This window comes from Crassostrea angulata, chromosome 10, assembly GCF_025612915.1.
Source record: "Crassostrea angulata isolate pt1a10 chromosome 10, ASM2561291v2, whole genome shotgun sequence".
NCBI lineage: Eukaryota > Metazoa > Mollusca > Bivalvia > Ostreida > Ostreidae > Magallana > Magallana angulata.
This window is the reverse complement of record NC_069120.1, coordinates 33,967,864-34,112,042: the sequence shown is the minus strand read 5'-3', so window position 1 is coordinate 34,112,042 and position 144,179 is coordinate 33,967,864. Positions and strand designations below refer to the sequence as shown.

The following is a 144,179-nucleotide window of genomic DNA, read 5'->3' as shown; positions in this document are numbered from 1 at the left end:
AATAACTGCAAACAACATAAACCCCAATTTTAAACAATAGGAGAAGGTTGTAGTGGTTAGTGTTATCACGCAAGTACTTTTTGTTGTGTATTTTTCATGATTTATATAAAGCGTAAAGACTGAATTTCTGTTCAGGGAATTGAAACAAGAATCGACGAGACTTGGTCCATCAAATCGTGATATGACCAAATTATGCGTGACGCAATTCGAAAATCTACATTTCCCAATGGTAAGAAACACGTTATACCAAAAAAAAAAAAAAGAAATACAATTGTCATTTTGTTTTTCTACTACCATGCTTTAATCAAAAATTCTCCACAAATAACAGCGAAGAAAAAGAAAAAAACCAGCAAAGATTTCTTGTTTTGATTTTCCAGATTCGTACAGTACACTAGTATTTAACCACAACTCGGTTAACAGTCAACAGTGTTACACGTATCTTTGAATTTACTTGGTAGGTGTAAATACAACATGTGATTTGAAATCTTGAGCAACAAACTCATCATATTTAAAAAAAACAAGCTTGGATAAACGAAAACAATTAGGAGACGCGATCTTGTTTTTGATATGTTGCTAGTTTTGCTGTATACTGGGTTGGTTTAATTTACGAAGACTGTACATTTTGCATTTACATGAATATGAAGGTGAAAAACTTTCCGAAATATCTCCTTTTTTTTGCTTATTTTTCCTTTTTAGAAAATGTTTTAGTGACTTAAACCTGATTGCTTTTTTTCTACACAAGTTTTGATACTATTTGGATTAAATATGCATTGATGTTTTGCAATCGAGGAAAAATAAACAATCAATCAATTCAATCAATCAATCAGTCTTGCTTTTTCATCTCACTTTCCAACCAAACCGAGTGTCCAAGAAGCACTTAGTATTTAATTACCAAGTGTAGATATATATAACCGTGACATTAATGCAGATCAAACATTGAGTTCCTTCTGATCCAAGACATCATGCATTGTACGGAGGTACCCAACAACGGTCGGAGCTGTCTGTGAGATCAGCGGATGTGTTATAAGATTAGAGGAATGGCAATTTTTTTTTTCAAATCTTATCTTATTTGGGCACGAGAATCAGTAGACAACGTCTTGCAACGGAGATTGAGGGGATGAAATTGTGAATCGATGCACTGGTTGGTTTTACTGTTACCAGAGGGAGCAAATCACTCCGTGTAGCTTCGTTTCCTCGAAAATTGCGATTTTTTCCCCACAAAGATTGAACTTGTTTTATTATATAGTGTTCTAAAACGATGGAAGGTTAAATTAGAAAAAAATGTTACAAATGTTAATTTAAATGCAAATTGGGACCAAGCCTATAATGTTTTTCTTTTTAGTCCACTGTACAATAACTTTTTTTTATCAAGAGTATGGTATGTAAAAGCAATTACTTAAAAGAACTTCAAATACAGATATTTTTAAGCTGTGGAAGAGATATAATCTTTATTCTAATTTGTTTTCTTGTATTTTCTGATAATTTTACGACTTATAATAAATATTTATACAAAACAAAACAATTTACAATGAGACCCATCGGGATTAGTTTAAGAAGAGACACTAAGGAGTCCTTAAATTTGGTGTCCCACTTCTCTTTTGCAAATAAAGTATTAATTTATAGTTTTTTCATGTCAGTTTTATCTTATTAGTAATAAGTAATAAATTATTACCGAGAATCCCGTCGCTACCATTATGGCCTTTTTTTTTTAAGTGTTTTCAAATGCAAATTGGCTATAGCCAGAAAACATTAAGAACGTATATGTTCTTAAAAACCTGCACAGACTTTCCTAGAAACGCTCTATATCAAACATAACAATTTTAATGCATACAAAATATTTTGCAAATAGATTAGCAGATGCAATTACCAGTATGCTCAAGTTAAAAAAAAGAAACAATTTACAAATTTGAAGAAAAATATGCAAGGCAATGACTTAAAAAATCGCATCATGTAAAAACATTCCTTATTTATAAGTATCAGCATACTCGGTATTGTCCTTCTGTTGCCTGTGAGTCGACTGCATTTAGCATTGAGCATTTAGACTGAAAAAAAAACTCAGATTAAAACTTCCAACTTATTAGAAAATCCTCTGAATGGTTAATAATTACATACAATACCCAACACACATGTACAATATACGAATTGCATATAAGCCCGATTCTCAAAAACTATAGATAACTGCATCGCCATATTTTCACAGTGGTAGTGAAATACCACTAGTAGATGCCCCTGAAAATTTCGAGCCCCAAATATGAATTCTAAATTTTGAACTGCGAACTGCGTTCTATTCAATTGCGAACTGCGAACTGCGTTCCAAAAACCGATTGCCACAATAATATGTATTAGTGAGACAAAATACATTAGATACAAGTACTAAATTCTTTCGAACCGTCTCTCTCATTCAGTGAAACATCATTTCCAACTCGTACTACCGCGTAAAAGTAACCTAAATGATTCTATAAAACAGATCACATATCGATATTGGTAAAAGATGAAAGAAAACATTCCCGTTTAGACACTACATGTAGGTAATTGGATATAACTTTTATTGCACCAATTGTAAAAACCAGGTAATAAAACGTCTTGAAGATACACTATTGTCGACTTCTGATATATAATGCACAAGTGTTGTTTCTCATAGATATGAAAAGCGTTTGTGGTTCTTTGCGATAAAGTGGGTAAATTTAAGTTTATCTTATTAACGCTGCTTGTTCCACTCCGGTATAAAGACAACTAGAGGTTAAGCACTTTAATTAATACGCCCGAAGTTATTTAAGTTGAAAGTCCACCTTTGGATTACCCTAATACAAAGAATATAGTGGTTAGTGAAATCACCTAAGATGGATATATATTCCCTGATATAAAGACACAATAATATCAAATCAAATCATTTTTCTTAAAATCAATTCAACATAAAAACATAAATCTAAAAAGTAAAAACGCTTTCAACAATTACAATCCATGTAAAATTATGGAATTCAGCTTATTTTGCCACCGTCATTCTCTCTCTCTCTCTCTCTCTCTCTCTCTCTCTCTCTCTCTCTCTCTCTCTCTCTCTCTCTCTCTCTCTCTCTCTCACAAGATCTTTCTATTAAAAAAAAACCCATAGAAAAAAACAATTTCTATACTTGAACCAACTTAAGCCTCCATTTCTTATAGAATTTCATAGAAATAATAAAAAATAAGCTAGATGGCAGCTAGTATAGAAAACTTCATCTGGTTCTTATAAATTTCGACCAAATGTACAAACTGAAGGTCTCAAAGGTCTTGTCAACGTCTCGGGGGGAATCTACGGCAGAAATCGTCAAATTACAGTACAACAAAGACCTTGTCAGTCAACGATTCACCGTCTGCAAACAGCGCTGAACTTCTTGATAATGAAATCAATGGAAAGGGCCATTTTTCTTTCTGCGATCTTTTATGAAAGGACTGAGGTTGATTTCATAGTTAATTTGGTTTCCGTTCGGTTCTTAACGAAATGTTTTCGATAAACACAACAAGTTATTAACTTTGTTTTAAAGATACTCTGCTAACTTGATTGTATCGCCCTATGCATATTGCAAAAAAAAAATATTATTTTGGATTGATTGAATGTAATTTTGATCAAATTGTTCTTTACAGTGTTAGAAATCAACGATTCTGAATGGAGTTATGGAACTGACATCTATTTTCAGCTATACTAAAAAAATTACGAGGATTGACAAACACATTCTACAAATTATTTTAAATAATAGCTATAAACTTGTGGCTTTACATGCTTATGACTCTGCAATTACTGTTAAACGCAATATATTTCAAAATAAACACCAAGAGCAGTTACAAGTAGATTGTATAACTTGGTGTAAACTAAAAATAAATAGATAAAAAAATACCTTGATTGGAACACAGATTAACACTAGCAGCAGATCAGCAGACGCCAAACTAAGCAGGAAAACATTCGTGATGCTTTTCATGCGAGGAAACGCCAAAATCGCAACGATGACCAAAATATTTCCGGCAAGTCCTAGCAACCCAATTAAAACATAAAAAGTCAGACTCGGAATCAGTTCGTCCAGAGGAAGGTAGTTCAGACTTTCTTCATATGTGTAGTTGTAATCATAGTTATAATAGTAATAATCGTAAGGATAATACGCGTCGCTGCTGTTGTAACTTCCTGGGTTCTCCATGATGCTTTCTTGTGACCAGTTGCAAAAGTTGTGGCGCCGAAGCTTATATTAAAAGCAACATAAATGACAATTTGTCTCCCAGAAACTTTATGTAAACTTGCATGTCAATTATCTGCGGTTTGATCTCATGATGAAAGCCGTACGACTACACGAAGTTTCTATCAATGTCTTATCTCATTAAAACATATTTCAATATGTTTATTTCACCATACGTCATGATATCGGACGGGTTTTTTTTCCTTTAACCACTCCCTTCCATTTCCTTTTGGCTACAGTGGCGCAATTGTTTCCAGAGGAGTTCCTCCCGCAATTAACAGTGTGATTCCAATGCTTTTTATTGCTCCGTTTTTCTGAATTCGATATTATAAGAAGTCATATTCAAGTTCGAGTTTGAGCTCAGTTACCAACAGGAGTAAGCCTTACACAAGTTTGGGATTCTTTTAATCCATCGAATTAAGATATTGATCCGCTCTCCATTTCCTTGGCTTGCCCACAGGCAAAAGAAAACCGTTTCAACTATCATTATTTGATGTGTGTTGGGCGCCCGGAGTTTGATTTGTGAAACATAACAGCTTGTGTAGCGATTTTCCTCAGTATTAAGACTTCAATTGCCAAATTATCGCATTATTTTCCTTCCGTTATAAGGTTTTTCAATTATCTAGTTCTCACTTCATAATATCAAATAAATAACATAAAACACGAAATATCAAAAAGTTTCGTTTTGTTCAATTTTCTTTTGTAAAAAAAAATACCTATTTTTTATCCAATTCTATTACTATTTTCAACACCTCAACTGTTTTTTCTATTTTCTAAAGCAAGCTTATATGAATTGTATGTTGAACCTGGAATAAAAAAACCAAGAAATTGAAAAATTTTCCCTTTTAAAAAGAATACATGTAAACAATGAGTGGTTTTTTTTTTTGGGGGGGGGGGGGAGACGTTATGGAACAGATATATTTGACTAAAGCTGGGGTCAAGCTGTTTAGATGCCCCCCCCCTCTTCCCCCTAAAAATACAATGTATGTCAGGGAAATGGTTCGAAGAAGGCCACTGTAAAAAAAAAACCGAAATTGCATGCAAAAAGGAATTAGATATGAATTGAAAATACGGAGAACTCCCAGAAAAATAAAAATGACGACGGTTCTTATTTTAATTTTTTCTAATCTCGAAATTGGTCGTACTTACAATCGGGCCCGTTGTGCTGATGTAGATATAAATATATCAACGCTTAATGTGATAAATTGCTTTGGGTTTACGTGCAGTGCACTTGAGTGCATAGCGTTTGAGGAAAACAAAGTTATAACTGCAGAAAGAATGCAGAATATACATTTCGCGTGCTTTTTACTTGAAAGTTGCTTGTCTTGCATGGATAAATCAACAAGTTTTATTGTAGTCTTCAGAAATGTATGGATTTCTGTGTAAAAAATAAAAGTGCATTGTTATTAATATTGCTTGTGCGACTTTTTCACCCCAAAAACAATTTGTCCTTTGTATAAGATGGTTTTTTTTTTTACCCCGGTATCCGCCTTAATAATTATTAAACTGAAAAAAATAGAGAGAAAAAAAATGTGTTATTTCCGACGATTGCATTATCTGAGATTGCTCTTTGCTTTTTATACCAATGCAAAATGCATTAACATTCTAATCTTGACCGTTCATTCTTCTTACTTCGTCAATTGTACATCTGTAAGTAGCTTTTCCGTCTGGTTTCGATATTTATTGCAAATTTCGGCTGTTTGAAAAAAATCTTTTAGCGCTAGTTTTATCTAAAATAATAACGTAGTAAGGCAGGTGGATTTATGTTTATCAATCATTCAAAAGTTAGAGTTTAGCTTTTTGAAACAAATTAACATGATCCACTGTATATACATGCATGTTAATGTCATAATGCAGTTATATTTCTGTAATCAACAAAATTACATTATTTATCATAAACTTTCATGACTTGATATAATTGTCTTTTGAACTAACCTTTTTTTAAATCAAAAATTGCGTTAAAGTCCTAAAAGTTAAAACTTGTACCGAATATCCATGTTCTATTGCTTGCCAGTAAAATCAATTTCCAAACCAGAAAATACATAGGTAATGCATGCAAATGGTCGGACAAGGGGTGGGTTCGTCAAACCTCTTATCAAGCATTTATTTCTGGATCCCCATTTAACCTGGCAAATGTCTATTTATTACAAAAAACATGATACATGTACATTCTTGACAAACATACATCTCATCTCAGCTGTTCTCTCTCTCTCTCTCTCTCTCTCTCTCTCTCTCTCTCTCTCTCTCTCTCTCTCTCTCTCTCTCTCTCTCTCAGAGTTTTCTCTAGCTTTTTTTTTATCAGATCTCTCTATCTTTTTACTACTTGTACAAAATATAACAAATCTGATAAAAAAAAACCAGGCATGTTAAAGATTTAAGTACGTGCATTCACGGATATCTGTCTTGATATATTGTGCTGATATCTGTGATATCTCGTAACAAGGGGATCTGTTTTACACTAATCATGCTATTATCGTGAGACTCTTCAGACATATAGTTTGAAAATCCATTCACCGCTGGCTCTGGTGATTTTTACGCTTTATCAGTAATATTTTAGCAATTTTTGTTCAATGAAAAGGCGTTACTATTCATTTAAATCACGATTATATCTCGTCACAACATGACGTCACAGCAGGTAACCACTATATTTTTTTAGCGACATCATTAAGAAAATGGGTCCTTTTGAAGGAGGACCACTTTTATAAATGGCAGAGAAATCTATCACTCGTGATCCCTGTTAATACTTCTGTTTGCTTCGTGCTTTCTTTTGCAGACAGACGTCGACTTTATCTGCGTTGTGATACCAGAATTTTTTTTTCGCTCAAAATTAATAAAAATCTGCATCAAGCAAATGTACAAAAAGTGTTAAATGTTTCTCATTATCATCATTAATTTCATTCTGAAGTGCATTTAAAAAAAACGATAATATTTCTTGCTGCAAATATCAACTTTTGAAGTGTTTTTTTATCCAGCAAATAGTCAGAGAGTAGTAGTTACTGTAATCACTTCCATACATGTATGTATAATACTGCAATTTTTTAACATGGCAATTTTCATAATTTCAGATTTGGAATTTTTCTGGCTGATTATATGCAGTGGATAACTGGTATTCAATAGTATAATTTAATGTTTCATTTGTTTCGTCTACATGTATTTCTGCTCTCAAGTTTACTATAGTTGCTCACATACATGTACACATATATATCATTGGGATGGCATCCACATCATGTAAACGAAAGAAAACTCGAATTCTAGACCTTGCATTTTTCAATTCCTCATTTTTTTATTCGAATGAGTGAGGACGATTCCAAAACCATTAAATAAAAGTTGATATTACGTAAACTGACCCAAACTATTTTATTTTGTATATAACAAAAAATATTGAATTCATTTCTTAAAAAATATTGCAAGAAATATGTATGTTGAAGATCATTGAACAGAAATGGGGGTATTTTAACCCCCCACCCCCACCCCATCCACCCCCACCCCCGATGCAAAGTAGAACCTCGGTTTTCATGTAAAGAAATTGTCGCCTACTTTAAACTATTTTTTTCTTCAGAAATACAATTTTAGGTCACCTGAGTGCCCTGAGTGACTCAGGTAACCTATTGCCATTGGTCTTCGTCCGTCGTCGTGCGTCGTCCATCGTGCGGTGTGCGTCGATCGTGCGTTAATAATTTTACATTTTCAACTTCTTTAAAGCTGCAAGGCCAATTGTTAAACTTTAGGTTGTAAAATTCATGGCTCTTCCACCCATCAGCGCCACAAGCGGGGCCAAATATGCAAAAATCAAAAAAAGTCTAATTTTCAAAAATCATCTTCTCCAATTCCACTATGGCTATGATGTCCAAGGAACCCTCTACAAAAACTGTGAAATTCATGGACCTAAGATCAGGGGTTCGGGCCCTAGGGTGAGGCCATATTAATTTGACCTTCTTCTTTTTGCATCAAGGTCAGGTCAAGGTCACTACTTTTTTTTTCTAAACTTAAAGGTGTAATCATCTGCAGTTATGTATACGTCTGTTTCTATTCATCATTGAAATGATAGAATATCAGGAAGTCTATCAGCTTATACTACTACTATTGAAATAAATATCTAAACTAAAATTGATATTGCCTAGCCCGCATTTCCTCTACTTTTCTTAAATTTTGAAGATATTTTGATTTTTTTTCTATGCTTCCAATGATAAAATATTTCTGATTTTTGCATATTATATAGACTTTACATAAAGATATAATTTGACAGAAAAGCTAATATGTTGACCTTTTAATAAGAGAGAAAATCTGATTTTAGTGATTTTTTTTCACACAAATCCATTTATAGAATGAGTGCTTAAAAAGCTTATAAAAATGTAATTTGATATGCAAATTATTTGTTAAAAGATATTCTAAAACCCAAGTATCTTATCATTAGTTCACATTAGTTAAACCAATCGAACATTGATTTTATTGTTTTAAAAATGCTAAATAAAATCATGAATCTACAGCGATTATAAATTGCAAAAAACGTGTGATATTTTCCTACGCCAATGTTCCGCCAGAAATATAAGCCTTGTTAGATTTCTAAGCTTTAGTTACTGTGTCTATGCCAAGTTGTATGATAGTAAAAAAGAAAGAAAAATATGATATTTTAATTTCCTTTCATATTAAAATGAAATGAACATTTGATCAAATTTACTTTCCACAAGTCAAAAACCAGATAAGACTCCCTCCTTAAGACTTTAAAATGAAGCTTAAAATGCAAACATAAGACTCTGATATGTCAAACTAAGGGCTATGGTACTCAGGTGACCGTCAAGGCCTGTGGGCCTCTTGTTCAATTTCTTGCAGCCATTTTCTACATTTATAATACAGTTCTGTGTTCTGAAACCTTTAAAAGAAGGATTGCTATAGAATTTTCTATCCTCTTGGAGAAGAATAACAGTGAAAAAAATTGCAAAATATCCAAATTTGTGAGCTAAGATATATGGGTTTTGTCTACGTTACTTTTAAACAATTACAAAAGTATTCCCGTGCTTTCATCAATAATCGTTCAATACCAATTTCATGGATTTCGTTGTTGAGGTGATCCACGAAATTAAATATTTATTTAAGTGCATTACCCAATGATCTATTGTATTTATAGCATTATTATCAAAGAATTTATGTGTCCTTGAAACTGTAATTTTTACTAAATCCACAGTCATTGATAACCACGAATAACAATTAAACCTTTGTATTGACCTATTAAGCTGTGCATGTATAAGGAGGAGAAAAATATCATGACTTTTATATATGTCAGTTGCTGAATCAATTACTCAAGAATGATAAATGGCTTTGACGGAAAAGTCCTCATTAATAACCTTTGTTTCAGATGGCTCGAAGATAAACCCGTTAGCTAGAAAATTGATCGACCCATAAACTTGGACAGATATGAGTGCAGTTCTAAAAATTAATTTAGGGGCTACGAGCCAAAGATCTTGTTGCTAAGAAATAATATATTGGAGGTATTTTCTGGCATAGCAACACGATGGTCAACCGTCGATATAAATAAAAATCGAAGCATTAATTTATGCAGATATGGAGTTTTAAGTGGTAGAATTACCATGCAGATCTTATGATACCACTGTAACTTGCCTCTCATAACGCCATATGCAGAAATGATTGGCGCGGTTGAGAATTATTTAAGACAGGGAATGGACATAATTTAGGCTGACTTTGGACAGTAGATGATAGGGGAATATTGTCTTACCGTACATCAGTGCATTTTGGCAGATATTGACCCTGCAATGGGCAAAATGGACATTCAAAATGAAAGTGCTACATTTATGTTTTCCTATATTTTGTGTTATATTTTAGTCTTATTGGCACAAAAAAACCTACAAATATTTGTATACATTATCATTTACCTGTACTTTTTTTTAATTTTTTTTTTTTTTACAAAATACATACAAATATGTATGTGTTTGGTTTCCATAAAGCAGACACATGCACACAAAAATAGAAAATCAAAGTACGTCCCACTATGTCAAAACATTTTGAAGTTAACTGCTAATTTTTTTCATCTTTCATTTGAAGGCAAAACGACCAACGCCTATATTTGCTTTGGCTTTTTAATCTAAAAAAAAATCATGGGTTCAATTTTTCTGCATTAAACTTTTTTATATCACGAGATATAAATTTCTTTAAGCCCATCAATTACGTATGAAACACCTCTTTATATTTCTAAACGTCTACGGTTGCCACTGCTGCAAAATTAACAGTTTATAAAAAAAACCAGCACAGACATCTTTGCCACCGACGTTTCCTGACAAGTATTTCATGTCATTAAGCAAATGGTTTCAGCAGAGAATCAAAAGGTAGCATTCTAGGAGTATCAAAATGGCTAGCGCTAGTTTACTCACAGTTTATACGCCTTCATAATTTACAGAGGATGCAAAGACGGATGAAAATTCATAAATAAACATAGGCTCGGCTTGACTTACATTAAGCATTCTACAGCGAATTCTGATACACCTTGTGGGGATCAACTGTATTGGATGCGACGGATCGGTCGATTAATATCTGAAATTAATTCGGTTTGATTGCCTGTAAACAAGGAGATGTGTCTGGTCTCTGTGACGGCGATCTGAGGAGTTGAATACATTACAATGTGATTAATACATGTAATAGATATACTTATAGCAGTAACTAAACTTTGGATGGATGGATGGATGGATGGATGGATGGATAAATAGATAGATAGATAGATAGATAGATAGATAGATAGATAGATAGATAGATAGATAGATAGATAGATAGATAGTGTAGCTGTTCTTGCTCACTGGAAAATACTAGCCTAAAAGTCCATGTCATCCTGCTGGGTTGGATCTCGCTGGTGACATTGATGGAGAAGATGACAAAAGCTGAAAAGCACGGCGAAGGATAACAGATGAATTGGCTTGTTAGTCCTCCTATAGTATCTTTTAAATTAACTTCATAACCTTTCGGCTTCATTAGGTCGAGAAAATTATTTTATCAGTGCATGTAAACGGAGAAACGTTGTTTGCGTACTTAATTAATTTTATTTTCCGATATCATTTCCGTGGAAACAGTTAAGTATTCTAATCACTCAAAAATAATGCATTGTAATGACTTGAAAAATATTATGGTCACTTACATGTACATGTAGTGTATTCTCAATAGGAATTGAACGAGAGCTGGAGAACGTTCAAAACCATGACATTAATTTAGGCACTTCAAACTCTTTAAAAATAATTGAACTTAAAACGAATTGTTGAAAAATTGTATGTTTTTAGCTTGAGGGGTGACGGTGGGCCTGAAGTCTGTCTGTTTGTTGATACATGCTATTAGAAAATTAAAAGGTTCCTTGCAAATTTTGAAACAGATTTTCCCAACAGCTTGAGTGTATAAGAAACTTATTAACACACGTAAATATTATTTAAGATAAGTTTCCAATGATATTCGCGTATTGTTTACAAACTATTATGACTGATAAAAATAATACCCTATTTCCTAACTTGAATGTTAATGAAAAATAAACCAGAGCGATGTTATATGTTAAATCACACTCGTTAATTGATATACTTTAAAAACTGGGCCTTTTTTGTCTACGTTCACACTCAAAATTTTATGAATTGCAACTTTTTTTTTATTGATTTTGGGGGTCAATTGTATACATGTAACATGTACATGATACAAAGGATGATAAAATTTTTAAAGATTTTTATTGTAAGTTCTTTTATATATTGTATATATACTTCAATTCAACGATCACTGATCAACTTCACTAATTAAATCATGCGTTCTAAAATATGCACCTTCAAATTTCGAGGACATCAGTTTACTTGTTTCTGCTATATTCTTTGTAAAATAAAGTAGTCGACTATTCTTTTAATGTAAAATTTAAAAAAAAATCTATAAACGCAGCAGTTTTTGGGCTACGAATGAAAAATTACCGTTTTCTTGTTTTTGCATTTTTTGTCCATATTAATCACAATCCGTTACATCGATGTCCCTGATGAATTTTTAAAGGGGGTAATACTAGTATATTGGTGTCGAAAATCTCTTCCAATTTTTGTTTTGAATAAAAGTACTTACACATATATACAACTGGGGTGACCAATTTGATGTTACTTCTTTTGTTTGTTGGTTAAGATGTGAATTCCGGCAATTATTATTAATAATATTAGATGTTTATAAATTAAGCGAAAATTCATCATATTAACAATTATCTGAAGGCATTTGTTCTTTAATTGATAAGAGAGAGGTAAACCAAAAAGACATTAGGAAGCGGACACTGATATAAAATACTTGGCAATTGTTTTTGAAAAATACATTAAGAATAAACAAAATTAGGAGTTTTTAAATTATTTTTGACTTAAAGATACGGTGTATGTGACAGTGGCATAATATTTTTTGCAAAGGATATACAGTTTTAAAGAAATCAACGAGTTCTCGGTTACATGTATATAGACTAAAACCCTCGATTAGACGATCATAGTTTCTCCGAGTAAAATTGACTAGCCATGTATGTTTGAACGCTCATACGTGTTGTGCATTGATACATTTGAAAAATGTGTTTATCAAGTAAATCTGAAAGTCAAGGGGAATGGATGGTCATTATAAAAAAGTTTTTTGAAAGCTTCGAGGGCACAATACAGTATACCTGTGTGGCAACGCACTTTGAAAAAAATACCTGTGTGGCAACGCACTTTGAAAAAAATACCTGTGTGGCAACGCACTTTGAAAAAAATACCTGTGTGGCAACGCACTTTGAAAAAAAATCGCACTTTGAATTTTTTTTTCAAAGTGTGCTTTTGGAACCAAGTTAACCTAATTTGCGTTATGAAGGTACATCAACATTTTTAAGTATCAAGACCCTTAACGCACTTTAAAAAAATATGTATTAATCTCAAATTCTGGAATTGACATCCTAATTTATTGATATAGTATGATGATTAGTTAACACTAGTGAATTTAATTTTTTGTCGTAACAAGAGCTCGAATGTCCTTTGCTTGTCCGTAGGAAAGAATATATAATCACCGCTTTGAGTCATTTATCTCAATCATTATCAGACATTGTACGTGACCCTTCTGTTGGTTGGAGTTTATTTTCTACATGCATCTTTACTCCATTTGGAATGTTAATAGTGTTATGGAAAAGAGAGTATATTGGTTGGTAGAAGAAAAACGTAGACATTGACATGTGATGAAATAAACGAATTTAGTTTAGTGATTATGGTGATCAAAATCCACTTAAGTTAACCTAAAAGATATCATTGTTATTTGAATCTATGGCCAAAAACATTTTCCCCTTCAATTTATGGTAATGGGAATTTCTAATCGTCAAACGCTAATTTAATTTATTTTCACTTCCAATGCTATACTGCGTTTTAGTGTGTTGAAATTTTACATCCGAAATCCATTTTGTAAACGATCGCTTCTTCGATAGCGGAACTAAAATCAAATTTAGAAATTAGAATTTATAATCCATAGACTTTGTGGAGTTCCGTCACTTTCTTTCGTCTGTGATGGAACATCTGATATATCGTGCATCATATTTCACAGAACATAAGCGGTATTTCACGTACATTCATGTTGACTTCCACTTCAATAGCTTTTAAGTCTTGCCCTCTCCTCATGTTGATTTCAGTTATCCATGTATGAGATAGTCAGTTTAGACGATGTGCGCTATACGTGTAATTGTTAACAGAATATTTCAGCAAATGCATTGTTAATTAGTGCTTACAAAAGGAAGGACAGAAAAAAAAAATACTAAAAAGCATTTATGTGTCAAAATTTTTCATGGATTGCATCATATTACTGATGTTGACGCATCTTTTTTCCAATCTCTCTGTCTCTTTCTGTGCAATACCGACATTATTCTAGATGTTGGACATGTTTCCCCGTACTTCGACATTTCTATACTTGAGTAAAAACTAACGTAAAAAGGATGAAGATTGGGATTCAAAAATACAGCGAATTAGGATTGGTTTATTACTACTCTTACCTCTAAATTTGCCAGCACGTGTATGCATGAAGCTTAAGATTACGAAATGAATTTTTATGCAACCCTTTTCAATGATAAATGATAGAAAGGGGGTTTAGCGTTAACTGTTTATTGCCCCCCCCCCCCTTATTACCTACCCCTTGTCTTATATTGGTAATTTGGCTCTGAATTAGACGCATGCAACACACATGATTTTAGCGTTGCGTAATCCGTAACACTTTAAAGATTTCACCGTTGATTTTATTATCGTAAATCAATTGAACTTAAGCTTTTGAAGAAGCTTCATGCACATTTTATTCTGGTGGGGAAGGGACTTGGCGAATATATATCTGAATAAATTACTTTGTGTGTTTCTTTTTTAATTTCATTTTCAATATAGATTACGTGCTATTTTCCACATTAAGTTATACTATCAAACGAAAAAAAATATGTATATTGAAAATTATCAAATATTTATATATAGACAAATAACAAAGTTCTAGTTTCATTGTATTTGTTTCATAGTATAAGGCAAATACCCTTTTGAATAAAAACAAAGTCATATGCGAGTTTAGCAGATTAAAATATATATTCTATTCCTACTAAAGGACAGAATACTTTAAATTCAGAATAATTTGCATAGAAGCAAGAGGAATAAACCGAATTGGATGAATGAGATGCATAACCTGATTGTCTGAGAGTTATCTCGCTTTCTGTGAAATCCATATCATGTACCAATCGTCACTGTCTAAAGCTAGTGAGGGGGTGGAGTGGGCAAACCTAGCCAAATACATATATAAGCAAAGAAAAAAAAGGAAAGGAAACTCAACTTTGCAAAACCTCATCTAAAACCTAATCTTTATTTTAAAAAAAAACCCTCTACATATGCGTTTTCAAATTCTTTCCAAAAATACAAGGGGCAATTTCGCTAGAAATCCTTGCTTTCAATGTGAATTAAAAAGAGATCTCGGTTGACTAAAATAGAGTAGGCACCCCCCCCCCCCCCCTCCACACACACACACACACACACACACTTTTACTCAAAAGTACTGGTCTGCCGTCACATTATATTACTCCTTATAAATTAGAATCAGATGATAAGGATTTTTTAAACTATCTAAAAATATAAACGGTTCATGGCGGGTTTTTTCAATTCGTCATTGTTATTTCCAAATACATACATTATTACACATAACAAACTTATTGGCAAAAAGCAATGTTTGTTGTAAATCATGGATCATTATTCGTAAACAAATAGGCCTAGTAGCTGATCATAGTTTTCATCAATGTATTATTTGTTTTGCATTAAGATTTGTTGTATTTATTATGATTGTTAAATGTGTTTGTACACTTATTTGTTTTATTAAAATTGCTGCTGATTATGCATTTTATCTTATTCATTACATATCTACTGTTAGTCTGTATGTTCATCGAATTTACCATGTGCAGTTGCTTTCTTTTGCCAGTAATTTGCCCTTTTCGACGCCCAATTGAAATATCACGTACTGAGGTTGAGGGCAACATTTTGTTAGCCCCCAATAGCAAGGGACGAAATATTGCACAACACGAAATGGAGGGCAATATAATAATACCAAGGGGCTAACATACTAGTAATAATTGTTGCCCCAGAACACAGTCAACATATGAAAAAACAAAACATAAAACAAAGAAAAGTTTGAAAACAAATCGCCGTAATTTTTCAGCTCAGTGAAGAATTCACGAAATCGGTTCTGCGCTTTGCAAAAAATCAAAGGTCAAACGTCACAGCTGCTTAGCATATTACATCAGTATGTATACAACACTCTGCATGATACATATACCAATAGTGTTGTGTTGTACATATACAACACTACTATACCAGTGTAAGGAGTGGCCACATTACATGTACATGAATGGTATCCACATAATGCAGTTTAAGCGTTAAATTCATTTTCGCTGAAAGCCCGAGCAAGTCCTAGATAAGGTACATGTAACACAACTGAATTAAATATAACACTTTGACCTAGAATGTTTATATGAAAAATATCACCTGAATAGATTAAACCTTTACAAAATCTAAATCTATAGTATGATAACTTACTACATGCTGAGCTGTATCAAGCAGTGGGATACCCATACAGCGGTATCTTTTTTTTAGCATTCATACATTCCTATACAATTTTATGACCTAGATATCCATGTTCGTTTTTCATATATTTAGATACGATATGATAAAACTATCACACATTCCCATAATCAATTGTTTAAATCTGAATTTTACAACATTGTCATTAAAAAGTATAACTTTTATAGATTTGATTTATCAATTTGTAAAGAAAAATTCCAAATATATAAGCTTTGAATATTGAATGTTTCCCCCTGCATCTTAATACAAAACTCTTCTTGCCATGGAGATAAAAATAGTCTATGGCCATGTCCATGTACTGTATATATATTACAATATATCGAGATAAGGTTCTAACCTTTGATAGAGAATTATGACAGATCAGAAACTTTTTATTCACGCAACTTTCAAAATGCAATACGATAGGAGAAAACTTAAAATGTTATCTTGAACTAATAATGTTGACTGTACACTGAAAAAGCATCAAACTGGTCCAAACACAAGGTAAAAACATAATTTGAAGCGAAGTAAGTAAAGTGAAGTGGTCAACATCAGATCAACCTTAAAATATTTAATAGAACCATTTTAACAAGAGCTTGGACTTTGGGTAGTTGTGTCAAACAGCAATGTGAAGTAGACCTGTCGATTTCACAGCTGGCCACTCAGCCATGGCTCTTTGAAATCAGCAAGATTTGTCTAGCTTTTGAGCTAAAACTACGCAATTGGTGCATATTTCACTTGAAACCGCGTCATTTTTAACTTGTTTTGACACAAGAAATAGATAGCTACGTCCAACCGATAGTCCAAGGTCTTGTTAAGGTTTCTCCACCCTCGATGTTTTTATGGTTTAATCTGTGTAATTTTTGTTTAAATTTGATGATTAATATGCAAACAATCAAATTAAAGTTAAATATTGGTATGTTGCAAATATTTTGTTCATGCTGTAGGAGCTAACACAAGTACACTATCAGGACAGTTATAGCAACGACTGCTCTCTTATCAAACATCACATTTATTTTAACTAATTTCGATATAATAAAGCAATTTTTAAAAGAAATTAATCGCAATCCTTTATTTTAAGTATTTTAACATTCTAAGGCCATTTAAAATTGCCAGTATGAAAGCTATCACATTTACAGTGCATTTTGATACGATTTTTCAACCATAAATAAGTACAGTTTAGCAACATAAAACGTCTATAACTTTTGAAATAATGGTTCAAACTCACTGAAAATTGGTACATTTGTAATTCATTATATATCCTATCGAAATCTGCAAAGAAATGTTTACCTTGCCTGGTAAAAAATTATGAATTGTGGTCTCTGTCAAGTTTGCCTATATACGGTTTTATCAGTTTTTCATTGAATTCAGCGATTTCAACTCAAACTACTCTCTATGAATTGTTAAACATTAATGTCATTTCACTTTACATAGCTTAAAATGTGTTAAACACAAGTATAAATCAAGAAATATTGGCAAAACTATGCACCACATAACACTATTATCATAGGCGTCGGAACCGGGGGGGGGGGGGGGGGCTAGGGGGGGGCTTAGCCCCCCCCCCCCACTTTTTTTGCAAAGTTATACCTAGCCATTAGAAACATAGCATGATAGAGAGTGCAGCCCCCCCCCCCCACTTTTTCTCGCAGGTAAGATTATTGTTCCTAAATTGACCTTGAAAGATTAAGAAGTTGGATTCAGAAGCATACTAGCTCCCCCCCCCCCTTACGGATAAGGAATTTCATGATTTTGGAAAAAATTGGGTAAGTGTTTTTTTTCTTTTTGAAGTATAGGTATACTACCCCCCCCCCCCCCCCCACACGGATTAGGATTTCCATGATTTTGGGAATTACTTTTTTGTCAATATTTCTGATTTTTAGTCTAGCCCCCCCACTTTCAATTTGCTTCCGACGCCAGTGATTATTATAACCGATAACGGTAAAATATTCCGGATTGCTCACAATGACGTCACACGACAATCGAAAGACCTTAAAATGGTTCTACATGTATTATTTTTATAGCTACTATTTAGTAAAGAAACTACTATTCAGTGAAGGAAAAATGAATATATTTCAGCTTCAAAAACTGAATGTTGTTCTGTATCTTTATACATGCAGAACTCTTCTTTTTAAGGAAATTGATATAGTCCAAAAATGGCCACGGTCATCCAGCCATTTAAAACGAAGACTAAATGCTGAACATGGCAAGTATTTCATTTCTGTTCGTGTGGATTTTTTTAGATGTTCTTTTTGTCAAAATATTTTAATTTTCAATTACATTTATTTTGAAATGAAATAAAGGCACTGATCAATAATGATGAATCTTTTTTTCAGAAACACGTTTTTCCTCCATTTTAACTGCACACATGAAGCAAACACAATAAACATTCACATGAATTATTACACGATGGAGTTTATTATTCGTTATGTTTATAAAGCTTATACACTTATCATTTTACTTATTATGATGATAGCTTTCATAAAAAAGTCCTGCTTTGTGTTATGAAAATATATTATTGGACGCCAGAATTTCCTCTGAAAATTAAAGGAGGTACTCTACAGGGTAACGTGTAGTGTGTTGGGGGGGGGGGGGGGGGGGGTTACGTTAAAGTATATAACAAATCAAGTCGTCAAAAATCAAGTAAGGAAAATAAAGATGTCAAAAATGTCTATTAAGAATAAAGGACTTTATTCAAAACTTTGAAGCGCAGATAGAAACAAGCAAATGATAACAGAGTATCTTAATTGTGAACCATCAAAAGGTTATAAACCGCCCATCACTCTACACATTATAACACACACGAGCTCATTTCTAATATTCAACTGATAACCCCCTTATTGTTTCAATCTTATCAGAAAGCGTGGTTAAAATTCCGATCAGTTTCAAGGTTTATTAGTACATCAGCTATAGCCGGACTACATGTAGCTCCGAATTATAACGCGCTAAAGCTTGGCATATATGCTAGGTAATTTATGAACGGAAATTCGCTTGTTTATGGCCATATTCTAATAAAGCTCGCTCTCATGTTTACACTGGTCATTTACCGAGGGTCAAACAGTGATAAGGTGTTCGTTTTAAAGGACGACTTGCACCTTAGTGTTCTGACATGGATCTGAACAAACCGTTTGGTGTTTCCTTAATTTTGGAGGAATTTTTATTCACATCGTGATATTTTTCCATTTAAGGACTGTTCAAGATATTTTCTCTAAAACTGGCCCCCCTGAAAAATAAAAGATAAGGAAGCCGACGTTCGGATTATAGATTTACGATGGCCAGTTGATAGTCTTATCTCGAGAATTTTTTTTCGCGTAAGCCGAAAAGCCGCTATCGCCGAATAAACACCGTCGATAAATTTTATATCGGCTTATTACGAAACCTTCCTGTATATCATTAATAAGTAAATTCTTAAAAACACTTTTATGAATGAACCGTGGATCTTTGTCAAAATGTCACGTGATCGGTCCTTTTCCTTCGTAATGTTTGCCTTTGTTCCGTAGCGTATGTCCATATCTAAAGCCAAGATAAAAATTGCTGAAAACGGCGAGCAAAACGTTGTAACCTCGCAACCGAGTCATTCCTATCTTTTATCTGGTATCTAAGTGGACATCGTGCCCTCTGGACTTTTACCACCGGTCAGTTGGTTGTACGCAGTGTTCACGCTGACTCCCTTAGGCTCCAAACCTACAGAACTGGCAAGTCTTGCAAAGGGAGTCGCTATCGAGGTTTCATCGTGCATAAAAATAGGACACACGAAGGCTGTGGACCATTTCAGGTACAGTTTATTTCATGTTTTTTATTCTTCTTACCTATTTTGATTTATTGACATTTCTAGTCGTAAAATACGCACATGCAGACCAATACATGGAAGTATGCGTTTTTATTTTTAAATCAAGAGCCACGTGCTAACATGTGTTTGCAGACGGCTTGTCCAAAACTTAAAAAGTTAAAAAGAATAAAATCAATCGATATCATGATATGGACGTAATGTTTGATACCAGGGGAAACAACGGGAAACCATAACGAACAGAATTTATATCCAACAGCTGTGATAAGAAAAAAAAAGGGAAAATAGAACAGCGTAGAAAGAAGATTGAATGACACGACATTTTGGTTTTCGGTGATTTTATATTCAATAGGTTGTCACTGAAGACTACTACACAGGCCAGGCCAAGAATACATTAGTGTAGGGAAAGGAACAAGGCGCTCGGGGCGGGACAGGCAATATCTATCAACCAGAAGTAATGAAAACGATATTAATTCATTACCACTTCGTCATCTGCCATCCATCAAGGTCGTTAGAGCCCTGTACCTCTTTAGATGACGATGACATGCTAGCCTGAAGCGATAGATAATCTTACACGATCTAGCGCATTTATATACCTTCCAATACCTGTAGAAAAATGTCAAATGCTTCCACGCGGAGGCTTTTTTTTTGCTGTAGTTATATCTTAGAACCACACTTGTGTGTTAAGTACCCGCCAAAAGGGACGAGTGATAGGAAAGAGACCTGCCTTAGTAGGTTATCCCCTTCAAAAAGTCAACGACGTTTTCCGTTGTGTGAATTTTAAAAGTCTTGCAAAGCTGTGATGATAATTACAACTTTCTCTGAAGATAAGATGCAAACACCGATGACTCATAAATCTTGCGTCCAATTCAGTTATATAGCATTTAGTACCCTCTTATCAGTCGTTTGCAACTAACGCCCCTCGAAATCCCGAACCGTGGTGGCATTTCGTTGTGATAGGGTCAGTTTGTTCTGTGGTGGTGCATTTACCTGGCCTACAATTGATGAACAAACACCTGAACGATAACAGGTAGTCAAGCCAAGGAATAAAGGTCGCGATAAGACAAGGGGGTCCGCAACATATCCCGACCTGTGTAAATCACCTATCATTCAAGTCATATACAGCAATATAAACCGAATATTACAATACTATTTCCGCTGTTTATGTTGCAATTTGTACATACTGTTGCCAATCTTATTAATAGAATAAGAAACTGGTAATTAACGACAAAAAAGACCTTTGATAATTATATGTTACTAGTACCATCTTTCTTGGAACATGTACATGTAATTTCTTATTTTTCCCCTTTTTGAACCGAGTTTTCTTGCTAATGAGGCATGTTATGATTAGTTTTTTTTAACTTCAAAGTTCCCAGAAGAATGATAGAGTCAGATTAACACTTTTACGACATCTCGTGTTTTCACCTGTTTGCATACGTGACCCCTAGGCAAGGACCGCAGTAAATATCAGATGACCCGCAGTAAATAGAGGACCACGATTTGATTGCCCTAAAATTTCGGGAATAGCAGTAAAATGCATTGAAGTATACATCCTGTATTATGCTGTTATTCACGAGAAGGAAGGGTTTGTGTCTACTTAAGATTGCGTTACATGGATGAAAGGCCTGCTTTGATATTCAAGACATAATATTAAATGTTTTTCCCTTTCCTACCGAATTGTTGAGGTGTCCTCTTTGACAGCTTACAGTGACATCATTAAACCTTTAAAAGAAATCTTTATTATGTAAATTAATCAGCTACCGGTAATTTGTCATCTTTTTAATGACATGGTAAAAAAAAAAATTCCGTCGTTAAAATCAAGAAAAAAAAATACTAAGGTGATTATTTAAATTGCGCTGCATAATTATAATTATTCGTTAATGAAAACTTAACACACACGCACACTTGAAAGAAATAACTGGAATTCATCATGTATGTACGTCAGGGCTGACACAAAGGTAATTTTAACGTTTGGTACCTATGGCGAGCATTGTTGAACCTGTGGTCAGCGTTGTTTAAACTGGTGCCCCTAATAAATCTGCCACCAGGGACATTAAATAGCCCGAAAAACTAGACGTCACATTTTGAGCTGTTTTAAAAAAAAAGAATATTTTTTTTAAACCCACATTTTGATGAACATTGATTGTGTATGATATAAAAGGAAGTGTAAAAATACTAGTAGACTGGAACATATTTAGGGGATAGATCAAGAGCACATTTTCACGTAAACTCAGAGATAGGGGTAAATATACATGTAAGTGTTTGGGCTTTATGATACCATAAACTTTGGAACCAGGGTATTTTTATCTGTATCTTGGAGTTAACTTTCTTATCAGAGGCAAAGTAATTGAGAACCTTGAAGAGAGCAATTGTGCCTTCGTACCGGATAAGGGGGAAAATCGATGATTTTTTCATTGATTCTTAAACTGCCAACTAAGCCTCGTGAAATTCATATGTAAGGAATCTGTAAGCTTGAAATGTTGTCGTTTTATCGACTGGTTGTTTTTAATTGTTTGCTTTGTTGTTAAGGCTGGTGTGTGTATGGATGATGCCTATTATCGCCTGTTACAGAATAGACACTAATTTACAGGGTACTATCACTATGAAGTTTAGCTAGGTACTATAACTTGTATATGCAATTCTTCTACAACATGATTTCAAACGGGGTCATTTTGAATTTTAATTTAATTTTCAGTTGTCCATTCATTTGCAAAGTTCCATAACTCTGTTCATTTTTTTGATGATGTTTTCCAAAAACAGAAACCAGCAAAGAAAATATTATTTTCACCGTTTCCATAAACGAATACCAGTACATGAAACGAGACATTGCTGGAAACACATCTTCCACAACAATAAATTTAATATTATTTTGAATGAATTAATTTTATATCTTACCCAGTTCTTTTTTGATAAATTATTTTCTAAAACTCATGTTGCCAGGATTGGTTTAGTAAAAAGATTTTTGTTGAAAATGTTAATTTATTCTCATAAGTTTTTATCTTTGACATAAGGATAAGAGCAGAATAGGCGAAAAATGCAGGACCCCCGAGCAGAGGAAGAAAATACAACGTATTGCTTTTTAAAAGATTTAATGCGTTAAGATATTAAACGTAAAGTCTTCTTTCTATTGATATTGAATCGATAATAAATTTTCTTATGTTCTATTGTCTTCTCAGGATTAAGTTATGGTAAAAATGTTATTATGAAAAAAAAATTACTTACCGACTGACTGGAAAAAAGTCATCTGTTTTACCACAAACAAGAAATTGAGTTGGTATGGGTCACCTTCAGATTTAACTGATTTGTACCATTATTTTGTTGGAAACAGGTTTTAATTCTATAATATTCCATTTGTTTCGATAAATGAAAAGCAAAATGAACAGATGATTCCAATCAGCCTAAAATACTTTAGATAAAGAACAACCATTATCAACTTCCAAAAATCTAAACAAACAAACAAGCAAACACCAATTTGAAGCAAATCAGCGAAACATCAAAATGTCACGTTTGGTTTGGTTTTGTTAGAACATGTTATATTTGTATTATCATATATTTACATTTTCAACAGTCTTTGTCCGTGATAACATTACGAATCAATTTTGAACCCCATAGCCTAATAACTTCATAACAGATGAGTGACACAAAATGGGCGTGTCTTATAGCATAACTGAAAAACAGTATTGGCTGCGCTGCGTAGTAATGCAAAGCATTTGCTACATGAAATCAAAGTATTGAAGTACTGAAAGCCGGGCTTTTTGGAGTGTCTTTATGCAAATTGTATAGTAAAGACTAAAATCTCTCTCTCTCTCTCTCTCTCTCTCTCTCTCTCTCTCTCTCTCTCTCTCTCTCTCTCTCTCTCTCTCTCTCTCTCTCATGCTTTTAATGTCGGCAAAGCGTCAGAGAGCGACCACATTTTGTAAGCGGCTTTAAACAAAAATATGTCTGTCTAATAGAAAAACAGTTGCTGCCTTGAATTTTGCAACAAGCGTTATATATTCGATCCCCATTTCTTAAATGCGCAGCAAAGTAGTTCATGGAAATTCATGCGCACAGGATGTGTCCAAAATGCATAGTCTTGTTTTTAAAGCACGTTATTAATAAGATTACTAAAAAAGATAGACAATTCTCTCGAAATAAAAAAAAAGAGAAACAAAATGCAAACACATTTGACAAAACGTGGCTCTTTGTGTAACTATTTGGTATAGCGGAAGCTTGACGCTGTTTGGTTTTTTGTTTACGTTTGAAGTTGTTCTATTTATAGTAACATTGGCGATTTGCCTGCCTACCGCTTTCAGCAGAGCCCGGCTAAAAAATTGAGGTTTTAAAATATAGATATTTAAAAGTGTACAAATTGGAAATAATATAAATATAAGTAATAAGAAATCATTCTTTTAGTATTATGAGGTGATAATTTCGGTCGGAGGGTGGTCAAATCAATCATATATCAATATCTATGTTTATTGGATTTGACCACTTAAAACTTACTCGGTTCTTACTATAAAAAGCTGATTTTGTTAATATATATATATATAGGCATCTGATATGAATTATTATATATATAAAAGAAACGTACGTGTATTTATACAGTGTCACGTTTCCAACATTCATAGCTTGTGATTTTCGAAAATGACTTTTCAAAACAAACCAAACACAGAAAAGCCGTCCTCTTTGGAACAGGATGATCCTGTTTATACATCAAACCTCGTATTCTTCAAGGTTATTGAATCATTTTTATAAAATAGATTATTACAAAAGTATAAGATAACCACAGAAAAAAAACTGTTTTATGGTCTTCCATTCGCTGTCAAGAAACTTTATCGAATATTTCAATAAAGGACGTTGATCAGTTATGAATGAGTGAAATTTCATTATATTTGAAATAGAATCAGCGTTTTAAAAAATTCAAATTTTACAGTACTAAGTATTCAAACATGAAAGTGCATTTTAGAAATTCTTAAAAAGATACAGACCAAAAAAAAAATGAAATTGTTTTAGGCCTCGCGAGTTTCGAACTCAAAACTTGTATAACAAGCTGACGCTTAATCAAACATATTGTGATACACTATTATGCATCAAAATCATGAAAGAAAAAAATTATAAGGTAGTAGTTTTTATGTAATTGTTGGAAAGAAAGTACGTTCCCCAGATTGTTTAAAGGAATCTCATCTGATGAGGGAGATTGTTCTTACAGGTTTTAACAAGTTGTTTTTATTCATTTACAAGTTTAATATAAGGCAATTCTTAAGAAATCTCTATATTTCCACCTACCTCCACAATTACGATATATTTCAAGAATCGCCTGTCCCTCACTTTATCTAAAATAACAAGGAAAGGAGTTTTCTCCCGTTGACTCAACAGTTTGTTAAGTGCTATTCCCCAAATCTTTTAACAATTTTTTTGAAGTGTTTTTAAAATTATTTCCCCAATTTCTCTACATGTATATTATATACATCAATTTAAGTCCTTTTCTATTCAAAATATGTTTCTAAAATCTCCAACTGAGTGCTTTTATTTTTGTGCTCTGAATTTTACAATATTTCAAAGCCGAATAGGGAAATAAATTTTTACGAAATCTTTGATCAATCTAAATTACAGTTTCAGAGATAGTGATAAAAAAGTTTCAAAAAAATGATGACATTGGAAAAAAATTGCACATGGCGTTTATATTTAACGTACGATTTCACCATGTTTTTAATGGTTCCCACTAGAATAGCCTGAAATTGTTCGAAATGTAGGATATGTTTTACATTGTGCATAAACGTCACTGAAGCCAGCATTAATAATTTATATTTTTAATATACTACGACTCAGTTTCTTTTAAACAAAATTTTCATGCACGTTGATAATCTGATAATCAAACTATTCTTTTTCTATATAAGCCGAGAAAGCTAAACAAATTCAATATTTATGTGTTTTTCATTTGACATGGACTATCAATTTAAAAAAAAATCAAATTCAAAATACTGAAAATTTTTTTTATTGGTTTGGGGCAATTCTGATAAGTCGGTCGGAGTACATCAAACAAATCAATTTTTAATTTTTGGCCTGAAGCTCGAACTTCTGTCACTGCATTAATTAAGTACAGTATGTCCTAAGCATGCAATAGCTAAAATTTTAATAACCTTAAATTAAATTTTTTTAGTTGTAGCCGCAGAACTTTTTAATTTTTTATAAGAAGATGGGGGTGTGGGGGGGGGGGGGGTAAACATAGCACAATTGTCCATTTAGTTAAGTCGTAAAATACAATTTTAAATTTGAATTTTTCTAATTAAATCTATCTGATTATGTTATGATTCAAGTTTGCATAATCACATATTCTAACTATATTCAGTTTTTAATATTTTAACAAACGATCAGAAAAAATTGAATTGCCTTATTAATAATTTTTGATGGTATCAAACCCACAACCTAAAGAGCTATTTATACAACGTTATCTTACAATGTATGTCTGGTCTCTAACCACTGAGCCATTCCAGTCACAACAAAGAGCGCTGTTTAAATGCTATATGGCCACGAATTTACAGACTTAAATTATTTTTCTGAAAAGTACAATTGTTGGAATTCAATATGATATTTTTAACGTATAGTTTTTTGTTTTTTTTTATTGAAATCGGTTTGTTTTCTGTTAGACCTTATTCAGACTATGACAAAAATATGGCATAAACCCACTCTATAAACGAAGACGCATTGAAGTTAATCTAAAAAAAATTACACTTTTTAGACGTTTTGATACGTATACGCCAATCATATCCCAAATATTGAAAAAAATATTAAAGGGTTACAAATGGATGTTATATTAAATATAATTTTTTTTGAACGATTGTTTAAAAAAAATTCAAATATGTTGATCTTCTAATTTTTCAGTATCTTATCCGTCCTTACATAGGCATTTTACACGCCTTATTCACCTATATCTTCTTCTTCTTTTTTTCTTTTTTTAAAATATTTTCGGGAATTGTTGTTGAAACAACTCGAACGAGAAATAAAGAATCGGTACATGTACACTCACAAGCCTTTGCTTTTACATTATATGTTTGATGAGAAATCTAGAATGCAGAAAAGTTTGTAATAGATACATGTAATATTAAGGCTATAGGAGAAGGAGAAGACGCAATCAAAGTCCTGAAGATACTGAGAGTATTTAAATCTACCCCTAAATGTTAAAGCTTGCATAATTATGTTCACTGCTCTTTTCTGCTCTTTTTTCGTTAAAATCATTAAAGGGTTAATATTAGGACTACTTCTACCTCACCATCCCCTCTACCCCCTACCCCCCCAAAAAAAAGTGAGAACAAAACAATAGATAACAAACAAACGAACATATGAACAAACAGTTGACTTTAATTGATAAATACTAACCATTCAATAAAATATGAAGAAGCGTTGGATATTGTGGAAGAATAGTTCTTGATATGGTGTGGTTTTCCACGAACAGTCTATAAAGCATTGAACTGTTTTTATTTAGTGAACCTTTATAAATCACAATATAAATTATATTGGCATGGTTTTGGTTAGTTTCATATCACGTCAAGATACGAAGATATCAAGCAAGCCCCAGACTTGAATTTAAAATGTTACAAATTATGATCAATAGAAAAATGAATCCACAAGTCCTCAGCAATAAATTTTCATTTAATAGTAATAATAATTCATTGAATTATATCCTTTTTTGAAGAGCAGAGACTGTTCATACTATCTTAACCACTTGTTTGTTTATTTTGCATTTATTTATATATTTTTTTAAATTCTTTAAATTCTAACCATTCTTAAACTTGAGATTTAGGAAGACTTTCAATTTTGTAAAATTCAAACTACATACAGAAATAATCTTGCTTTTGCAAACAAATTTTTGCCAGATTTTTTTTTGAGATTTCAGCAGTTCTGCTGGTATGTAGCGAATTAATAAACTTTCTGTTTTGCCAATATCATTTTATCTGAGCACTGATCTTCAAGTTTTTGAGTAATAAGTGTTTCCCCACATCTTTAAAAAGATTCTTTTGGTGCTCACAAATTAAAACTTCTTCCTTTCCGTCCATCTAAACCTCTGGCATGTCGTAAGAATTTCGGTAGTATATATGAGATTTTCCAGTTGATATAGTTTAAAGACAAGACTCTACATGTAGAGAATAGATTGTTTACATCTGATTAGAGCAAGGTTTACGTAAATGTCGACGATTAGGTTAAAGGTCACCAACTAGTACATTGTGTATCAAAGGTTCATTAGGTACAGAAGGACGCTGTTTTATCAAAATTTCTATTTCTGTACAATTTTCTAAAATAAATCAAACGAGAGCTCTATATGGTTGTTATTTAATATGTATTCTTTTTTATACAAAGTTTAGGTCTCATGTATCGAAGTATCAGCTTTAAGAGGTCTTAATAATTATTGTAAATGTAAGACTATTTAACCTTCCATGCAAGAAGAGGTCTTTAAATAGGTACAGGAAGATATCCCATTTTAATTAAATGTGAAGGCCAAATCATTCTGATTTTCTCTTTAGGTAATGGTCGATTCGCTAGAAAGTAATAAATTCAGACGTTTTATTCACAACGAATTGTTAATTTGTCGACCACCTTGCCTCTTTTAATTCATTTTATTGCTATATACATGTATTTACATTTGCAAATTTTTTTCCTTATACTCAATTCTGAACAATTTGCCTCTTTCAGAGGTAAATATAAGTGATATACACCAATGTTAAAAAGTTTACCGGGAAATGAACATGGTTGGTTAGTAAACAAATCTTCTGAGAAGCCCTTAGGGCTTCACAGGGTTTGATCACGTGACCAACCAAGTTCATATCCCAGTGAACTTTTTAACTTATATGATCCAGGCTGTAAGATATGTAATTGAAAGAATACAACATTATCTAGATTGTTATAAAAAAGTTCTGAGTTCTTTGAATAATAATTTTACATACAAGAGTAGGCGAACCTTGATAATCGAAAGATCTAAATTACACCTGCATTGTTTCAAGTTACAAATTGCCGTAGGACCTAGTATTTGCCAAAATATCTTCTGCTGCACAGCGATCTGAGCCTATTCATCAAATACCTAGCTCATCAAATACACTAACATTCCAATTGATTTTTTCTGAGACACTCTCATCGCGGGTTGACTTTTTCCATGAACCTCAACGACTATGTTGTGATCTTCTTCGTTGTTCCGTGCAACTTCATAAGTTAGTGCCAATTCAACACAAAAAAGCACATAGTAATAAGTTCCTTACTTACTTTTGATCTACTGCTAAAGAAATGCGAGAAATAGCTTGTACATGTAAATTAATGACAGTTTTTGGTATAGGTTATACTTTTGCTTATTGCTTGGACTTCCTTTCAAATCGTTTGTCTTATATACGAAAACCACTAATGTAGCTGCACATGTTCACTTTTACAAAGGTTTTCATGGTAAGAACACTATAGCTAGCACTCTTCTCCTTATAAAGCTACTGGTTAGAAGTTTCCGGTGCAAAAAAAATCGGATGGATGACTTTGGTCGAATTTTTCTCGGATCGGGAGCTATGTACATACTTCTTTGCACCGATGTCTTGTATTCTTTAATATTTACATTATCCAGTGTCTTTGTCTGTGATAACACTACGTATCGATTTTGTACTATATAACCCATAATACAAATGACGCCAAACTGAGGCGCCGGCGGGGTTTGCTTATTAATATTTAATCGTACGATGGCCTAAAATTATATAAATATAAGTAATAAGGAATCATTCTTTGAATATTATGAGGTGATAATTTTGGTCGGGGTGTGATCAAATCTATCATAAAGCCCTTCGGGCTTTATTGGATTTGATCACGCCCCGACCAAAATTATCACCTCATAATACTCAAAGAATGATTCCTTATTCCTTATTGTTTCTTGAAAATCCAGTGGGTTCAACTTGCTTATGATAGTATAGAACATATATCTCGTGGGGGATCAAAAACAATAATTTTTTTAAATATGCTCGTTGTTTTATTAAAAAAAATAAATAAAAATTGGACTTCAATAGATTTTAAGCACATTTAGTGAGGTCTTTCATTAACAAAAATAGTTTTGCATGATTTCCACTCGTTTCGGTTATTTGTTAGGCAAAACAAACTTAAGCTAAAGGAATAGCCAATTCAAGGAGAGATAACTCTATCATACTTAACAAGAAAAAATTTCGGTGACTGACTGATAACATTAAACGTAAAGTAAGTTAATGTCGTATATATAACGTTTCCCTTTTAACCTCCGCATGTCCACTTGACATTTTATATCAACTACATGTATCTCTTCGAAATGTCTAGAATCTGGATGGAAAGCGTCATTTTGAGTGGTTTCTCTCCAGGTACCTCGTATGTTGGCATTGATTTAACTCTGTAAACAAGAGCCGTGCCTTGTTTTTGTTTTCACCAGTAAAATAAATGGGCAAAAGCTGTCATATTGTGTTGAACAGTTGAACATGCACTGACATTTGAATAGTTTTTAGTGTTGTCCTAAAGCATTTCGTTTAAAATATGGAGTTTTCTATTTATTTCAGCAATTTATTTGCAAACAGAAAAATGGCAAGCTTTGCTTATTGCGTTTTCTTTTTACTCCTGTGAAATCAAAATAGCCTAATAGGTTCAAGTTTTTTTAATTGCCTATTAAAATCAAGCATTGTAGACAATGAAAATTTTTAGCTCAAAAAGTTATCATAACCTGTAATTTGCGCATTGATTGGATAAATAAGAAAGATCGTATGCTTCAGATTATTTTGTCAATTCACATGCCAGTGCTATTTTCAAAACCACTGCACATTGTCATGAGTGTCTATTGAAGAAAAACACCACGTGATATTTACGTGAAAATATACTCACATGAATATTACATGAAATACACATGAAAAGAAAAAAATCATGAATTTCAAAATTTTACTTGAAATACACAAGAAGATTGAGTGTTTTATGTTTACGTTCATTCTTTTCATTTTCACGTGAAATTAACAAGACGAACTTGAAATCACGTTCAGAGATATTAATATATTTGACGGATTCATTTCCTGTATAACAACGTTCATATGTCGGGAGATAATGCCACTGTCTGTCTGCTGTCCGATTCATTTCTTTTCTGGTCGTTTAACTCCAGGCCGCTGTCGATCAAATCGTTTGCAATCGACTGGTTCACTTTTTAGATTAGCTTTGTTTTAATATTTGATATCTCATTAAAAGACACAAAAGATTTGTGTTATGTATATAAAACATCGTATGATGCAAATATAAGTCTTACTACGTCTATGGTAGTATTGACAGAATGTAGCAATTAAACATTATGTACGGCGAATGGAAATGAAAATAACTTTCACAAAGACTGTGCGTGTAATTTATAGTATATAATTAAAACGACTTTCTAAATGTTACGCATAACAATGTCGGGGCATCTTATGTAACGATGGATATCTTTTATTAATACTGATTGTTTTTTTTTTTTAAGTCAATGTCTAAAATGCTAAAAATGCTATAGTCTCGTATATATAATACACAGATGTATATGACTTGTATGTCCAATGGGTTGGGTGCTGACTTGATTTGTTTAATTATTTTTTAATGAAATAAATCTTGCATGTAACACTATTATCAGCATTTGATTGATCTAATCTCACAAAGATTGAAAAAAAAAAGATTTCTTTGCGCACCTGACAGAGTACTAATCCAAGTTAAACTGAATTTGGTCAGATTTACAAGTACACGTAATAAGTCCGAGCCTAAAAGGGAATTATGATATTCTGTTGTATCATTACGTAGATTATTTGAACATACATGTATGAACCGTTCCATAAAAAAGAGCGACCACAGAGAAATCCCTCGTTACAAAAATTCACGTTGAACTAAATCCTTGCGCATGAGAGTCTTTCAATAAAGCAAAATACAAGTCTTTTGGCAAAAAAACAAAAAAAACAAAAAACCCACCATCTTATAAAATTTCTTTTATTATTAAAAGACACTGATATGCTTGAAAACAAAGTATATAGATAATTATACAAAAAATATACAATTTGATAAATTAAAGCACTTGTATAAGCCCCAACTTTTATCTTGTAAGAAAACAAATAAACGCGATATTTTCAACATACATGTAGATCCAACCGGGGAATGAAATGTGAACAGACTTTTGATTCCATGCTGAATTCCTCCAGTTGCTGAGATAATTAGATTTGGCGCTTCATAACCCATATCAGAATACTAATCACTTTATGCATGTCTCTTCGGAACGATCAAATATGATTAGTGACGTCACATACGGCTTGCATAACTGTTCACCGCAAAGTACAACATTCTCATGGCTACAATAATTAGTCTTCTGGGTTTTTTTAAAATTAGAATGTTTACTACTGTAATGCTTTTTTAATTGGTGAATGTAAAAATTCCTAAAAACTCGAGTAAAAAATAAGTCTGATTTTTACAGAGTTTAAATTTTTTTTTTTTAAATATACGAATGGTCAGGCCTAGAACCAATCGTAATCCTCCTGTGGGCGAATGTTGTAATACTGGTATCCCGGATGTCTATTCAAAATTATTCGGATTTTCGCAAAATTTAAGCTCCTTCTTGTAACATCGTTCAATATTCCTTTTGATGAATGTTAATTTCGAATTCGCAGAGGGACCGTCTAAGTAAAGGAATGTGATCTGTGTTTCACTGTGCTGAAAATAAATAAAAAAGGAAAATTGAAAATGATTTTCTTTACATGCATATCCAGAGGTATTTTATGCAAACCTCTGTACAAAAACTAAAATTGCAACTTTTTGATAGCTGTGTCTGTGAAAGGTACATGTACATTATAACTTAGAAAATGCAACGAGTTTAATTTGGTGTGTTAAACAAGCATATCTAATGCTCTAATAATATATACATATATAATAATAAAGATTATCTAACATTGTGTCTTTGTCGCTTTATGTTGTAATCAGTTTTCACGGATTTTGTAGAAATCACGAGTTTTAAAGATAGGTGAATTCGAGGACAATGGGTCTATGAATACTGTAACACGGGCAATCACGTAGCTTGCATTTTGATCACAGCACAAATGTGGATATTCCTGGAATTTGAAGAATCCACAGTAGTTTAAAAGTTTACAATGATTCAGAAGATAAATTATTTTTGATGATAGTACATGCATAAACAGAAAGAACTTTTACTGAAGCTGTATCTGTTGATCTAATGCAAAAACCTTTTAATTTTTGGTATCATTTCTGGCCGTTGTTTTTATCACGATCTCATCTTTTGGGAATAATAAAAACCAATTTTCATACTGTTTCCAAATCCACAATTCGCTAAATTAATTGTATATCAATATTGACTCATTGTAATGTAATTTTTTGATTTTTTTACGTCAATATATCACTTACATTTCCGTTCCGGAAGGCTGAGGTGTGTCAATGTCAACAAATCAAATACATTGTAGGTTCAAACCAATATCATTTTTTTTTCTCGCGATTATCAAACAGATGTGTACTTTCACTAGTCTGGTGTTATTTATGCTAGTTAATTTGTTCTTGTAAATCAACCATAAATATTCATACCAATCCGTTCTCAATATACTTGGAGAGTATCTTTCAACATAATTTACTGTAACAATGGTGGACAATCTGATGAAACCTCCTATTAACAACTTATTTTTCATAAAAATAAGTAAGAATGAATAATTGGCTTCTTTTTCATCATCCATTTTGCTACTATTCAGAGCTGCAAACGGCCTTGTCAACCCCCTACAAAACTGTCTATAACCTTACAGATCCCATTGTTCTGCGCTTAATTGACGTCGCATTGACAGAAATTGAATTGCAGTGAAGTATAATTTGACCACTTGAAATGTGAAATATCGCATTAATAATTCTTTTACTGACAAAAGAGTCATAAAATGGTGGTCAATATAACAATGCATTTGTACATATCTAAGTTCATATCTAAGTTCATATCTAAGTCTTCGATTAAACATGCATTGTCCATCAGTCTCCCTATACAAAATGCAACCAATAATTTATTCTGTATACAGGGTTACTTTCGCCCTGTGCTACTTTAATCACTTTTCTACACTTGCAGACAGTTTTGCCCCACCTTGAATTCGCACAGATCGGTTGTGTTAAAGATATACATGTATAGTTTGTGACATTGGAATTTGCCCAGTCTTAAATTCGCCTATTGATAATGAGGGCGAAAGGGGTGGAAATAAACAGGGGGCGAATATTTAAGAAATGAACTCAAAGTCTACCCAAGTTATACGAGTATAACCTGGGTTGGGGCAATTTACGCTTTATAATCCGCGAAGCGGATTATAAAAGAGCGTAAACTGCTCCAACCCAGGTTATATGAGAATAACTTCGGTAGATATGGAGTTCATTCCTTATAATTTAATTTTCTGTAATATGCTGTACAAATTGAGTCCGTTTTACTTTTAAAAACGATATTATTCTGTTCAAAATTCAAACGTAATGTCAAGCGGATTAGTACGTTTTTGACGTTGGTGCATTGTGACGTGTCTTGTGACGTGCAAACCAGGTTAATATACAAATTTAACTGAATTTTTCTATCCAATCAAATGCCGCGTTACAACCGGAATTGAAATATTTTACTTTATTCAGTATGTGCGTGAGATAGAGTACCTACCTGTATAAAGGTCACTTTAATTTCATTTTTTTTTGGGGGGGGGGGATAACATTTTTTGGCATTTATTTAAAAATAGCGATTTTATACTAATGTCTATCCCAGGATACGGGGCATCTTGCACATCTTGTTGATTTAATTCATGAATGCACATACTGTCAGTAAAAGATATTGAAATCAATATATGACAAAAAAATTCCAAGATTCTTACTTTCACACTTTCCCTCTTAATGCCCAGAGAAATTCACAGTAATGAAAATACAGTTAGTTTCTTACAAAGATTTACAATTGGGAAATCTAACATTTTATCCATTGTGAAATTCTCGGGACTCTTCGCACAATTTTTAAATTATCATCCGGTTTTTTTTAATGTCAATCCCCGAAGACCTTTTTGGATGTGTATTGAAACCCGAAGGATAGATGGGGCTTTTCATAACAGAAAAACCTGACTTCTTCGTTAATTTTAGTGAACAAATGCACATTGGGCGCAAATGTTTTTATCTTTATAAAATATTTTTAGGCAAAAATTGGTGGTTACAGACACTTGGGACTGACTATAAGCAAGCTCTAAAATAATACCAACCTTTAAATAATTATAATGCATTTTAATGGTATTGCCTTTGAGATTTAGAAAAAAAACCTCCGAATAGAAATATCCGGTATTTTCAATAGTATTATTTTCTATCAGAAACTTTATTTTTATATAAATTACATGTGAAATCAATCAGTTAAGAAACCGTAGTAAGTAGTCTAAGCTCAATCATGATTTATATATCTCCAAAAAAAAATTTTCGTGCGTGTGTATGTTTTATGACTATTTTTGTAACGTTTCTTTCTTCATGATTAATGTTCGCCTATGTTTAAAAATCAGAGGACGGCTACCATTCAGTTATAGTCTGTCCCAAGATATTTATGCAGCACATTTGGACGATTTTTAATAAAAATACACTTACCTGTGAAAGAAGTGCAATTGAAATAGTTGAAAGGGATATTTTCCAAGATAATTTCATTGACACATTATCATCTTTCACTCGGAAAAATTCACAGGAACGAAAACAGATTCCTTTCGGAGATTTATAATGGGGAATGTTTACATCTTTTCTCCATTCGGAATACACTCGGAATACATCGCGCAATATTTTAACGTTATCATCCGGGCTTGCTGCAATACAAAATCTCCGTAGACATCACATTTTTTAGCATTGTATTGAAACCTGATAAGCTAACAGGGGCGTTTTGACTGAGAAATCTTGGAAATTTTTCATACTTTTGAATGAACATCGTTTGAATCCTGAGGTATTTATAAATATCAAGCAATTAAGCCAAATGTGAATCCAAAATATCTTGGGACAGAGTATAATATACAATTAGCATTATACAAAACTCACCTGTTGGGGCATGCATGACGCATCTGTGAATACGCAACGTCCGATGCCAATTTACGGCGCTGCGGTTTCCTCAGTATTTCCGGATCCGGACTCTCACTTGAAAGATCTGTAAATTTTGTGGCAAAAACGTCCGCAGTATCTTCATCATCGGAACTCGACTTAACATCTGAGCAAAAAACATTTAGTTCCAACATCGAAGAATCGCTGTCTTCATGGGAACTCGCATTGTTTGAGAGCAAACTCTCCTCTCTCAAAGGTGTCTTTTCTGAGGCCTCTTTTCTTGTTGAAATGGACCTTTTTGCACTTGAACGAAACTGGGGGTCAAGGAAATTTTGATTTCCAGTTACGTCTGGTTTGTTGTTACATGCGACGTCATTTGGCGGTTTTGAATACGTGTCTTTCATGACGTCAGGGAGCGAGTGCACCTGTTTGATTTCATTATTAAAGCTACGTGGTCTTCTTTGTAGCTTTACAACGCACCGTCCAGAAGGAGTTACCTGCCCCTCGACTTGATATGGCGGAGCGGCAAAACAAGGCTTTCTGTAGCATCGTAAGTGATTGTCATGCGCGTACCTTTTGTACACATCCGGTCGAGATTGTTCCCAGCAGAAACATCTCTGTAAGAATCTCTTTAGTCGTTTGAATAGAGATCTCCGTAGTATGATGTAAATCCAGGGATCCAGAGTCTGGTTGAAGCTTGCCATTCGCACTGTTGTGAGATCCATGGGGTAGTCTGGCTCACCACTAGTTATCGTTATTAGTATATGTACCTAAAAATATATTTCAATTACTTATACAATTAACCATTTTAACAAAAGCATGGAATTGTGTCAAACAGGAATGGGACGTAGGCCTGTCTATTTCATTGCTAGCCACTCGGCCACTTTCAAATCAACAAAATTTGTCTGGCTTTTGAGTCATTTAAAGACAACGCAATCAGTTCATATTTGGCTTGAAATCATTTTAACGTGTTTTGACGTAAGGAATAAATAGCTACGCCCCACTGAAAGTCCAAGCTTTTGTTAAAATGGTTCTAATTAAAAGTTCCCTTTATGGATATTAGCATTTCCTTTTCAAAGATTATACAATCCAACTACAACATAAATCAAACTATTGAAGAAACATGTCTAGTATCCAAAAATTTCAGCTCTGATTTGAAATGAAACCATCAAAATGCATGTTAAAAGCATATTCATGTAGTGTACATCGATTCTGCGCAATTAACTTGAAGTTTTAGAGTTTCAGATTCCTACCACCCAGTCTACGATAGAATATTGGAATTACAAACCTGTTATTTTTATGATTATTTCAAGGAATTTTAGAAAAGTGAAGAGAAGAAACATTATGCAACTTTAATTGATTAGTCTCTCCAAACATTATTCAGAATATTTTAAGTTTTCGTGCTAAGCAGAGAGCAATCTCTTCTTTTCCTTTATGTCATAATAACTTCGTTTTTTTTTTTTTTGATGGGCAAAAAATCATTAGCCCCAAGAGAGAGAGAGAGAGAGAGAGAGAGAGAGAGAGAGACAGAGAGAGAGAGAGAGAGAGAGAGACAGAGAGAGAGAGAGAGAGAGAGATGTTGGTATATTGCTTTAATAGTGGTTTGTACATTAATTTGGACGATGGAGACCAAAGAAAAAATCGGAAATCAAGTTTAGAGGACTTACAAGATTAATCCTAAGCGTCTTTGAAAGAATGCATAGATGAATCTTTATCGTCGAAGTTATTTATTATCTATACAGAAAACCAATATCATGTAGACTATAAAAGTAAGAACAATTCTCTAGCAGTTAGCTAAGCTCTTGCTGTCGAAACAGAACAATAAAAATTAAGGAATGAATGTTCGCCAAGGTAAAATGCGTGCACGCTGAATCCCAAAGGTACGATTTCATTTCAAACTTGTAAAATTGTTCGTTTTCTCTTACATTGGGCATGGAGTGATTCTTGATTATTTTTGTTGGCCAAAATATATATGTGGTGGTATTTAGTATGGTTGGGTCTTCTCGTTTGTCATAAAATATCGAGTAATTGGATACACCATTAAACATCATACCATGCAATGTGTCTATCTATATTAACCTCGTTTCAATTTTATTGTCTACAATGACATTTACACCCTTAATGATGTTTCGACGTGATCAATACACGAATTGCAATTGGTTTCAATTTTTCCCTTACCATAAATGGGGTCCAACACACAAGAAAAGCTGTTGTTAAGAAACACATCAGGACAAACATTTGTAACTCTGTATTTCGTTGCTTTCGTTTCTTATTCGATCCTAGTGCGGTCGATGTTTGATGTTCGAGCTCTCCTTGCACGCTTTCTGCTCTCTTCTTCAAGTACCTGACGTGAAGTAAGGTGAACATGACGTAAGTGTTGCAGACGATCATTACGGACAGGACAGCGAAGTGTAGCGAGGCGTAAAGATATCCATAACCGTTTAACAAAGGTTCGTTACTGTGAAAATCAAAGAAGCACCAAGTACACGGGTACTGCACGACAAAATTTCCGAATCCGAACAGCGGCAAAATTCCAATGATTAACACAAATAACCAGATTGCAATTAGCATCACTCTAGCTCGACCTTTGTTGAAAAGCTTTGAGTGGCTAAAAGTGCATCGAACGGCTAAGAATCGTTCAATTGCCATACAACCGACGATTAAAGGCGTAGATAATCCAAAACAAACCATCACAAATCCATTAAATCGGCAGAATTCGTCACCTCCGAACCATTTTCTGTCGTTCAGATAGGCAGCGAGGGTCGCTGGTGACGTCATGATGATACCGGTGAGGTCAGTCCAGGCCAGTCCGGCGACCAAGGTATAAAAGATGCTGTTTGAAGATCGCCCCTTTCGGAGAACAATCAAAGCCAGGGCATTTCCCAGAGTCCCCGTGAGAAACATCAGAACCGGTGACACGATGGTGGCTCCCCAGGCCTCCGTCTGTTGAGAGGAGTTGTTTGTAGCTGTTTTGTTGCAGATCCCCGATTCCATTTTGATAGATCCCATTATAAAGATGTTCACAAGAGTTAACAAAGTGTGTCGTCACTATGCACCGTTGTCCCTCTTGGTAGATTCACACGAAGTATTCAGAGCGATTATTTGTTGATGGTCGCCTTGTTTCGGTATACCCTTAATGTGGACACATAATGGCTGTAATGTTCATGTTGTCATATAGGTTGTTATTGCAACGATTTGTTTTAGGAAGTGATTGGTCCCTGAAGTCAACGTTCCATGATGACCTCATCAAAATGCAACTGACATCATTCTGGAAAACATCTGGCATCACTTCGGTAATTATGGGCTACCACGGGAATCGCAGGCGAATTGTCCATTATCCTGAGTCCTCCCTTTCCATTGTAATTGAGATGATCCCTGCAAAAATTTATCAAAAATTGTATCGTGTTTTGACCCAAAAATCAATACTGGTGGTGTGCAGTAGGAATAATTTATTTCTAATGTGACCAAGATTGGCCTTCGCTAAATGCCAGATTAATGACCTGAGGACTCATTGCTTTATGGTGAAGTAACTATATTGAGTTATTTTCTAAAAGCGCGCGGGTTTTCTAACGCGATCTCTGAACGGTCGCAAAGGTGTATCGTACATTACTAACAAAATAGCTTTGAATTAACGGGGCTTTATAATGCGTTGTCAAGAGGCAAGTGTCAGTTCAGATATTACGTTCTTTCAGTACGTGAAGGTTAAAGGCAAAAAATGACTAACAACCAACAACAATAAAATAGCAAAAAAAAAAAAAAAAAAAAAAAAAACAGCAGCAAATATGTTAGGATAATGACTTACTCTTGACTAGATACTAAATCGTCTAAGTATTTCAATGGCAAAGAAATTCAGCGTTAGTTGTCATTGATTATTTTAATTACGTTTTGCTCTGGGTTTTCTTTAGGTTTCGAAATATTTCTACGTCAAATGCACTGCGGGTTTTCAAATTCAGCCACTTTAACGATGTGATAATGAAAAATAAGAGGTATTCACGCTTAGAGATTATATAATGATCACATGATGGGACCAATAAGTCTTAAAGTATGAAATCCAGTAAAAAACAGTTTCTGAACGTTTAGAAAGCGATAGACGTTCTCGTAATATGTATATCCTTTCTATTGTTACCAATTTTATAATATTCAGCATTGTCAATTCTTTAAATTATACGGCTTTTTAAATAACTCCCAATTTTTTAAATGACAGATAAAAAATCACAATATGGTATACATGTCCATTTGATCAAACAAATAAACTAGTTTTGCGTCTCGATAGAATAATGGCTGAGCTCAGTTCCTGAAAAGTCGGTGATGAAATCCAATTTAAGTATACAAACAAGAAACATCACAGTGTTACATGTACATATTACAAGAACATGTACTATATTCTGAAAGAATTGCAATGGTTTATGACATAACTTCTATTATTAACGAGTGTATGATATTCTCTTTCTTTAGAAAAAGTTATCATCCTGGCTTGAGAATAAATAAAAGAGTTGAACAAGATTTTTTCAGTAACAGAATTATCACGTTGTCCTCCAGGGGAGTTAATAAAAAAAACACAATAACTGATTTTATGTTTGCAGTAACCATAATGATTGCCTTTTTTTCGGTAAGTGTTACAAAGTTCATGGACAGGCGAATTAACCTGCATGTACTAAGCAGCAACATAGCAATATTTCAAGCTTCGTTTGAATTTATTACAAGTTAATGATGTAAGGTTTCTTTGAATAAAAAACCCAGTAAGATTAAGACTTGCATGCTTTTTTGGCGGTACACAAGCATCATTAAGCATACAATACGTTTTGGACGGGTTTGCGTTTTATGGACGGGTTTTCGTTTCACTGGAAAACATTAATTTTTGGTTCAAAACCAGAGCTGTAATTCGTTTGTTATAGATGTCATGAACGTGATCCCTCTCTAGGTAATATATATAAACATCAATTCAATCTCGTTTAAAATAAGTGACCGCTGTCTAGCTAGGCTTTTGAAACCGTAAGCTTTGGGATACCCCATGGGGACAATGCTTAGAAAACAGATTCGAAAGAAACGATTGTGGGCATATTGATTGGCTATACTTGACCACAAGGGACCTTATTTAAATCTCAATGTTGTGATGCATGTATGCTATTTGTCATTTCGCTGCAAGCTTGAAATGTCAAATAGAATTATAAGGAAGCTGATGAGAAATGGCTTGATATTTCCCTTGTGGTCTGTGAGCTCGGTTAAGCATAGCTTTGTAGCCAAAATCCAGTTCCAAAAAGTATAATAATATTACACAGGGGGCGGAATCAATAAAAATTTTAAGTCATTTTTAATCATCCGTTAACTGAGTAACCGCGTGAAGGATAAAAAAAGATCCATGACAAAAAACCTCAAAACATCCGGACCGCAGGCAGGTTTATGAATTACATGAGATACGGCTCCATTGAACAAATGTTTCTTATCATGCTTTCAACGATAATTTTAAATATCAATCTTTACAAATTATGTAAGACGTTTACCTTACTCAGTGACTGGGTTTTTCCCATTATCATTTTCCATGATTTCTTTAGAAGTTTTTGTTCATCACTTCATAAATCATAGATTTTTGCCAAAAAATAAAATATTCTGATTATCAGTAACATAAGGTACGTATGTAATTTTCTCTTGGATATCATTGCTTTTTTGCTATGTTGTTAATCTTTTCAAAATCGAAAAGAAACTTCGTTTGAAGTACAGAAAAACTTTACCGAATCATATATAATTTTTTTTTATAGTTTGTTGTTGGCTTAAACATTTGGCGTATTGAAAAATAGAACAATAGATGATTGTCATATGCTGGGCCATTCGATGCGAAAATAAAACATTCCGGGACAAAATCCCATAAGAACACATACACTAGAAGCTGTTATATCAAACTAAATTTCAATCAATATAAAGTACGAAATTCAATTTTTCGAGAAAAAAAAACGTTAAAAGGAAGTTTAGTGTGACTGTATAATTAAAAGGAAGTTTAGTGTGACTTTATAATTGAAAGGAAGTTTAGTGTGACTTTATAATTAAACAAAAAACAAAAACAAATAAATTCGAGATTTATGTGTCAGTTGACGAAGAAAACACTAAAATCTTCCTTCCGGTGACAATATATCTTTTCCTTTGTTTTTTAGAGGTAAAAATAAAGCTTTTGTATTCTATATAATTATATACTAACAAAACCAATTTGCCTGCTCACAGAAACAGTAGTAAAGGACAAGGGACGCGCTCTCATTTATATGCTTGGCCTACAAACGAATTAAAGAGAAAAAGCCAAGTGACACTTGGGGAATAAGCGACAGACAGCAATAGCTTCACAGACAGAGTAATACAAAAAACCCTCTTTGCGTTTTGAACGGATGTAACAAATGTGGGGAAATTTCATCAAAGAAATAAATAAATATAACCCGCAAAACATGCCGTTTTCTCTGCAATGTTCGCAACCGTTATATTTTGTATGAAACAGCATTAAAGAAGACTGCCTGTAGTTGAGATATATACCGGTAGACAGAAGTAGAACAAGAGAGAAAGAGAAAGAAAGAGAGACTAAGTAAAGGTATATCAAGTGTCCTTATTCATATAGAAGGGCCAGATGATATTTGACCCCCAATGATTCTCCATATTTGGTTACGTCATTGTTACTGTTTTGTACGATTCTATGCAACATTTATTTTTTTAAAATATATATGAAGCCATTGGACGTAAATTTTGAAGGAGAGATGATTGTTTGATCCAGTACACACTGGCTACAAGAAAAAAGCTTTAAGGTTAATCACATCTTTATTATCTTTATTACTCACCATTTTTTTTTCAGTTTTCCATCACCATCAATAACAATGAAATTATAAGGATTTTAGGTATAAATGTCATGTAACATGATGCTCATGAGAATCGTAACAAATATCTAGATAGGAAAAAATGATTATGATTAACTTGATTTTACCGTCTATAGGTGTTAATGTTTAATGTTGACAGCTCAATGTACACAGAAAGTGATTAATTTTTACTGCTAGGCGAATAAAGAATATTGAAAGCTAATACCTTTTTTAAAAAAAATTCAATTTCAAAGTGTTTTAATCGCTAGGCAAAATATTTTTAATATTTCAATGTTAATTCTGTGATTACGAATGAAATTTGATCGGTTGCCACCATCGAGCGATTCATGACAGCCACAAGGTTTCAGGAATGTCGTTCCATTTAGATAACAACATTGATACTCGATTGATTTGCTAATATTTTCCGATTTTCGCCGAGTATCTTTCAGTTCAGTTACATCGTCAGGGGATTGTATCAGCGCTGTACGAATAATTCCTATTAAATACCGATGTATCAACGATTTCATATTGTGGAAGGAACAATTATATCTAATAATTCGTTTAATTTGCTTTGATTAAAAAAAAAAAGAGAAGAATTCTGCAGTGTAATATCTATTGATAAAGAAAATAACTACTATTATAAAGTAAGGTTTGCGGCGACTCCAATTTTCGCACTTTTTACAGTTTTTGTTTTTGGTATGAATCGGAGAGATATCGAATACATTGTATATATACATGTACGCGATAGAAAAGTGATTTCAGATCTTACATTAATTTTCAGTGTCATCACTGAGATTTTATCAAAAAAAAGGGGCAAAATCTAGTAGTACCTCTTAACCAAACACCGGAATAGATTTGGCGCGGGTTTAAAATGTTACCGGATATTTGAGTATACGAGAATTAAACAATAAAAATAAAATTCTCTCTTTCTCTCTCTCTCTCTCTCGCGCTCTCTCTCTCTCTCTCTCTCTCTCTCTCTCTGAGAACTTTTGTTAATTTCTGTGGGTGAAAAGATGTAATATTTACAAGACAGCCGGATATGAAACAGAATAAGACCATCGTAATAAGTTTCGAAGCGCCAGCTGGCATCAGGAAATACGAGTGGGAAAAGTTGACTGGCGTCGCCTGATATTTTGACAGAAATAAACGAGATACATTGTGTCATCAATGAACAAACTTTCCGAGAAGGATTAAATAGGAAATAAGGAACACATGTTTTTGTTTTCCTTTGGAAAAATACACATGTAAGTTTAGGTATCCTTCATCAATCTGTATAAGCCTCAACAAATTCGATTTTTGATGTTTTACATCTTGCCAAATTGATTTTCATCTCAAGAGGAGGGAAGAGGGTGCAAATATTTTTCTATTGCTTTCAATTTTATGATTAATATTATCAAAACATTTACGTTTTTATCATTTTTGAGAAAAGTCATTGATTTTGATGTGCATCACTATTTAAAAAAAACGTTGTATGCAATTATCGCAATCACGAACTGTAAAGTTGTATTCGGGTGTGTATTACTTCATGTGATTCTTAATGAATTACTTCAATTAATTCGACACTGAAAATAACGAAAATTCATTTAATTGACACCAACTATGTAACTTTAAATCACCCAACACTCTTTAGCTCAATGGGAAAGCGCGCGTTATTGCAGAGTATCACAATTTACGCGTATTTTCATAATTAAACAGAATTCAAAGAATGTTAATTCCAATGCAAGCGAGGTAAAGCAGTGAAACTAAACATAGAATCATTGTGTATTGTACTATAACAGCGATTTCATAGAAGATGATGTTATAGGAATGTAATACAGAACATTGGTGTAACATTTATCTGCGACCATCTTTTGGCAAAGAAGCTCGCTATATTTTCTATTAAAATTACATGCATAATATTTTTCGTTCAGATGCTGTGTTTGGCTTGTTTTCGAGCAAGATTTTATATAAGTTGTAATGTGTGTAGAATAAATGCATGTACATTTTTTTAGAGTTGTTCGATGTAGATTAACTGTAGAAGTTTATCGCTTTTATTCGTTTGAAATAAAATAGATGTACAGTATGCTCAAAAGAGTCACAACGCGTACTTAAATTTTCTTGTGAAAATGAAAAACTTTTTTATCTTATACTGTATCATGTTTCCCAATGATATAAATGGCTATGCCATCAATCTTAGGAATGTGTCCAAATCCCATAATGGTATTCAATCTCACGGCTGTACGGAATCCTACTATGAGAATTGAAGTCTTGCTAAAATGGTGGTGTTTTGATTTCATAAAAGTCGGAGCGACCACTTGTATGTCGACAGGAACAATTAAGAAACCTCATCGAACAGGCATATGTTTATTTTAAAGATAACTTGATGGTAAGTTTCAGAAGAACACGATTTTGAATTGAGTTTGGTGTTGGTACTGTAGATTCACTACGGTTGTAAAGATGCGATTAGTTTACACGGAAAAAGTGGTATATGTGTTTCATCTTATATTTTATATAATTGCTTTTCCTTCCTTCAAACTTCATTAAGTAAATTGATTCTTTTTAACGAAAAATTTACATAGCAGTTCGATTCAACATGTGATGTGCAACATAAGCGACGTCATTTGGAAAATTGTTGGTTTTTATGGAAATAAGTGTCGATCGCAACCCGTACCGCGTGTACGTGGCATGCCAACATTGACACAGTCCGGCTCCACGAGGGATCCCTTGTTTAGTGGGTCAAAATCGATTGTTTTTACGACTTTCCTGGATTATAAAAAATTGCTTTGGATGTTTAACTTGTCATTTAATCCTGGCTCAAGACAAAACGTTTATTAACCTTATTCCGACGAATGTTGCTCTGAAACGGCTGTTGTCCTTCGAGCGAACCGATAGAGTCGTCTACAGTTTAGATTTCTTTGATATTTAAAATATAAAGTATTTCATTTTACACATTCAATTGTTTGAGTTATATTTTGATTTATTTTAATTGTAGCTTCTATTTAGTTCTGTAGGATCGTTGGCATTTTATGACACCTTTCAAAATTTTCAAAATTTCCTTTTTCCTAATCTATTAAAAAATCTTACATATGTACAACAATTAAAAAGACTCCTACCTGAACTTAGTATCGGTTTACCCCGTTCTCTGTCGTCTTTCCAAAATAACTTCTAGTTCCACTTTTAAATAAAACAAAAACTTATATATCAGCTGTAACCCAATAAATCTTGTCATATGATAGAAAGTAAACCCACGACGCAAGACTGAGATAAAAGTTCATTGGTAACTAAGAATTACATCATTTATAAAAAGTATTAAGATTGTTCAAATACAACTTTTATTTTGCGTAGGAAAATTTAACTCTATCTAAATGTCAAATTTTTGTGGCACATCATGGAAAAGAAATATGATAGGACGTTCTTCTTTGACTTCGGTACAAATTGGCTACTCCGCTTGCATTAACCATCTAAAATCAATAAATATCTGCTGTCGCCGATTTACTTTTAGAATGAAGCGTTAATTTATATCAGTTCATGAAAAACAGTAATTTTGCTATTTATCTTGAGTGTTTTTAAGGAATATTCGTCATACAAACATCTGATTAAAAAAAAGAAGATTTAATAGCTTCTAATAAATTAGATTGGAGTGGGGCTTCTAATTTATTTACTTTACTTAACTAAGCTGAAAAATATCAATGTTATTATAAAATACATGTCAACTAAAACATTTTTTTTTCAGAAAGAAGAAGAAAAAAATAAAATGGACAAACCTGTCTAGTTATAAAACCCAGACTTTGATACACAAATACATTCCTCCATAGATCGCCTACCTAAGGCGACAAGCACAAAACACCGGAAATTCAATAACTGTTTGACTCGCACAAAGTGAGCAATATTAATGTTTGCTTTGCAGCGTTCCGCTGCTGACAACTGCTTGAGAGGAAAAGCAGTGGAAGAAAAAGTAAAGTGAAGAAGGAAAGAAAATATTCGACACAAGTGGCACGCTTCTAAGGTCTTACCTTGATCGCAATCGATTTCTGGTAATACGCATCGAATTAGGAGACCGGTGTATATATCACTGCGGAAGTTGTTAAGCGTGATTGTTTCTTATGCACCGCCTTTACTACTCACCACGATCACGTGACAATATTATAAATGCATATATAAGTAGGGTTATGGTAAGGATGTTATATATATCACAGTATATAATTTTTTTTATAGATAAGTTATGGTCGTGAACGGGGACTGATGGTTTTCAGTTCTTTCCGGATTTATATTTTCTGTGACGTATTCCCGGGGGAAATTTGCTTCGTTAGTGTACATCATCACTACGGTCAAATAAATTCGGGCTAATTCAATCAAACCTCACAGCTTTTGTCACTTTATCGAGAATAATCACTGAGCATTTTCCGGGCGAAATTTAATATTTTCCGAGTGTAAACAGCTGCCCTGAAGTTTTCTTCAGAAAATGAAAAAGCAGCGCCATTGAGATGTATACATTTGATAAATAATGTTTCGGAGAAAATTGTCTGTAAACACTTCTGGAATTTAAACTAATGAATTTCTGGTAGTCACTTTGTAAATTGTTTTGGAATCACGCAGGTAAAACAAACTTTGCCGTGGATACAAAGCCACGTGTTTCTCATTCATTCATCGACGAGTTCAAAAATTGAGGAAAAATATCTCTCCGCACAAACAACATAATGGAATATGCTTAGCTAAATATTAAAAATCTCATTAACAGTGAAACTGCTTTTTAATTATAAAAGAATGGGGTGAACTTTAAAGTTTCGAAATAATTACAGTGATTTATATGCAATCAATACTCACCTCAAATCCTGGGTCAAATGCATTGATTTTTCCATTCCTTAACATGCATTTGGGAGGGTGGGATTTGGTCGAGTTTCTGTGGGAGCTAGCAAGTCGATACCATCATTATGGTTATAATGATAAATAGAAGCAATCGCTCATTATGACCAGAATTATAACTGACAGTGAGTGCAGTTACTGCTATAGTTACGGGTAGCAGAAATCTAACAGCGGTAAAGTACGTTTCGATTAATTTGCTGTTTGGTTTTTGTTTCCCTTGGTTTCAGTAAAAAAAAAAAAAGAGATGAAGTATCGGTACAAAAAACAGTTTCATGCAGGTTTTTGAAAAAAAAAATGATAATAATTGAAACACAAAAGAGAAATGCGCTGCAATATAAAGGGGGGGGGGTGGGGGGGGGACTACACGTACTAAGATCATAGTTTGCCAATAAACCAAATTTCTATTACAGTATAAAAATGACAACGGCCATCAAGGCATACAATAATTGCATAATAAGTCGACAAATCATGATTGTTCAAAATATTCATTCAAAAATATGGCAATGCAGAACAGAATGTTAGCGTAAATTTTTCTCAAATACATGTAAGCAGACTGTTAGTTTTTTTTTTTAAATAAGGTATGATATTCGCGTATCATTTGAAAATGTGGAAATAGCAACAACAATTATTTTTTCATTTTTTTTTTGGGGGGGGGGGGGGGCAATTTACAAAATATTTTAATTTGCAGCGCAAATTATCCAAAGTTCTTGTCGTATGCTTCTTCGGGTTCTGTTGGTCAGTAGTCTGCTGTCATACTGTATCTACTGCACTGCAAAGTTTGACAAACAAATTCGTCGATTAAACAATTTTTCAATATAATTTTAAATCGATCTCCATTTTGAGATGCACTACTTAAAATGATATAAAGCACAGTGTGCAGAGAACCCCTACGGATAGGTTAGACATCCGTAAACTTATATTTAGACACGACCAGTTATATCATACAGATATTCATAGAATATACAGTATGAAAATATAAATGGGTTTATATTTTTGGCTCTAGCATATACTAGCATTCACTTGTTCAAAAATAAAACTTGCCCAAAGATAAAAAAAAAATATTCAAAACAACATTCTATATTTGTCACTGAATTGCCATTTTTGTATTTTAGCACGCAACAAAGATAAAAAAAAATAGATGCTTTATAATGCTGTACGCGGACTACTGGTTTTACAGTGATGACATTACGAATTAAGCACTAGCATTTACTTGATCTTCTTTCATTAATAACGAGCTTTTTGTCATTCGGGTATCAAAGTGTAAATTTTTCAATGGAAAAATAAACTTAAATCTTTGAAAATAAAGCTGTAAATCACATTCTTTAATTGTGCAGTTCATCGTTTACGATCTGCCTAGCGACCTCGTCTGCTTTGTAACCAGTTGGAAAGAAAAGGATAAGTGACATAGGTTTGAATCATGGTGTCACCGAAATGACCAGGAAGATTAAAAATCTCAATGATGACTGGTCTAGGGACGACGATCAACGGATACAAGATATTAAAACTCTTAATTGTAATTAACCTTTAACAATGAACTTTTATTATAAGTCACTTATGTACGGTGACCAGTAAAGATATATTAACAATTGCTTATTCTATATATGTGCTGATTTTGTGCTCATGATTTGACTGAGAAAGACTTACATGCTTTTATACCACTATACGATAGCCGCGTGCTTATTAGTTATCATAAAACACAAACTGCTTTATGTTTTCAAAAGTTTCAAGAACAACAAAAGGATTACAGCTTCCATACTTTGGGTGCAGAAATTCTACGGTATTTTTTCTGTATGCCCACAACGAATTAGCTCCAATACCAGCAAGATTTTGTTTTGATGTCAGACAGTGCAAGTGCACCGAAACATAGGTCAAGCTATACTTCATGTTCCAACAGTTGTTCAAATTATTATGGCATGTTATTACAATTTTTGCTTTCTATCCTTCCTAAGGCGGTTACAGATAAGACTTTCGCGGCTCCGTTTACTTGATGAACCAAAAGTTAAAATTAACAAATCAGTGGTTACCGATTTTCCCCTTTCAAATCCCTTGTCATCAGCATCAGAGTTGATAACGAAGTGAGACACATTTTTTAAAGCTAAATTGAGGGTTTTCCCCCTTTTTTATTTTCCTGATTCTAATATCAGTGCACTGTTAATTTATCTTTATGTTTTCGTTTATGATGCAGCATCAGAAATGTTTCCAATGCAACATTTGGATTTTTTTTTATTGACTGTGCTTGATGTGTAAGATGTCGTGCTTCAGGACATTCCAAATGTTTGCTGCAATCTTTTGAGTTTGAGGGGGCGATGACCTACTGGTATGATGATCTGCTGATTAAAAAACAAAATCTTGAATACCAAATAGCGTCCAAAGTACGTTTGTATAAGACATACATGTACATGTACCTTTTAATCTGATAATCGACCGTTTTAGACTCTCTTTGACAAATGGCTGACGACACGAAAGGGGAAAACATGCTCACATCTAAACTGAATCGATATCGTTCATATCAATTTTTTAAAAGGTGTGTGTGTGTGTGGAAGGGGGGGGGGGTTACATATGTTGTTTGTTTTATTGAATTACTACTTTTAAAGTTGTTGGGTTGATAAAGTTTAAACAAATTTTGTTATTACATTCACCCAGTATTCAATTTTAAAATGTACAATATAACTTTTATAATTGATCATGACTTAGTGGAACAATGGGAACAATATCATGTATTCCACTAAACTTTTCTCTGTTATCAAATTTTTTAAACACTAGAAACCTTTAGGGTAGGGGTTAAACCTTTTCTTTTTACCCTACGGCCCACAGCGCGCCTAAACCTTATACATGTACCTTGGAGCCTCTACGCCATTATTCCCACCCCGTCGTACTGCACACGACGGATGCAATTCCAGACGAATTTCCTACAGTACCGTACAAATATATGAGGTCACAGACCAATTAACCCAACAAAACAGGGTTATATATATAATTTCTCGTCTAGTAGGTATAAACACCTTCACATAAACCAAGTACTGGCTTACGTACTAAGTATAGGAAAGTAAAGTATCAAACCAACAATAGCAGCTAGTCACCCTCCTTCATAAAACATACATGTACATGTATGCTCTGTGTTAATTAGGTTTCCGGATATCAATGCTTCCGTTGGTTTCTATGATATGAGATCGCATCTGTTGAAATGGCAATCGGGTATAGATTACTGCATTTACGAAAAAGAAAGCTAATTATAAGATTTAGTACATGCTAGTAAAAGTGATAAGCTCTCTCTCTCTCTCTCTCTCTCTCTCTCTCTCTCTCTCTCTCTCTCTCTATATATATATATATTTATATACATATATAATATTTTTCTCCATTATTCAGTGAAAAAAACAATAAAACTAGGCATTTATAATTTATACGATCTTTCCTACAAATATGGGCAACACAAGACTCCTATCTTTCTTTGTTGCGACAAATTTTCGAAGTGGCTTATAGGATATATAAAAGTAACTTAATAATCACTTCTATACAAGTCAATTACAGTTATTTGTAATAGGACGATCAAGCTGGAGTAGAGTGTTTTGGGGGACATAATCTTAACGTGCAGCGTGCATTAGAAATGCCTAGAAGTTAATAGATTTTTTCAACGCTGGCCTTTTTGCTACTTGTGTCGGAAAAATCGATGATATTAATGCTTACTTTGACCCAAATAATTTAATTCCCCATAACTATATCTTAGGGGACTGTAATAAATTCAAATATCAAGATACAATGTAAAATTCGTTTAATCCGATCGACTTTTTTTTTACTGTTGGGACTGACGGCATGATTTAAGCACGTGCTCTGGTTACTTACATACATGTTCACATAGAATACCAGTTTAGAACTGTTTCTGTAATTCAGCTATTCATTTAGGAAAGATACACCGCTTAAAACTTTCGAGTTAATACTGTTTTTCATATATTAGATCTGATAAATCACACTTGAAATTGTTGCCTATTTCCGTAATTTTTGCAGTGCGATAAAAAAAAATGGTATCGATATTAAAGCAGATAGCCAAGAAATTGATCTGAATAACATCAACACAACAAGTTTTTTGTCATGAAAATGAAATGAAGTAATAATCATGATATTGTATTATACAAAGTCATTTTAAATCTTTTCATATATATACCTGGTAATAGTCATGATAATAATCGTAGTTTACATGTCTTTTTTTCATTTTTATCAATATACAAAGTATATTATCAATATATTTTTGGAATGGCAGTGAAAGATTCTCTCGTTAAAATTTAAAAATTGATACTCTTAGAACGTATATCAAGTTTTTCTGATCAGTTATGGCTATTGCTGCTCAGGTGAGCTATGGGGCCCCTGGTCATTTATTTTTAATTTGAGCAAAACAATTACGTAGTGATCTCATAAGACAGTCTTACAAAGTTCTAACATAACTTCAGTGGTTAAAAAAGTTGTCGTTGACATCGCATCACACTAATACACGACAAATTACGATAACTACCGACGCGGTAAGAGATTCACAAGACCCAAGGCAAGGTCTCAGACAGTAATTTTTAAAGTGTTAAAGTAGATGTGTGAATAAGGCGTGTAAAATGCCCGTATGAGGATAGATAAGATACTGTTAAATTAAAATATCGACAAATCTGATAATTTCTCTTTTAAATTATCACAAGCAATGTAAAAACTATACTTAGCATATTAACATCGATTTGTAACCCTTATAATAAATTATTTGTTAATTATTTGTAATATGTTGATTAAAGCGGTTTTTTTTTTTTATAGAGTAGGTCTGAGCTCTATATTTTTGTCATAGTCTAATTAAGGTTTATTGAAAATTAAACCGATTTCAATAAACAAAAAACATTGGAGAGATGACCCACTATCCTTTAAAAATGTCATTTTGTACATCAACAATTAACGTTTTAGAAAAATAATATAAGTCCATAGAGTCGTGGCTAAAGTCGCATATACATGTACATGTAGCATTTAAACACAGCACTTTGTAGTGACTCAATTGGCTCAGTGGTTAGAACACCAGGCATAAGGTAATCTTATAGTACTCGGGTTTTAGGTAGTGGGTTCGATCCACCAAAGTATTAGGGGCTTATTTATAATTCTTATCATTTTTTATAATATTTAAAGCTAAATATAATAATTAGAAATTGTCCTTTTGTAACCTTGTATTATAACATTATCAAATATATCTAATTGGAAAAAAAAATTGAAATTGTATTTTACGACTAAACCAAACGGGCATTTGCGCTATCTTATTCTCCCATCTTCTTTCATCACTATAATCCGTACAACAAATTCTTTCAAAATTTCGCACCCCCCCCCCCCCCCCCCACATCCCGGATCGGATTAGGATTTTGAGGATTTCCGAAAAATGTTTTTTTTTTCTTGCCGAGATTTCGGATTGGATTAGTACTCCCACACTTTCAATTTGTTCTGGAAGTTATGATGCTCTGTGATTTTGGATGATTAGATATGTATTTTTGTTTATATGTTTAAATCTACGTATATTGTGTCGAAGGAACAGTTTAAGCATCCCTACAAAACAGAAGAGAGTATGCTGACGCTTAAAGTGATTAGGAGAGTTTTCCCCTATGAATATTTCAATTTCCTTGAGTCGAAATCAGGTTGATGTAACCTTTATAGTCTAGCGCATAACCTCTCAAGCCCAGGTCTTTCTACTTAACACTAAAGATGTTAAACATTGTGCCAAAATCATAAAAATACAACATATAGAACCAAAACAACACTCCTCCATACAAAGTGATAGTACACGTGCAAACAATGATGTAGTTTGGATAAATAGACAAAACTCTAAATCTGTAACACCAACCAAACTCATTTACGGATATTGCGTAGAAAACCCTGATAGAATTAACACCTGTTCTTGAAGCTAACGAGAGCACGGTGACATAGCACAAAATGAGGCGAAAAAAAATGTAGCTTGAACATATATGTTTGAAGGGTTTGAATAGTGAGCGAAGGTATGCATGGATGTACTTGCAAAGAACATAAACATGTATTACACAACTCTGTGCAGATGTTCAAAAGAGAATTGATTAATATATCTTCCCCCAGACAGACAGAATGTGTATTTTGTTATAAGATATGTGCAAAGAGTGCAGGGGATACATTGATATATGGTGACCTATTGATGCGTTTATACCTTTACTCACTGAATCATAGATTGGAACCTCGGCGAACAACACGGTCTGTCACCATCTTTCTATTTCTTACCCAGTTTTAAATGTCGCCAGATATTGTATTAGTGTGTGACATCGTGTTTGGTAGTAGAGTGGTTTCTGCAAAAAATAGCTTAATTCTTAATTTTTTTTTTCTAGTACCGAGTGATGAAGATAAACATATGTGCTTAGAGTATCCGACATGAAGGTATACCGGTACATACGTATAGGTAACAAATTATGAAATTCAATCAACTCATTTTTTTTTTTAAATACTTGTGACCCGCAAATATGCATGTACATATATATAATGTGTGAAAAAAAAGATGGACACGTTTATGATTTGAAGGGTCTGAATTACTTACCAAGCCAATATTGATCTTATGTGTCATCATTTGAAAATTGTTCTGGTATTATAATATATTTTTAAACACGGTTTGCATTTATAAATGCACTTATTAAAACAAATGATTCAAACGTAAGTGGATTAATAATTTAAAAATCGTTTCAAATAGTGTCATTGAAAATGCAAAATCATTATAATCTCTTCTCTCTCCCCCTCCCGCCCTCTCTCTCTCTCTCTCTCTCTCTCTCTCTCTCTCTCTCTCTCTCTCTCTCTTATATTATAAAACGAGATATGTTTCTTAGAATTAGTCAACGATCTCACACAAACAAGTCTGCCTCTAATTAGCTATACGACATTAAAAATTGATTTACTGAAAATTACATTTTTCATTTTACAGTCTGTTGCTTGTCAGAATTAAAAAAAAAATTTGAATTATTTATTGATATATTTGATTAGACAACGTCATTGAGCTATTTTTGCATCAAAAATACAGAATTTGGTCCCCTTTTCATCGCGGATTAACAAGAACGGGAAATATCATTTGCATGCGTAATTATCGAAAACCGGATTCTAATACTCCGTGGATTAGAAAAAGGGCAATTAAAACATGCAATGTACCTTTGTGTATCACGCTTTCATCTTAATGCGATAATGATGTCTGGGTTATTTCAAGCATTTAATCAGAAGCTCCTTAATCATTTTATCTATATTGATTTTATTTGAATATCCACCCATTTTATCAATCATAATCATCATTTCTTATAATAAGTTTGGACGTCGAGGTGCTGCAAAACGGTCCCTGTCTCAATATGCAAATAAACAAATACTCAGGTATGTTCGAAAATATTCTAAAGGAGTAAGAAGCAGCAGGTGCTTGCTGATATTTCGGAGCCCCCTCCTTCCTCCCGCGGGCCCAGTGAGTCAGCTTCTACATCCTGTGTAGGGCGTCTGATGGGTAATCGTCCAGTATGTAGGTGTGTATTATATGCATAATTTAATAAATTCTTTATTCTCGATAATATCACAGACAAACTGTTACTGGTTGTTGTTGCTGTTGTGATCAAAGTCCACCAACCACGTTGACGCTTGAATTTAATGATAATTATATTCAATCAGAAAACAGAAAACGTATGGGGGAGTAGCAAAATGAAAATACATCAAATTTAATGATGCTCTTTATCGGGGGTATTCAGTGTAAACAAAGTACAAGCGAGTTGCATGAAATCGACTTTATCTTTTGAATAAAATGATTTTGATTACTTACTAATATTTAAGCAAAAATCACAGTTTCCTGCTAAACAATGTAGTAAATTACTTGTTCTACTCACGTTTTCCATTCAATTATATTTTTTTGTTTTTATATTAAAAAAAGAGTTTGAATTAAAAGAAATTCTATTTTTCCTTTTTTTTTTCTTAAGAACAACAATTCATCTAGTGAAACGAACTCTCTGTGAATGAAGACACGTTTTAATTAATTTTCATTATCTACTTTACAAGCCCAAAATCAATAACAATTGCAGACAGGTCGTGGGATAGTACTGGGTGGGTGTAAATACAAAATTTACAACATGTGTCATGTTGTAAATTTTGTATTTACACCCACCCAGTAAATTCAAAATTTACAACATGACAATAGCAACGTCAACAACGTTAGCGTGTCGCTGCACAGACCAAAAACTGCCATACGTACTGTATTCAATCAGAAAAACTAGTCATGTCATATAATATGTTTATTCGTATATTTTTTGGTACATTATTACAATTAGAAGTACATATCGCAATAACTGAAAGCTCAACGATCATATCTGAAGATACTCATACAAGTCACTGAAGTCTGTCACATACAGTGCGGGAATTTCCCTCCACGCAAAGATGTCCATGATTAAAAGCCGGCCATATGTTACAAATAGCATATTTTACCATACAACAAGGTCTTAATTATGAATTACAATAAATATAACATCAGTATAATTTAAACATGTCAGACATATACACGTGATTTAATCCACAGATTACAAGATCATTGATAAAAAAATGACAATGGAAAAGAGGTTTTAATATAACAAACTAGTAGTCAAAATGCTTCATATTTAAAAACAACACTTTACCTTCTTTTTAAAGCTTTTATTTTTTTATTCCAATTACAATACCCTTTCTTCCTCACCTTTTATTCAAATAATTTTTTTTTATGTCATTGTGCAAATAATTTCGGAAGTTCAATTCAATAAATTAACATTAACATAATCTTTGTGAAAAAAAAAACATTATTCAAGAACAACCGCCGTTTACTTAATACATGTATTAATATCAAATTCCTGAAAACAGTGACTGATTTTTAGCAAGTTTTCTTTCAGCTTCATGAAACAATTGTGTTTTTTTAATACCATAATAATATATTGCACAAATTCTCGACTAGATTCTATGAGTTCAATCCATACTCTCTCAGTCTTATAATAATTATATCACAGATATTGTCAGATGATACAAAGCTATGGATACACACTTCGATCAGCTATCAATGTGATGTGATGATAAAAGCTACGCTCACACTTTTCTCGTTTAAACAACCAACTAAAGAATGAATGGGCTTCTTTTCTTGCTTCTTTTCCTTTTATTTTTCTTCCTCTTCTTCTTCGTCATGGAAACAATATTCTCCACGACAGACGGACTAAACTATTGTGTGATTGATATTGAATAAATTATATACCCAATAACTCGCCAGCAGATTCTTAGAAAAATAGGAATCAAAATATGTATAGTTTAATTCACTGATACTAGCACCATATTTTCAGATTTCAGAGAGCGAGCGATTCTGAAATCTTGAATATTCTATTTTTGGATTATGACGTCGCCAGCACCACTTACTCTGGGTAGACAGTGTTCTGTGATCTACACGCGTAATTTCTATGACGTCATGACGAGGATGATGTCTGCAGGTGTTCCAGGGCCAACTCATGACAGAATCGGTATTGTTCCTGAAAATCAAAGGAAAAGGATTTTTAATCCTTAGCCATAAACAGATCTATATAAACGCATGCTTAATTTGAATACCAAAGTTTCGCATACTTGTAGTTTTTAAAATTTGCTATAAAAATAACAAACCTAAGCCCAATCGATATATATTTATAACATAATATGTGAAATAAATTTAATATGATCAATCGAATAAGCTATGCTTCATAATTTTAATCAAAATATATTTATACTTATGAGTTATGAGTAAGATTTTAAACTTCAGAAATTGTAAAAAGTCTCCGTCACTTCCAAAATAGCAAAACTGACCATGTTACAGATAAGTTGAGATCGATTTTGTCGCATTTGTTTGATTGACTGGAACACGTCCACCTCCCTGTCGCATTTGATCCGCTCCACGATACAACTCGCCGCCACATAGAGCCCGCTCCTGTCCACTCCATTCCTAGCAGACAACAGTTTACAAAAGATCAAACTTTTCATCCAAATGGGATACAAATAAAGAAAAAAAAATTAAAAAAGACACATTTCTTCAAATTTTAAATTCAGATATTGATATAAATAGTCCTGCGGAAATTGGTAAACATATTTTTTTTCTAAAATGCAAAATACGAAAAAACAAAACAAAACAATGATAAAACCATACGACAAACTAACGAAAATTAATAAATAATGAATATTTTATATCTTAAGCTGTTTCAATCAAAGTTTTGCCTTACATGCAGTGGACGGTGACCGGCGTGTTTTGGAACTGTTTCTGCCAGGTGTCCACATTCTCCAGTTGGTCAAGTAGCGAGGCCTTGGTGTTGGGGACGGGGGAGGCGTCCGGCCACCGGTGGAAGTGGAACTGTCGCACCACGCGGGGAACCTCCTGGGGCTGAAAAGCGGGATGGACACGAGAATTCATCACTTGTTGATAATAACAGCCTGTGATGACTATGTAGAAAACTTTAATGACAGTTGAACATTTTTAACTTGTATGGAAATTCCTCATTTTCTCATTAGTGTTTAATTAAGGAGTAAATTTCGTTTCGGTTTGTTAGGAAAGTACTGCTCCAGTAAAAGGTTTTTTGGGTGCTAGTGACAAAATTACTATTCTATGGACTGAAAGATTTGATTTTAAAAAAAAGAATTACCTCAGAGGCTCTGTACATATTTCATTTTCAGTTCAATTCTACGATTATAATAATTAGAAATATTTTTATATTTTCGTGTATAATTTTGACAAAATTAATGTCACAATCCACACTGGCTTTTAGACTTACGTTGAGTGTATTTGTTATTGTGAAATCCCTCACTGTCATGCTGGGATCAGACTTGATTTCTGCCGTCGTCTCCACGATGAATGGTCCGAACTTTTCTCCACAGGTCTCTAGGGTCCAGTACTGCTGACACATCTAATCAACAAATTAGTTAATAACAATTAACAAGGCAAGTTTACAATATACATGAGATTGAAAAAAAAAATCCCATTTTTTAATATTACATATATGTTGGTGTTTTTATTTTTAAAATAGTTCAGTTTTTAAATTCAAACGTAACGTACGAACTTGTAATATGTGTTGGCTGCATAAAAACAATAATATATAACTTCGAGTTATCTCGCTTTTCTTTATAACCAGTGGAACGTTTGAACTATATTCGTTTTAATTTTTCCAGAAGTGGGAAGCACATGAGGCAGAAATAAGGAAAATTTTATTTCCTGGTCTGTAACTTTTCTTATTTTGTAAAAGAATAAAAAGCGTACTTCATCTGTCTCCTCGATTTCATTCAACATAACAATGCAGTAGGAATTCTGGTCATAAATCATTCTCCAGAAATCGACAGCGGTGTTTGGCAGGGGCATCTGAGTAACGATGAAGGCATCTTTCCTCCGATAACCCTGGAATGAGAGCGCCAGAGAGATAGAGAGACAATATATGAGAAAGAGAGTATAAAAAAACCCACTCTATAACATAGCGGCAGCAAGATCAAAAGCTCCTCAATGCCAAAACCGGTAAGCAGGTGCGCGCGAGAAACTTACATTCAGGAAGACAGCGTTGATGTAATTGTTGTAGTCTTCTACGGGTGTGACTAGGTAGGGGCGACATCTGTTGGCTGTAACGCAACAAAAACACCCATAAATAATTGCCATCAAAAACAACTGCATCGCTTCCGCAAATAAACCCGGGAAAAAAAAAGTTTCGGAAAAAAGTGCCAAAAACAATTTGTACATTCTGCTGATGTGATAAGAAGTACCTGGAATGACATTTTTGTCTCTGTTTTTGAAAATATTTTCTGGTTTTAAGGCTACAGTGGTGTCTTCTTTCTCTATTGTCGATGATATCAAGTTCAATACCTACACAAGAAACAAATCAAGATAAAAACAAAATTAGAGAAAGAATGGAAAGCCAGCTGATAATGTCAAAGAAATTCTTTCAACATTTCAAAATGGAATTTGAGGGGGAAAAATAAACAGCTGGCAAGAGCCATTGGTATATATGTCTTAAAAGTTTCTTAAACTGGAAATGTTGATAAGCGCTCAGATTTCAAAGCAACAAAAAGGAGATGTAAGGCATAGAATTTAACCTCGAACTGTTCCTCTAGCTTGGTTTTGCCGATGCTCTGATCGTATTCCAACATCTCTGACAAGGTCTTGGGATAAGAGGCCGCGGCCATCGTGGTATCCCCGCATATAAGCGCTTCCAACAAGACGTCATAGACGAAGATATATTGTTCCTGCAAAAAAAGCAACGCAGTCATGGATGAGCGAAGGATAAACGCGTTTATCATATAAATGTCAGAAAAACAGGCGATTGGAACCGAAGCAATTAGCATTTCTTTGATAATTAACTTCTGTTTGTTTCTTAATGTTTCTGGAGATATTTTTTTTGCAAAATGCTCTGGTCTTGTGTTTCATAAAAAAACCATATCGAAACTAAAGTAAAGATTCTTCTGGGAAATTTCTAAATGCACGTTTAATGTGTACCCAAAACTTTATTTCCATGCATATTGCCAAGTACTGGGCTTCTGGGAATGTCACGCAAATTAAAAATGTCAAAACAATCTTAACTAGTTTTTTTTTAAACATAGTTAATTAACCTACATAAAAACGGGGGCGTGATTAAAGCCAGGTATGAAATATCAGTTCACAATAACTTCTTGTAAATGTTGATTTTAACCTGTTAATTCAAATACGAGACCACTTTTACGACGCAAGATACTGACATTAAATTATTTAACGTAGATCGCCTGATAAGAATTATAGTATCACCAATAAATATACACTGCATATTTTTTCATGGAAAATCAAAGTTATCGAAAAAATCAATTATTGATGATTATTGATTTTAGCGGCCATTGAATATGTGCTGAGACTGACCAGTGTCTGGACCATGTTGACCCGCTGTGTCCTCATTAACTGGACAAAGTTGTGGACGTCTATGATCCCCTCGTGCTTGGCCTGCTCAAGGTTGACGTCCACTGCTATGTACGTACCCGTCCTACCGACGCCAGCACTGGAAAACAACAAGCAGCGAACATTTTTTTTACTTAATTATTTTAAGTATTTTAGAATTATTTTAAGTATTTTAGTATTATTCTATAAATGTTTTCTGAACCAAAATTGTTATCGATCTTTACATCTTAGTGCAGTAGGTTTGGGCGTTAACTACGTGTATTTTACAATTATGATTTCGAAAAACCGATTCACAGCTGCCAAAGTACTTCTTTTAAATTTGGATTGACCATTGGTGACAAAGAGCACTGGTTTACACATCACATACCGCTTATGGCAGTAATGATAAAAATTTGAGGATGCAACTAGCACTAAACCTTCTTCATTTTGATACAATTATCCTGCAAATTTTAATGTTTTGCTTACTTGATAAAAAACCCAAATATTTGCAAAAAGATTTTTTTTCTTCAGATTGACCAATACAACACATGCAGCAAACATTTATGTTAATAACAACTATCCCGCAATTCTAAATGTATTGCTTTCCGCTAAACTAGTAAAGTTTTTTTTTTCTAACTGGATTGACCATTGGTGCTATTAAAAAAAATCGACTATATATACTACATATATTGTCCAAGGGTCATGTGACGACTTTATTCCTTACTAAGAAGGACTTAGCAGTTGGAAATGTCCCATTTGCAGTATGTAAAGACCGCAATTTCAGAATAGGCCTTTATCTTGCATTTAATATATGTACATATTTTGCAATAATTAATTGTGAATGTATAATAGAATATTCCTACGCGTACCTGCAGTGTACAATAGGCGGGCCGTTATTAAGGGGATCATAGGTGCGGATCTTTTGTCTCATCAACAGCAGGGAGTGTCCAAACTTAGGGACCCCATGGTCTGGCCAAGTGGTATAGTGGAACTGTTTGATGGTTCGATTTTCACCATCCTGTTTTAAAAGTAGCACGAAAATAATAGAAATGCATTCATTTTGGACCCTATTTCCATAAATAACTTAGATAATTTCAAGGTTTTCCTTTTTCTGGTGACTTAAAAATAGTAGAACAACTTATTCTAAAAACCAATATACACTATTATACGAAGGATGCTTACTTTTTGTATATGGAATGTTCTTATTGAGAAATCTGGATGACTCTCAACCGAGACAAACTTGACTTTGATTCCAGCGTAATCTTTTGTCTCGTTAGGTTCCGGCCAATACTGCTCACATTTTTTCTGCAAATGAAATATATCACTTATATAGTAAGAAAGAAATTTACAATAAGTTATATTCATTTAAATTTGTTTGATTTGTAATTTCTTTACTTTTCCCGTCTCGGTGGGGTTGGTGAGCATTATAACCGTTCGGGACTTCTCTTGCCAGACCATTCTCCAAATGTCGTCCATTGTAGTTTTTGTAGGCCCTATGAATGGATACATGTAATAGCATACAATATCATCAAAATTATTGGAATACGTTTGAAATATCTATAACAATGCTAGGACACGATGACATATACCCTCGGACAAAATGGATTTAATGGATTTTATCAATATTATACGAGATCTAATATTCTGCAAGTGATTTTGAAATATCTTCCTTTTCGAAAAACATTCTTACCTTGAGCCGCAATGTAAGCTTTCGACCTTTTGTAGCCCTGAAAATATAAAAATAAAACATTTTGACGGTGTTGATACACAACAATATTACTTCATATCTTTTAATATAAAAAATCCTCGTTAGGCCCCTTACTTCAATGTAGTTGGCATTGGTGTAGTCATCGTGTACATCTCCATGCACGGGCTTCAGTACCACGCGAGAGTGGTCATCTGAAATATCGACGAAACCAAATTACTGAATAAAATTTAAACAGACACAATTGGATTTACAACACCGGAAAAACTTTACTCTTTGAGTTTTAGACATTGGTTTGGCTTGACTTACATGCAATTATGTTTCCATAGCGGTTTTTGTCTTTATTTTCTGGTTTCTTCGCAACTTCACAGCTAGCAGTTAAGCCTGCAGGAATCAGCTGGAGGAAAAATAACCAAATTATTATGAATAAGAGGTCCATAAATATTTTGGCCAAATATATAAGTTTCATTCCTTTTTGGAGAGTGTTAATGTCTATATTGAGTTGAATGTATTCCAAGACACTTACCCTGTACTCCCTTTTGAGGCCCTCTGCATCGTTAATCTTGTTGGCCTTGACATAATCCCACAAATCCTCGACCTTGACCGGAACTATGGTACAGAGACCTACATTACCGTAAACTGGTTCCGAGTCCCCGTCCGTGCCAGAGCTGGGCTCCAGCAGGGGCTCGATTTCTATATCATCTAAAAAATAAACAGAAACAGTGTTATCGATATATTTTTCTTAATCGTAACTACTCGGCCATTTCCGTAACCATCATTATCGGTGACGGAAAGGGGCGAATGTGATTCGATTGATATTCGTTTCTTAAATACAAAATGGGTTTACAAGAAATGTGATGATGTGACTAAAAAAATAAAACCAAAAATAATTTAATTTGTTGCTTGACTACAAATAAAGTGTGTATCATCGAAGCTTTTTATTCTAAGCTGTGAATAATAAAAGATTAGAATGAAGAAATTTCATAAAAAGCAACTACTGTTTTCGTAAAATGTTAATTTAAAGTTAAATCTTACAAATATATATCCTGTGTGTAAACAAATGAATTAAAATAATTAGATTAAAGCATGTTCTTATAAAGCAAGACTAAACATTCTTGCAATAAAATCAATCTATTAAGCAGCTACATTTGCAATGTGCAACACTATGCTTGGGCCTGTTTTCCTTCTTTTTTTTCTATTTTGTCTTCTTTAGCAGTGTCATTTACAAACAAATAATTAAAAAGTCATGCCGGAACAACATTGATCTTCGCAACACATCAGAATGGGATTTTGTCTGCTTAAACTGATGAAACCTTCTCATGCTCTTAATCTCATGCGACACTCTCCCCGCTTCATTCACCTCTTTTAACACCCTTCTCCTTCATCCCCCTCCCCCCCCCTCCCCCAACCCTATGCCCGCTATACAACCTCATGCAATGGATGATCCACAGATCCTGACAGAACAATGCATGCTGCTCATTTCTCAATCGTTTCGCACTCTGCCCTCTCCCCCGACACACTGTTTACTATGTGCCTGGCTTTGTTTTGCGCCTTCTGACCTTTGTGTTGATAATGTTATTGTGCATCTTGAACCCATGAAATGTTCTCCCAATGAATTACGAAATGACAGACACGTGAGAATCATTACCAACTCATCCACCTTAGACACTCAGTGTGTATATATGCAAACAAGCCAACAATTTTGATTGCCTTCGTGAATCGTCTGCTGTTTTATAATTGTTTGCTCGGAAGTCGATTAGAAAAAAAAATCAAGAAGTTTTATTTTCCTGATTGCAGAACAATCAAGATTTTTTGGGCCGTGGTAATTACTTATACAACTTATGCTCTACATACATGAAGGTGCATATCGCTCCAATTTTTTTTATCCCAATCATTTCTTATCGGGTTCGGGGTGGGACTATTTACGCTCTGATTATAAAATCTCTTTGTTGCAGTGATTATTATTTTTTTTTTCTAAGAATAACCTTGAACAGTACATTTATCTAAACGTCCTTGATTAAGCAACAACGAATTTTTTTAAAATTAAAAAAAGAAAGAAAGAAAAGCCCACTGTAACTGAAGTGACAATTTTCAAAAGGTGTCAGAACAACAGAATACAACAAATTTTCTCTCACCTTTTTCAATGTTTTCAATAAACCAGCATGCATTGCAAAATGAAATCAAAAGGAACAATGAAGAACAATTTCACACAAGCAGTTCGGGAACTTTGAAAATATTGGTCGATAAAATCATTTATAGGGTAAAAACATGGCTGATAAATACACCTCCACATTATAAATACTTACTCCGATACCATTGTGCTAGTTCTAAAATTCACAAAACATTTGCTTTTATAGCTCTAGAAGTTTGTTCATATAAGAGTCTAGAGATAGGAAGGAAAAGATAGATAGGCATGTTGCGTAATAACATTGGTTTCTTACCGACGGGGGTGGATGGGGTGGAAGTATCAGGCTCTGGGATTATAGTGGGTCCAAAGTTTGGCATCTCCGCTTTTTCTCTTTCTGAGGCAATGTGGCGCTTTCTTTAAAACAAGATCACAGAAAATCGAATATTTTTTAATGAAAAAGTTAATCACAAAATGAGATGGGAGGTTTGATCTAGTCGATGACGTTTATAATGAAGATTATAATGTACAAAATGATACCGTGACTTGAAAATCAATCAACAAGCTGTAATGGATTCAGGAATCGCTGACTGTTTGAATACATGATAAACTTTGTATAAACTAACAAATTTTACCTAAGATCCATAACGTTATATTGTGAACCAATATCGCGAAAAAATTTTGCGATGTTCGCGAGAACATATTAGTCGCAAATATTTATCACCGCAAATCAGCCATTAATATCTTAATTGTGTAAGAATTTCAAAACAGAAATAATAGAATTGCAAAAAAATATATTACCCAGCGAACGTGTTATATAAACAGTAGTTAATTGAAAAATTAAGTCAATAAATTAAAAATAAACAGTTGCTTTACTGTTAATATATCTTCGTAGATCTTTATTTAAATGCGCCTTAGGAGAATTGTTTTAAGACAATGATGTGAATTTTCTTTGCTTTGGGCTTTTTCTTGGATTGCACTATCATTACATAAAGCAGAGCGTGCATGTCTCACCTCCACAGGAAGAGGAACAGCGCAAACACAAGGATAAGCAAGATGAAGACAACGATGACAGCGACGATGACCGGCACGTGATTATTCTCGGGGGCCGTCGTCACTCGGCGCGCTACAAAAAACACAACAGAAGGAGGGAGAAATTAGATCTGCCTGTCACTGCAAATATCTCATAAAACATGCAGAGAAAAGTCAATTAATAAATTCACTTAATTGTTATGCCTTTTTTTCGCATACTGAGGACCCCGGTGCTAACTGTGTCTGTCCCATATAAAGCATTCTTAAATGGAAGAGAATAAATTGTTTGGCCTGTTATCGGTCCCTTGAAGGAAACGAGAGAAGGCTGTGTGGCATATTAGATGACTGGTGTAATTGCAGTTTTGTCAAATGGCAAAAGCTAGCTTGTTTAAGCTGCTTTGTTAAAATGAAGAAAAAGTCTTTAACTGAAACAATCCGAGATGAAATAATTGTTCTTGGAGCCCCAATAACAGGGCCTAAACTGATCCAGGCGTTAAGGTAGTTGATACGTTGGATGTCTGTACATTCGCTCTGAATAAATCACTTTGCACTTACCCTCTTCGCTTAATGCTAGAGAAAACGACTTCTTTTCCATCTAAAAATGATACAAAAATAAAAAATAATAGGATATTCCATTTTTACTAATCAAGAATCATCAGATTACTGCATGCAAAACTATCTTGTCACCCTCAATTCTATCGCATATCGACTAATCTTCACAAATAGGAGCTTTAAGGCGGCCAATTATTGTCTTGCATCTGAAGGAGATTTATTCGCTGCCGATGCAATTCTTGTCACGTTTTCGGTAATTACACGAAAATTGCATTTATACTGACCGAAACATTCCCCTAAACAATAATCAGATTCCTTTTTATTGTTGTAACCTTTTCACTTTTGCTTGATACATCAGACCAGTGTAATCAACATGTCTTTCTTAAGCAATTTAAAGCAGACGATTCGATACTGGCTGCGCTGATGATGTAATATTTTTAGCTTCAATGTGGTTGGGTATAATTTAACGCTTATTTTAGGAATAATGTGAGATTTTTACGAGTTTTATTGTGGCTGGGAATAATAAAACACATATTTAAGAAATTATAAAAAAAATAAATTTCTTACCCCGTCTGATATCGTGTAGGCCCCATACCAAATGGAGTAATCGCGGCGTGGCTCTAGGGGCGCGTTGTAGTACCCTTCATACGTCTTGTTGTCCCCGACAACAAAGGTGCGGTAGAGATGGTCACGTGGTAACTGTGCTGCAATATACACTCGAACGTCACGTTCCTTGGCTCCTTTATAATCCATTCTGACGTCACGGATGGCATCTTCAATGCCTCGTTTTGAAATTCGATAAGACTTTGCAGAAGAGGTTTCTTCCACAATGATTCGGTAGAAGCTGGTAGATAAATTGAAAAAAATTTCAGTATTTTACTTATAAATATGGTTAAAGTGGAAATTCACTCTTTTGCTATGTGAAAATAGATCTCTTTGGATGTCTTTAGATGATCAATTTACCTTATATTTTCGTCTTCCAGAGGTTGTAGAGATACAGTGATAGTAGTTGTAGAGCGTTCTAAAATGACCGGAGCTGGGGGCTGAATGGGATCTATTTAGAATGGAAAAAAGGTTAAATCAACCAGGCCAGATTGTCTTGAAGGGAATTCGATCTTTCAGATCGTTACAGCATTCTGTACCTATGCTTTTTGTCCACACTCGAATGGACTTGACTGGGCCAGATCCCTGGTTTGTAGAGGCACTGATGCTGCAATTGAACAGGGTCCCACTCCGTAATCCGTTAATCGTTACTCGATTGGCAGTACTGGGGACTATTTTCTTGTGGGACTTAGAATTTCTAGAAGCGCACTCAACCTATAAAATGGTTCCAGCAATATAAATAAGGTTTGTGTAATAAATTTGATTGGATTTTTGGTTGAAAAATACGAGCATTTAAGCGTTTCCTGTACACAGAATTTACAAAAACTGTTTTGAAAAAAAAGTCCTTGAAAATAAGATATGTATATGCTCACCAAATACGATTGGATATTTCCATTGTTCATAGTTGGCTCAATCCACACTAGAGAAATAGAGTGGGCAGTTCGGGATTCGTTTTTAAAGGATGTCACTTCTGAGGGAACTAAAACAAAATTCACAAAAATGCTAATCTTTTATACCGCCCGTTTACTTTTCGTTCTAAACTCTGGGAGAGGGGTGTAATAGATTCATGTGATCTAAGAGTTATCTACTAGTTTGAATATTTCTTACCTCCTTCCGACGTAGAAACAGACAGAAGAGAGGAGTCTCCTTCTCCAGCGGAATTTACTGCCTTAATCTATAAAAGTTGAGAAAAATCAAAATACTCGTAAAACATTCATTTGAAATAAAAACTAACATTGTAGTGAGTCTTTGTCAACAAAAGCCTTGCACCCACATTTCATATCCAATCAATATCTCATTCACATTACAAAAATCCTAAATCTATCTTTAAGAATTGTTTTATAATGATAAATAAGCTTTCAAAGATAAAGTTTGCTTAAACAGTTCTATAATAAGGCATAGTTTTCATGCAGTAATACGGTATCGAATTAGACATTAAACTATATTTTCATTCTCTTATGTATAAAGTGTCTGTCAATTGTTGAAACGAGGAACGTGGAACCATCAGCTCTATAACACTGCAAAACAGAGGGGAGTCAAGGCTCCAGGATCATGCAGCAATTTTAGACTTAAGTCAAAAATTGTATACTGTCTTAATGTCTCTTGATGGGAAACACTGTTAAAATTCAAATGCTTTTAAAAGTGTCTTATAAAGTTGTTAATTACAAATTTTAATTGTGATATTATGATAAACAATAATTTCATAACTGGCTGAAATTTTGACTCAAGTCTGAAATTGCTTCATGATTCTGACGCCAGGACTCAAAGACAATAACCTCTAAATTGTATTGTGTGTTAGGTTCCAAGTCTTCTATGGTATACTCCTTCGCACTGGACGTGGGCCGGATCTCTATCCCTCGGGGCTGCGCCATTTCCTTCCAGAACCCCTTCCACAGGACTATCCTGTAGGCCTTGATCTTGCTGGAGCTCCTTAATGGGGCGTCCCACGTGACTGTCAGAGAGGAACTCGTTCGCTCCAGCAACTTAAAGTTCCGAGGGGCGGCAGGTGCTACGGAAAGAATGGCACGGTCAGTGATAATGTGAGAGAAGATCTCTGCCATGTGCGTGATGCGCACAGGTGTTAAGGGGGGAGGGATTCTTCTGTATGTTGGAATAAGGGTTAGTTTTTTTTCATGCCAGAAAGATATTGCAGATCTCCAAAAAACAACATCTCAAAACCTGTCTACATTTGACAGAATGATTAGCAATTAAGATTTAGAGAAGAAACTTGTAAGATTTTTTAGAAACTATTTTCCTGGCTTGTGTATACATGTTTAACTTCAAACCCCTTTTACGATTTATGAAAATTGATAAATAGAATGTCACACGCATATTACTTTCTAACAAAATCTAACACTATTTTTACTTATTTTTGGGGGGTGAGGGGGCATTATATCTTTATGAGAGAAATCCCAGTCATTTGGAAGTTTATTATCGTACTTGTCTGTAAGGTAACGATGCACTTCTCCTCTGATTTTGGACTGAACATCTCCTGGCCGTTGGTGAAGCTCATGGTGACGCAGTACTCCGTGGCCGGGATCAGGTCAGGTATGACCGCGCTCTTGACGTTCTTGAGGTTCCCCGGGGTGTCCCCCGCCACCCTAATGGTGTTCCTCTGGCCGTAGTCTAAAGTTTTACTGTGCAGATCGATGTAATAGAGACTGATATTGTTGCAGTTCCATGAATCTTCGGGGGGATCCTGGACAAAGAAAAACAATTATCGTGCTCAATCGTTTTATATGAGATAATTGCTAAATAATTGATGTGCGCATTTTGTATATATATTTCCACCGATGAATGACGTCATCGGACTGATTTCATTTTGAGTGAACGCGTTTTCTTCGTAACCAAATCAATTTTGAACCAATTCTTTTTAATTTTTTTATCTTATTTCTTCTTGTACGAATCTTCAGATTCTTTTGATTTGGTGGTTTTGTGTTTGTTAGAATCTAATTTTTTTCATCGTTCAGACATCGGTGGTTGCTTTACAACAACTTCCATAAACAAGGTCGAAATGTTTTAATAACTATCTAATTTTCACATCAGCTAGATAAGAAAACCGAAAAATAAATGTGTATATAGATAGATAGCGCTTCTTTCAAGTGTAATAGAAAAACCTACCCTCCACATGACTATTAATTGTGTTTCTGGGAATGATGAATTGTATTCAAAGGAACTGGTAACGGATTCTATCAGTGGGGGCTGACTGGGCTCTACAAAATATACACTCGTTCAGGGCAAACACTGATTAGAACCGAAGATTAATCTCTCAAACATTATACAAACATTCAAACCAAATATCATTGCAATCAGTGCGTGTTACTCATCAAATAGACGTAACAAGCAGCTCACCCGCGCAGAGCGTGCGGAACTTCCTGACCGGCCCGGGGATTCCCTCCCCTCCCTCACCGTCCCTCCGGGTCGATATCCGCACCCCATAGTCCGTGTTGGGCTCCAGTTCTTCTATGGTAAAGTTGCACTCCTTGCCACAGTTGAAGTGGGTCACGATGCCCGCCTTCTCCTCCCGGCCCAGACCGAGGGTGTTGAGCCAGATGCTGTACCACATGATGGGCGGCTCCCCCACGTCTCCGTTAGCCTTACTCCACGGCAGCCACGTGATTACCACCTCCCTCACCCCTGGTCCCTCTTTGGCAATGTTTGGGGGGTGAGACAATACAGGTAACTCTATGATAAAAAGAATGCACAAATAAAAACTACGATAGCGTTTTCTATGATTTGTTTGTTAATGGACCTTCTAGTATTTGTTGATTCAAAATGTTATTTAAAGCGATAATTATTGAGCTTGTAATAGCAACTTAAAGGAAAGCAAAACAGCTGATATTCTAAATTCAATAAACCAAAAATAAAATGATCTCGATTCTGGAAGCGAAGCATTATTTTTAAAACTCATAAATATCAAAATTGTTAGATCATATCAAACTGAGCCAAAGTAAAAAAAATATTTCAATCTTCAATGACAGAACTTTACATTAGGTTCAAACAAACCAATTTTATCTTGTCTCTAAAGAATTTCCATGGTAAACGATAAATGAAAATGCACCTATTTTATCTACTTCAAATGAAAGGTGGAATAGAGAGGGGATAATTTAATCTAATTCAAAAGAAAATGGGTTACAAGGGTGGGAGGTTAAAATGTTTCGGGGGGGGGGGGGGGTTGAGATACACACGGTAGACGTTGGCCTTGATGGTCTGAGACTTGGTCCCCGCCTGTCCCCTTGCTGTGCACGTGACCATCTCCTCCGCCTTCACACTGCCCACCTTCCACACGTTGTACCTGGTGTACAGGTAAGGATTCAATTCCTTGGACTGTAGCCGCTCCACCTTCCGGTCCGCCGGGAATCCCTCTAGGAGGATCTCTTCCGGTTTTGGGGTTGGGAACGCGGTGACGGTGCAGTTAAAAATGGCCGGCTGGCCGGGATTCACTTTGTCGTTGTTAAAGTATATGATTTCAGGGGGAGTAACTGTGTCAAATTAAAGGTTTATAATTGATTTTCATTAACACCACATATCGGTGTATATTTTTAAATGTATAGAAAGTTGAATTTAAAAATTGATACATGTATTCATATCAACCATTTGTTAATGTAAAATTGTTATGGAAAATTAATTTGAAAATTCAATTAGAATTTACTGTTCTGGTCTTTAACGATAATGAAAACTGGTGCATTAATAGATTTACAGAGGCGATTTGTTTATCTGCCGTGTTTGATGTTTTGTACTGGAGATGTAATCTTCCAATGAAATTCAAACATAATACGCGCTCTTAGTCTCAATGACTGAAGACTGATAATGAAAAATGCCGTATTTCAATTATTCCTTCACAAAGTTGATAAAGTTGTCTGTTAGGAACAGTGTTGTATAACAAAAATCAAATTAAATATTCTTCGTGGAGGATGTGCTTCAATATTTTCCACAGACGCAGTTCAAACAATCTGTTGCTATGTCAATAACGCGGCTCTCCTATCTAACACACAGCGCTGATAGGCTGCCCTGAACACATGCCAAGTCGGGGTTTTTTTTTCCAAAAAAAAATTTTTTTTGGTACAAAAAATAATTAAAAAAGATTTGATAAGGGAAATTTTGGAAGAAGTGCGGGGTTACCTGCTTGGCAAAATGGCGGATTGAAGTAGCCATCCTTGCATTCGCACTTGTCAGTAGGTCCTGTGTAGCGATTGCAGTGGAGTGAGTTTTTGCAGAAGCAGGTTTTGGTGCAGTCCCAGCCATATTTATTAGTTGGGCATGCCGTAGCTAAAAAAGATTCAAACCATAACCACTCACTAACAAGCTATGAACAGCCAAAAAAAAAATTGTAGTGAGCACGTTTGAACAAATTGGGTACTGGTAATACTGATGAATCTAATATACCAAAATGAACTCTGCATGATTCGCTGATGTTGCAGTTTCTTAATATTGACTAATTCAAGCAGCTTTTAATGAAAAACAGTAGACTTGTCAATATCACTTCGTTCATACACATTTTATTATCTGAATAGTCGTTAAAAAACCGAAAACATCATCTATCTACAGAAATTGCCTCTATTTTACTAAAAGCAACGCCGATATTATTTCTTATTAAGAGAATATATAAAAAATGAATGTCATTTTATTAATAACTGACTTTCAAACATGAAGAAGTTGATGTAGTTTTCTAAATTGCATTTTTCTATAGTATTAAAAAAACCACAAGAAGACTTCTACTTGTAATCAACAGCAGCCAGCTACAATCCAATCCAGAAGGAGCCTTTTTGCCAAGTTTTATGCGAAACGTGCGTGCCATGTTGTAAAAATGAACAAAATGATGTAATATTTTGAAATCATCTCGCCTAGATGTGGATGCAGTTTAATACGATATTGATAAATCATAATTTGCAATGGAATTTATGGCAAAGATAGAGCTGCAACAACTATGTACGAAATGCGGCGGAAGGCGGTGTCTCTCACATCTTCTACATCTTCTGGTGCTCTGTTGTTATAAAAGCTGTCGATATTATATTGCACATCCATTCCTTTTTATTTTCAGTTTTTAGAAGTGGGTCGCTTTTGTCGTTTTTTTTTTTAGGGTTTTCTTATTGTTCGTTGGATTTTGCTAGATGTTAATTTAATTTTTTGCTTTTTTTTATGATACAGCGTTTATGATTTAATAGATGTTCTTCCAGGGTGTTCTCTGACCAGACCGTTCTCTTCTCAGATAATGATTTTGGCATTTGTTGGCAAACTATTAAACATCTATCCTAAACAATAAGCAAACTATACAGGCTTTCTCTGCCAAGAGACGTGAAAATCTGTCATACACCGGGAGAGTGCGTTTCACAAGATTCAAAAACGAATTCGTGATAAAATAGCATTTTCAGATAATTCTCTAAGCAAAAAAAGCAAAAAAAAAAAGAAATTTTCCATCTGAAAGACGTTTCCTATTTAACCCCAAAGAAACAGATTCCATGCTTTTAAATGTCTCAGATAATTTGTTCTTCACTCATCACTCCTGAAACATTCATATTGCCTTTCATCCAAAAGCATGTGGTCTTTGTCTTAAAAAAAATCTCCCCTTACACGTAACATCACGTCTCTCTGAAGTTAAATGTTCTAAGAAAATTGTCCGTATGATTGAGTGTGACACTTCGGAAGTTTCTGGGTAAAAGACCGAGATATTGCGTGCATGCAGTATAAAGGTTATGAAAAAGGCCAAGGACTTACGAGTCTGACAGTTATAGCCTTCCCATCCCTGTGCGCAGCCGCTGGAGCAGATTCCTAGGATACTGTCACATGCCTCACTGATGTCTGCGCAGTGGCATTCCTGTTCACAATTCGGTCCGAATCGCCATGTTGGACAATCTAAAACCAAAATCAGGATTAACGTTAAGATTAATTAAATACTACTGTAGTACTCATAATTACCATTCTGGCAAACATCGTCCATTATGGATTCAAAAATAAACTCTGACATGTATGACTTGGAGAGTGATATCAAATTCGTAAAAATCATGACCAGATCAGGATGAAAAACATCATGACCAAATCAAAGAATCATACTTCAAAGAGAACACTGATTGAAAATAGACAATTTTCATGTCAGTTAATTCAAAGATATCACGGAAAAATATCAAACTTCATGGGCAACAAAATGACGCGTGGAAAAAATGGAGATGTTCCTTAATTCAGACATCATAAAATCTAAATAAAGTCTATTAAATGTCAGATGTGTTCTCCCTTCCGAGATAAAAGAACAGTTTTTACTATGAACGCGAGAGACATGTCTTGAGGCACGTATACAAAAAGTATCTTCCTCTGATGGTAGCGATTATAACGACCGCTGATAGATGTGACCAGATACAATGTCATTGAGTGAGGCTCTCAGAATATTGATAACTCTGTTGGTCGGCTTTTCAATGCTTCAAGTCAGACTTTAATAAAAAAAATAATTCCTATCCTTGTTAATTAAGTCACTTGTATTATTTATAGCATGCAGATAAACTAAATGTTATCGTAAATGTAGCGCCTTTATAATCCTTTTTTCACAAACTTTGTAATTTAAAAAAAAAATTCGTCACAAAACCGTTACATTTTTAAAATCTAGAACCACTTAATAAGTTTTCAAATAAATCCTAAATTTCTCAGAGAAAACCCTGTTTTCAAAGCTAATCAATGTCATGAACATTCTTTCGCTCGATATTTTTTCAGTGCCAATTAATTCCGTGAGGATGCATATTTATTGCAGCTATATTTTTTTTCTTTTTCAGCAAATGCAACATAAAAAAAGATGCTGTTATCTTAATTCTTTTTTATCTACCCTCAATAAATGTTTCCCTTTGTTTGTCTCTCAGTTTAAATGCAAATTAAATTACATCATTCATGATAAACGAGTTTAGGAGCTTTCTATCAAATTCAGTGCACTTTACAGTGTCGTAAAGTTCTGGGCTTTCAAGGGAAAAAAAAACGGTACAGTATCAATGTATTCTAATAAAAAAGCAAATGAAAATACGATACAATAATCTGCAGCTCTGGTGTGTATTCTCTTTGGGCTTCGCATACTTTGTGAGAAAGGTCATTCATGTAATAATATGAATTCGTGAACTGATTTCTCTCGTGGCATTTGCGGGGTGGTCTAATCATTAAATGATAACTATACACGTGAAGCTGCGTTTTAGATACAGAATTTTGATGACTAAAAGAGAAAGGGCTATCATATATTGGTCTACTTCCAGGCAGCTGCCCAAAATGCTCTTGAGTTAAACGACATTGGCTCCGGTTTACAAAATTGCATCCGATACCAAAGAAGTATTTGTACGAGAGCCCAAAATAGTTAAGCTGACTCGATAAGTTAGAGTGATTCACGCCACTCTATGAGTGATGGGTGTATTAATTTTCACATCCAAGGCCAATGGAATTGAAAAGATTCGCACAAAACAAATGTTCATATTGAATATTTGATAAGTACTCTATTGTTTCCCCAAAAACATTCAATAGAAAATATTTTCATAAATTGATTAACTGCGAAAATCCAACCTATATTAAATGACTTTTCCCAGTAATTGGAACCTATGCTACATTTCTAATTGTATTGCAATGAGTTTTTGACATAAAATTTCAATTTATTATATATTTTTTCACACAATGTGATACTAGTCGTGAATACAAGTAAGTGTAACGCGTTCCTGCTTCTTCATGCCGAAGTGGCATTACAGTTGTGACAGTATCTTATTGCGATTTTAGATAAAGTTATATCGTGCTTTTATTACCCTACACGATCAAAAAACTGTAAAACGAATGCGCATTACAGGGAATATGGTATACTCCAATTAATGAAATTGAACATTTTTTAATCACTTTTGCAAATTTATACTTAGAAAAATACATATACCTATTGTTACTTCTGCAATACACATATTCAGAGAATAACATCCGAAGAATAAGATAAGAAGTTAACAAAATTTACATTGTTTTAATCTATAGAATAATAGAGCTGTAATCGTGACAAGCCATATCATATTCCTTGATTACTTTGCAAGTTTTGTAGATACATTTGCTACAGAGTACATTTTAGTAAGTTGTTGTTGTCGTTGTTGTAACTAGTATTTTAGTTGTGGGGTGGATAAGTTGTGTGCTAAACAATACACCACCAACTAATGCAGAAAATTGAGGCCCATGTCGTAATTACCTATTGTATGCTTCCTAACAATTTAGTTGTGTTGTTTACTGTTTAGCGACAACTCGTTGTAACTACACCGTCGCATACTGCAGTTGTTGGTGTTGCTCACTGTGTAGTGACAACTTGCTGTGCATACTACGGCCCTTGTTGCAGTTGTAGACGGTGCTTATGTTGTAACAAACTCTGTTGTGTTTCTTTAAGCTTTTTAATTATGTCCATAATGTCAACTTGTTGTGAATACGCCACAAATTACTATAGTTCATGATGTTGTTGAATTGATTATTGCAACATAACAGTGTATTGTTTCTAGTTGATTACTTTGTAGTGACTACATTACAACTTACTCCAGTTGTTGATGTTGTTATCATTGTGGTTTAATGTTGGATTCCTTATGATATAGATGCATTGTTTACCCAATAATGACAAATTGTTTAGAATACCCTACCACTTACTACAGTTGTTGATGTTGTTTTAACTTTGGTAGTTTTGAATGTGTTCCTTGTGAATTAGTTATGCTTGTTGATTACTACATATAGCCTATATACTGACAACTTAAAATGCACATTACACAGCCACTTACTGCAAATACCGATGATGGTGTTGGAGGTAAACCTTATACAAATGTATTAGAATTGTTCCTTGTGGTTATCTTGTTATTTGTGAAATGACCTCTTGGCAAGTTGCTGTGCGCAAAGACCCCCACTTACCTGCAGCTGTAGATGACAACTTGACAACTTGTTTTACAAAGACCCCCACTTACTGCAGTTAATGATGTTGGTGTTGAAAAAATAAACATTCTAGAGGTTTGGTTATGATGTTAACTGTGTAATGACCTCTTGTTGTTCATACAACCCCTCCCCCTCCACTTACTGCAGTTGTTGATGTTGTTTTTGGTGTTACTTATTGTTGTGTTCTGTTTGATTGAGATGTGTTGTACTGACAACTTGTTGTTCATTCTCCCCCACTTACTGCAGTTGTTGATGTTTTTAATGTGACTTATTGTTGTGTTATGTTTGATTTAGATATGTCGTTCTGACAACTTGTTGTTCGTACATCCCCACTTACTGCAGTTGTTGATGTTACAGTGCTCCCAGCGTTTGTTCTTGTCCGTCGTGTAACACCAAGGTCTGGCGGCGTCCTTTGTTGTCCGGCAGAAGTTGTCCGGCAGTCTCCGGTCGGGGAAGTCCTGTCCGTTGTAGGAGTGCCGGTGGGGGTCCTGGGTGTCCCAGCGTTGACAAGTAAACAGGCTGTCGGTCACTGACTTGGTCCCCATGTAACTCCGCGCCCGCCCATTGTAAAAACAGTTGTTGTCTACAAGGTTCAAAGTTAACTTCTGTACTTCACACATTATAAAAAATCATAAGTATATAAGTAACTAACCTGAATTTAATTGAATTGAAAGTGTTTAATTCTATGTATAATATACAATAAGTTTATACACAATTTTGAGCATTTCACATTTGAAATAATCTTAGATGGAATAGTCACAAAAACCCATCATGATTATTTTGAAAATAACATATTTGAGCAAATGTAAAACAGTTATAGAGTATATGTTTCAGAAAATAAATGGCCAATAACCATGACATTGAACTCCTTACTTATTACACTAACTCTCAAAACCCAAATTATCTATATATACTAGTAGTTGAAAACCAATTATAAATACGGTATTGTTACCGTACTTACCCAACCGTATCTTCACATTCACATAAAACGATATGTATATGTATTGAATTAATTAATTGTTCGACCATATAGCCTTTTTATTTTATTTCTTTAACAAATCGTGTTTATTTCTGAAATTCAAAATTTCATTTCACATGTATTTGCTACACCTACAACAGCGGTATTGGTGTACATCCAAGAATATATACAATCACATCTGGTTTACCTAATTGCACGTATTATCTGGTGAGTAGTTTTTGTGTGACGGTGCTATATTTAGAAGCAGCACTTCGCAACCCATCTTTTGTGTCACTACTGATGTACTATCGTAATAAACGATGACATTTGGTGTATACAAACCCGATTCACCAGCCTAAACACAGCAGGTTGCATTTGTACGGATTTTGTCTGTTTGGCTAATTGTGCGCATCTCTCTCCAAGATAAATTGTTTTGCTTGTTTGATTTACACCACTTTTCAGGTAATTTCTTTAAAAAACAAGTGTAGGTTGGTTTTCAGATTTTTCAAATTAACTTGAACCTTGAAATTTACTTCGTGTTCGCCAATGACCAAAGTCCCGTAAAGTGAACCTTTGGCTTCTATCAATGAACTTTTTTCTTTGCTAACCTAGACCCGTTCTCTCTCATATGTACATGTTGTTTTTATTTGATTTATTAATCAAAGTACTGAAGAACTGACGGGAGTTGATTTTGTCGATGTTTATTTATTTTAAAATCAATGATATCTTATTTTGCATGACAAGTACATGTAGTTTCTAATTTGAATTACGCACATTTTTATAATATGAATTTTTGGACTTTTTCGACAAGAATGTCGAGAAACCCCCATATGAATCATGTTAAATAATATTTGAAGATAAAATTAATTCAACCAAACTATGTATCAGCAATAGAAATATTTCTCGAAAATTGTATGGATCCAAACAATATTGAACTCTAGTCTCGTTCAACCAAACGCTCGGCTGACACCGTAAATCTCCGACAATGATTTACGGAGACAGCCGAGCGTCGAGTTGAACGAGACTATATTGAACTGTGGCGTAGGAATACATACGACTACAAAAAATATTTAAATTGTTCGTACCATTTAAAATCTGACTATTTTCCAGGTATTTATAAATAGGTTTCCTTGAAAAACAATGCTTTAGCATACATTACTTCGAATTTATCAATTATTTTCGAGAACTAAGTCTTGTCAGCAGCAATGATTTGTGCTGAGGTCCAAACACTGTTTCACTTTCGGTTTGTCTGAGTAACTGCATAGGAGAGTTGATTAAAATCAACTCCCAAAAACGATATGGCCAAAGAGAAACAAGAGAGACGGGCAAACCAAAACAACGCCGCCCTATATACGAGACGTAAAAACATATGAATAACCTTAGTACTAGAGCGCACATAGTACACACCTAATTGACAGCCCTCTCCCCAGAACCCATTAGCACATTCGTCACGTGGACATCGTCCTGTCTTCTTGTCACAGACCCGGTTTCTATAGCAACGGCAGGTAAACAAACAGCGGTATCCAAACGTCCCGTCTTTGCACTCTCTTTGTAAAGCTTCTAAATCTGAAAAACGTTAAAAAAATAATAACTTAAAGTCATAATTTCAAAATTTCTAGCAAAATGTTATTTCTATAATTCAATGAAAATGTTTTAAGGCTACATCAACAAGAAGGGCGTTTAATCGTTTGCTAGAATGTTTTTACTTGTGTATTATACATGCATGCATTTAGAACCTGTCTTGTTTACCTTAGATATTATTGATGGTTAGCTTATATCAAAAAGCAAAGCGGTAATTTTTCTAGGCCTCTGGGTAAGGTTTTATCAACAAATATCCAAGCTCCAGTCTGATTAACAGGAATGGATAGAAACACGTTTTATATACGCATGTTATATACATGTGTAAAAATAAAGGCAAATTTCTCAACCTGTTTATCCGTAATCCTAACTATAATTGTTAAACTTCGGGTGATGAAAGTCTAAAACGAGATCTTTGTGAATACCTAACCATTTTGCACTTTTCATTTATCTAGGAAATGTTCTTATCTTTTTTTTTTTCTTCCCCTCTTGAAGCAAACAATTTCTCTTGGTCTCGTTGATTCTATTTCCAGGATTTCGCTTCATTTTTTTTTTATTTTGCCTACGACCTGTAACGTCCTCCCTTACATCTGTTCGACGCAGCGTTTAATGTTTCCTCTGATATCTAACATTTACATATTTCAAACTCTCATGCCTCCGTTAATCTCTTCCCTTATTGACATATTTGCTGGGGCCGCATCCTCGGTGTTGGTTATGCTCGAAATGAATTCCAATCACGCAATACCCGATGCAGCGTTGTAAATAGCAAAAGGGGCGCCTGTACTTGAAAATGCAATTCTGTGAAATTTAACGATGTTTCAAAGCGATTTATTAAGTTACAAACGAAGTACTCAATACGCCCAGATCACAATATCAACCAACAACCAAAAAAAATCTTTTGACGGCTTTATACAACCAGTTCGAATTCCCTTAAGCAGACGATTCAGTTGTTTTTTAAAGTATTTTATGGAAGAGGAGCTTGAGAAACGAAGCATTATTTTCATAATTATGCTTTTAAAAATGCCACCTCTCGTGACCACGCGTTTTCTTGCTTGATTTTATTGCTCTTTAAATGCGCGTTAATTCTCATCAGAGACTGTGAGGAACTAAGGAACTCAAAGTAAGAGGACAGAAATATCAGTAACTGACACTAAGATAGTCATGTTAAAGTACTACTGTACGAGACGGCATCCCTTAGTGTAGATGATCTTGCGGCATCCTTTAGCGTTGATGATGAAGCTAGAAATTGTCTTTCCGAGTCAACGGAATCTATCACGCTATATCTTGAATACTTGAATGAAAAACTCATTTCTATCACTTTTTAAATACATGAAGGAGAAGAAACCTCATTAATCTGCCTGAATTTTTAACACTCCTTCGATGTGGTTATCGATAAGTTGTCTTTTCTAGTATTTTCTCTAAATGTGCTTTGTTACTCTGGGGCATTTTTGACATTTTACCATATTTTTAGACATAATGACAAATACACTTGCGGGAAAAGATGATTGCAAGTGTGTCATTGGCCGGATACTGGGTAGACACCTCCAAATTTTATGATTTTATGTTTATAAATGTATGTCAGGGATGCTTCTGTTTTTCTTCAGACTTTCTTTCTTTTTTCTCGTTGGCTTATCTTTTGCAAAGTTCTTCATGTTCAATTTGCGTTTATATATGTACCACACTTTTTCTGAACCCCAATATGGTGGTCCATGTACTCAAGGGAAATCATTAACACGGACTGTCACTTCTGGTTCAGAAAAAGATCAGTTTTACGTCCGCTGGAGACCGATCCAACACACGGCTTAATCGTTGTTTATATATATATAAGGCTCTCTGGACCAAAAAAAAAGAGATCAAGATAATGCTCTCTCCGATTTTTCAAGTGACTTTAAAAAAAACATGCGCATGTGCAGGTTCCAATTTACTTGCAGATTAAATGCAGATGCAATTAGGTTTGATCCTCTGTTTTCCGTGATCTGACAAAACGTTGCTGGGATGTTAATCGCCCCCATTAATTGGATTGTCAAAGATATTGGGATCCTTTGCGGCAAAGTGTCATCACCTAAGGTTTGTCGGGCATTTACCAGAAAATGACAAACGCGACAACTTCGGAAAACACTCAGAATCACCCAAAAGGTTCGGAAGCAAAGCAATTAAAGCACGGCATGTTTTAAGAACACGTACTCTCGCCACTGCGCTGAGCAATGAAGCTGTTGGTACGAATTTATCAACTTAGGGAAATGGTCTTCCCAGGAGAGTTCTGGCCCGAAACATGTGACAAAAAGACTTGGTTTAGATTGCAGATATGAGACCATGGTGTCAATCATTTATTTAGTTGCTATTTTATTCGACATTCATAGTTTTCTTTTTTGGGGGAGGAAATGATAAATCTGCAAAAAGATTTTATTGGAAAATCTTGCGTAATGTGAAATAGAGCCCCCTCATTATACTGTCATTTGTGTCGTTACTGATTCATGGCAGGCTAAATAGTTTTCTAGTGTTTGATCAGTAAATGGTTTCCAATCAGATATCGATAATCAGATTCCCGCTGATTTCCCACAGAATCTTTTCCCGTATTCATTCTCCGTGTATAGTTCGATATGCCATATTTTTCCCTCTGCTTATCGAGACCAGTATGTTACTGAACGTTATCGACTTTTCGAAATTATTGTTTATCATTTCACCGTGGATGTAATTACGATCACACAGCCCAAAATATGATATGATTATTTAAACTGCATCGTCAATAATGAAACCTAGAGGTTGTAACTTCCTGAAAGTTCTGGCAGATTGGAAGGTCAGATCCGCGTTTATTCTGACTCATAATTCTCATATAGTCTAAAGATCCCACGAAAAATGAGAGAGAGAGAGAGAGAGAGAGAGAGAGAGAGAGAGAGAGAGATGCACTTTGCAAAATTGACCTTTCTAGAGAGAGAGAGAGAGATGCACTTTGCAAAATTGACCTTTCTCAATATAAAGTATCATTTTTTACAACCATGAAACAGCTTTTGTCTATTTTTTACACGTAAGCATACATTTTGGACCGTAACATGACAAAGCAATATTTAAACAGTCTCGGTTACACATTGTGTGGGTCAATTTACATTCTGACCAAATGTTCCAATTCCTACCACCTGCTGAAAAGGTAGATCAACGGAGATAACAAAAGTAAAAGTTCTAAATATTTAGATCGATAGGTCTTTCACTATGGCAGAAGGCGCTGGATATACGATTTGTTTAATGCAACACAAACCATACAGCAAAGGTACTGGAAATAACTATAAGAAATAAGGGCCCGTGTTAATTTGCAACGTGCCAACATTGATGCTTAATATACAGGGATGAACGCATGCATGTATCAGGTTTATTTGCTTTGGAAGCAATTAATCAGAAAAACAAATGTATTAGAAGTACAACGGAGACCCATCATTCCATCTTCATATACATTTAGCGAATGCATCTGAAACAACATGCATGCAATATTTGGGGGTTAGACGCAGAATGGCTCATATCGTCCAAAATGCAACATGATTGAGCATCTAAATGGTCGACAGAATTACTATATAGTGGCGGCCATTGCAAATGTTGCGCATCTGTGACTAAGCTTCCTTTGTTCTCTCCATGATAAAAGTTGATGCATGACCTCTATATCATAATTGATATCTCCAGCAGTCCCATAAAGATTGCAATGACTACAACTTTGTTGGCCTTTCACGGGATTCTTTTGTGGCAATAGTTTGTTTCATATAAAGCCATATTTTAGCGGTCCGCCGAGAGCTGCTGATGATGCTGTACAAAATTGGTTTCCGTCGCTAATAGTACCCCGTTCCTTTTATTTTCTGTATTCCTACGGTGATCCGTCATGCAATATCCAATGGCTCAGAATTCAATAACCAGCCACGCGGAAAGACAACCTGGCATTTGGACAGCTACGATATGGTCCGTAATGCATAGGTCCTTGTGATTCACCATAGATTTTATCATCCCAAATTAACGTCCAATTTCCCCCCAATATTTATCAGTATTCTGGTTTTTTCATCTTTTACACTCTGATGGAGCTCACTTGGCAAACTACAAAGAGTTCTTCGCATCCAGAAAAGAGCTATTGTAATTGTCAACGGCGAAGGCCAATAGTCAACGCTAGCATGTTTTCCCGTGACATACTGAGATGAATGACAACCTGTCCCCTGTTCATTGAAAAATTAATTGATTTTTGTTTATGTAGCGATTCTGGTTTTTGTAGAAATATGACTAATTCTTAATTGAATATTAATTATCCATGCAGGCAAATTTCTCCTCTATCTCTCTCTAAAAAAAATCTCCTTCTTTAAATAAAAGCCACCAACTACTGAATTCTGGTACGTTCACGAAAAAAGAACATGGCAGAGCTGTTGAACTTAATTTTGGCATTAGAGGAATCTCGGTCTTATCTTTAGAAGTCTGTATAAAAATGTAAATTTTATTAAGGAAGGGTGCATCATCACGCTAGAATTCAGATTAGGTCGATTCCTCTTCACATTGCAAACTGACAGGGTAGAATCTCCCGAGTCGAATCGGGGGTTCTTTTTTCGTTTACACTTATCTAGGAATTCAACGACTTCTGAACTACACGATTTTCCCCCATGAAACTGCACCAAGATCTCTTGTTTTTGTAGGCAGGTAGCTTCTGTCTAGAAACCTAGCCAGGGGGGTGTAAATTACAAACAAATAACTGATCTCTAGTTTAACTTACAGACTCGTTTCAAAAATTTATACAAGTAAAGTCAATGAGGGGTGTGTATTACAATTGTTTAACGATCTACGTTTACGCTGAAAATGCAAAATAATTTGCTTTCAGGTTTGGTCGGTTTATTCCCACTTAGCCAACATTCTGAAATTCTCAATTCCCACTTGGCCAACATTTTGATTTTCACACCTGAGTGATCAGGAGGCTATAGTCTGTTTTCACATGTAAGTGTATTTGTTATCAATTACCTGAGATTAGTTTATTGAAAAAATGCAAATAAAAGATAGCATTTAATTTTAGCTATAACATGCATATGATAATTAAAATAAATAATTAGATAAAAATAACCAAAGCATATTTTTTTTCCCAAAAATAAATCAGCAATTTTCTGCAAGATCATTACATAACACATTTTATATTTATTAACCGATGCCAGTACTTGCATGATTAAAACATTTATTTAAATTTACAAACTGTTTATAAATTGGATGTACATGTATATATACATTAATAAGATAGATCAGCAGTTTTTAAAGAATAGACTAGAAACATGTATTACTATGTTCTAATATAATATCATATTTAATTAAACTTTTGACATTACAATTTAACGCAAATAACACAGTTTTGTACCTCATGTACATGTGTATTTTAATGGTTTGAGAGAATAAACAAATTGAAATTGATAAGCATTATTAATTATGATTAATTTACAGAATCAAAAGCCTGAAAATTATGACTTCTTATAATTCTTTTATGGACTGTTAGTTGAAAGATATAAAAAGTAAAAATGCCCGATATTCAGGTGCAGGTCAACTTAAAAAAAAAAACGACAGAGGATGATTTTATCTTCTTAACTAATGATGTATTCATCATCATACAATGAATCTTATAAAATGTGAAGTATCACCGTTAGGAATATAATTAAGGACTTAATTTACTCAAGTGTTTTTTTGTATTTTGTTAATTTCATATTATCTAGATTGGAAATATTCAATATAATCATAGAAACCAAAGAAATTAAGAGAACTAATTAAGTTTTTATAACCTGTGCCCAATCCCATTGCAATATGTAATGCAATAAAATATGTTCAAATCAGAACCAAAGAAAATTGAAAAAAAAGAATTGAAATATGACCCATATGATTTATAGATAAAATTTCAAACGTGACTCTTATAATTACAATATTTTTCAATGCCAAGTTTAAAAGGCAGCTTATATAATTATCTCAATAAATGATGAAAACAGACAAACCATGATATTTGTACCTTAATCAAGGACATAAATTATAAGTGAATGTGTAACAGTTAATTTTTTAAAATTGTATTTTCATCTGAATTAATTATATAAAGTACTAGGGCAGACGCTCAATATTCATATTTATTCCTCTGTAGGCTAAAAAATATTTTATTTCTCCGACTTTTATCTGAAAACAGACTATAGCTTACCTGTAATTAAATTCTTTTGTTCTCCATCTGCACCCCATTCCCACTTAGCCAACACAAATTTACCTGTATTTTACCTGTATTTTTTCAAAATGTTGGCTAAGTGGGAAGACACCGGTTTGGTCAATGTTTTTTTTTTTTTAATTTTTTTAATTCGTTTGAATTTAACCACTATTTCATCCAAAAACTAGTACTATACTTGCAGAAACGAATAATAAGAACAGTGAACACAAACAGATATTCAATAACCTATGATTCATAATAAACAACATTATTATTATGATACAATGATAGTCAGACAAAATATGATGAAATGACCCAAAATCATAGAGTTCATTCTAAGCTTGCCGTCTGATATGTCTGGAGTAACTGAAAAAATGCAACCGGGGGGACCATATTTCTACAGCTCCATTTTTCTTTGTCTGCGGCGCCAATTTTCCAGTTTATTTCTTGTTAAGTGAATATTCAGTAGGGATTAGAAAATTACCATAGCTAATCATGAAAACATCATTTTATTATGCTATTGGTTTTAGCAAGAAACCTGTCCATTCCCCAGCGCTAATAAAGTATGTAAACGAATCTCCTCGTAACTCGATGCCTCGTTCACCACAGATGTGCTTTGTATGGAAATTGAGATAAATGATGGAAGAAATGGAGGGAGAAAAAAATCTTTGAACTGTTCATTTATAGCTTAATACTGTATTTATTGAGATATATAGAGTCCATATTGATTTCCAATAGTTGAAAAGAAACTTTATTACTCTTATTTCCGTCTAGTTTTTAGTCTGGAAAAATATATACACTTTGTTTTCGCAATCATCAGTCGATTTCCAAGCCGATCAACCACCAGAGCGATTAAGAAAGAGCCTCTTGGTCGGGGGACAATGGAGCGGATGGGATGCGGCCATGGTCGATTTCCTCAATAGGTTTGTCAATAAACCTGTTGTTTCGGACTAGGTTATGGGAGAGACGACAAGGAATCTCCGGGCTCTCAAAGCGTCTTCAAGGTCCGAGACGCCGCAGTCACGAGATGTGTGTTCAATTTGTATCCTCTCCAAATTACGCTTTATTTGATTTCGTGGACGTAATTTACAGAAGCAGACGACAGCCTCGATGTATTTTAGCTGGTGATTAAAAAAAGGTGGTTAATCAATGCCACACGACAGCCATTAAATAATGGGGGGATACCGACGTACTTCTGTTTTATTTCATTTTGAGGGCTGCTTTTTGTTCCATAAAGTTATAAAAATGATTTTTAAGAAAACGGCGTCACTTAGTGGAAAGCAAAGTTTAAAGAACTTTGAAGCTCTTCATCACAGAAGATCCCATTCGTCTTATTTAAAAATACCCAGATGTACATCTGGGCTATGTTCTTTTTATGCCCCAGGGGTCAAAAACATCTCAGCACGAAACCACCCTCCTTTCTGACTCCTTCTCCGACTCAGTATGTACATCGGTTATCAATGGAAGCGTCCACGGTGGAGTATTTAAATACAGAGTAATAATTCAGTGTCAGTCGTGCAAGAAAATATTAATAAACTCATAAAGTCATATGTTACCAAGTGCCACTTTGTAAACTGGTCGGTGTAATTTCAAAGTTTACAATATGACACTGGAATATTGAAATATTTTTATTGTGCGTATTTTTAAATTTTATAAAATTATAAAGAATAAAAAATATCTAGAGAGTTTGGAAATTAGAACAATTTTTGTTGTAATTATTTTTAACGGAAAGAGTGCAACAATTAAAATTCTATACGTGGTTATAACTTTTTACACAAATATTCGTGAAATCCGAAGAATGCAGATGGCGGTTCTATCATTTAACTATTAAACATTGTGTAGACCCCCTGTGTATTCTTTATTACAGTGCCTGGGTGTTGTTCTTTTTGATACAATGCGTAATCAATCTGGGAAAAGTTATGCCAGTGTACTGTGGTGGTGGTGGTGGTGGTGTGTGTGTGTGTGTGTGGGGGGGGGGGGGGGTGTGAATGTAAAAGGGGTGATTACATAATATCTGTAACCACTTCAGCTCTCCGTTCACCCATTCACTTGTTAGTCAGGGTTGTTTGAAACAATAATTTAAAGGCTTTTTAATGATTCACCCCTTTGAGAGTTGTAGAACTACAAACTTATGACATAATTTTATAATTTCTCGGAGACTTTGTGTGGCGTCGAGGAGAGGGGCGAAATGGAAGGTTAGTAGTGTTCCGTTCGTCATACAAACCTATTAAACTATACACATACCTAATAAATTCCCATGCTTTAAAACAATACAAAGGATTTCTATTAGAAATTTTTTTCAGAATTTTCGTATGGGAATGTCGGAAATTATAAATTAAGATGTGGTTAATAAGTTAAGAACATGTACATAGGCTTTGATCCACTGGTGGTATAATTTTTTTGAGACTTACAAAAATATTATTACAAGTCATAAGAAGGAAATACCTCCCCGGCTATGTAAAGGGATATAATTAAGTTAATGCATTCTCAAATAGATCTCCAAACAAATTAATCTTTCCCGGCGGAAATGACCGTATGTAAAGGGATTCTCCCAAAAGAAGCACCTAGCTAATAAACCAACGTATGCACGTGTTATGATCTCGAAACAAGATATCTCCTCTAATCTCGCTTATCTCCTGACGGGAGGGATATGACAAGACTCATCAAAATTCTGGGGGCCCCCATCGCTTTACACCGTACAGGGGATCTCGTGTAAATGACCAGTGCAATCAGAGAGGGGGTTGATTGATTAGGTTAAGTGAGTCACTGGGAACAACATGTATAATACCCGGGTTTTTATGATGAGCCCCGATGGTGTTATCGCTAGGGTCCCCTGTTGCCCCATCAGATGCACGTGCTTCCATGTTGTGTAAACTGGTCAATTGGGTCGGTGTGTGTGTATGGGGGTGTAATGAATTCCTAACACTTACAATAGAGCAGAGGTTAAAAAATAAAAGAATTCAATAGTATAAAGCCACATGCTGACAAGAATCCCCCAAGTCAGTTTATTTATAACTTTTATCAACAAAAAACAGTCTTTCATTCCGAGTATACACAACTGCAAAGAGAATGTAAACAACAGCGGACAAGTCTTTAAATGCTAAGAAAATAATACAAATTAAATTAATGGTGTTTCCATGTTTTTTTTTTTAACTTCTTCACAATTAAATGTATTTTTCCACGGCGCGCACCTGTGTCGCACTCTGTAACTTCTTGGGATCTGGTCAAGGTTTCATTCCTGCATGCTTATCTGGTATTTTATATATACACGGTATGAATGGGAATGAGCATGGGGACAAAAAAATATTTGTCTAGTAAACAAAACCGAGGTTTTAACAAATAACCCTTCAGTTGTCACGACCCTGGGGGCACAAACATTGTGTCTACCACCCACTGGACCATGAAAGATGCACAGGGTCGGGGACCCCCTCCGGACCCAACTTAGAAGGTTTACGGAGATTTATTGAATGTTCTTAAACACTTGGACACAATTATTAAGTAACTCAACAAGTTGGGCGGTGTTGCTTGAGAAGGAGACAGAATCAAATTTGTTTGCTCCTGAACGAACGCTATAGTGTAACAATTATCATTACGTTAAAGCTCTACATAGCCACAGATGTATCATATCACAATGAGACCGACCTATTTAATTGTGCAGAAAATTCCCCCCAATTCCATTCATTTATGGTTCATAACGGAGGGAGAAATCTAACCGTGGTTATCGGGCGAAAAAATCTTTGAATAGATATAGAATGACTTAAATGTGTATAACCTCAGTCCGTTATTAAAGAGAAGCACATACGCGGCCTGTATTGTGTACGTGTGTGCTTTGTCATAATACACCGCTTTTCTTTCGATTATAAAAGGCATAAACAAATCAAACCACTTGCTGGGTGATTATTTCAACGTCTGTATATAAATATATTGAGGAGGCCAACCCACACACATGGTAAAGTTCTTGATTCAAGAAACACACAACAGTCTTCATGCATTACCGGTAATTGATAAGAAAAATATATGTAAAAAAAAAATGTCTGGAGGCACTGGCTTCAAACTTACCGGAGTTTTCAGTTGAAATTGGATTCACTATAAACGTGAAAAGTACTACTCCAACTAGCAACATACTCAGGAATTAGTTTGAAACACTTGAATATCCATCACAGTGAAAAAATTAATAGTATAATACTTCAGAAAGAATGTAAAAATCCCTGGGAAATCGCTCGTTCACATTGTATATGTTTTCCTCGTTTCCTCAGTCTGACGGATGAAAAAGATGCACAAAAACAAACAGCGCGCGTGCGTCATGACCCTCCGTCTCCCTCAGCATCCAAAACCAAAAGAGGAACTGGCGTGCGGCAGACGACCAGTGGAGCGCGCGCTGTAGGTAGCGGACATATACCTTCTCCGGAATCAAGCATCTGGTGGATAAATCGATTGATTTCACAGGACACGGTTTGACAAATACTATAGGAATCGGATAAGTTCGAAAATCAGTTGATAAATAACAAATATACGTGTCTAATGGAATCAGGCATGGAGGCAGAGCAATTAAGTTTAATCCTCTTCCCCTGTGCATGAATTTACCAACTTCATTAGGACTTCCATAACTGACTCTTAAAGGACAGGTGACATAAAATCATTTTTTTCTAAAAACATTTTCTTTGATAAATATAAATCAGTTTATAACAATTTTTCCATTTGACTAGCATCAGATAAGAACACACAGCTCAATTAAGTGTGCTGAAAATCCCAGCTGCAGCAGATCTCCGAGTTTTGCCGATCTTTAATGAGATAAGAAACCCCTGTGCGTTATTCGTCAAAGATGACATAGTCAGCTATCGGCTACATAGTAAACAGAGCAATGGACGAGGATTTATTTACACGTACAGGATAGTGTATTTGTGTTGCAAATGATGATTTTGAAATAAAGCACTATCAGATTAAAGTGAATTTATTAAAAGCATATTTTATTGAAAAGTTTAGTGTATGAACCCTCTTCTGAAAACAAAGTAGTAAGATTATAGAATGTACAAGATTACATGTTGTATTATTGGTTAATGGAGTTTTTGAGAAATTTTGTGTACAATAAGATAGTGGTACACTGTAATAGGAATTGAAAAAAAGTAATTGAATTAGAATGAATCTGAAGATTCTGTGATTGATAATAATTTATTGCAGATTATCATCCTGTCAGCCAGACAGGCAACCACTTGTTCAGATTGTCAGTATTCAGTAAAGTTTGAAATATATTGTTTGAATATGCATATTAATCCAATCTTGCAGATCCAAAACAATGATTTGAATAAGTTGATATTAATCTAAATATTTTTTTCTTAAAAAAAAACTCAACTGGGAGCACGATGAGTTAGATTTTTATTATATCACATATAAATCCTTTTTTGTGTACTATTTGTAACAATTGGTACGTGTTGCTGTAAAAATAATAATTCATTGTCCATCTGAATCTAATGTCAGTATATAAGAAGTAATCAGTGTGCATAACAGCTCGTTTTGGGGCTTTTTTTTGGTTAGGTTTAATCAATAGAGAATAAATTATACACAACTCAGAAGTACTACCAAAAATGATCTTCATAAACTATTAAAAGAAAGATCAAGTTACATTTGGATAAAATTCAAGGAGTCTGAGATTAATACCTTTTTAAAACCTGAATACTATGTTAAAAAACTACTGTTTCAGTCTTTACTGATTATGAAAATTGGTATATATATAGTTCTTTTAATTAAATTTCAATAAACAAACATGATCAAATACCATACTAAAAAATGAAATTAAAAGATGTTTCGGTTATTAGTATTGAGGTTTAGGTAGACCCCTGATTTTGTGGAACTAAAGAAATTTACAAACATATTTGCTTACAGGTACCAGGATTTCTGGTAATACCTGGTACTTCTTCAATCAAAAAATCCTTTATTAAGTCCAATTAACTTAATTAGGGTTTATTTAGGGTTTAAGAGTGAAATTCCTGGTTACGAAAAGTCTCTATACATTATCACTTACTATGTGTTGACAAAACAAAATCCTTTCTTCAGAAACAATGATTCCATGCTTTTGATGATTTTTATCTTTTACAAATCCAACTTCTGATATATTTTTCCAGCATGAAGTATATAGATCAATGAAAAGTTAACAGTACAGGTCACAATTTTTACTCTTATTCATAATTGCTGAGGAAACAGAAATTGGGTTTCTAAGCTTAGAATAACTCTGTTTATGTACTGGGTTCTCAAACTTTTAATAGCAATGAGCAAAAGTTAATGACTTCAGATTTTAGATAAGAGCAATTCAGAAATCCCTATGGTTGAAAGATACAGCGAATGGGCAGTGTGTCGGCTATTACGTCGCACCGAAGGTTTCCGATCTCAGAGGCTTCAGATATGCATATTGAGGTCACGCGTCTTATCAGCTCAGTAATTCAGCAATAACTGTGAAACAGATGGGAGTAGTAAGGAAAATTTTGCAGAAATTGTATCCCACTCACAATTCAAATTGTTTGTCGATGTTTTTGTGATTGTGTCACCTGTCCTTTAAGATATGTTGACAATGTGATATTAGAGCTATTTAAATGAGGTTTTTCTTTTCACTGTTAAAAACCCGAGCCGGAGTATATAGATGTGTTTAGGAACTGTATATGCTGGCGTGAATAAGCCTCAGTGAAGATTTAATCGTTAATTCGTTAATCGCTGCTCCGCCTTCAGGTCATCATAAATCATGTATATATTTAATTTACTAACGCCAATACTCTCGTCGACAGATTAAATACTCTTATAAGATTTCAAATCTTGACCCTTACAACAATGTAACTTTATTAACAATGTCATACAGATGCGAGCGAAAGATTTGCAGTTATTGTGAATTTAAACACCCTCCTCCATTTCGAATTAAACCCCTTCCTAAGTCAACCCCCATTAATGCATTCATGGTCGCTAACCCCCCCCCCCCCCCCCACATTACAATATCCAAGACTCAGATTCATTGGAATTGACATATGTTTTTGCAAATATCAAGGGACTTCAAGGGACTTTAATGTTTCGGCATTCATGGTCGCTAACTCCCCCCCCCCCCTCCCCCTCCATTACAATATCCGAGACTTAGATTCCTTGGGATTGATATTTGTTTTTGCAAATATCAAGGGACTTCAAGGGACTTTAATGTTTCGGAATATGCTGTCATATGGAGAATCCATACATTATAGATGTGCATGTTCCATTCACAAATGCGTGAAAGCTTCCGTTAGTGATGAAGATGAAATCAAAGATTATGGGAGCTGTTGACCTTTTATTATCACATACATAAATTTTTTTAACCAAATTCGGTCAAGATATTTTCAATAGATTATTAAGGACAACAAAAGACGATTTCATAGTATTTCAAATTAATTTTCAATTCATCATTTTTTTTCCATTTAATTATCATATCTTAACTTTTAGCTGCGCATGCACAGATTACAATGTAGACGAAATCAAAAAATATTTTTGGTTACAGAAAGAGCATCTTTTTGAAGCAAGGTCGATCAAGAACTGAAGGATTGTGGAAAAGTACAATTATATATATAAAAGACCAGGAAATAGCAAAAAGGAAGCAGACAGGCCGCCAGCCATCAACTGCTCAAATAAAATGGAAGTACGCTTGTCTACGAACGCACGTAGTTGTTTCTCGTGTCGATAGAACTTTCTTAGGTAACTTTAATTTTTTTAATGTTCATTGGGAGTCTGCACTTTAAGATAAAGTAAGGTTATTCCTTTGAAATTCAAATTTCGTGAAAAAAATATACAATTTTCTTATATAAGATATACATAATATATCTATGTATGACATTTAGAATTTTTTTTAAATTTTTTTTCCTTTGGAGAGGAGGAGGGTTTTCATAGGATTTCAAGCAAATTCATTGGTATTAAAATCAAGATTGTGGCACATAAACAGACGAACAGACAAGCAAGAAAGACAGATGCACCAGAGATTGAGTGATTTGTGAGTGTGTTTTTCAAAATGATTATCAATAAATAATTGGTGAAATGCGATAAGTTCACTTTACGATCTATCAAGTCTCCATGCCAAAATGGCGGTTCCATTTTCTCCACGAGGGATTCTGTAAATTCCTTTAAACCTTGACGAATGACAGAGAACACAATGTCGAGTGATTGATAAACGAAATCAAACAGTGAAGTTTCTTTTTACAGAATGTCATGGATTGATGATTTTTTTTTCCCGGAGATACTATCAACAAGTTACGATCGATCGACCGGATCTTGTTGAATATCCAAACAATCTAAACATTTCCAAAATTCTATTTTGAATTTGCAAGCATAACAATTGTCCTCTTTTTTAAGGAAAAAAGGGAAAAGAAAAAAATGAAAGCAATGAAAAACGGTCTGTTATTGATTTTGTGGATTCAGATAAATATATTGAGCATTAAAAACCCTCCGCGGGAAAAAATATGTCTAAATCACATTTAATGATGAAGAATGTAAAATACTGTGGTGTGCGCTTCTTACGGCAACGGAATAGTTCGTTTGTAGAGGGAAAAATAATCTGGGTGACAGTAAGTTACGTTAGAAAGCTTCCGAGCCTCATAAGTAACTCAATTAGGGCTGACTTGTACGGCCCTAAATCACCATTTCAGGAATAGAGGGATTTCTGGATTAAAATGCGCGTTGTGGAAAAAAAAATCCATCGCTGATTTAATCCTGTCATGCCTTTAAAAGCCAATGTTTTAAAGCAGATTTTCGCTCTATCGATTATTTTTTTTTTACTCTTCCGTTAAACTGTTGCTAAAAAGGATGAAATTGTATCAATGCCGCTAAAAAGTGATGAAAAGAGTGTTTTAGACGTCCTTGAGGTGATGGCTTTAGATATGGAAATTTTCGTATATTTTTTCTCAGTCTGATATACATGTAATATTTTTTAAACATTTAAGTTAGAATTAATTATTTGTACAAGATAGAGATTGTCGTTGAAGAAGCAGGTCGAGGTCAAAATTATGTCAAGGTCATAAGATTAGCTCGCGTTGGTTAAATGTAATTCTCGCACTTTGTAATGAGCATCGTTCAAGAACAAAATACCGTAATTCAAATTCAATCTATTCTTTGAGATTAAGGAGGTTGGATTTTCAACAAATAAACCATCAGATCTGTTAAAAATCATAAGACATTATTCGCTTAGCTTATTAAGTAAAGAAAAAAATCATTCTTGAAAACAATTTCTGATTTTTCATATTTCCTGCATATCTACTTTAGAAACAATTTTGTTTGCTGCGAGAAAAAGTGTGGGGGGGGGGGGGGGGGGGCTGAACCCTCCCTGAAGCTATGTTCCTAATGTTTAGGTCTAACTTTGCTAGAAAAAGAGTGGAGGGGGGGGGTCTAAGCCCCAACCCCCTAGCCCCCAATCCCTAGGGCAGAAGTTTAAAAAAAATGTAAAAAAAAAAAAAATTGCAAAACTGATACATTTCAAGCAAAATCCCATAGGGTCCTATGTTAAAAATTAACAAACTTTGAGATGACCTCTTAAACAAACGGTGTGGTAAATTTCCTAATTTTTTTATCTTAAAATAATAATTATATCAGTAGTAATTCATGTAAAAAATTTCATTCAAAAATCTAGGGCAGAACAAATTAGACCCGGCCTCGTTAATTGGGAATTTCTTCCGTATTTAAAAAGAACAACTGACTGTCAAGAGAGAGAACTCTTTATGACTCTTTGGTAAAGGAGACGAGAAAGAAGTAGACACTTGCAAGGGACGCTTTGGTTTGAAATATAATTTTGTTGAAAACAGGAGATAATAACAAATGACTACTCCTTATCAAAACTTCATTTTGTATGTTATAATAATTGTGTTACTGGGCGACGACTTTGCAAATGCCGGTTATAGTTATACAGCAGGAACACATTGTGTCAACTCTTCAGGTCCAGGAAATTCGGGTATCCATCGACATTGGATCTTATGCATTTATATAGTTTTACAAATATGTGATATATAACGATCAATTAATATCGTGCAAAATGAAATACGTGAACCAATACTAATGTATAAATTTCGAATGTTGAATGTATTATAATCATATTCAAGCTTTATGCCCTTGTAAAGATTTAGGTGTATTCAAACGTTATGCATTTTTATTTGATTTGTCTCTCTGTAAGTCTGTTGTAACAAAAGATGTCCATTTCCCTTTCATCAGTATAATAAGGGTTATAATACGGATATGACATTTAAAATCAATGATCGTTTTTGTTATGTATAAAATTCGTTAACATCTTTGCAGATAACCAATCAAAATGCATTTCCTGTTTTTTCCCACAAAACTGTCTCCAAAACAATACATGTCTGGAAGGAACAGGGGGGAGAACATGCGAAAAATGTTTAGGTATTTTTTTTCTTTTGATACTCTAAAGTGTTGTGGCTAATCTAATATAAAAATAACGTTGTTGGTAAAATGGTTTCATAGTGTTGCTGAAACTTCCATTTAATCGTTGGAAACCCACGGTCAGTCTCACTTCTCTTCAAGACCAACCGTTGGTTTCTGACGATGCTTCCATTTATGCAGTCAGAGATTGTGAGAATTGTGTGAACTATAGTCTAGTACATTTTTTTGACAGACAATTACAGACTTGGAAACACCTGTATCCCATGTGAAGGTCTGCCAATTACCACCATCACTTTTGGAATTTACCTTTTACTCTTCATGATGGCCATCATAACAAATGGTTTCACTAACTCGCTCTGCACAAAAGTAATAATTCAATCGTCTCAATCCACTTAAGCTTTCATCGGAGTTCTTTTCTCATTCCATAACATTTACATTTTTTTACACCATCTTTAAGAAGGTTGATGACACTTCTGTTTATTTCTTTTGCAGTTGAAAGTAGTCTGCCATTTTTTCCAGATGGTCTATCTGACATTTCTCATCAAGATCCAGTGGCCAGTGCTTATTCAGAAAGTTGTAATTGGCCTGGCATTCGTTACTTTCAATTCCAATGTTATCCCAATCAGTAAGAATGTCAAAATATTGTCGGCAACTTTTATTCATCACATTATTTCTGCTTTGCATAGAAATCAACAACAATTTTGTATTTTTGCAAGCTCAGCATATATATCCCGTTAGCTAGATTTCTACACTGGTCAAGACTTCAGAGCTTGTTTGGTACGACCACCTACAGAGTTTTGTTAGAAAAAGTAAATAATCTTCATATCATTCAAAAAAGTTTTCCCTGTTAGCATTTGTTATAGGCGAATAGTTGATATATTGACAGAGAAAGGGCTAAAAACTTTATTTTTGATTTGAATAAAAAATCATTTGCTGGAGTTATTCATTATACATGTATACATCATAGAATAATTTAGTTGGAATTCATTTAGAATGTGCAATTATTTTAGACTGGTTGACTTGCAAGAATCATGCAAGATGAATGAGAAAATATGTGCATAAAAAAATTAATAACATCATAATTTCATCTCAGATAATCTTCCTAGATCCAAGATCAGAGAGTGGGATTGAATATGAAAGTGATTTACAGATATCAGAGTTGATCAGAATTGCGTCTTATTTTTCAGAATGCCTGATACCCTCTATTTCCTCCTTGCACATACATTACCTGGAGTGGGGCAGCTCCTTCCTGATAGTGGTCATAACTGTCCTCATTACTGTCCTGGTGGACCGCAGTCTGGTGAGAGGGGTCAATAACACATACAGCGGTCTGTCTGTCCATCTGTCTATCCATTAGTCTGTCTGTCCATCCATGCATCAGTCAATCTGTCTGTCTGTCTGTTTGCTAATTCATGTTGTTGTCAATATGCTGCATCCTAGCAGTATCGGATAGCTACACAATGATGGAATTAGATATGAATAAAAGACCAATGATTGTGCAAGAAGAAACCTTTCTTATGAAATTAGATTTGATGCCAGCGGTTTTGTAACAAGAATTATATCTCTCAGAGACAGAAAGATGGATGAAATGAATGATTGTCTTAAGAATAGGATACAATTTTGTCTGTCCGACTGACTGTCTTTTTTTGTCAGAGCAGATTTTGTATAAATGTTCTTGCTGCATTTGATACTAGTAGCTATACAAGAAAATTGTTCTACTGTGGAAGGAGTCTGGAATTAGACGTGAATGAAAGCTAGTCATTATATAACATGAAACATTATTGGCAGTCAGCTGATGGATGGATGTACAGATTAACTGACTGACAAAGAGGTGCATGGAAACTGTTCTCTTCTTTATATAAGTGCAGATTAGAAAAGCCAAGAAATTTGAATTAAAGAAAAAATTTGAAAATTTGTCTGATCAAGGTGATGTACTTGACATTAATAGCCAATTTCAGGAGAGACAAGCGTTTTTCATTCATTTCTCCAGCTGGTTTAAATTTGAAAGTAAGTTTTGTTGCAATTAGAATTTGACTTGTATAACATAGTATGAATCAGATAGATGGGCAGAAAAGATGCTAGAGTGAACACTGTAGTATTTCTGCACTTGGCGTTTTTTAGTTGTACAACTCAATTACTGTTCTGCATGCAATTCTTGGGAATCAATCATTGTATTTTATAAAAGGATCTTTTTACGACATGTGACAGAAAAAATGATGGAAAATGGCACAGCATGTTCTGAAAATGACAGTGCAGTTCTCAAGTTGATATTTAAAAAAAAAAACATGAACGATATTCATGATTGAGAATAAAGGAACAATGAGAACTAATGGGTATTGGACTTTATCTAATTTATTCTGCGTGTGACACAGTGGAAATATGACTTCGTATGGAAACAATTCAGAATTGTCATGAAATTTCCCTAAGGTACTTCTCATATTGAAATCAAGGGTTGTCAATTACATAATGTAAAAGAAATTGGTATAAAACTAGAAAATGGAATACAGAATTACTGGCAAACAAGAATATTACTGTGGGGTAAAATTTTTGTGATTATTATGTAATAAAGCATTCTTTTGTAGGAAATTTCATAAGGAAATGATAAATAAACCTAATTTTTTGTGGTACCTCTAGAAGCTACCCAGGTAAATGGTGGTAGTAACAAACTTTACGAAAAACTGGTCTTCGCAAAATTTCCCCCTCACAAACACATTTTTGTTGTTACATTGTTCACATTTATAGTACATGTATTATCAGTAGATACATGCCTATGGACCATTTTGATCCTAAGTTATGCATGCAAACATGGAAAATTCTTAATTTTAACAGCGATCAGTAATCAGAACAGAGACAGATGTTGACCAGAATCAGAAGAAATGGGGTCGCCGTCTGATCTTCCTGCGGCTGGTGTTCTTTGTGATGGTCATGATGTACGTACCCGTCGCTCTCTCCGTGGTCCACAGTTCCCTTTGCTCCGGGGTGATTCCTGCAGTAAGTTATAAACACGAGTTCCTTTAACTTTTGGCGATGTTAAGAATATGTCACTAAAACTGAACAAAAAACTGAGAATTGCAATGGTAGTTATTGAATACTGTAAATAAACTTTAAATTAACGTGAATTTTATTTTGCAATTAAACAGTGAAAAAATGGTTTTTGAGATTATTTTTTGATTAATCATAGATCTAAATGAATACACGATACATTAAAAGACTGGTTTGCAGGAACAACTGTTTTGAATTTATGAGGTTCTGTGAACCTTCTGAGAGTTTTTCACATGCGACTAAAAGTTTGTTTATTGTAAATATTAGAGTTGATGCATGCATGTGTATTAAAATTAGATGCTACCAGGTAATATATGGTATTTTTAAAATGGTTTCTAGTACATGTACTTTCTACCCAGTAATTAGAATCCAGTTTGTAAGAAATTATTTTATATTTGATGTTCTATTAAATGATGAACTTTTATGAAACCATTGTACTTATTGGCGAAGATGTGTCAATGTGGACATGTTATAAGTTCTGCAAATTCTATGCACTTTTTTCTTATTTTCTAAAGAAATATACTGGTACACTTTTACTGACAAGTGCCAGGGACAAACAGTTCATTATAAACAGATTTTTGTATATCAGATAGGTTCATAACAAAACTTTAAATATAAGGGGAAATGAAAATGACCTCTCGATCTGTATCAGTGTGTAAATTTGTTATAAGATGTTTTACTGTACCGGTATGTCGAGAAAACTGGTTATCTGTCAAAGAGTGAAAGTCTCTATTTCTTATTTCAGAATGACATTTTTCTGTCACTTATGAAAATATAGCATTGTATATTTTTGGGAGTGTTGAAAAAGCAACATTTATAATTCATTATGTTCTCATTTAACACAGAAAGTAACCCTTAATACTGATGAAAAAGACAATGTATTTTTCTACCTGCAAGATGAATCATGCACCCATGTGATTTTCCAGGTAGGTAATGGACAAGCTTCAATATACCGTAAGATAAATGAGAGAGATAATTGACAGGAAAATCAATTCTTTAGAATACAATGTAAATAAAGACAATTTGCTTTTATTGGTTGTGTAATTCAACAATTTTAGTTTTCCCTAGATAGTTATGGCTCATAAAATAGTCATGTTTATTAGTTATATCACGAAGGGGATCTTGAAATTTACAAGCTGGAACACTTTGTTATATGTTTTAATGTGATATGACAATTAAAATGAATTTCTTTGTTTAATTGATGAAGTATGTATGGGACATCATATTTTGATATTTTCATATACAAAACTGGAGACTCGATCATTACTCACTGTTGATGAATTATTTTCAGATATGGAAAATGGAATTATTTTCACTGCATGTTCAAGTATTTTTTACATTTCTCCCACACAGAACCTACAGTTTTTCGGGACCCTGTTTCTGTTGTTCTTTGTCCTCCTGATTCCCTCTCTCACCGTCTTTGTGTCGCTTAGACAGAGGCGATGGCGGCTGCTGTCAACCATCAGTCAACAATACAGGTGATTTCCTAGATGTGTATCAGCTCCCCCGTCCTTCATTAATGTCCATCTATTCATCACTGGCCTCTGTACCATATATCTATGTGATGCTCACTGTGCTTGCCACAAGGAATCATTCTTTATTGTAAACTGCAAAGAACCAGCGTTATAAAGGAGCTATTGATTGTACTCATACAGATATTATTACCGGTAATTAGACACTGGTATAGGTACATCACAGTACTCACTTTGAGGTATAATTAAATGCAGAATAAAAACACCTCAAATTTCAATAATTCTTTAACAAATAGAAATAATTCTTTATGAAAAGTAGTAAAATCATAATTTCATTTTTTTAAAATATTTTTTTCATTTCATTGGAAAAATGTATATTCTGATTCTTCTCAGACCACTGTACGAGTCTTATCGATCACGCTGTTGCTTTTGGGAGGCACTGCCCATGTTAAGGAAGCTACTAAATATTGCAGTCACAGACATCTATCCATTTAGGTAAGCAATAGATGTGGTTATAAACACAGTATATTTGGCTATATGCTTGAATAAAAAAGAAATCCCATGCATTCAGTACTCAATTAATTTTAAGAGGAATAAAGTTAGTGATTTTAAAAAGAGTTCTTTACTTTAAACCAACTTTTATATGAGGGCGAAAAATATTCGCAAGATTCACAAGAGCCTCTTCGTTGCAAATATTTAACGCAGCAAAATAGTCTTTGCTGTATAGTGTTATATCAAAACAAGTGCGGTTAAAACATGGTCACGAAAAATATTCGTCGCAAACCAGTTTATCTCCGATAAATCACGAAATTAAGTCATTGCAAACTAAAAGTTGGTTTCAAGTAACCTTCATCCCACCTTCACAAATATAAAATAATCCTTTCAAGACTTAATTAGATTTGCATTTTTTATATGCATATATGATTTATTAAACTTTACCTTTAAACATACTAATTGGCCTTTTTGCAAAATATTTAACCATATTCTCTGTGCTGGAGAGTGCACATTCAGATTAATGTATTAATTTGTGATTACAGTGTATTTGTCCAGTGCCTGATTCTGTTGTCAGCTACTGGTCTATATTTCTTACTTCTCATTCTACTGAGACCATACAAGTAAGTCAGTTTGTTCATGTCATATGAATATAAGTATTTTCTGTTGTTGCCTAGCTAACACTTGAAAATGTTGGAAAATGTCTTTAATTAACTATACATACCAGTTCTTTGTTTGATACCATTTTCCATAGCCAATTCACTATTTATATACATGCTTTCTTTCACCGGACTACAATTTTTGCTAATTGAGGTTTAGAATGAAAGTACTTTCTTTTGATACCTTTAATAAAGAAAATTGTAAATTGAACTGAGAGAACTAATGAGAAAATAAAAATACATTTAAATATTTATGTTAAATGAAAGTTCAAACTTTATAAATTGAAAGGAAATTTGTTATAAAAATGTTGAATTTTGTCATCACTCATCTCTATGGGACTCAAAATCAGTTCGATATATCCATAAATTCATTATATCCAAATTCATTACAACCATAACATTTGGCAAAGATTTGTTAAGAATTTTATGCAGGACTCAAAAAATAACTTGGCTATATCCGAGATTTCGCTATATTCTTGTTTGTACCAAATGAGTTTTACTGTATGCTTTATAGTATACCTTCACTTGAAAGCAATATTATGTCTCCCCTTTCAAAGGGGAGACATATTGTTTTTGTGGACTTTCTTATTCTTCTTCTTCTTCTTCTTCTTATTCTTCTTCATCCAAATTTGTCTAGGCCGTAACTTAAATACCCTTTGACATTAAGACTTCAACCTTGAAACATAGGTAGATGGTATTGAGAAGGAGTGCACGCCACCAAAAGTTTTGACCTTGACATATTTTGTTCTTCAAGGTCAAGCTTTTCATAAAAAATATTGTCTGGACCATAACACAAGACTCCTTTAACATACAGACTTTTAACTTGTATAATGGATAGATGGTATATAACCTAGTTGAACCTTACCAAAAATTTTGACCTTGACCTAGAATTTTTATTTCAAGGTCATATTAGAAAAAACTTCATTGTTCAACTCCTGAATATACTTTGACAGAGGGACTTCAAACTTTAAACAAAGAACAATAATAATACACTTAGGTGTACTATTGAATAATATTTGACCTTGACCTTGTTTTACTCAAGGTCAAATTAAGAAAAAAATAATAAAATTTTGTCTGGGTCATAACTTTAATACCCTTTGACATTAAGACTTCAAACTTGGAACATAGTTAGCTGGTATTGAGAAGGAGTGCACGCCATCAAAAATTTTATTATGAGGTCAAACTCCTGAATATACTTTGACAGAAGGACTTCAAACTTTAAACAAAGAACAATTATAATACACTTAGGTGTACTATTGATTTATATATGACCTTGACTATGTTTTACTCAAGGTCAAATTAAGAAAAAAATAATAAAATTTTGTCTGGGTCTGGGTAACATATAGTGGACATCATTCTTTTTCAATTGTTAAATTTGCCCCATATTACAATCCTTGGGGAGAAGGGGAGACATGTGTTTTTTTTGTAAAAAAAAAAAGCAATACCCACTAGTTGACTTTAATTTTGTCAGTGATATACAAGTTTACCTCTTGACAGCCAGGCAGACAAAAATTTATAAGATATCTGTACAAATGTCATTAACATGATAATTTGAACATTTGCTTTACAGAGCTGTCACTTGGGGGAGCCGAAAAACAGAGATTCATACATTTTTTGAGGTACCGGGTAAATTTTCATATTCACTGTAATAATTCATCATGTTTCATTGTTTTTTTAATATATCATTTTAACTGAAAGCCATTGATTCTCTGTCAGAAATAATAATGATAGAAGATGTTTTGAAAAATTTTCCATGAAGATTCAGTCCACCTTGACCGTTGGCCTGATGCAGGCACTGCCTCTCCTCCTGACCCTGGGAGTAAGCAGCCCCACCCTGGAGTACCTGGTCCTGGGTTGTATTGGGTTGACCACGGTTATTGGCTTGGTCATGATCTTGATGACTCCTATGGAGAAAGATGAGGGAATGCAGGTTTGTGAGCTCTTATTTGAATGTTTCATTCTATACACATAGCATGCTTGGTCTGTTATTTCAAAAGTTGATACAAACTTATTTTTCTAGTCTGAAATTATGCATGCTTGCATGTGGTTTTACAAATTCATAAAATACAATGGCTGTTTTGTCACACATTACAATTTTTTTTTAAATCAAAAAATATTGAAAGGATAATCAATTTTTGACTTAATAGCATTGATTACAAGTAAGAGGTTTTACTGGTCATATCCCAGCAAGAATCTTTCCTTGCCTTTAAGTTGTTTAAGGATTCCTTTTTTTAGGGGGGTGTACAATGTACTTAATTTACGGTGGGCATTTTGAATATGCATAACAGGATTTCAATTTGTTAATCAAAGTCATTTAATGAGAAAACTTATTTTCTGTTGAAGGAGTGTTGGGTCCGAAGGTTTTTTTCTTTCCTACCACATAAATGAATTGTTACATAATTTATCTGCACATCTTGTAATCTCAAACTCTGATTGGAATTTGGTGTGGTTTTTTTACTAGATTTCTCCATCGGAGGGCAATTTAGGCACATCAAGCCAAACTTCACACAGGTGGTGTAACAAAGTGACTCCTCTGACGTTTGAGGAGGAGGTCGAGTTGAATAAAAGGCAACTGGAATTTTAGGCCTAGAATTTTTAATTTGTTGAAATACATTTACTTAACTTCTAATCTATAAACATGTAGGTTGCACACTGTTTATTCAAAAAACTTATTTGCATTTACATTGAATTTTTCACTTTAAAAAAAAACCCTTTCATAGAATGTATGAATGATTTTATGAAGATAAAGTTTTATGCATCAATAGATTGGTAGTTTTTTTCTTATGTTGGAAAATATTCAATTGAGTTTGAACCATGCAATATTGTATCTGTTGACAATGAACATTGAATCAGAAGCTTGACATTAAGTGTCATCTTACAAAAATATTACAAATCTTCCAAGCATATTAGCTACTAGAACACGGGTAAACAAAATGTTTTTAAAATCCATGTACCGGCCGGTATGTCATAAACCAGTATGCTCCATTTTTAGCCGGGCTCTGCTGAAAGCGAGTCCTGGCTATAGGCAGGCCGATCGCAAATGTTACTATAAATAGCACAAATAAACAAAAAACCAAACAGCGTCAAGGTAAAGCTTCCGCTATACCAAATAGTTACACAAAGAGCCACGTTTTGTCAAAAGTGTTGTCATTTTGTTTCTTTTTTTAAATTTTGAATGAATTGTCTATCTTTTTTAGTTTTCTTATTAATAAAGTATTTTTAAAACATTACTATGCATTTTGGACACATACAATGCGCATGAATTTCCATGAACTACTTTGCTGCACGATGAAGAAACAGGGATTGAATATATAATGCTTGTTTTAAGGCAGCAACTGTTGAACTTTTAACTTCTACTAGACAGACTTATTTTTTGTTTATAGCCGCTTACAAAATTTGGTTGCTCTCTGATGCTTTGCCGACATTAAAGGCATGAGAGAGAGAGAGAGAGAGAAAGAGAGAGAGAGATTCAGTCTTTACTACACAATATGCATAAAGACACACCAAAAGAGCCCGGCTTTCAGTACTTCAGTACTTTGATTAACATTTCTCATCTTGCTGGATCAAGTTGGACAACCAACTACCCAACATACTTCAAAGTTTATGATGATTCTGATAAATTTGAATCTAAGAAGAATATTTGAAAATACCCCTAAACTGTATACTGGTACCCCGGTACATGTTTTCAATGAAAAGTGAAAAAAACCCAGAAACAAATATGACTATACTGCTGAATTTAATGGAAATGTATGACAGTCTCATCCTCTTTATAAATATACCAAGTTTAACAGAAAATGAACACTCACAAGCACCCTAACAAATATTCGAAGCATGATTACAGAAACAAGAGAAATGTAACATTGTTTGACATGTATTAAAACATACAGCACATTATATTATGTACAATTTTTTTTTCAGTTCAAAAACATTGTGTTAAAAGTGTTTTAAAAAAGGGAAAGTTTATTTTTATTTACAAGAACCAAACAGTCAACATGACAAAGATAAATCTTTCTTGAGATAACAATATTTAGGTTTGGGAGGTAAAAGGTTTATAAAACTAAAATTGTTGAAATCTGTTTTTTATCAGACTTTTCATTGTTCACCAATTATTTTTATTCTTGCTGTTTTAGGTTAAGAAACAAATCAACCTAGAATTTTCAATCAGGTGTTTCTATCAAGTCAGAGAGAGAGAGAGAGAGAGAGAGAGAGAAAGAGAGAGAAAGAGGGAGAAAGAGGAAGGAAAGAGGGAGAAAGAGGAAGGAAAGAGAGAGAAGGGAGAGAGAGAACAAATCATTAGCATGACATGAACTGTCTCCTACTATACCAGTAAGCGTATTGTTGTTTTGATGAACTTAAATAATTTTCTCCCAATCTGAATACCGTACTCTCTTACCGACTACCCAATACAATTTAATTTGTTGTGGTTTTTTTTCAAAACGTGCCACATGGTTTATTGAAATAGAAAGTACCATGTTCCTCAGATGAATGAATTCTTCCATATTCATGCATAACCTTTTTAACACTATGTAACTTTCACTTCACCACAAATATTAAATCACACAAATTCATATTCTCATTTACACAATGAAGTTTCCATCTATACAACATTTATTGATTCCCACCTGGTGACAGTATGTGAATAAAATATAAAAATGAAACGGATTTTGAAAAGAAATTTAAAAAGTTACAGATATTAGAGACAGGTTGATGACATTTCATTAAAACAACCTTATTTTTAACAAAAATCTTTTTTGTCAAATACGTCTTTGATTTGTACATGGATTTTTTTCAGTTTTATACAAATGATCAAAATGGGCTTATAGTAGAATGTAGTATGTAGATTTGTATACCTGGAAGTGTTTGTATATATAGATGCTTTTACAAAACATACACACAAGTACAATCTAATAACTGACCGTAATAATTTAATCATTAACAAAATATACACCTTGTGTATTAGAAATATACTGTATACTTCAGTATCGGAAATAAATCTCAGATGATCACTCTTCACAAACAAAGTTAAACATCTCGTCCATTTAAAACAAAGAACAAATAAAACAGAGTGTAGTCATAAATCTCTGTGTGACCTTTTGTTTTTCAAAAAAAAAGGTTAATATTAAAAAAAAATCATTAAAAAAAAATCTGAACCTTGTAACAAGAAAAGATGGCACACTTTCTGTATTAGAGGGAACTTTAGCACTACAGAAGGAGAGGGAATGGTTGTGTCTTGTTGGCACTCCATAAAACAAAATACACTGTACGATTCATCTTGTAGAAAATATGCTCATTTGCTTTAGTGGTCTGATCTCCCATAGTTAAATACCTAACAAAAATACTTAACAAATTTATAATCTAAGTAATCTTTAGCAATCACAGTACACACTAAATTTGAGATCAAATGAAAATCAAGTCTCCCTCAAAATCTGTAGTGGATTGACTCGTCCAATGGTGATATTGGTCTTAGTATTGCATCATAAGTCTTGTATGGGACACTTTCTGTCGTTTGTTGGTGTAAGATGCGGCATAGTGTCCCCCAATGCCCTGAGAGTGCTGGCCCACATAGTCCCCCTCCGGACTGGGCTCGGGGGGAGGTAACAGATGATTGAAACTTCTTTTTTGCCCCTGTGGTGTTTTCTGAAAAAAATTGAAAAATAACATTTATTTTACACCTACATGAACATTAACATGTACCGTAACTTTAACTGTTCAAGCAGAGCAATGTGAAGAGAATGGGATAAATCATCCTCGCTAGCCAAGGGTTTTCGGTCCACTTTGCTCCCCATAAACCCTTGGCGGATTTCATTACGAAAACTTGGTGATGTTGTGGCGCTATCTAGAGAGCAACTTGAGTTGCGCTCCTTGCATATTTACATTTTAATCGAATTAAACAACAGGTTATATACACACTACGGCATTAATACAACTTGAAAACATGTTGACTACCGAATATCGGAACATAATTAACGATGCTATTAAATACGAATTAAGTTATAACCTAGGGAAAGCACGGAATGTTTTATTCATAGTGTTTTGTAAGGACCTGTACTGGGGTGAAAAAGTCGCCGATTTATATGAAAGCTTTCATGCCATAAAATCAGGTATCGTTGTCGTGAATATTGCGGACCAAAGAAATTAAATAAAAAAGAGCTCACTGAACCTTTAAAAGCAATAACCATAAGCAGGAACGTATATACTAACGGGATAGGCAACTTCTACATTCGCCATGTTTACTTCCCATGCTATCACGCGAGCTTTGACAACTTTGTAGAACTATGGTCAATCCCAGTAAAATATATAGGTTTTTAAACCGATCTGGTTAGACTACCTTTGGGGAGGCACTGTACTCAAGAACTTGTGTCTCAACTTGTTAAAAGCACTGAATGTTTTACCAAAGATCACACATGTTTTCTTTTAAAGTTTATATTTACAAGCACTGCGATTGGATCAGCTACTCGCAGCTGCAGCCAATCATAAAACGGAGCTTGTCACCGAGTTTTCGTAATGAAATCCACCAAGGGTTTACGGGGAGCAAAGTGGACCGAAAAGCCTTGGCTAGCGAAGATGTGGATAAATTTTAATAACTGATTTCTTGACATATCATTAAGTACAGCATTGTTCACTGAAGATATAGTACTATAGAATTTCTCCCAAATCAGACACAGGGATCGCAGCATAAGGATTGCTAATAAATCCCTCACTGACTACAGCTTTTGTCTTTCCCTATACACTGCATATACATGTATTAAGCATCTACAGAATGGAGTTTGATGAATTAATGTATCTTGGCTATCACGTAAGAATGTGTTCTCCTTTTCTCTTCTTGAACCTACCAGTAGAGGCTGATTGTCTGCCCTTGCTGCTGAGGGAGGCTGTATTGGTTCATTGTAGGTGTTACTTGGCACTGAATGGCGGTGTTGATAATCCCTTTTCTACAAAATAACAAAAATTCAAATTAATTAAAATAAATCATTTAAGTTATTGCACAATAAGTTAATTTACCAGTACTCTTTTGTAAGAAAACAGAAATGAAACATGTAGCACATGAAAAAATTTTTTTATTCATTCACATAAAAAGTCTATGTTACATCATTTTTTGGAAAAAATATCAGTTATAAAAATTTCATAAAAAGTCTGTGTAATGTAAAAGGAGATATTGAATTGAATTATAGTAAAAAGTCAGTGTTATTCAAACCCACCAATAAGGGTGGCCTCTCCACCGTGGCTGTGCCAGGAGGATGAAGGGGTTCGTAGTTAGACTGAGGGGTAGGAGCTGCCATGTGGTGAGTGGGTGGGGCCTCCATGCCGTGACCTCTGTAGCCATAGTCCGTGGCGGCGTAGCTGTAAGAGTCGTCATAGTCCTGGCCTGACACACTGCTGTATCCCGAGCTGTAGGACTCGTCATGGCCAGTGTAACTGCTGTAGGACGCATAGTTAGGCTGGTTGTAGGCTGCATAGGCTGCTGCTTTAGCTGCTATGTCCATGTATCGCTAAAAATGTCACAGAACTTGTTGCCATCTATTTTGTTATGTACCTGGATGTTCACTTGTAAACCATCCTGATTGGGGGTTTTTTTGTATATTGTACACTTATATTGTTAATTTGCAATCAAAACATCTGTTTTCCCTATTGAATTCTAAATTTATCAATGAATCCTTAGAATCTTGATACATGTAAAATTCTATACTGAGAAATTTAATATAAGGACAGGTTTAAAAAAAAGTATAACTTAATATTCTGCAAACAAACCTTGTCATTGTAATCATAATTTTCTTCTGAGTAGTCGTAGGGATTGCCTTGATGCTACAAATGTAAGGTTATTAAATGGACAATGTATTAAGGTTTCATCTAGAATCCAAATATAATTTTACAGCATGTGTTGCAATAGGGACATTCATTTTTAAGCTTGTCGGGTTCGACAATTTTTATCCTCAAATATTTCAATAATACTGTACAATTTATATTTCTTGGACTATCATTATACGATACCTGATAGTGAGAACTGTAATATCCTTCATCATCCTACAACAGGAAATATGTCATCTTAATAACAACTTCTTTAAAAGCATTTCTCTTAATGATAAGCATAAAGTTCGACATCATCTATCTTGATATTTATGTATACAATATTTACAGAGTGGGAGTTGCTTACCCTGCCGTATCCATAGTACTGATTATACTCGCTGCTCTCTTCTTGTCCTCCTTGCTGTTAAAAAAATGTCAGTCAAAAAACTATGTGTACAAGAATTTTTAAATTTTGAATATAAATAATTTGCCATCTTGTTTTTTTAATCCATTTTGTAAAAGAATTACATTTCCAAGAATCAAAATTTTTTTAGTCATTCTTCATTATTTTTACCTGGTGGCTATGAGAAGTTTCTGGATTAGGAAGCAAGCCTCCCCCGACAGGTCTCGATGACCAGCCCTGCATCAAGCTCTGAGGAGGTTCCCCCAAAAGGGACTGTTTGACATCCCCTTCTACCCCAGGTGGAAACAGGGTCTTCTTGGGTGGTTGACCTCTATGCACCAATCCCAGAATCTCAGGTGGTGCAGCGCCTAATAACCCCTCTTTGGAATTTTTTAAGGACATATCCATGAGGGGTGTAGCTTCACCCCCAGGGTATCCCATTTCGACCCCCAACTGTCCAGCAATCTGACCGATGTTCATTAGACCACTGACGTCCATGTTCTGGAGGTTTTGTGACACTGACTGCAGCATGGAGCTCACGTCGGAACTACCCACGGGCTGGCTGGGTTTCCCTGGGGACAGCTTGGACAACAGACTCTGTAGAATAATGTTGGACTGGGAAGCATACGGGTCGCCCAGCAATGATGGCTTTTCTGACTGAAATTACAGAACAGCAAAATTTTTCAAAAGAGATTACATACATGAAATATGTTTACACAGTATTTACACTTATTGATCCTACAATGTGTGAACTTCAAATCTCTTATTGATCATTTTGATCTTCATATAAATGATTCATTTTTACCTGATTATTGTTGACTTTCTTAGACATCAGATTTGCGAGATCTACATCAAAAACCTAAAAAACCAATAGGAAATATACACCTGTACAAGAACTGGGTATTGGGGGGGGGGGGGGGCAGAACAATACCCATACATTATACATTTAGGTTTTAAATAAACTTTGCACAGGAAAAATGTAGGAATTATTTTTTTTTTTTCAAAAACTTTATTCACTATCAGCAGATAGAAGAAATCAGTCTGGGTTGGATTGGTCCACAGTTGAAAATTTACAGCACAGTCGTAGTAATCCCATAGCTTTATAGATATATGGTTTAGTAAAGATTTGCTGACCTGACTGGTGGGAGCCTGGAGTTGTAGCTGGAATGCTAACAGAATGAACAGCCCCAGCTGTACATTGACCGTCATCAGTGGGCTCATTGGCACGGCGGGGGCGGGGCCCAGTAGTCCTGTCACAAACAATGCCAGTATCAGTAGCATTTAATTTTATTCTTGAAAAATACAAACTGTTTCATTTCTTATGTTACTATTAATAAACAAGTAATTTTTCATAATGTAATGTATAATTTATTCCAGGTTAACAGAAATCCTCTACTTTCTGTTATCCATCATCTATTGTTTATATCTTTATCTACTCATTTAAACATTATATAAATAGTGCCTGTTTGGGAGGGTAACAGTTGAAATTGACACCCCGAGGAAACCATTGTCAACCGACGCGAAGCAGAGGTTGACAATGGTTTTCGAGGGGTGTCAACTTCAACTGTTATCCTCTCAAACAGGCACTATTTATTTTATTATACTGAATTTCTTAATTTTAGACAATTTTTTACTACTTTTATATAGAAATGACATGAATTCTACGGCGAACCATACGCGCATGATTTACGCGCATGTAACAATTCGTTGTGTTACCCGTTGCTAAGTGTGTTGCTAACGCTGAGGGTAATCAACGGATTATCAACTGCATCTTAACCAATCAGATTTCAGTATTTAACATGAAAGTATAATAATACAAAATGTTTCATTCTGTTAGCACCTACCTGGTTTCTCTGGATTGCAGGTTAATTGTTTCACATAGGTGCCATGCATCTTTTGGATGGCTTCTTCAAATTTTTTCATCACTGAAGTTTTTGAAAAATTCTTGATTAATTACACTCCAGAATAGATTCATTATTTTTACAATGTACAGTTTTTCCCTACATTTGAATGTGTCTCTGTGCACCAACATTTTTGTGACACAGAATCTTGAGGACAGTTCGACGATTTAGTTTGTATTTTATAATGAAAAATCTGATGATTTACTGAAATCTTGGACAATTTTTGCAGCATGTTTCATTATCTTGGTATAAATTAAACTATCAACCTTGTTTTTACTTTAAAAACTGTTCCCCATTAATATAATTTTAGGAGAATTGGAGATAAAGATCAGAGAATCAGATTTTTAGTCTCCACATTTTTACTTACATGTAGGGTGTTGTGATGTCAAACGCTGGACAAGCGGGTTACATATTAACTCTTTACATGGGTGGACAGGGTCTGGCAGCAGGCTGGGCTTACTGACAACCTCAGCAGGGTTATCCTGTAATTCAAACAAAGGGTTAATTAATATATACAAAGGGTATGATAGAGCTCTAACTAACAAGTCTGTGGATTCATAATAATCATAACCTAATTGAAGTCAAGATTAAGACTTTTTATTTTTATGAAAAAGTTCTGTTTTCAAACACTTTTGAGTGTTCAATGCTTAGTACTATATATCATGTAATATGTTTGTATATTCTTCCCAAGTGATGCATATGCGTCATTTTTACGATATTTACTTACAAATTTACTCATCAGCCGAGTACAGATGGTAACGGCCGAGATCCCTGGGATACAATAGGTGATCCTCATGGGTACATCAAGAACTCTGTGACCGTTCAGATGCCGCTCCGACTTTTCTGCCTCTTGCCAGGATTTGTACTCAATGATTCCATAACCCAGAGACTTTCCATCTTTCATCACAATCTTTGAACAAAAATAAAAATCATTTTAATTACTTTTAAAAAGAAATTTAGCTTGTCATGGATGACTTTTTTTTCCTCCAATCGTCACTCTAAAGATTGTCAATTTCAATTCTTAGTAATAAAAAATACAATTAGTCGGTTTTTTGTTAAAGAACAGAAAGCAGTTTGATAAAGTCTCCAAAATGCTATTTGAAATTTACAGCCCACGGTTTCATACCTGGCAGTAAAGTGGACTAGATAATGCACTAAATATATCCCTAAACTCTGAGGTGTTAGTGAAGTCTTTGGGAAGATTGTCCACAAACAAACACTTGGAGTTTAATTTCCTGTAAGAGGAGAGACTCTTGTCCAGGAAATCACAGTGTATATGGTATCCATCTACCATTTTCCAATCCAGTTCTGTGCGGATGCTTGAAATCTGACTCAAGGGAGCACTATATTCCACAACTCCATACCACTTATAATCATCTGTTACAAAATGAAAATTAATGTGATAGAATAAATACACAGTTTCATATAAAATAAATATATACCATATAATAAAAAACAACAATTTAGTGTTTACATATTGTAAAATAATTTAATTAAAGAAAAATTAATGTTTAAATTTTTTTTTTCAATACTGAATAAATATATATTATTTAAAAATATTTTCATACATATAAATAGAATTTCCAATTAATTAGCTAATATTAAGTTAATGAAAAGGATAGCATAAATGGTAATAATGTTTGTATGTTAATACACACGCATGTATGTTGTCCATATGCATGGGCATGTATTTGTACTTTGTGAGTTTTTCAAAAATCTTGGAATTAATTTGTTGAAAACTTTTTGAGTTAACACAGAAAACTTCTGAGTTTTCTGAGCATGTACTTACTAGTTGTTTGACTTCGGTAGAGAAAGCACTTTTTGACAGCACAGAAGGGAGCCACCAGGGCTCGGAACTTTTCCACCGTGTAATCACTTGGAAGATGTGCACAACACAAAAGTTTCTCTGTTTCACATCGATCTATACTTATTACACAGTCCTGGAATTTTGTGTTTTGTAAATCTAATAATAACTGTTCGATTTCTAATCCACTTTCTAACACAACCAGAGCTGAAAAAGGAAAGACACATATTTGTTTAGATAACACTCTGAACTGTATAAAGACAACTAAAATGGTAAAGTATTTTAATTTTTAAAATCCAAATTTAAAGATTAATACTGAATGGGAAAGGCACCAACCCTTCTTTTGTCCAGGTATAATTTCTATGCTTTTTGCTATGTATGCTCCCAACAGCACATTTAAGTCATCCTAAAAATAGACATGAAATATTTAATCAATAATGTTTTTAAATGACAAATGTTTTTTAAGCTAGCTCATCACCATTTCCATAGCATATTTACATACTTTCAGATGAATGTATTATGCATGGAATTTTTATCCATCATAATCATTGCAAAGTATAATATTACTTCCAAATCAAATTGAAAATTTGTACAGAAATTGTGTCAAAATATGGTTAATCAATCCAAAACTATCACAATTTTTGGTGCGCTTTAAATGGAACTCTTTCCCATGCAAGGAACTTAAGCTTCAAGGTTGTCCATTCATTTTATTTTTTAGACCAGGTGCAACAGACCTGCAGCTACCAACACGCCGACATTTCAAAATTGAATATCAATGGTTCTCTTAAAAATTTCTTTAAACGGTTAGAGCAACGGAATATTTGATTATTTTGAACATTAAAATATGGCATAAAAGCGTCACGTAGTTCTACATGTGCAGACAAAGTTGATTTCTGCCAATTCTGGCCTTTAAACTAAATCCATCTTTGAACATTACTTGCAGAATATTATCACATATTATCTTGCTATTCATGAGTATTTCGTAATGCACAACCAAAAATAATTACCGTAGATCTGATTTCATATGCAAAAATACCGTATTGTCTTACTGACAAACCATTTTCTTTTTCACTTACTTCGTTTGCAGAAGCTGGCAGGTTGCTAAACAAAATTGGTCGATCTCTGTAAAATTCTTCCATGGACAGTTGTAAAAGTTCAGCAGTGGTTTTCTCTGGTGGGTTGCTGGTTTGATTTAACGACATATTTGGTGATTTATTTGATGTTTCTTCGCCAGTATTTGGACTTTTTGAACCACTGCTGGCCGTCGCCATCTTGTCGAGTTGTAAATGTTAGAATTGGAGACGTTGAAAAAAAAATCCGGAAAAATCTTCTCGTCAGCCTTTCATCAGGGACGTATATGCCAAGTATATAATACGTCCCTGCCTTTCATGATTTTCGTGATTTTTATATAGATTTTTTTTTAAATGAAGATGTCCGTTGAAAAATAAATACTATCAAAATGAAACCTTCAGCAGTTCAGATATTTGTAGGTTTTTTAAAACGTAGAAATAAACTTTTAAATTTATATATTTTAGTTAATTCATATATTGAACGGGACCAGGCATATTTACATGTATTTTATAGTTATAGAGTTGGGCCAATGTAAAGTTAATGAAAGTTAACCAGAAATTAAAAAAAAATGTTTTACGATGATTTGCATTCAATCCAAAGGATAATACATTCCCAAATATCGTTAGGCCGTTAGAAACGTGTATCATAACCCTTTTTATATATGTAGCATGTTATTGTATTTCATAAAAATAAATCCGGTTAATAAAATCAATGCGAGAGCGAAAGATATGTTGGTATTTGGCAACAATTATTGAATATTATAAATATACTTATAACACAAAATACTACATGTATATCGTTTCTAAAATTATTGATAGGCAGGAGAGATAGATATATCACAAAGAATGTTTCGTTTGAATCCGACACATCTATGCGTGGCATCTATCATCTGCAGCAATGTTTTTTTAATATATTTTTTGTATCATATAATGATTTGCATTAGCTTTGGAAAGAATCGAGTCGGGGGAGGATGGTGTCTGGTGTCCGATCACAGGCACGAAGCATCAGCCTCCTCCACTTTTTTGCGCATCAAAGATTTTTGTTAATTTAATTTTTTGTATGATAATTTAACAAGGAGTCCCCCCCCCCCCCCCCACACTTTTATGGGACCATTTAAAAAATTGAATTGAAAATTAGTTAATAACCTGGATCACAATATATTTAGTCATTCATTCATTCAGTCCTCTTGAGTGTGATAGAAACGATATCTCTCTCTATGAATCCCTCCACTTTTGATAAAGGTTTTAAGAAACAGCTAGAAGCATAAATAAATATTGAATAGTTGTACCCTTACAAGTTAGAAGCATAAAAATTATCACCTTTTTTATTTAGAAAGTTAGGAAATATTACTTTGATTGTTTTATCAAATCTTATAATAAATATGATTTAATGGATGGTAATTTTATTTTTTCAAGCGCACGACTACTGGTACTGCGTCAGATTTTGCATCCGGATTGTATCGTGTTTTGTCCGAAACTTAGTTCTTCCCATGATGCAGTCGAAAGTTTACTTGAGCAAAGAGAGAAGTAAACATTGCGAAGAAAACCGTTTGTGAATTAATGCCATGCTCATTACACGGACTGTGGCTTAAATAAGGCATTATTTCGGAACCATGAAAGTGCTTGAATGACAGATAATGGAATATGACGTATGCACAAAATTTGAATTCGTGTTTCATTTACGGATGTTATCATGACGAAAAAGAAATTTTGCCGGGTACTTTATTGGCACGTGGCCAATGACATTTGTTCACTTCCCTAATTATGCATTGATCAGAATAACTCTGGTATTACACATTTTCTGTATTTGGATTATAACATCTTTTAACAATGACATGAGTGTAACTATGCAGTATCTTTCTCTGTTGGAGAAAAGGTCAGAATGTTGATAGAGAAAATGACATCTACGAAATCGTACCTTCGGAGGTCCCGAACCATTGCAGAAGTGGACTATGGCCCTTCAGGAGCACAGGAAAAAGAGAACTCGCCAGAGACTTTCAACCCAACCTCATCAAACTCCTGCCAGGCCCTGAAACATGCAGTGTCAGCCCTAACAAGACTTGATGATTTCATCTTGGAAAAGGTTGGGCAGGGATTCTTTGCAGAAGTGTTCAAGGTATGTATTTTGAATTATTGAACAAATTCCATTAATGCATCACTAAGAATAAGAAAAGTATACCCATGAAGAACTTGTAGAGAAAAAAAACTTAAGGTTATTTCCTTGAATTGGTACCAACAGCATTGTTGCAGGTCTGGAGTATTATAGAGACTATGTATTTGCTTAAAATTTATTTATCATATTTGATATTATTGAATAGGCAAATTCATTCTTGCTTGGATGTAGCTGATGTGTGTTAAGCAAGTTGTTTATTGAGGGGTATATATCCATTATATTAATTGCAGCTGTAAGATAGTATATTGAATGAACCTCATGGGCCAATTTCTGGGGGTTTCCACATGTATTGATTAATGAGAATAAGGAAATTCATTTTGCTTCTTGTAAATCTACTCATAGTCTTACAAAAAATCGTTTAGACAGTATGGTACCCTAGCTTTGAGAGAATGGTACCCAGAACTGAAATAAATATTATGTACAAAAGTATAAACATTCCTGGGGATATAGTAAAAATGTGTTTTACAATCATGTTTATTTTACATTTGACTTTTGTACAGGATATTTGAAAGCACAGGAAATTATGGTGGTTTCCCCATGTTTATTTATGCAGTGCAAAAGACAGTAGTATAGTAGACCCTGAACAAAAAAATTTCATTACTTAAGTGTCAGGTTATTTTTTATATAAGGAGTAGCCGTGCTTAGGGACAAACTCAAATAAACGTTTAACATTGGACGATGTTTTATGCATGATGATGAATTCTTCTCCACCTTGCATATACTATACATAGGGCTAAGAGGTAACTTATGATGGTAGAAAGATAATGAGCGAGATGTAAATGTCTGTCAGTTGAAGTGGTGTTGACACAATTTCTGTGTAAGTGCCGTAAGTCTGGATTTTTCCTACCCCCACTGTCTGGATGTGTATATGATGTAATCCTCTCGCATGTACCTCTCCTCATTTCTGCCAAGTGACAAACGTGGCGCGGCTGATGAATCTGTTTTTACCCGCCGGAGAAAGTGGTCGTCCTGTGCTGGCTTGTGCAAGATACATGTACGTGAAGCTACAGTTACGGCCTCCCTCCTCGACAACGCAAAAATTGCCCATCTACCTGTCTGTCGGAGTAGTATGTAATGCAAGATGATATAGCTATGTGTACAAACAAACCTTTTGGTAGAGATCAGACAGATAAAAAAGAAATAAAAGTACCTTTTGGAGAGTACATGTATATAGTCTCTGGGGGGTAGAGTGATAGGCTTACTGCTGCCTGCTGTGTTTGTTTCAAGAGAGGTCAATCAACAACATTAAAGGCGGACCTGGGTTCATGCAATCAGGGCACACCCTTCATAACAGGCTCTCATATATATCAAATGTGTCATTAGGGATTACCAATAAATGTCCATTGTATTACATATATGTAATATATTTTGTATATTATGTATTTCAATGAAGTTTAAGTCAAGATTTATGACATTTCCCCATTTTGATATGAGGAATAGTTCAGGTCAGTTTAAACTAAGGAATTATTACCTACCGCTAGTTTCACATGTATAAGTATGGTTAGCGTAAAATGAATAAAACTGTCATACATGTAATTTATTTGCTGCCTTCCCTCTTTATTTTTATGCTTCAGATGTATCATTCACATGTTTTTTCCAATATTTGATAAATGTTATGTTTACATACACGTACCTACATCAATTTATGTTTGAATTATTGGTTGAAGTTATTCACATTGACACATTTCATATGAACGGAAATATTTTTAAACATAAGAGTACATTACATGTCCATAATATGTCACATTTCAAGAGTGTACTATTATACCGGTACCTGTTATGATTTTGTACATACTTAGCAATGAAACCCAATGGCATGTTTTTCATTACTGAAGTTGAATGTTTAATTATTTATGTTCATTTGAAGTATATACTATCATATATAAGTATGGTTTTGTACAAAGCAGTCAAACCCATGTTTCTCATTAATTCTAAAGTTGAATGTATATTTATGTCTCCTATGAAGTATATATATCTACACTATTATAAACCAATGTTTCTCATTACTGAAGTTGAATAACTAATGAATTCATTCTGGTCCTGCCTTGCATTAATCAGGCCTTGTTCTTGTCTTGTTAAAGGTCACCCACAAAGCCACGGGTCAGGTGATGGCACTGAAGATGAATATCAACTCCAGTAATCGCTACAGCATGCTGCAGGAGATCCAGCTTATGAACCGCCTATCTCACCCCAACATCTTAAGGTATATCCCTTGCTATGAGTGCAGTCACATGTAGGTAATAGATGCAATCTAAGTGGTAATGAAAAACAAGTGCCCCCCCCCCCCCCCCCCACACTTCACCACTTCAACCAAACTATACACAATAAAATCTAAATTCATGCTCAAAAATTGTACATTCAAATCTTGATATATTGAAATAAGTTGTATATACTATGTTGAAAAATATTCAGTGACTTAATTTTGATATGAATTGCCAAATAATGCAATTGAGTTATTATCAATACTGACAATCTCAGATTGGTTAAAATTGACATTACCGTAAATTGACAGGAAAAAATCATTGGAGATCCCAGTATATTAATTAATATTTTCAAAAATACTGGTATATTTTATGGAGCTTGAAAATTGAAAAACATTTTGATGGGATTTTGTAAATAGTACCAGTACTTAGACCCACTGTGGTAAGCTGTGTGTTTGTTTACTACAGGACTTTCAATGGAAAATTGTTGGAGTATCATAACTCTGAATTAAGGAGAATTAAAATGGGGAGATATCCAGCCAAACTTGTGACAAACAACTCTATCTTTATTCTCTTTAATATCAGTTAATTCATTCTGTTGGATCAAAGTCAAACAATTACTAGCGCCCATTGGAAGCGTGGACAGAACTCTATCACCCAACGTAATCTTGTTGGCATGCCTGGAAATTGATAATTATTTCCCACTATGATTATCACAGCTATGGGTTTTGAACCATTGTCAACAGCTTAGGACTGTAAACAAATTGAAAAAAGGGGGAAATTTTTAATTGAATTTCATACAATGACTTCTAAAGGTTTAAGTCTTTAAAACTTATCTTTCAGCCTTATAAACTAGAACTTTGAACTTTATAGTGGTTAACAGACAGGGGCCAGTGAAATTAGAGGTTTGGTCAGTGAAAATCAGAAATGAAGATGCCAATTGTTTGTGTATATTTTTTCAGTCACACACAACCAGTTTTATACCGGTACATAGATTTAGTATGTACATGTACCATGCATATCAAAATACATGGAAATTGACCGAGTGTCCACTATATGAAAGTACAGAGAGGATGTGGCACATGTATTTTGTTTCCTTCACTGTTATACTTGTACCCGGTACATGCAGTACCAGTACACGAAAATTAGTAGCCGTACATCACACTTTAGCTAAAGGGGGGGGGGGGGGAGGGGTGGGTAAATAAATAAATTTTGACAAGGGTATTATACCAGTAAGCTAGTAAGTTTTAAAAGTTCTCATTAAGGCTGGTCTTTCTTTTTTAAGACTTTCACAGAATTTCATAAGCTATATAGGTTAAAACAAGATAGAGTACATTTGTTCTCAAAGAGGAAGAGTCTTATTTCACTTCTGTGTAAATATATATATCCAGAACTTTAAATTGAAAAATGTGATGTGGCAATACACAAATATTCTCATTTCTATTAGTGATCTATTTTGATAGTTTCAGGGTTGTTCATATATCCTGGCTATTAAATTTAAGATAAGAAACCATTTGGGAAAAAAGTTATTCCAAAAAGCAGAATTACATTTACAATTCAAAAATTCTAGGGTTTTGGGTGCCAATGTATAAAATAGAACATAAAAAAAAGATTTGCTTTTTGTGTTTTTCTTTGTAGTTTTTGCATGAACAAGATTTCTTTTCATTTATTGCATTGTCTGCATATACATGTACTAACTGGTAGAGTTCTAGCTGTTATCAGACCTTAATCAACTTCTTAAAACTTCACACCTTTTTTGGGGGGGTGGGGGGGGATCATGAGATAAAGACCTATTTCTCACTACAATTATACAACTGTACACCACCAAACTTATTCCACCAACACACCATCACTACGGCCTCTTCTTCTTTAACTAACTGCAGTATGAGAAGTCAGGTTCCTCAGAGGACCCTCTGCTTTTATTATTGGGGTCCCCAATAATGACAATTAAGGAGGGGGTCGCGGCAACCAGACTACATTATGAAGGGATGATAATTTGATAGAAAACTAGAATATATGTGTTCATATATATTGGAAAAACCATCAATGTAAGATTTATTCAGCTATAATCTCAAATGCTTATATCTTTGTCCATTACATTGGCTGTCTTGTTGATTGTGGTTCCGACACCTGGGGGTTCATCAGTACTAATTACTGTAGGGTATGTACCGGTACATGGGTAAAGTTGTAGACCAAGTAACTATGTTGTGAATCAGGTACTAAATATAAATCTAAAAAGTAAACATCTGTTTCCTAAAGAACACTACAGTGCCAAGAATCCATTAACACCTAGAGTTGGAGCCTCATATTTCGCTTTTGTTTTCACAATTTTGACAAATTGGTCAGGACTACAATATCAAGATTTGCCAGCAAATATTGTTGTTTGGTTTGTTTTTCGGCAAAAAATAAACGTTGCCAGATCAGCTTTTTTCAGTTGTTGTTAAGTCATCATCTCCGTCTATGCAATGAGAGAGGGTGGAAGATCTTATAAACACACTAGCTGGTAGATTGCTGTAGGGTCCTGCTGTTTTATAGAGAAGAGCCAGATAATTTCCTTGGGTCAAGGTCAAACAACACAAACAACAGCTGATGACTTAACGAATGTAGACACATAACGTAAGGGTAGATCTATGTGGTTTATGATTTTGGACAGCATCAGTTGGATTTTCTTTATAGTATTATGTAGCATAATTATGAATTTATGTATCTAACAACAAAACCAGTGATTAAATTTGAGATATTTTCCAAAAGAGTCTCTTGAAAAGATCTCAAATATTCCATATGATATTTAAATTTGAAATTAACTTGAATTTCTGTTTGTCTTAATTCTCAAAATCTAGAATTATTTCTGAATTAATTGGTTAGGTATATGTTGTTGAAAAAAATCTTCTACTGCAATAAAAGACACAGGTTATTCAGTATAGCATTGGATACCAATGTCACGATGTGAAATGTATGAACCTTGACAGGAACAAAACTGTAATAGAGTTTTTGCGTCCTGATTTGAAACATGATTCTGCACTTCAACCTGAAGTTAGTTTCAGTTTCCTCGGGTTAAAGGAAAAAAATTCCCAGGATCTTCCCAGTAGTAAGTACATGGCACATCATGCATCCCAGTTCCTTATCGTCAGCTGCGTTTGACAACTTCTGCTGCACCATTGTAATTTTATCAGACATCTCATTTCAACTGCGCATCAAGATAACAACTGCTGTAAACACTTCACCCAGTTCTGGTTCATCTTGAATTAAAATCAAGTGTGTATTTATATAGGTCAAAATTGAATACATAAGCGTCTTTATTTAGGGCATCAAGTGAGTAAGCACTCTTACAAACCACACCAACGGTTAGTTTTCAATTGAGAAGAAAGTTTACACACCATTTATTTACTAGAGCCCATTGATTATGTAGGGGGTATTTAGTTGGGTTATATGTATATGTGTGCATTATTGAACTCATGTATTGTTTATTTACTTAGTATATATATGAAAGAGCTTGAAAGTAATTGAAATTTGAAAATGTTGACACCTGTTTCCTACGGGTACAATTGGGGCAAAAGTGTGAGATCTTTGATATTCATGAGGCTTTTATGCCCCACTTAAAAAGCATCAGCCCAGAACACAAAAACCTAATGGAAAGTAATCTACCTGTATGAAAGTTTAATAGCCATAAAAAAGGAGGTCACTCCCTTGCTTGTTGGTTTTTTGACATGCTAGAATGCTAGTATTTTAATTACCTTATATAGATGTAGGTTTAAGAACTTGTGGTTTTTTTAGCCTCCTTATAGGAATAAAGCAAGACCAAATAAGAAAATGTTTTATTTGTGCCGATAAAATCTTGACAGATCATTGGCAAGTCCAGAATGAAGGGGAAAGGCTTAATCTTTTGTTCTTACTTTAACCGCTGGGCAGTAAAGGGCAAAGATTAAGGAGTGTATTGGGAATTATCATATCCTTAATAAGGCAATTTAAAGATAAAAATCTTACATGGTAAATAACAGGGGAACAAATTTTCAATAGAGCTGGTTGAATTGAATTTGTTGTGGATTTATATTGCGTATGATTAAGTAAAAAAAAATTTTATTGGCTGGACATAAAAATTTGTGGTTAGTCTGAATACCGGTAGTACCAGTATATACCGGTAGTGCATTAGTGCATAGAGTCAATGGATTCTGGATAAGGGTCAGAATGCAGAGTTTGTACCCGTTCCAAAGTCATGAATGTTTTGGCATGGTACTGATACATCTGGTAAAAGTCAAGTGGGTCAGTGACAGCTGATCAAACTGCAGAGATAAGATGGCTTCATGTCCAGAAAGGTTATACAATTCTACCTTGTCTTGGAAAGATCAAAATGGCAAATATTTAGGTGGCATTTTTGTATCTATAAGGACCAAACCTTGCCAATTTAAGTCAATTTCAAGCCACAAGATACTTTAGCAGAAAGTATTGTAACTGAAAGGGTGATGGTTTCTTCAAGATGGTCAAAGATGGCTGGGGTTTTACCGTTTACAATGCAGCCAGTGTGTCTTTTAAGTTTTGTCAGGGCTTGTTTTATCTACCACTTTTAAAGTTGATGGAAATCGAGACAATATATAAGAAGTCAGTGTTCTATATAGACAAAGAAACAATGAACAAGTATTGGTTAGGTCAAAGTCTACATTTTCACGATTGAGATTAATGGTGGTTTATATAAAGCACAGGCAAAGCAGATATACTGATTAAGAAGAATGCATGCTAAAAGCAGTTACAGATCATGCATTACAAAGAAATATTGATTTATGAAGAAATTGCATGTTCAAAGCTGTGGAAATTGAGATTTTGATGATTTTTTTTTTTCAAAATAAAAGGTATTGAATAATAAATATTATAAACAATTTGAAATAATAATTTTTATCCCAGAGACTGAAACACTATACAAATATTGACTGGGGTTGAGGGCAACATTGATAATATTAGCCCCCGAGGGACGAAATATTGCCCGACGCGATAATGCCTCGCATTGAACCAGAAATCTGCAGTTGCTATGAACAAACATCAACAAAATTTTGCCTGTGCAGCAGAATCAAACACATTTAAACATCAATTGTTGCATTGAAGTAGAAACTTTCCTATCCAAATCTTGTAAGAATTTCAAGGTTTTTTTTTAACAGAAATGAATTTTTCTTTGCAGGTTTTTGGGAGTGTGTGTCCATGAGGGACAGCTGCATGCCTTGACTGAGGTAAGTAAGCTCTGCTGAAATCATTTACTGGTTTATTAGGTAACTCCGATAATATTTATTAATGTTACAAACAGCTGCTGTATAGTGTATTCTTTTCTAAATAAACTCTATACAACTCATTACTCAAATCAGATAATGGAAGCATTTGTAGAATTTTCCATGCATTTCTTCGGCAGAATAGCTGCATGAGAGTATTAAGGCCACATTCAGTCATTGCATAATAAGAAAAAACTTGTTGAAAAGTCAGCCTTCTAAACATACACTAGATCTTGATTGATGATAAAAGAGAATACGTGTATTGCATTAGTAAGTTAAATGTTCAAAGTTCTGTAATGGGCTTCTGTTCAGCAAAGGGACAAAGTAATTGTGAAAAGTTAACAGAGTTTCGTAGAAAGGGAAAATTTTGGTTGCGTTAGCAGTTTGTTTCTTCTGTCTATTCACCTCCTATGAGTAATAAATGCCTAAATTATCAGACCATTGTAGTAAAGCCAAAAACATGAGACACTGGTAGGCATGCACTCATGGAATGTATCTGACATAGCATTAAAAGAATTCTCACTTTTTTTTTGATGGCAGAAATAATATTTTAGAAAGGAGTTATTCTTTCATGTGTATCTGTATATCGTAACTCAAAATCAATAAAACTAGAGCACAGAATTTTACAATACAGTGGTAGTCTGTATGAAAAATTAATACGATAAAAAGAAAAATTTCGCACATTATTTCCATTATAAATGAAATATTACTAAAACATGAATGATACAAAAGTTTAGATATTGGTAGGTTTATTGCCTATGTACATAAAGTAGTGAGTCTTCACTAGAAAAAAAAAACCTTGAAGCTTTTTTGGACCAGCTTTGTCTTGGGCCATACACAATGAGCAGGCTTCTTTTAAATGTCAGTCTCACATTAACAATAAAAAATATACTGTAAATTCCTTATTTTACACAAGATCTTAATTCTGCAATTTTGCCGTTTTGCATCAAATCGCGGGAATATAAAATCGCGAGCACCAATTTTTTGTAATGATTTCATATAGCCCAAAACTGTCTGAAAAATAAGAGCGATGTTTTAATATCCGCAAGGACTGCTTCTCACGATTTTACACGAAAATTAATTCCTTGCCTTTAATAAGGAATTTACAGTATGGTGAAAGGAAGACTAGGATGAAGTGAATCTCTAAAAATTGTTCATCTTCGTTAGGCCTACGCATTACAAACTGTACAAATGTATATGTATTACCGGTACATGGTTCAAAATGACAGGTTATGTTTTGTAGTTTATGAATGGCGGAAGCTTGGACCGCTTCATTGATGACAGGACCGTGGAGATGCCGTGGACTCTGAGGCTGAGTCTGTCGTCTGACATCGCCCAGGGAATGAAGTACCTGCACAGTAGGGGAATCTTCCATCGGGATCTTACGTCAAGGGTAATCTCCCCTTAATAAAGCATTATGGATGATTAAAAAAAAATTCCCTGATTATAAGCAGGTGCATTTTAGAGCTATTTTAATCTCCAGAGGAAGCTATGAATTCAAAATTACCAAATGCTTGATATAAAACTTGTAAAACCTTGTAAAAAAAATTCAGTGGAGACTTCTCTCATTATGTCTCCCCTTTCAAAGGGGAGACATATTGTTTTTGTCGACTTTCTTTTTCTTATTCTTCATATTCTTCTTCTTATTCTTCTTCATCCAAATTTGTCCAAGCCGTAACTTAAATACCCTTTGACATTAAGACTTCAAATTTGGAACATAGGTAGATGGTATTGAGAAGAAGTGCACGCCACCAAAATGTTTGACCTTGACTTATTTTCTTTTTCAAGGTCAAGCGTTTTATAAAAAATAGAGTTTGGAATATAACACAAGATTCCTTAAACTTACAAACTTTTAACTTGTATCATAGATAGATGGTATAACGTCCAGTTGAACCTTACCAAAAAATTTGACCTTGACCTTAAAATTTTATTTCAAGGTCAAATCAGAAAAAAATTCATTGTTCACCTCCTAAATATTCTTTGACAGAAGGACTTCAAACTTTACACAAAGAACAATTATAATACACTGAGGTGTACTTTTGATAAATATTTGACCTTGACCTTGTTTTACTCAAGGTCAACTTGAGAAAATATAATTAAGTTTTGTCTGGGTGGTAACTTAGAAACCTTTTGACATTAAGACTTCAAACTTGGAACATAGGTAGATGGTATTGAGAAGAAGTGCACGCCATCAAAATTTTTGACCTTGACCTATTATCTTCTTCAAGGTCAAGCGTTTTATAAAAAATATAGTCCGGACCATAACACAAGACTCCTTAATCATACAATCTTTTAACTTGTATCATACATAGATGGTATTTAGTCCAGTTCAACCTTACCAAAATTTTTGACCTTGACCTAAAAAATTTATTTCAAGGTCAAATTAGAAAAAACTTCATTGTTCACCTCCTAAATATTCTTTGACAGAAGGACTTCAAACTTTACACAAAGAACAATTATAATACACTGAGGTGTACTATTGATTGATATTTGACCTTGACCTTGTTTTACTTTAGGTCAAATTAAGAAAAAATAATTAAATTTTGTCTGAGTGGTAACTTGGATACCTTTTGACATTAAGGTTTCAAACTTGGAACATAGGTAGATGGTATTGAGAAGGAGTGCATGCCTCCATAATTTTTGACCTTGACCAATCTTGTGTCTCAAGTGAATTCATTTTCTAAACTGTATCATATATGGATGATATCTAACATATATAGCTGACTTCATTCTTTTTCACTTTTTAAATTTGCCCCATATTACAATCCTTGGGGAGAAGGGGAGACATGTGTTTTTTTGTATAAAAAAACAATACCCACTAGTTGATCATTGATCTTCAACAAACTCCTATTTAGATTAATTCTTTATTCCTAACACCTGCTCATTGACTGGAGAAGTAGCATCACTGAGAATCTAACACTTTCACTGGGGGGGGGGGGGGAATATTGTCAATGAATAACTTGTCTTCTGTGTAGGAAGTGGCAAGTCCAGAAATAGTAAAAAAAAAAAAAAAAAAAAAAGAGGGTTACTATATATATAAAGAGAGGAAATTACCCAGCGTTTGATCGCTCATTTGTTTGATTGATCTAAGAATAGAGCCTTTGAGGAGCTCTAATATATCTGTATATGCATTAGTAGTTGACACCGTTGTCTTTGTTTAACTTTAATCATCCTTTAGTTTTGTATTTATTTTAACACCGACCAGGATGTTGATAAGAGGGCCGGCTTCCTGGGGAGGATTATACCGAGCTACTTTGTTGTTGGACTCGTTCAGTAATGTTCATAAGATGCTTGTATTTGTGTTCAAAGTAAATGGGGAAAACAGTGCAAGCTATTATATGTATCAAATTATTATAGGTACACATTCGATAATATTACATAAATAGAAATGTCATTAAAGTGGCTAGTTTGAGTCTGATGGTGATGAATTCTTTTACCTGATTTTTTTTATAAATATGTTTATCCTCTATAACACTCTTGAAAGATGCTTGGACAAAGGCTTTTTATTTATAATATGATGTTTCTGCTGTGAGATAAAGAATGAAGGGCAACAAGAATCCTTGGAAGTTAATCAAGTAATTTTAAACTGGTTGCTAGAAAAAGAAGAAAGATTTTAATGAAGTAAGATTGTGATTAAGTGAAAGTAATTATATTGAGTAAAGAAAAGAGGTGGCGGATTCAGTGTTTTATGCTTACTGGTAATCTAGTGAATAATGTGATTTGGGTTTGGTTTTCCTTGATTCTCTAATTTCAAATCATATGTGAATGAACATATATGCTTTTAAATACAGTACGTGTACTTTGTATACAGTTTTAATATTTTCTGCTTTCAGAATATTCTGCTGCGGGTCGAGGGCGACGTGTACATAGCCGTGGTGTCAGACTTCGGACTGGCAGCAAAGGTCCCTGATCCTCTGTAAGACTTGCTTCTCTGTAGAAATAGTGCTCTGTTAGACGTAGTGTATAATGCATTACATGTGATGTATCATACAAATTCCATCATGTATAATTGCAGATTATCGAAGATACACCGGCTAAAAGCTTCCACTTGTTGTTTTGTTAATACATTGTATTCAGATCTATGTCCCCAAGGATCAGTCGCTTACTGTCAGTTTATCTACTACTTTTAATCAATTTGGCTGCATGCACTTTGAGTGCTTAGTAAATGTAGTGGCAAACAAATCTTTAAAATGCAGATTTTTACATTGATTCTTAAAGTATTGTACAGAGTGATGTAGAACATGTACTTGTAAATTTAATGCTTAATATTTACAGAGTTTATTTTTTACTTTTAGAGACAAGAGCACGAAGTTGCCCATTGTTGGATCTCCTTATTGGATGGCTCCAGAAACACTGAATGGTCTTTGGTATGGACCTCAGGTAGGAGAAAAAAAGGAGACATTTTACATGTTTTGGAATATCATCTTTATGTACCATACTTTGGCGTATAGTTCCTTGTTAATCTTTGGATTCTTAATATTCTTTAAATACGTATAGGCTGTTCAGCCTGTTGACTTCATCAGAAAGGACTAAGTGCGGTTTTATGCAATTTTTGCCCCCCAAAATCAAAGTTTTAGAAACAGCTTTAAAATAAGGTGAAAGATAATTAAAATCATATTGGAAATAAAGGTGTAAAAGGTTATCACCACAGTGACGTCATAATGTAGAAATGACGTCATGAATATTGCATTATTTTGATAAATTGATGTTTTGTAGCAAAATATGGGTGTTTTACGATAGTTATTCGACTGGGAAACATCGAGCGCAGGCTTGCTCAAGTACCATTTTTTAGTATAATATGTATAACTATCTGAAGAAAAACATATGTTAAAATCGCACTTGAGCAGACCTGCGCTCTATACTTCCGAATGCAAAATATAGAGCAAAAATGAGAATATCTTCATTTGTTTGCAAATTTGCGGGAATTAGGTCATTTAGGTGACGTCATAGATAAACAGGGAGTGAGCAATGATGACTAAAATCATTATTAAAGTTATAGGCATCCTCTTTACAATGATTTGTAAAGATTTCATTTTTATACGATACTATTTAAAAATTGGTTGAAATCGGGGGCAGATATTTGACCATACCGCACATAGTCCTTTATCGCAACATACATACATATGATTTCTTATTTTGTATGGAATATTTTGTTACTCAGATAATGTGCTGAATGCTTTCTGTGAATTTTATTTATAGGCTGATGTTTTTTCGTTTGGGATCATCATGTGCGAGATAACAGCCAGAATAGATGCAGATCCTGACATCATGCCAAGAACTGTGGTAATTATTGCAACAATATAACTATTTTATATCAATCCACTTGTTAGCATGCATATGCATGTGTTTTTAAATACATGTATTATCTGCAAATAAGATTTTTGGATGTTGATGTCTTTCTGAAAGTTTATGCACAGGTACATGAATTTTATTTCAATCATATTAAATGCCAATATTTTACCTGTTGACCTCTTTGCTTATGAAGTGTAGATAGTTCTAGCCATTAAATATATTTTTTTCATTCATGCAAAGAAGAATTTGATGAATTCTTTAAATATTTGATGTGGGATGTTATCAATATTTTAATGGAATGGAAGTGATCTAAATGTCAATTGTGATAAGTTCAAAGAATAAAGTAAATATTGATGATGGTTGTATATGCCAGCTGTTAACCGCTCACCAGCCTCCAAAAGTGTTACTGATATGTTAACATTAGCTGCAAAGAAGTAATCTTATTAAATGTTTGCTATTAAATTTGTAAAGTGCTATTAAACTGATATATCAATCTTTACAGAGATTTGGTGTGGATTATATTGCATTTTGTGAGAAGGTGGAGTACTGTCCCTTGGATTTCTTACGACTAGCTTTCACATGTTGTCAGGTAAGACACATACTACGTTGGACTTACACTCTTTGAAATTATAATTTAAACTTAGATTGTTTTGATTTTTAAGTCAGAGAATTTTAATACATGTTTAATAACAAGAGATATAGTGTGTGATGTACACTTGTCATTTTAATAGTGTTAACCGTAGTAGATGTTATATGTTTTATCTGAAGAGAATGATATCTACGTTAAATCTGTAAGCTGTGCAATCTGTCCATCCATTTGATTGTTTATACATGTTAAGTTTCTGTTTGAATTTGGACTGAATTCTTTTCAGAATACTTAAGCTATAGCATTTGTCCCATGTGACATTTATAAAAGTGTAAAAATATACGGATAAAAATGTTCAATTACACAAAATATATTTCAAAACACATCTGTGATTAGCAGAATGAAGATTCATACAGATGTCGAGTTTCATGAAAAGATTTTCAAAGAATTCTGAAGTTGATGACAGCAGGTTTGTTAATGAATTATACCTATCTCTCCTTTTCAGATTGAGCCTACAAAGAGACCTACCTTTTCTGATATTGTAACTTCACTTGAGAAAATTTGCAATCTGCTGAAAGAGGATTCTGATGATCAAATAAAAAGGAAAAGAAAAGGTGAGAATATTTACAGCTTAAAAAATTCATTTTGAACAGTTACATTGTACATCATTTTTTTGGTGGAATCACTATATCAAACTAAGAACTAATGATAACTGTTTATTACTTAGGCTAAGAAAAATTAAAACTTGGTTTTAAGTCCCATGTATCTGATTTCACAATGGGTATTTAGGTCTTTCCACCTTTCAGGTGAAAGACCTCTTGTTTTCTTTATGTTTTTTTTTCTTCTTCTTCTTCTTCTTCTTCTTTTTTTCTATTTAGCTCGGAGTGACTTTTTTATTATTAGAGTTATCCAAACAATTTAAACTTTATGTAATTGCTCATTAAAAGTTATGGTACCAATTGACCCTGTGTCAAAGAACTCCCAGAACTTACAGAGTTATTGCCCTTTGAGAAGAAAATGCTTGTTATCGCTACTCCTCTGAAACCATAAGAGATACGGATTTGGAACTTTTACCAATGTCTTCATTACACTTAGATGGTTCTTCAATCTATTCATACCAAAAGGATTTGAGGCCCCCTTGTAGTAGTTATTGCCCCTGAAAGTATTTAAATTTCCATAAAATCACTTCCAACTTTTTTAATATTAATCATAGAGACTTCGGACCACATGGGATGGAAGAGTCTACCTTGGCCGAACAAAATGACATAAAGGTCAAAGGTCAAGGTCATTTGAGAAGCTGTTAATTAACGAGTTTTTATATCTCTTTTGTTTAGGGTGGTAGAGAAAAACATTTTTATGGATGTAGTAGGACATCTTAAGACATTTTAAAATATAGCCCCTTGGCTCATACCTTTGAATAATTACAGAGTTATAGCCCCTATTGTACGAAATGCTTGTTATCGCTACTCCTCTGAAACCATAAGAGATGAAGACTTGGAACTTTTACCAATGTATTCAGTATACTTAGAGGGTTCTTCAATCTATTCATACCGAAAGGATCTGAGGCCCTCTTCTAGTAGTTATTCCCCCTGAAAGTTTTTAATTTTCTATAAAATCATTTCCAACTTTTTTATTATTTGTCGTACAGACTTCGGACCACTTGGAATAGAAGCGTCTACCTTGGCCAAACAAAATGACATAAAGGTCAAAGGTCAACGTCATTTAGAAGTCTTTTAATTAATGAATTTTCATATCATTTGAAATACAGAATTATAGTAAGGGTTTCAATAGCTTGCTGGATTGCGCAATAAGGTATTCAATTGGGTCAGCCAGGTATCACATCAAGTCCTGTGGTTACTCAGGTGGAACTTGTTATTCATTTTGTACAAAGACAGCTAGCCTGTAGAACACTCTCTTCTATTGTTAGCTTTACTGTTTATACGATTGTGTAAAGAATATTCACTTGGCTCAGTTTTGTTCATAGTAAGTGGAAAAAAATTCAGAAAAGTAATTAGATAAATCTTTACCGTTATATACAACATGGAATTTAAAAAAAAATGGCTTGATAATAATAAAAATAAAAAATCTCTTTTAAAACCATTTATCAATTAATGGCCTTGTGGTTTTCCCATTTTATAGTACAACATATATCATAGGTATAGTAATGTTTTGTAAATCTTATAGAGCAATCTAGCAATTCATTCAAATATTAGGTGGAAAGACCTCTAATTGTTCTCGAACAATTAGCCTACTAGTTCATATTGTTATTATCCTTATATAAATAACATGTTTCAAAAAAGTGTTTAATGGCACATATATATTTATTCAGATTCTGGTCGCCATGGTCACAAGAGATCCCTATCTGCTGACAACATCCTTTCAAGTCCCTCTGAGGATGTTCCACCCATGACCCCCCAGGTAGTGGGAGAGGTGATGAGTAAGGATGACCCGTTTTATGCCCCAGTGGGAGCCAACCCATTTGCTGAATACAAAACATATGGTGGCAAGATTCTGGGATATTCAGGAAACGGAAGTTCTTTCGGTTTCGAACTCCCCTCTCCGTCTTTTCCACACACCCCTCCCTGTACCCCGATCATGACTCCAGACGGAACTTTGGTGAGGAAGAAACATCACAAAATCAAGCAGACGCAGTCACTCCCATCATCCCCTGTGTTGTTACGTAAGGCAGCTGAGAAATTTCACCAGGAGTCCCTGCACGGGTCAACAAACTGTCGGCGGAACTCCTCTGTGAACAGTAAGAGATACTCCTTACATTTCCCTAAATCAAAGAGTGCGACAGTGCTGCCGGAGTCTCTTGCTCATAGATTACAGTGTGAACTCAATATGGAGGACTCTGAGAAATCCACGAGTAATAAGGGGCAGCGAGGGAGGAAGTATTACCGGCAGCTTAGTGCCGATACTCAGCGTCTAGGTTTTGATCTGGGGAACGACAGTGACAGTGTGACGGACAGTACTTTTCAGAACGGCGGAAATAGTGAAAGTGTTTTATTTCAAAACAGCGTGAGGGACTATCGAGTGGCCAGAAGCTCCACGGACTCGTTCACCTCCATAGAAGAACAGGTGGCGGATCTAAGAAATCCCAGCATGACATTCATCACGGAAAACCTTGCGGAAGATTCCAACACAACTTACAGTTCTGATGGTGCAATAATAGAGACACATTTATAATTTGGGTTTTTTGGGGGGTTTTTTCTTTCTTTTGTTGCTGGTTTCTTTATTAATGATTTTTTTTGTTGGTGAGTGCTACTTAAGTTTATGTATTGAATGAACAGTTCATATTTCACACCTCTCTCACAATATTAAAGTGCCATTTCTTCGTGGCTTAACTTATGACAGCAGATATTTTCATTATTTTTACATTATGCATCTTATCATCATCATTTGGTATCATTTTCAATCTGTGATATATTTAAAAAATAATTGATCAATTTTTTTTTTTTTTATCTCGTATTTTAATGTATGTAGGATAAAAAAAAACAAAATTTTGTTATATTATGTTATTTTTGCAATAACATGTTATCCATACGGTGTTTCTTGTTAGTAGAAACTAATAAATATATGCAGTATAAAGGTAATGTTATGAAGAAAAATTATTTTGCTAGCCTTGTTTTACCGATATTTGAAAATACAATGCAACAAATCTGTTACGATGACTTTACTACTGTCTCATGTGTGAAGTCTCTATCTATCCAATTTCTATGCATAGAAAAGTTGGTACATGTATTAGATTAAAAAATTGTTAATTAAGTTTTCATTTGCTCCTATTTAGAGGACAAGACATGTAATTTTGTTAGAAAAAGTGCTGCTTCAAAAAATTGTTCAGTACCATTTTAAATAATTGTATATTTTTCTATAGAGAGGTATCTTGTTATCGACACCATGTGTATATTAATTAAGTATTGTTATAGATTATCTATTAATGAGCAGACTTGATTGTATATCACACAATATAGGGAAACTTCTTTCTTGATTTATCTCCTCAACCCAAAAACACTAGCTAACACTTACCCCCTCCTTCAACCTTACCCTCACCCTTACCACTCATCTTTATTGACTTAACTAATATTTTTATTTAGTTGAACACCCCCCATTCTTATATACTGTGTATGTTTGTATCTGTGTTTAAGTCTCCGTTTAGCTACCTCCTGAAAGTGATGTCTTCCTTAATTGGGAAAGACAGAAAGTCAAACAAGCCTGTTCATTTTTTTGTCAGAAATCAACTTTCTTACAATTATGACAATATGCTTGTAAAGTTTGTGTTAAAATTCAATGTGCTGGTTTTTATGGCATCATGCATGTTAAGGATTTTTTTTTCATCTATGATGATTTAGATAATTTGTGTAGGAATTTTAATCATTTGTTTTACTTGTTAATTAAAAAAAAAATAACTGTTTATCAAATTTCTTTGAAATCCTATGACAAGAAGTACCGGTATGTTGTCTAGACCAACATGAAAAGTTGTCTAGAAACTTTGTCATGATGATTTCTTATCTGTAAGTCTATATATTACAAACAGAAATCTACAACTCTTCTCTATTGATACCATGAACAATTCATATAGTTTCCGAACTTTGATTTAAAACATTCTCACTGTTTAGTGCTGATTTTGATTAATATTGATTACCAATAATGCCCTAACAAATGCATGTAGCAAATACCTTACTTTTAGAAGTCTTATCTATTTGTCTTAACATTCAATTTACATCTGTTGTATTGTAAACAATACAAAAAAAATTATAAAGCAAAACAGATTTTACAGACCTTTTGCTAAAATTTTGAGCTAAAAGAAAAAAAGGAACTAAAAAATTACACAGTGAAATTTCATTACTAGTCTTTCATCATGTATTCATACATTCCATTTTTCTCCTGTTGTTAAATCAGTTATAATAAAGGAATATCATACATGTATGTGAAGAGAGATTTTTCTCCATTACCGTAATATTAAATCTATTCAAAATCAAATGTGGCAATGTTGCAATAACAAGTTCAATCCAAACCTCACTTAGGATAAAAAAAGTGGCTTTATATTGGACATTGATTAACAGAAACATTAATTGATTAATACAGAGTAGAAATTTAAAAAAATTATTGCTGAATTTTGTTAAATTCATCAATTTAGAAGATAAATAGGCTGTTTAGACTTTGATTAACTTAGTTTTATTTCGTGTACAATATGCACCATTGACAAATCATTTAATTGTATTGACAAAGTCTGTTCTGGACAATAATTAAATTTTGATTTTTGTGTTAGAATTGTATATTTTATACCCTATGCTCCATTACAAAAATACTGATATTATTATTATGTTTTGTGATCTGACTTTAGGTGATTAGTAGAAATGAATATACTAGTACTTACTTAGTACTAGTACTACTTTTTGAAAATGTCACCATGTGCTATGTTTCTCAAAATGTATTGTGTTCACTGTTTCCTGTCTTTAGGTACTGCATCTTCCAATTTTAAGTCGAGTCTGAAATTTGAACATGTATTTGTCCTGTTTTGTGAAAAAGGAATTTTTTTTTTTAAATTTATAAATCTTCAAATTTACAATGACGTATGCTTAGTTAAATAGATAGTTAGATAGAGAAATAAGCTATCATATTGCAAGTCTAGACAAGAGAATTTCTATCCATCATGAAATGTTTCTCATTAATAGGTGATGTGTTTTAAGGTTTCACTTTTGTGTTTTTACAACCAGAACACACTTAACCCCCCCCCCCCACTTCCAATAATCTTGAAATAACTAAATTTTAAAATAAAAATTGCAAAGCCTTTTGTTTTGTAATTTTTGAGGGATATGAAGTAAAATTCTCTCTAATTTCCAACCTCTCCCCCCTTCCCCCAATTTGCATTTAATATTAGTTATTCTGGAGGCTTTTTTTTTGTCTTTTAATCCGATTGATCCAATATTGGTGAATTCTTTACCATAAAAGAATATGGGCATTCATTTGATATACATAGTATGTATTTTTATTATTTTTTTTTTATCTGTATGCTCAATTTTCAAAGAAGTGGAATGCATTGAACTAGTTAAAAGTTAAAATGTTATATATTCTGGTATAGTTTTTAACATAAGGCATCTAGATTTTTATGATCTGTCTAAATGAAAGATAAAATTCTTATCAATATTCCTGTATACATGTACGTGAATTCCCCTATGGTCACAAATATTGGCATGTCATATTACCCTATCTTCCATGGCTACTTTAGCTTCCTAGTTATTTTTTAAATCGTCATTATATAGAATTCATCCTTCACGGAACTGAAGGTTGTTTTCAAAATGCCGAGAAAAACAATTGAAATTGGCTGCCCTTTAAAACTCAGTTAGATTCGCATACTTATATTATTTTAAATATTACAAAATTGTTCATCAGAATATTAAAAATTGCATTCATTTGGCTAGTGGCATTAGGTAGAAGGGGTTCCCCCTTAGATTATGAAGTAGAATATAGTTTTTATTACCAGTGTATTACTAATCCACATATGTCACTTTACTTTTCTGAGTGACTTAGATGAGTGTCACAAGTAAACAATCTGCTATTTATTTTAATCAGCTCTTTTTGTTACCCATGTTATGTATTGCATGACAATGGCATGCATCCTCAATCCCTTTGATACCTCTACGATCTGATCACCCCCCCCCCCTTGCAATATACTACTTACTGATGTCTACATATATCTGTGTAATCATGTGTTCAGTACACAAAGCCAAATTGATTGTTAATTATTTGTAAGAGACTTAAGATATATCACTAAATAATTGTTGTTTTTAATAAAGTTTATGAAAGGTTTATATGAGTTGTCTTCTCCTTTTATACACACAATATAATGATAATATTCCTGTCTTTATGGCAATTTTTAATTGTAATCAGTAAACTAATAAGTTTTTTTTTGTGATGGTCGAGGACAAAGAAGCTCGAGGCCATTTCTCAAGTCCAATGGCAACCGTAAAATCAAGCAAATCAACGTTCTTTTAAAAGAGGTGCGTGCTTTTATTTATGTTTTTACTGAAATTATATCTTGTAAAATCTCCACCGCGAGTTCGATCAAAAAATTGTCGATTTATCTAAACAATAAAATGATGCTTTTTGCGGGTAAAAAGGTAAATAATAGTTTATGTACTTTACTTACTTTTGAATAATAGATTAAACGAGAAAAAGATAGATGTTTATAGAAACGGTAAAAAGGCTTTCGTTGATACGGACTGAGGTAGCTAGCATTGCAAAAAAATTAACGCGGGTTATTACATTTTTTTTGCAATGCTTGCTACCTTCATAGTCCGTATCAACGAAAGCCTTTTTACCGTTTCTATTAACATCTATCTTTTTCTCGTTTAATCTATTATTCAAAAGTAAGTAAAGTACATAAATTATTATTATTGTTGATTAGAACTGAACACATAAGGAACAGACTATGTTCCATATAAGTAAAGGAAACCATAGTTACGTAGCAACAGCTGTACTTGAACCGTGAAATATACATGCATTTCGATATTTCAATTCCAATCTATATATTGCTCTTATTTTGTTGCTGTCGTGAAAATAAATTTTGATAGAGCCAAATTAATTGCCAATTAGGTCTTTCGGAGGATTTTGTCTCATTCAATCGTGAAACGTTCCTGTATCATATGTATGGTGGTTCAGTGTGTGACGTCATATAAACAATTACATTACCGTCTTACCAAAACAAAAAAACTTTTAAAAAAGCAAGCAACTCAGTCTAATCTAAATCAAATCTTCACACAAGTTCCTGTTTTCATCTTTTACGATGCGATAAGCAGGTTAATTTTAAAACTTCATGACGGAAATAGATATCAAAAACGAACTAAAAAGTTAGCGGGTTATGTATTTTTTTTTTGCAGTGATCGCTACCTTCATAACCCGCATGAATCATCAAAGAAATCATTTTCTTGTGTATATTTACATCTTTCTTTTATCAAATTAATAGATTGATTGTAAAAAGTAAGTAAAATTCACTAAATAACTGTTAATGTACATCTGGACGTTAGCTAAAAGAAACACTCTCTTTCGCCATACTCTAACCCCTCTCTCAACTCTCACCCCTCTCTTTCACCCCACTCTCTCTCTCTCTCACCCTCTCGCCCCACTCTCACCCCTTGTTTTGCCCCTACTCTCACCCTCTCTCTCTCCCACCCCCTCTCTTTCGCCCGTACTCTCAACCTCACTCTCTTCTTTTGCCCCTACTCTCACCCTCTCGCCCCACTCTCACCCCTCTCTTTCGCCCCTACTCTCAACGTCACTCTCACCCTCTCTCTCTCTCTCTCTCTCCACTACTCTCATCCTCTCTCTCGCCCCACTTTTACACCCACATTTTCACCCTCTCTCTCTCACGGCCCACTTTCACACCCACATTTTCACCCTCTCTCTCTCTCTCGCCCCACTCTCACCCTCTCTCTCGCCCCACTCTAACCCCATTTCTTTCGCCCCTTCTATCACCCTCTCGCCTCACTCTCAATTTCGCTAGAGACTCGCCTGTACTCTCACCCTCTCTCTCGCGCCCCACGCTCACCCTCTTTCTCAATTCTCTCTCCCCACAATCGCCCTCTCTCTCTCGCCTCACTCTCACCCCTCTCATTCTATCTCTCTCTCGCGCCTCTCTCTCTCTCTCTCGCTCCCTTCTCTTGCCCCATTTTCATCATTTCTCTCTCGCCCCACTCTAACCCTCTTTCTCTCTCTCTCTTGCCCCACTCTCACCCTCTTACTCTCTCGTCCCAATCACCGCTTTCTCTCGCCCACTCTCATTCCACTCTAACCACCTTTCTCTCGCCTTTCACCCCTTTTCTCTCGCCCCACTCTACCATCTTTCTCGCCCACTCTCTCTCTCTCTCTCTCTCTCTCTCTCTCTCTCTCTCTCTCTCTCTCTCTCTCTCTCTCTCTCTCTCTCTCTCTCCTTTCCTCTCTCACCCTCACCCCAATTGGCGATAGTAAGAGTGGGATGAGAAAGTGAGAGGGAGGAAGAGGAGTGGGGAGACAGAGAATGGGGTGCTTCACTGACTCACTCTTACACTCCACTCGCACCCTCACTTTCTATCTCATAGATAACAACAAACCAAAAAACTTTATTAACGTGAACAAAAACAAAAAGATATGTACAATGTAAATCAAAAACAAATTTTCAGCACTAGCATTATTTTTGGCCAACCATGGATTATTTTTTAAGCTCCATTTTCAATCTTTCGTTATTTGCGAAACTGCCTATGCGCACAAATTGACCAGGAAATTGACCATTTTTATAAGTAGCACGAGTTTGTCTCTAACAACAAGTCTGTATATATATATATATATATATATATATATATATATATATATATATATATATATATATATATATATATATATATATATATATATATATATATATATATATATTTTACAGAAGTGAAAGACGTCCTTTAATGCAAAGAATTCCAGTACAAGCGGTTGCGTCTCGAGTTTCATAAACAAACTTCTTTATTATGAATCCGGCTCTTGATGCTCTAGGTGCCAAATATTCTGCAGTCCAGTTTTTTGGTAGCTACAATTTTACTGAAGATAAATAATCAATATGCAAATATCAATCAAGAATACCGTTGTTAAATATTTTTTCAAAGAAAAAATCAAATTCATTGGCCGCTGTTACCAAGTATATTTGACTGCTATTTCAAAACGACTCAAAGGAAAATAAGAAAGAAATTTACTTTTCACCAAATATAAGATCTCGATAAGGCGGGGACTAAGCCTAGTATAGTCCTACGTATGAACATGATTGTATTATTTATTTTCTAAAAAAAAAATTAATACCTTATCTCCGCACATTATGAAATACAGAATAAATTCAAGTGCTTCATTCATCATTCAACTGCATCTCTATGTTTCTTTAAAATATCTATACTATATTTAGTTTTTATCGTTAGAAATATCCGTCAGTCTTTAAAGTCCTTATTTGTTGGGGGAGTGGGTGGTGTGGCAAAATGTAGATATATTCTTAGATAAGAATGAAAAAAAAATCCACGGAAGATAATGAAAAACAATCTATTGTATGTTACATTCCTTTGATTGTAGTTTTATTTTTCACTTTCAAAAAAAAGTAGGTCAATAACTAGTCTTTGAGCTAGCCATAGGTGACCATTGATTTTTTTTGGTTGAAATTATGAAAAATCCCTAACTATGGTTGGATTTTTTTTTATTTGCAAAAAAATATCAGAAATAATTAAACCCTTTATAATATAGAATACAATTTATAAATGTCAGTGTTACTAAATAAATACAAATCATTAAGTTTTGTGTTAAAATTTTTAAAATATTCCAGTCTGAATAGCATCTATCAAAGTTCAAATCCCTACCCATTTTTAATTTAACTTAACTGCAAAATTGAACGCATGATGATAGAATATTTATAGTACTAAGGAGGCTGAGTGGTCAATAAATTAACCGTCAGATCCACCTCATATTTTCAAACATAGGTAATCACAGAGTACAAAGCTCACAGAGACGAGGCATCCCCTTTATGAGACCACCTTTATCGTATTATATTTACATCTACCAAGTATTATTCCCTCTATTTCTTACGAAAACTTATAGTTAATTCATAGCTCTATAGAAACAGCCAGACTGAAATCTACATGCCCCGCTTATGGTAGAAATATACAGCGGCTGAAACTTGAGAAGAAATTGACAGGTCTGAAATTGACACGCCCTGTTTATCGATTGGTCAAAAGATACAGCGACCTACAAAACATCACGGACTGCACGAAATAATCAGGATGATGACTCGAAGTTTCACAGGAGACGATTTGGCTGTTTCTTTTAGCTAACGTTCTTATGTACATGAACAGTGATTTAGTGAATTTTACTTACTTTTTAAAATAAATTATAATTATCATAATTAAATTTGCAAATTTGTGTTAACGAACTTGGATATTCATAGATACTGTTGTGTGATTTGATTCAATATCGTAAATAATGTTAAAAAATTGTTTGATAATCATATGTTAATATCATACAGTATTGTAATGTGTGATATGATACATTATATGATATTGTATCATGATACATTTCAATTTGATACAACATTATATTATATAAAATGATACAATATCATATGATATAATAATATAATTTATAATATACATTGTTATACTTTCATGTTAAATACTGAAATCTGATTGGTTAAGACGCAGTTAATAATATTTACTATTGCCCTCAGCGTTAGCAACGCACTTGGCAACGGGTAACATTAAAAAATGTTACATGCGCGAAAATTATGCGCGTACGGTTCGCTGTAGAATTCACGTTATTCCTATCTAAAAGCAGTAAAATTTTCTTAAATTTTTTAAAAAAGACATTCAGTATAACAAAATAAATAGTGCCTGTTTGGGAGGATAACAGTTGAAATTGACACCCCTCGAAAACCATTGTCAACCTCCGCTTCGCGTCGGTTGACAATGGTTTTCTCGGGGTGTCAATATCATATGTAACAAAATCATGAGATACAATATCATAATGTACAAAAAGTTTGATACAATATCATATCGTATCATATAATTTTTAACAATATTATCATAATATAATATTGTATCTTGTTATACTTTCATGTTAAATACTGAAATCTGATTGGTTAAGACGCAGTTAATAATATTTACTATTACCCTCAGCGTTATCAACGCACTTGGCAACGGGTAACATTAAAAAATGTTACATGCGCGAAAATTATGCGCGTACGGTTCGCTGTAGAATTCACGTTATTCCTTTATAAAAGCAGTAAAATTTTCTTAAAAATTTTTAAAAAGACATTCAGTATAACAAAATAAATAGTGCCTGTTTGGGAGGATAACAGTTGAAATTGACACCCCTCGAAAACCATTGTCAACCTCCGCTTCGCGTCGGTTGACAATGGTTTTCTCGGGGTGTCAATTTCAACTGTTACCCTCCCAAACAGGCACTATTTATATAATATCATACAATATTGAGTAAGGTGTTTTTTTGTTTTTTTTTATCATCCTTGCTAATGGAGATCAGGCTCAGTATCTGAAGCTACATTTATGATTCATTTATATTATAGTTAAATCAACCAAGCAAGTTTGAAATAGTACTGATATCTATTAAACATGTGTTACCTGTTCCAAAAAACTAAACCTCCTCCATCCTCTGAAACCTATGGCTCTGATTCAGCATCCTTGCCAGTGGAGTGCATCAGAATCACAAGGTGCATCATCTCTTCAAATTTGATAAAGACTGACCAATAATAACTAAGATCTGTCTATTATAGGGCACCTGCTCAAAAAACTTTAACCATCTCAAAAAACCTTCACCTCAACCAGCATCCAAAACTTATGGCTCAGATTCAGCATTCAAGCCTGTCAAGTGCATCGGTATTATGAGTAAGACACACCATCCAGGCAAGTTTGGTGCAGTTAGGACCAGTCATAACTAAAATATAATCATCTGAGGGCACCCGCTCCAAAAAATTTAACCAGCTCAAAAAACCTTAACCTCATTTAGCATCCGAAACTTAAGGCTTATATTCAGCATTCAAGCCTGTTAAGTGCATCAGTATCATAGGACGCATAATCTATGCACGTTTGGTAATGTTTGTACCAGTAGTTACTTAAAAATGGCTATCAGAGGGCACCTGCACTAAAAACTTTGACCTGCTCCAAAAACCTTAACCTCCTCCAGCATCTGAAATTCATGGCCCAGATTCATGCCTGTATTTTAATTATTTTAAAAAATGCAGAGTTTTTCGTATTTACTGACGAAGTTCATTTTCATGCAATTCATGCATTTCTTCTAAAAACTTTTTTTTTCACACATATTCAGAAACCAAATATAAAGGGGGCCCCATAGGAATTTCAAGTAATTTTAAAAATTCAAATAGTTAAATTGCCAGAAATACGCTTTTGACCTTTTAACCCCCTCCCCCAAGCAAACTAAATTATCCTTCGGACCCCACTTTCCGGGGGAAAAAAATCTGGAAACGAATTTGCGCATGCACTAAATAACAGTCTTTCCTTTTTGTGGTCAGAAGCTGTTTGATTGAACATTCGCATCATCCAATGTTAAAGGAGACTGGAAGAAGATGAAGACCCCCCCCCCCCCCAAAAAAAAAAAAAAAAAAAACCAGCCATCGCCCGTATGAACGTAACGAACGACAACTGCGATCTGATCCTATTTTGTGATGACGTAAAGCAACTTCAATCAAACCACGTGATTAAACGTAACAAATACAGTGACGTCACAATCATCACTACAACACAAAAAGTAAGTGGTAGCATATACAGCGAAGAATCAGCATTTACAAAACTCATTATGGAGAGACTATTGGAGTATTGCAAAGCAACAACCAAGGAGATTGTAAGTTTAACTTATCTCGTATTAACTTAAACAATTTTCCAATTGTAGCTCATGCGAAATACATCCAAAATTCATAACATATGATTTTAGCGATAGTCAGAGCTACTGTACAATATTGTAGACATTGTAGACGTTTTCCCTTAATTAATTTACCATTTCTTAAAAGTTGTGTGAATTTCTTAAATGAAATAGTGATATCAGTTATCATGACATTATCATTATTTTTTAAACGCAGTTTTTAAAATCTTATAAAATTTTAAAATGTGTTTAAGATATAACTATGTTGTGGATAGTTTTCCTAGCATTAATATATGATTGGTTTTCATGCATCATTTTTCTGAGATTTTTTTTTATGAGAAGCTGTCTCTTGACATTAGCTAATATTCTATAAGGGTAACGTTTTCATCAATTTAAGATGTCATATCTGAGAATCATACGACTTTTTTCTCTGCAGGAATCATCATTTGTACTCAATTTTGCCTGGACCGAAATGCAGAAATTTAACAGCAGAGTAGATGTAAGTTTACACTGTTTGCTTATCGTGGACGATATTTTCAAATTTAAATTATGACCAAGGAGGTACATATTGTTGATATATTTTTTACCCAGAAAGCCTATGCGCACGCCTTAAACCTGGATCGAATGACCCAGGAATCTTTCGTAAAGATGACCCCAAAAGACATGAACAACAACACGCAACCTTGTTCAGGGTAAGAGTTTATGTTATATATTTTGGTATTACTTTAAGTGGTTGATGAAATGCATGAATTATATTTTTACATATTTAAGTAAGAATGAATTAATATGGATCTGCTTTAAACTAGACTGTCTCATGAATTGATTTTTTTAATCGAGATTTGAGTAAAAGAAATCGTGGTTATTGTTTCATTCCCTGTAATTGCTGCAATGCTGGTCCTTAGGATAGAAAGTCGATACATTGGTTAACATTGGTCACTTTGTTTTTTTATTTTAAGGAGAGAATATGGAAATCCAGAAGACGGATTGGTAAGAATTCTCTCTCTCTCTCTCTCTCTCTCTG

General features: G+C 34.1%; 6 protein-coding genes across 16 annotated transcripts in view; 2 read left to right on the top strand and 4 right to left on the bottom strand.

Annotated features, from left to right (window-relative positions):
• The window catches only part of LOC128164483 (QRFP-like peptide receptor), a 17,709-nt gene extending 12,980 nt beyond the window's left edge, over nt 1-4,729 (bottom strand). The window contains exon 1 of the mRNA XM_052828326.1: nt 3,873-4,729. Coding sequence (XP_052684286.1) covers nt 3,873-4,166 — 294 coding nt within the window. The 5' untranslated portion in view covers nt 4,167-4,729. The remainder of the gene's footprint in view (nt 1-3,872) is intronic.
• Nucleotides 4,730-31,996: 27,267 nt separating this feature from the next.
• LOC128168065 (prostaglandin E2 receptor EP3 subtype-like) lies at nt 31,997-47,044 on the bottom strand. 5 transcript variants are annotated; one of them, XM_052834157.1, is made up of 6 exons: nt 46,891-46,975; nt 46,642-46,701; nt 45,991-46,051; nt 38,250-39,446; nt 36,072-36,841; nt 31,997-32,723 (listed from the first exon to the last, which is right to left on the bottom strand). In XM_052834157.1, exons 4-6 carry the CDS (start codon nt 39,078-39,080, stop codon nt 32,690-32,692), a joined length of 1,635 nt encoding a protein of 544 aa, XP_052690117.1. In that variant the 5' UTR covers nt 39,081-39,446; nt 45,991-46,051; nt 46,642-46,701; nt 46,891-46,975; the 3' UTR covers nt 31,997-32,689. The 5 variants fall into 5 exon arrangements, with proteins under 5 accessions (XP_052690117.1, XP_052690116.1, XP_052690115.1 ...); XM_052834156.1 differs by lacking the exon at nt 46,642-46,701 and having other exon boundaries at nt 46,891-47,044; XM_052834155.1 differs by lacking the exon at nt 46,891-46,975 and having other exon boundaries at nt 46,642-46,884.
• Nucleotides 47,045-56,000: 8,956 nt separating this feature from the next.
• On the bottom strand, nt 56,001-89,453 carry LOC128168017 (receptor-type tyrosine-protein phosphatase epsilon-like). Of its 6 annotated transcripts, none has more exons than XM_052834067.1 (35): nt 89,314-89,453; nt 78,909-79,067; nt 76,881-77,126; nt 73,364-73,501; nt 71,771-71,917; nt 70,837-71,130; nt 70,001-70,333; nt 69,770-69,861; nt 69,089-69,347; nt 68,425-68,657; nt 67,757-67,823; nt 67,522-67,628; nt 67,189-67,363; nt 67,010-67,100; nt 66,614-66,890; nt 66,050-66,089; nt 65,477-65,588; nt 64,779-64,879; nt 64,644-64,664; nt 62,864-63,039; nt 62,647-62,734; nt 62,455-62,531; nt 62,323-62,359; nt 62,028-62,125; nt 61,815-61,937; nt 61,502-61,650; nt 60,618-60,753; nt 59,825-59,974; nt 59,495-59,594; nt 59,280-59,353; nt 59,004-59,138; nt 58,522-58,653; nt 57,976-58,133; nt 57,566-57,701; nt 56,001-57,258 (listed from the first exon to the last, which is right to left on the bottom strand). In XM_052834067.1, exons 1-35 carry the CDS (start codon nt 89,375-89,377, stop codon nt 57,196-57,198), a joined length of 4,788 nt encoding a protein of 1,595 aa, XP_052690027.1. In that variant the 5' UTR covers nt 89,378-89,453; the 3' UTR covers nt 56,001-57,195. The 6 variants fall into 6 exon arrangements, with proteins under 6 accessions (XP_052690027.1, XP_052690029.1, XP_052690028.1 ...); XM_052834069.1 differs by having other exon boundaries at nt 62,864-62,961; XM_052834068.1 differs by lacking the exon at nt 64,644-64,664.
• A 127-nt stretch (nt 89,454-89,580) lies between these two features.
• Nucleotides 89,581-136,579, top strand: LOC128168018 (uncharacterized). 2 transcript variants are annotated; one of them, XM_052834074.1, is made up of 22 exons: nt 89,581-89,706; nt 95,533-95,634; nt 95,867-96,000; nt 96,127-96,259; nt 96,822-96,934; nt 98,464-98,625; nt 99,522-99,602; nt 100,030-100,154; nt 100,542-100,643; nt 101,186-101,263; nt 102,870-102,918; nt 103,059-103,229; nt 116,139-116,378; nt 118,517-118,638; nt 123,804-123,852; nt 125,132-125,281; nt 127,722-127,804; nt 128,184-128,268; nt 129,088-129,171; nt 129,683-129,769; nt 130,272-130,380; nt 132,096-136,579. In XM_052834074.1, exons 3-22 carry the CDS (start codon nt 95,953-95,955, stop codon nt 132,953-132,955), a joined length of 2,931 nt encoding a protein of 976 aa, XP_052690034.1. In that variant the 5' UTR covers nt 89,581-89,706; nt 95,533-95,634; nt 95,867-95,952; the 3' UTR covers nt 132,956-136,579. The 2 variants fall into 2 exon arrangements, with proteins under 2 accessions (XP_052690034.1, XP_052690033.1); XM_052834073.1 differs by lacking the exon at nt 89,581-89,706 and adding an exon at nt 95,015-95,191.
• LOC128168019 (ribonucleoprotein PTB-binding 1-like) lies at nt 105,019-114,463 on the bottom strand. Its single transcript, XM_052834075.1, has 16 exons — nt 114,269-114,463; nt 113,529-113,598; nt 113,178-113,399; nt 112,515-112,765; nt 112,116-112,298; nt 111,756-111,870; nt 111,332-111,412; nt 110,622-110,737; nt 110,293-110,346; nt 109,659-110,144; nt 109,452-109,505; nt 109,289-109,321; nt 109,049-109,102; nt 108,499-108,789; nt 108,133-108,231; nt 105,019-106,936 (listed from the first exon to the last, which is right to left on the bottom strand). The coding sequence occupies exons 1-16, from the start codon at nt 114,461-114,463 to the stop codon at nt 106,763-106,765; spliced, it is 2,478 nt and encodes an 825-aa protein (XP_052690035.1). The 3' UTR covers nt 105,019-106,762.
• Nucleotides 136,580-143,617: 7,038 nt separating the features above from the next.
• Nucleotides 143,618-144,179, top strand: part of LOC128165425 (uncharacterized) — a 2,336-nt gene continuing 1,774 nt past the window's right edge. Inside the window, exons 1-3 of the mRNA XM_052829931.1 lie at nt 143,618-143,657; nt 143,750-143,850; nt 144,115-144,145. Coding sequence (XP_052685891.1) covers nt 143,631-143,657; nt 143,750-143,850; nt 144,115-144,145 — 159 coding nt within the window. The 5' untranslated portion in view covers nt 143,618-143,630. The remainder of the gene's footprint in view (nt 143,658-143,749; nt 143,851-144,114; nt 144,146-144,179) is intronic.

Coding starts and splice junctions, on each gene's coding strand:
- LOC128168065 (XM_052834156.1), bottom strand. CDS start 39,080: ATGGGATCTATCAAAATGGAATCGGGGATCTGCAACAAAACAGCTACA. Junction 36,842..38,249: donor TGTGTTGGACCCCATTTATG/GTAAGGGAAAAA, acceptor ATATATTTTTAG/GTACATATACTAATAACGAT. Junction 32,724..36,071: donor CGTCATGCATGCCCCAACAG/GTGAGTTTTGTA, acceptor ATTTATTTTCAG/CACAGTGAAACACAGATCAC.
- LOC128168017 (XM_052834067.1), bottom strand. CDS start 89,377: ATGTTGCTAGTTGGAGTAGTACTTTTCACGTTTATAGTGAATCCAATT. Junction 67,629..67,756: donor TGTTTCTACGTCGGAAGGAG/GTAAGAAATATT, acceptor ATTTTGTTTTAG/TTCCCTCAGAAGTGACATCC. Junction 58,654..59,003: donor AAATCGAGGAGACAGATGAA/GTACGCTTTTTA, acceptor TTTGTTGATTAG/ATGTGTCAGCAGTACTGGAC.
- LOC128168018 (XM_052834073.1), top strand. CDS start 95,059: ATGACTACTCCTTATCAAAACTTCATTTTGTATGTTATAATAATTGTG. Junction 95,192..95,532: donor TTCAGGTCCAGGAAATTCGG/GTATCCATCGAC, acceptor ACATCTTTGCAG/ATAACCAATCAAAATGCATT. Junction 125,282..127,721: donor ATCGGGATCTTACGTCAAGG/GTAATCTCCCCT, acceptor TTCTGCTTTCAG/AATATTCTGCTGCGGGTCGA.
- LOC128168019 (XM_052834075.1), bottom strand. CDS start 114,463: ATGGCGACGGCCAGCAGTGGTTCAAAAAGTCCAAATACTGGCGAAGAA. Junction 112,299..112,514: donor CTAGTCCACTTTACTGCCAG/GTATGAAACCGT, acceptor TTTTGTTCAAAG/ATTGTGATGAAAGATGGAAA. Junction 110,145..110,292: donor AGAAAGTCAACAATAATCAG/GTAAAAATGAAT, acceptor CTGTAATTTCAG/TCAGAAAAGCCATCATTGCT.